This window comes from Arvicanthis niloticus, chromosome 16 (genome assembly GCF_011762505.2).
Source record: "Arvicanthis niloticus isolate mArvNil1 chromosome 16, mArvNil1.pat.X, whole genome shotgun sequence".
In the NCBI taxonomy this organism is placed as follows: Eukaryota; Metazoa; Chordata; class Mammalia; order Rodentia; family Muridae; genus Arvicanthis; species Arvicanthis niloticus.
Window position 1 is genome coordinate 26,619,482 of NC_047673.1, and position 144,179 is coordinate 26,763,660.

Genomic DNA, 144,179 nt, shown 5'->3' on the forward strand with positions numbered 1-144,179 from the left:
TATTTTTGAGTGACTTTACATTGAACTGGATTCTTAATTTTAATTTTCAGGTGTTTATAGTTAACTATACAGAAATGTATACAAAATGTAGTATATAGAAAATGAAAAATATAGTATAAAGAAATGTAATTGTGTGTGTACATGCACGCGTATGCGTGTGCGTGTGTGTGTGTGTGTGTGTGTGTGTGTGTGTGCATCTTATACCCTACAAGGACATAGGACTCACTTATTAGATCTAGAAGGGGCTTTCTCTCTCTCTCTTTCTTTCTTTCTTTCTTTTTTTCTTTCTTTCTTTCTTTCTTTCCCTTTTTCTTCCTGTTTATTATTTTAGAATAGCTGGGATTGTCTACATAGACAGCTATATCATCTGAAAATACAAAAATTCAATTTCTTCCTCTTTTAACCGTGTAGCACCTACTTCTTCCCTGTGATTGCTGCAGTAGCTAAAACATCTGCTATCTCGTTGAATGGAAATGATGACTCTCTTTTTGCCTTGTTCTTGGTCTCATAGGAAAAGCAATCTCGCATCTTTGCTTAAACATATTGGCCAGGAGCCTTTTTATAGCTGCTCTTTTATGTCAAGTTGAAGAAAATGTCCTTTAGTTCTAGTTTGAGAAAGTTATTTTGTTGGTTGTTGTTGTTGCTTTTTAAATCTTGAGTATTGGATTTTGTCAAATTCTCATCCTATGCAAATCAATACTATTATGTAATTGATTCTTGAATGTTAATCCAATTTGGCCGTGGTATATAAGTCTTTTGATATTTTTAAGATAGGTTTGTGTGTGTGTGTGTGTGTGTGTGTGTGTGTGTGTGTGTGTGTGTGATGCTAGGGATCAAAGCCATGGACTCATACACATTAGGTAATTGTTCTATCACTGAGCCACACCCCAGCTTTTTCATATATTGATCAATCTGATTTGCCAGCTGTCTTACTTAGGGTCATTGTTGCTGTATGAGACATCATGATCAAAGGCAACTTTGGGAAGAAAGAGTTCATTTCACCTCAAGTCTATTCGAAAGGAAACCAGGCCAGAGACTCAAGGTAGGAGTATGGAGGTGGGAATGGGAGCCAAAGCCATGGTGACCTGCTGCTTACTAGCTTGCTCTCAATGGCTTGCTCAGCAATGACCACATGCCTGGGGTGACACCATCCACAGTGTGCTGGACCATCCTGTAACAATCACTAAGTAGGAAGATGCCCCACAGGGCAATCTTATGCAAGCATTAGCTCTTTTGTAGCTTGACCAAACCCTCTCAGTCAGTCAACAGGTTTTCCAGCACAGGAGTGAGTATTAGAAGAAAAGAGACAGACCATACTGCAGCATGAACTCAGCCAGTTCTGAGGCTGAAGGCTGAGGTGGGTTTATTTTTTCCCACTTTTCTTTTAAACCATTTTAATTACATGCAAGTATTTGGGTCAGTTCTAGGTTGAGGAACTAGCAATGCAATCGATACAAATAGTCAAGGAACATGCAAGGCTATAGACAAAGTTCCCTGATCACTCTCAGTGATCACTGTTTTGCTTTTTGTTGTTGTTGTTGTTGTTGTTGCTGTTTGGTTGGTTGGTTGGTTGGTTGTGTTTTTTTGTTTGTTTGTTTGTTTTTGTTTTTGTTTTTTTTTTTTGAGACAGGGTTTCTCTGTGTATCCCTGGCTGTCCTGGAACTCAGAAATCCATCTGCCTCTGCCTCCCAAGTGCTGGGATTAAAGGAATGCACCAGCACTGCCCAGCATGACCACTATTTCTAAGCGCTCATCAGGATGACAAAAATACCTGAGCCTACTTCCCTGTCCTAGCCCACAGTCATATTCATGCCTGAGGCCTACTTCTTTGTTCTAGCCTAAGACTTAGATTCCTGACTGAAATTACTTCCCTGTCATGGCCCAATGTCAGATTCCTGCTTAAAGCCCATTTCCTTGTCCTTGGCCAATGTCAGATTCCTGCCAAGCAGCCCCAAAAGCTCTCCACAGTAGCTCCATCTTCTCATATGATTATCTTGTGTCAAGTTGACCAGAAACACTGATCAGGATATTAATATTTTGTTGAGGATTTTTGTGTATAAAATTATAAGTCATATTGGTCTGATGTGGGTATCAAGCCAATACAAGCCTTGTAAAATGAAGCAAGAAGTATTAATCCCTTTCTGGTGTGTGTGTGTGTGTGTGTGTGTGTGTGTGTGTGTGTGTGTGTGTGCTCATGCAAAAGAATTTGCTATTTCTTTTTTAAATGCTTTGTGAAATTCTGATAGCTTTAAAGTTACAAATTGAATATTTTTAATACTTATAGAGCTTAATAACCAATAATTCAGTGAATTATTTTTTACATAGATTCTTATACTTTTAGACACTCAATAAATTTTTAATGGTTTTTTCAACTTTTGTTTTCCATAGACTATGTCTAAATTAAACAGGACATCAAAGTAATCAATCATAAATGATTATGTTTACATAAGTGAATATATTTGTCTACTGTGTAGGGTTGTTTACATACTTCAGTAGCTTTGCTATATTTTAAACATGTCAAAACTTGCCTAAACAAAACTTTACTAAGTATGATAATATAGTCTGATATTTTCTGTTCCATTACATCCATAAAGTACTGGCTGTCACATCAAAGCCATTTGAAGACCATTAAACTATTCCAACAGCAACTGGAAAAACATTGATTTTCATATTCCCTATTGTCTTTTCTACCTTTGACAGTGTATAATTTTGCAAGTCTAATATTCTCACTTCTTAGATACAGCACAAGGCCCATTAGACATGTATGCCAGTAATTTTGAAATAAATTTCCAAAGTGTATTTTAGATAGTTTACATTTACAACAAATGCGGCTACTTTTTACAGTGAGAGGGAGAAGAGCATGAGAAATTGCTTTGCCCATGTTTCAGAAATGGAAATTTATTTCGGGGAAAAAAAAAAAAAAAAAAAGCAACCGTGCAAAAGGAATCTGGCTATTGATCCTTCAGTATAAATGTTGTGACACTACTTTGTTAAGGCCAGCCACTGCATCTTCCATCACTGGGGAAGGATGTCTTGGGTGGTTATGGAGTTCTGTAGAGGTGTAAAGGTGAAGCAGAAGGTAGTAGATGCAAGGTGTCTATGTTTTTGCTGTCCTCCCCCCCTCCACCCCCACCCCCTGCCCAGTGATGCAGCAGTTCTTGGTGCCTTCTGCTTTTCTTTCTGTAACTTCAGGAAACAACCAAACAATGAACCAGAAGGCAGTACTTCAATGTGCAGATGATGGCCTCCCCTGTATTATCACAGGCCACAGTTCCGGTTTTCCTTGTCTATCTTGGTGCTATCAGTTAGGATGTGGTCCTATCTTAAGGCCTGAGTAAAGATCTGCAGAGGCATGGATGCTGAGAGATCATGTGGTCCAACCTTCCATTTCACAGATGCAAGGCTGAGTCCCAGGGAGTTTAGGAACACCACTGGAAATCCAGAACTAATAAAATGGCAAAAGCCAGCCTTGAACTCTTGTCTAAACTGTATCCTGAGCCGGGATGTCTGGCTTCTCAGTGCTGAGATTAAAGTAATGCAGTTCAGCAGCGAGGCCATTTCTACGCCTAGATGAAGATCTGCTCCTACATCAGCATCAGCCAAACCATGAGGCAGATAAGGTGGCAAAGACAGATGAAAGGAGAGAAGGCGATATACAGAAGGGCCGTGGCTCCTCGTCTCTCTTGTTAGTAGCTATCAATTTAGTCTTATCTATATTAAGTAAAAGTGACCAGAAACACTGTAGAAAAAAATAGACACAAACTCACACTCACTGTCTCACTGTTACAGTTCATAGTGTAGCTGGGAAAGCCTGGAGTCATCCACTATTAGCCAGCTCCTAACTGTAACTGGTTGTGTGTGACTACAAAAGTCTACCAATTCCCGAATTCACCCTCAAGGGACTTGCACTTCATCCAGAAGGGTTTGATAGGAAATGGGGGGAGCTCATCTGATTGAACATAAAGCCTACAAACAGGGACATACTTACTGTCCAGTGATACTGTCAAAAGAGGCCAAAACTCTGGATGTCTCATTTTCTCCTATGTGTGCTGCCTGCCAGCACATGGATCTGGGCCGTGGGTTTCACTAGAGGTCTATAGACAGTAGGTAGGTGCCTAGAAGCAGAAGCAGCCACGGTTACTACTCTTCCTGGTGGTTATTTTGCTCTGATCTGCTGGTGGCCGCAGAACACGGTCCCCGTAAACATGAGCTGACATGAATGTATCAGAAGCTGAAGCCCTATGTGTGAGCACCCTTTATATTTAGTGTGTGTGGTGGTGGAGGGGGGACTTCATTGGCATGTGAGCGAGATGAACGATTTCTATGCAAGACTGCCCTGTAAGGATGAGGACAACCTCTTCGAACAGCTAAGAAATCAATTGTTTCTTGTTCTCATTTCGTTAGGCACCGTGCGAGTCTAGACCAGTTGACAAGCATTCTGCTGACTTGGCAGTGTTAGAACCAGCGCTGACAGCCTCGATCCTGCTATTAGAGCCGGGGCCAAAATACACTGTAGAATACATAAATACCACCTCCTCCCACCCTCCTGGCCATGATCACAGCTCTAAAGCAGACTTAAGGACTTAAAGCCCGTTTTATTTCCACCTCAGCGTCATCCAGGTAGCTGGGCTGTTTGACTTCCAGGTTCAGTGCTAAAGTGGAGCCTTATAAGCAATCCTGATTTAGCCACTGCCTGCTTTTCCTTCTAACTGAGAAACAACACTTAGGCTTACTCCCTCTCTATCCTAATTCAGCCCCACAGGCACTGGGCTGGCAAAGCTCTTGTGTGATAGTGTCTAGGGTGAAGAGGGAGCAAAAGAGGGTCACTGCTGGCAGTGAGTCCTGTATGGGCAGTGTTGGCTCAGGGCAAGAGGCAGCGCTGTGCGGTTGAGAGAATGGGTGCGCATAAGGCGGAGAGCAAGTAAAGGCAGGAAGCATGACAGGACCCACATAAATGGGGACAGAATAGTGGCTAGAAAGGCATGTGCACATAATTTTGTGTGTACATGCCAGTGTGAGCATGTGTGTGCACACGTATGTGCATGTGTGTGTCTGTGTGTATGTGTGTGTGTGTGTGTGTGCATGTGCATAAAAGCACACATATCTCTTATTTCTGTCTTCCAAGAGGGTAGGAGCAGCAACACTTTAGGAACAAGAGGAATACTGAGCACCTAGGTCATGGCTTCTAAATGTCTATCTCCGTGAGAAGAAAACAAGGCCCCAAGACAAGTGGCTGATCCAGAATTAGGGAAGGAAAGGTGTCAAATATTTTTAAACAGTCGGTGGAGCAGTTGCTGAAAGGGCTGAGCATGTATGTAGCTCAGTGGTGGGGCTCCTGTTGAGTATGTGTAAAGGCCCTGGGTTTGATACCTAATGCCACCTTACACGCGCGTGTGCACACATACACAAACACACACAAACAAACAAACACACAGACACACTCACACACACAAGCACACACACAAATACTCACACACACACAGTCACATACACAAACACACACCCAGACATACACACAAAGTGGGAGAGAGAGGGAGAAAGAGAGAGAATATAGTAGTCTCATGCTTAGGACTCTTGTCATGATGTAGGTCAACTTAAGTACCAAAGTAGTTAATGGCAATAAAAGATTATAACCCATTGAGTAATGAATGGCTTATAAATGAGTTTAAAAATGGGGATGAGACAGTTTATTCATGCACAGGAATGCCAGTTGTTAAATATACAGGGAGCAATACAATTAGAAAATTACCATTTGGTAAACATCTTGGCAAAAACTCGAGCAAGAAGCATCAGTTGGTGTTAAAACAAACAAGTGGGGACTGCAGGAATAGACTCTGTCAATAAAGTACTTGCCACACAAATGTGAAGACCTTCATTTTATCCCCAGAACCCATGTAAAACACCAAGTAGGGAAGCAGACACCTCTAATCCCAGAGCTGGGAAGGCCTGGACAAGAGGACTCAGAGGCTTACCGACCGCCAATCTAGCTGAACTGGGAAGCTCCAGCTTCAGTGAGAGACCCTATCTCAAGAAATAAAGGGGAGAGTAACTGAGAAAGACTGTTAACATGGAGCTCCAGCCTTAACACACACACACACACACACACACACACACACACACACACACACAGAGTCACACACAGGGACATATATACACACACACACAGTTACACACACAGTCGCACACACACAGGCACACACAAATAGATGGCTGTGGACTGGGTAATGGAATATTTATTTAATATTAATCACATTTTTAAAAAGTAACCTTAATTAAAAAAAAAAAAAAAAAAAAACAGGGGGCAAACACTACCTCAATCAAGCGACCAAACTCACTGCCACAAGCATTGAAACAAATTCACAGCAAGGACCTCTTGGTAAGGGAGCAAGAAGGAACCACAGCATCACCTCGGTGACAATATTTGCATGTATCTACATATATGCAAATATATGCATGCATATACATATATATATATATATATCTCCAGATTGTAATGAGGCAGTGTAGGAAAATCCTGTGATCATGTTAATGAGGTCCTCATGAGGCATAAGGCTGAGGGCACAGTGCTCTGAGAAAGGTACAGATGGGAAATTGAGGTCATGTGATCATGAATTGGCCCCTTGGTAGCAAGTACACCATAGGCAGAATTCGAAAGAGACCTAGGTGGGAGGCACATGGGAGTTCTTTGTACTGTTGCATCGTTTTACAGATTTGAATTGTTCTAAAACAAACTTTTCCCTCTGAGTGTTGACTGGCTGATAACCGAAGACGTTTCTGGCTTGTGAAGATGGCCCAAGCATCAGTCATGAATATGTCAGCGCTTCTCAAAGAGCAGGCTGCAGATGGGTAATAGACCACAATGGCTACCAAACGGTACCAGTCAAGGGAGTTCACATCATGATGTACGTCAGCCTCCCCGGCAAGAACATTGTCTTCCAGCAGTGGTGTTGCACACCTTCAGTCCCAGCACTCTGGAGGCAGAGGCAGGTTGTCCACATGATCTAGGGTGGACTAAACTCAGCCCTAAACTCAGGTTACTAAACTCAGTAACCTCATCATCCTATTTTAGAAAAGATGGCCTCCATCTCTTAGCATCTCTGTAGTCCTCAGGGGAACAAGAAGGGTTTGCCATATAACTCCCTTGGATCACCATTGATTTGTCAGCAAATCAACCCTGCTGACTGTTGGAAGAAAGAAAACAAGTCACTATTCAAGAAATATGTTTAAAGTGAGTTAGTGAAGGGGAAACTTTTTGCACAATTTTAAGGAAAATCTCCCTTGGGCCTACAGAGAGCCATTTCTTACAGATATCATGTTTAGCCCTTATGTCTAGCACATGGGAAAACAAACATCTGCACTTGATTTTTAAAAGTTCTTAGTCATCTATTTCTTTTCCATAATTCTCTTCTTTGAAAAGAATCTCCATTTGGCATGCCCTCCTCTTGTGATTGCGGATAGTTTGTGCAGTTTGCCTTTCGGGGTGATTCTGTTTGCTTATTCCAAACTGAACCGCTGCTGTGGCCAAGAGTGCAACAGTACCAGGGTAAACAGAATCAGATGTTTTACATGCTGTACATCAGAGTGGCAGGGAGTTCAAGATTCACAGCTCAAGGTTGCAACTGAACACTGGGTGAAGTGGCCTTTTATACTGTCCAGGTCAGCCAGAAGAACAGACAACATCTTCTATGTCAGTTCAGCATCGTCAGCAATTGCTTTTGAAACCCCAACTCGACCCCCATCAATCGATTGTTCTTGCTGCATCGGTTCTTCTGTAGTGTCTAGAGGTGACCCCAAACACCAGGACACGTGCCCAAGGTTGGCAGTTACTACCGGCACTCTTTGTCCTGGATCCCTAGAAACTGTGTCAGCAGATCTGCTACATCTGATGATCTGATCAAGACATGGACAGAACCCTAGAGGGAGCAGAGAGGTTCTGAGAGATCAGCAAGACCCCCCAAAAACCAGGTCATCTTGCTGCAAATGTAACTGCCAGTACAAGGAGAAGCCCCAGGCTGGGAAGGCACTTGAGATGCCATTTCGATTCCAGTAGAAACCCATAATGCTTGCTGATTTAGGTCCTTCATCACTTAGCCTCTGCCAACATCCACAGCCCCATCCCCTGCCTCCCACTGGTGTATAATGCACACTTCCACCAATGCCAAATTGCTCACAGCCCGTGCTATTCTTAGTGCTTTGCTGTTCTGTTGCTGCTCATATAATTCCTTCTGTCTCACTCTGAGCATCCAGCCTGGAGTGGATGCTCAGACCAGGCCGTCAAGATGAGCTGGTGAGACCTCCAAGCCCTTTCCTTCATGTGGACTACACAGTTCTCTTCCGTTCACTTTTTGCCCATTCCTTAAGGGTTGATCTTGACCTGTTTCCCATAGACAAAAGACCCGACATGTCTCAGCAATAGTCTAAGCCTATCTATCTAAGAGATCAGAATTTGAGCACAGAGAAGAGTCTTTGCACCAGATTAACCAACAAGACAAACTGCAGCCTATACAAATCTCACCGGCAATAGGAGGTATTGCCTCATTCAAGCTAAAATACACTGGGGTGTGATGTCGTCTGTGCTAACAAGGCACCCATCAGCATGGTTCTTAGTTGCTATGGTTATAGTCATTGTTGAGTTCATTTCTATAGATGAGCCATCGTTAAGATGACTTTATAATTTACCATCCAAACCAGTACAGTTGTAAAGGTCGGGGGAATAATAATAATAATTACACCAATGTAACAGGTGTGAACAGAATGAATTCCTAGAAAACTGATGTGGACACCCACTTTTTCCATCAGGCTTTGCCTGTCTCCTACAAATGCACTTCAGCAAGTGCTTACTTGGTTAGTTTTGCTTTTCTCTGATTTCAAATTGAGGCCGTTAGTGTCCAATAGTTTTTTTTTTTTTTTTTCCCCTAGGTTAGCCACGATATGAGATTTACAATGACTGTTTAGAAATATCTATTGACTGACCTGTGATGAGATTTTTTTTTTCAAATGAAAATTAGAGATAACTAAAAATAAAGGATAGAATTTGGCTGAGAAATTAATATTAGAACACACAAGTCAGTCTTTAGCATAAAGGAGAAAGTCTTACCTGAGAATAAAATCCTCCCCACCTCCACTATGTGCAGCTATCAAAAAGCTCATGGTACTGACAATACCTAAACTACATCCATGAAGTGTAAAATCCTGAGTTTTGCTGAATTGGCACAGGACAAGGTCCTGGGACTTTACTAAGCCTGGTACCTTGTAAAGGGGAAGTGGGGAGAAGAGTCAGAAAAGTAATAGTAGATATTAAAGGTATTAAAATGTAATAATCATGAAACAAATAGCCAGGCAACACTGGATCATAGTTTGAAACATTGATAAGAAGACAGATGCTCAGATCATTGAACGGGGAAATCTTTGTGGACCACTAGTGATAATCTACTGCCCCATTTTATAGGTGAGAAAACTAAGACTCAGTCAGGTAGCAAGAGTAAATGACATCCTCTTAACTTGTCCTGCAGAAAAACTCCAAGAATACAGCAGCGTGTTATCATCTGTTGGTGGTTGCTTTCATGGTTCTGGGAAAATTTGAACCCCCATTTCAGGGCATGGGTGTTCTTCCCCTTTTAGACAAGATGTTAGTTAAGCTAAGAATTTAACTCCTCTAAAGGCCTTCTCTTCTTGTTCAGTGACTCCTGTAAGGTTTGTGTAAGCAACTGTGGTTCTATTCTTCCAAGTAATGGAGTGTGATGCAGAAGGAGGAAATATGAGATGTAAGCCAAGTGGTGCCACCCAGCCGGTCTTTGCTGGGCCTCACCTACCGCCGTTGACATATGGGCTGTCAGATGCCAACATCTGATTTAGAACTCTCCAGAACAAACGGAGGAGTGCAATCTCCCAGGAAATTGAGGATATAAATTTACGAGGGGCCAGAGAGTTTCGTTTTAAATACCTCCACAGTTTTAGCAGTTGCTGGAAAGTCTCACCTTTGTAAGGTCATTTTATTTTTCCAAACTCCCTTAATAGTTCAACAGTTCTCATTGTCACAGAATTATGGGGGGCAACCCCTAGGTGTCTATCATCATTCATACTTAGATCACTGAAAGGTTAAATTCATTTCCCAGTGATACACCATGCATTGGGGAGTGTGGCTTATGCCCATAACCTCGTACTGAAGCCGCTTCTGGGAAGATGGGGAGGCTGAAGACTTCCTCTGGCTGAAGCCCAAGCTGTCATTTTCCCACAAGGTTGTGGTAGGACATGAGCACCATGTCACTGCCTCTGTCCTACTTTCTCTCTTGCTCAGGCAAGATGACATTTCCAGCACAAATATTTAAAACTTTAAATAAATACATATATTAAAAAGCAAATTGGGAAGGAAACAAGAGGTAGGCCTTGGGTCATCCAGAAGCAAAACGATTCGGGCATCAGGGAAGATATTAGTCAGAATTTTAATTCTTTAATTTACCTAATGGAAACTAGTAGGTAGGGGAATGCCATGGGGAGAAGGCTCCCCATCCACTCGGCTATGCTGTTGGGATGCAGCTCGGGCACAGTTAATAAAGCTGAGTACTTAGTAGTAAAGTACGGAAATAAGCAGCTATGGGAATGGCCCTGGTGGCAGAGAAGGGAGGGAGCTACCTTCTGTCAGCTACCAACCGGAGAGCATTGGTTACCAAGACGACGGTCCTATAACACCAAAACATGATGGATCCCAGGAGAGAAGTGGAGTCAGGGATCTAAGAATGGCACACGAAGAACTTCCAAAATCCTTCTGACTGTATCCTAAGTGCTTGATATGGCAAGCCTGTGCCAACGTGCCCAGCCAAAACCCCATCTTCTTTATCTACATGGATTCTCTCAATGTAAAAACTTCTTCAAGGCTGAAAGTGTTACAAAGGAGGAAAAGGGACTTTTTATCATCAGAGAAACGCTATCTCATCTAGAAAACATAACAAGCACACGTGTGCATGCACCTAGTCACAGAGCTTCCAAAGACACAAAGGGATGAAGTCGTCTTGCTATTACTTTTTTTTTTTTTTTTTTTTTTTTTTTTCAGGGAGATGGGGGAGGTTGGAGACAGGGTTTCTCTGTGTAGCCTTGGCTGTTCCGAAACTCACTCTGTAGACAAGGCTAGCCTCAAGATCTGCCCACTTCTGTGTGCCACCACTGTGCAGCTCATATTGCCATTTTATTATGGTGTGTGTGTGTGTGTGTGTGTGTGTGTGTGAGAGAGAGAGAGAGAGAGAGAGAGAGAGAGAGAGAGAGAGAGAGAGAGAGAGTGTTAGTGTCAAGGGACAGGTCTTTGGTATGATTTCTACAACCTAGAAGTCATACAGAAATTTCATGGCAACTATTTTATATATGTATGTATGCATGTGGAGGCTGAAGACTTCTTCTGGCTGAGGCCCAGAAGAAGTACATAAAGTACATATACCAGTATATGTACATATACATACATACATATATATGTATGTGTGTGTATTAGTAATACATATGATAGATAGATAGATAGATAGATAGATAGATAGATAGATAGATAGATATTGCACTAATGATATGAACTTACTTTTAACCAACTTTTTTGAGATCCACAAAAGCTTGCCATGTGCTCATCCTTGTGCTGAGTGTCATAAGCCATCTGTCATCAAAGTTTCCAATCTATTTGACCAACTATCCCAGAACACTCAACAAAACATGATGGATCCAAGAAGAGATGCAGAATCAGGGATCTAAGAATGGCACATGAAGAACTTCCAAAATCTGCCTGATCTCAAGTATATTTGGAGAGGTAAGTCAGAAAGACATTTTTAAAAAAGGAAAAAAGAAAAAGCAGTTTTGACCAGAAATGAGAGCATCTGAAGCTGCTGAAACCTGGTTTCTATTCCCAGTGCCTAGGGCCATCTGCAACTGCAGTTCCAGGGGATCTGATACCCTCTTCTGATCTCACTGGGTGCCAGGCATGCACCTGGTGCACATACATACATGTGGGCAAAACACCATACATTTAAAATAATAATAATAGCAATAAAAAAGAGGTGGTAGGATTTAGAAAGAACTTGGAAGAGATTCCAGGAGTGGGGTGTGTTGAGAGAAAAGGTTGAAAGGCAATGATCTTGGCTTCCCAGGAAGCAGAGAGCAGAAGACGCTGGGTGGAGGGAGCTGCATATACTAACCCTGCCCTCCAGATGAGCAGAACAGAGCCAGTCTCAAGGTTATTGTTGGCCATGTCCTTTACCATTCAAAACATAATGTACGTGCCGAATGCAAGTCTTACAAACAGTGTTGGGGGGCTGTGGGCCAGATGTACCCTACAGGAGGCAGGAGAAAAGCGCAAACGCCTTACTTCATGCAGGGAAGCTGTGCTCTCTACGCCCAGCAGTGCACAATGGTAGAAAAATGCTGAGCTCTCCCGGGCTGTGTGATTGATTTCTTTGGCAGAGGAGAGCAGAAGAGGTTTGCTTCTCCCTGGAATGAAGAGGATATTTTTCTTCAGTGCAGAAAAGAAGCAGGTAGAGAGGGTGGGCCGGGGAAACAGAGATTGGCCTTCTCAGAAGCTGAAGGGACAGGGCCATCCGATCCTGAAGACACTAACTTTTCTGGATCTTGTGGTTTTTTTTTTTCCTTCTTATTCACGTTGATACGGTGCCTCACTACCACAAGATTAGACACTCCCTAGAGTCTAGGGCTGCTCTTTTCCTCTCGTCAGGATACTGCAGTGCACTGAGGGGGTGCGTGTTTGTGCCTGCTGAAGGAATCTGGAGGGAGCCACATCCATCCCCAGCCCCCACGTGTAGCTGCATGGCATGGATGAAGATAGCCAACAGGAACTCCACAAGAGGCAGCCCTGATAAGCTGGCCATGCAGTGTTGTTCTGTGTCTGTAATTCTGAGCATATCTTGTGACAGGGTGCAAGAGAAGGAGGCCCCAGCCTTAAGCTAGTCCCAGCGCTTCACGAAAAGCACGTAGTACTGGCAGAGAGGTTAAAAAAAAAATCACAGGCGTGTTATGGAGTACCGAGCTGAGCAGAAATGACTGTGCTTAACCACGCAGCTTTCAAACGGATATTTCTACTCCACCCTTTAACCAGAGAGCTGTAAATAGTTAATGAGTGTTCACGTATACAGAGCAAAGAGCTGGCTGGGGCTGGCAGAGCTTAGGTTTGAAGAGTAAGTAGGATTGGTCTTCCAAGCCTGGCCATACGCCCAACAAAGACAAAAATGTTTTTCAATGCATAGATTAGCTAGGGAGGAAAATGAGAATGATACTCTTAGGTTCCTCTGAAATATGCAGAGAAAACAAACCGCCCAAGCAAGATAAAAATATCTAGGGAAACCATGAATTGACATCGTAATTCCTGGGGGTTCTGGGGGAGGGCTGGAAGAACTAGCATTCTATACTCTGCGATTGAGAACAACGCTCCCATGGGTTCTGCAGGTTGGAGAGGAAAGGGGACAGAGATTCTGTATTTGCAGCAATCCCAAGGTTCAGCAGCTCGTGCTGCGGTCGGTTTCTGGGCTTCGTGTAGGATGTTGGCATACAGAGATTGCAAGTGGATCTGAGCAAGGCTTTGAGTCTGACTGAGATGAGAGCTGGAATCTGCGGCCCCAATAAACTATCTTTACCATTCATTAAGAGTCAGCTCAACCAGGCCAAGCTAAGCTGAGAAAGAGTTCCCGGTTTGGGCTAAGCTCATGAAAAGAAAATAAAACCTCCCATAAAAAGGGGAGAATGATGCACCTCTGCCCTGCACAGACTGTGACTCAGTTTTACCTCGGTGGTCTAGGAATCCTTAATTTGGCAATTAATATTTAAAAAAAAATGGGCTTTGCTGCTAATATCCTTATGGAGTCCTTGGTAGAAATAGCAACAACACTGGAAGGATACTGTTGACAATCCACATCAGAAGCTGCTTTTCTCACGCATTGTGCAAGTGCACACGCATATGTACATGTGCACATAAACAGATACACAGATATACACACATATGCACACATGCACACATATACATACATGCTTACACACATACACTGGTACATAAAGAACATGCACACACATACACAAACATACATAATCTCAACTAGAGAAAAAAATAAAAGTGTACACGTTTCAAAGAAACAACTGCCATTGACAATAAGGAGCAGGCAGAATCTTCAGGGTCAGACTTGAAAGAATGAAATGGCAATCTGAAGGGGCGTTGAATCAAATATTTTTGAAGTAATTAAATATATGGTTAAGTAAATCAACTATTAGAGCCAAACTCCAAAAAAATCAAAACCAGCAAAAAAAATCACAAGAAAAGAACAAGGCCCCGTGAAGCTAGGAAGAAAGACGATTTGGATGTAATTCCCCCAAAGTAAAGGCTGCCGTTGACATTAGAATGCAGTGTGCACACTCTGACTACAGTCAGCGAAACCAGACAGAGACGATGCAAAGTGCACAATGAATTGCTGTGATCCAGAACTGTAACGTAGCCGCACAGATTACCCACTATCTAACCAAAGAGATGAAAAGATAGAAAAAAATCAAATAGTATTAAGAGAAATGGAAGCTAGAAAAGAAAAGCCAACATTTAATTGGAATTTGAGATTAGGGAGTATGAATGAGAATACATATTTAAAGACATGAAGACATTGGTCCCAGAAGGACAGGATAAAATAGTAATGGTGCTAAGATATCCTTATGCACACATGCAGCAGAGAGAGAGAGAGAGAGAGAGAGAGAGAGAGAGAGAGAGAGAGAGAGAGAGGGAAACAGACACATACATCATACACTCACACACACACACTACACACATACATATACACACAGACACATGTACACACATATACACACACATACACAGGCACACACAACACACAGAGACACATATCACACACAGACACACACATCACAATGACACATACACAAATACAACACACACATATACATACACACACATATTTACACCACACAGAGAGACACATACCATGCACACACACACATGTACATACACATCACGACATCACAGACACACATACTATACACAATGTATATACCCACACGTCATACACATAGACACACACACACAGGCACACATACCACACACATGCAGACATGCACACAAACACACACACACCATACAATGCATACCCCCCACACACACACATACATTTAAAACATTTCAGCAGACAAAGGGGAAAAAAGGAGGGAAAAGCACCAGACAGGGCTGCAGAGTGGAAGCAGAGAGGGAACAAAAGATAACTCATACAAAACCCAGCAATTACTAAAGCTTCCCCACCTCAGCAAAGCACCACCACAAGACAATGAAATATTTCCAAGCACCAAGGGGGAAATGATTTTAATCTAGACTCTATCCAGGCTAAACTATAAGAGAAAGAGAGGGGGGAAGGGTAGAGAGACAGAGACAGAGACACAGAGACACAGAGACAGAGAGAGAGGGACAGAGGGAGGGAGGGAAGGAGGAAGGAAGGGAGAGAAGGAAGAAGGAAGGGAGGGAAGGAGGAAGGAAGGGAGGGAAGGAAGGAGGGAGGGAGGGAAGGAGGGAGGGAGGGAGGGAAGGGAGGGAGGGAGGGAGGGAAGGAAGGGAGGGAGGGAGGGAGGGCAGGGAGTTTTGCTGGGACACAAAGGGGTAAACTCTCACTGTGGCACACAGTGAGAGAGCCAGGGCAAGCAGAAAGGTAAGCAAGATAGCATGCTAAAAGAACAAACAGCACAGTGGATTTACCTAAAGCTTTATGTGACAGGAGAGACTTCAGAAATGTAGACCCAAAGCCCCTGGAGAAACCCAGAGCCTTGTGGAAATGTGATTGACTAAAAACATATGAGCTAATAGTTCAGGACAGAAGGGACACAGCCAAGCTGTGGGTGGGTCCAGATTCCCTTTCCACCCAGATCTCTCTGCAAGGCACTCACTCTTCCCAGCTGTGAGAGGAACCCTTGTGGAATCATCATTCTATGATCAGCCAAGGCAGGGCAAGGATGTTTTTTTCCAGCTAGCTACTACACAAGAAGGCAGAAGGTTAGAGTAATGTTTCTTGGTTTCATAGCTCACTGGGGGCAAGGATAGTTCTAGCTGTCCACCTTGGGGAAAAGGAAATTTGAGTTTCTATTGCTGTCTTGGGGGACAGGGGAGAGAAGGAGACAGGAGAAAGCCAGAGTCTGTGTCTGAGGCCCCTGCAGGATCCTTCGGTTCAGAGTACCCAGGATGCAAAGCGGCATCCTTTGGGGACATCTTTTTCTGCAGCACAATCAAATAAAAATAGATCTGGACCAAGACCAAGAGACTATGCCACTATTTACAAAACTACAACATACAGGGCTGTGCACTGTATGAAGGAAATTCAGCCCAAATAAGAATCAGATGCAGGATGAAGAGAAGTCTCTTCAATATGCAAAGAGCAGTATGCAAATGAGCAGGGCGGGCCCTGTAGTTAAAAGCACTTGTTCCACTTAGAGAAGCTGCAAGTTCAATTCCCAACACCCACATCACACAGCTCTTGACACCTGCAACTCCAGTTCTAGAGAAGCTAACACCTTCTTCTTTCTTTTATGGGCACTCGCATGCCGGTGGTGCACATACATATATTTGGGCATACACTTATGTATACACATAAAATAAATAAATCTTAAAAAAAAAAAAAAGTGGAGCTGGGCAGTGGTGGTTCACGCCTTTAATCCCAGCACTTGGGAGGCAGAGGCAGGATTTCTGAGTTCGAGGCCAGCCTGGTCTACAGAGTGAATTCCAGGACAACCAGGGGTACACAGAGAAACCCTGTCTCGAAAAACAAAACAAAACGTGAAGAAGAAACAAAGGTGGTTAGAGTTGGTAGATTTTTGTTTGTTTGGTTGGTTGGGTTTTTTTTTTTTTGCTAAAGGAAATACCTGAAATATACTCACATCATCCTCTGGGGGACACTGCACGAGCTGCAAGAGGGTGACAGCCTTGATAGTGCAGAGACTCCTTTGTGAGAAACAGACACTGTGTTCCTGTGCACTGTGTGCTTCACTGTCGTAGTGCATTTGGTGCTGTTTCTTGACTTTCTCCCCTGCAAGAATAGACCTTTCTTAAGGCAAGGACTTTTTTGCCGTGTCCCCCAGCCTGGCCCGTAACTGCTGCTCTTGTAATAACAAGCACATGAGAGAGAACCCAGGTTTCAACTGCAGGGAAAAGTTCAGCTTATCTTCTAGGGGAACCAGCACTGTGGAAACTAGAGAGTAAAAGCATCTACGAGTGTCTCTGCTTGAGACACATGTTGTATCGTCTTACGCGCCCTGTGGAGTAATAAAAAGCAGATGCCCATGAACAAATAAGCTGGACTTTGGGCATGACTTAAAAATGCAAGCTAAAAAAAAAATGTTTTCTTTCAACTCATTGCTTCTATACTTCGAGGCCTAATTCCAAGGGAAAGGTGGGCTTTGATCTTTTGTCTAATACAATATCAAGTATCTAGCTCCCAGGCAGAAGAGATAAGAGCCAGGGCTTTTGGATAAAGCTTTCTACAGTCCTGACACAGCCCCAATCAACACCCCTTAATCATCTCGTCATTCCAGTTTTCTGAGACCTACCCACAGACCCCAGGCCACAAGAACCCTGAAATTCCTGTTCTAACCACAAATTGTTTCATATCAGAGGCCCCATCTTGAGCTCACAGTGAGTCCCACTCCTCATAGACACGCCCCTCGTCCGTGTTCTCTGCTGTGTTGTGAGACCAACACTCTTTAATCCCTTTGTGCGGTACAGTCTTCAATAAAAATATGAAATCCGGAGAGACTGGCCCAATCGAGCTGTCAACACTCCACGCCACCCCTGCCAACAGTCCTGCAGAGGGAAGATGGAGACTGGCCAAGACTGTGTTTTAATGAACTTAGTTGAACACTGTGTGCCCACTCAAAGTCCTAGTGTCCTGAGTGTGACCCTTTGATCACAGGGCCAAGGGCAAAGAAAAAGAGGCATTTCCAACCTCCAGCATCAGCTAACACGAGCATGGTGAGACCTTTCAGAGAGTAGGTTAGTGGGCCACCTACTGTGGGGAAAGTCAGTTGCTGTGTATCTGTAGGTGACAGACCAGTCCCAAGACCTTCTGCAGAAGCACATGAGGCATGGCCCTGGACCCCTTGTCCCCTAGAATCGTAGAACTTTCCTCTCTGTGCATTCTCTGACTCTCACAATGCCATCTCTACCCTTCTTCCATGGGAGCTTGCAAACATACCCCCAAACCTTTCCTCTCTCTATTGTGTCTTTTCTCCGCTGTCATCCTTGAGACAGCTCAAAGCAGATTTGACCCCTGAAATTACTGCAACAAATTCCTACCAGCAACTTCTGCTTCTAAATCTCCAGAGTTACACCCCTAAGAGCCCCCAACTTCAGCCCAGTCACCTCATCTAATGGTCCCCTCTTAGTACTTTGAATTCAATGTACTTTGGGAGCAACCTCCTTCCCCCCCCCCCCCAGTAGTCAGGTCTGTGGAGGATGCTCTGGTGATTGTGACTGTGTGTGTCCCCAAGTGCTGAGAGGCAGGGAAAGGGAGGAAGGGGCTTTAGCTTGAAAGAGGGTGTCATTGCATGCAGTGTTCTTGCAGAGGCTTGCATCTCTAGCCTCGAGGACCTAAAGGAGAGCATCAAGGATCTGGTGTCAGCTTGCCTGAAGGATGAAGTAATGTGCTCCAAGCTCTGTTTTGTCTTTGTCTCTGTCTATTCTCTGTCCCTATCTGTCTCTATTCTCTGTCTCTGTCTCCTGTCTGTCTGTCTGTCTGTCTGTCTATCTCTGTCTGTCTGTCTCTGTCTCCCTTCCTCTCCCCTCCCTCCTTCCCTCTCTCCTTCCCTCCCTCCTTCTCTCCCTTTCCCTTCTTTCCTCCCTCCCTCCCTTCTCCCCTCCCTCCCTCTCTCCCTCCCTCCCTCTCTCAATTTCTCCCCTCCAGATGACTCAGCTCACAGAGCAAGAGTCTGCTTCCTTCTTACACTGAATTTGTTTGAGAGGCCCCTGCTCCGATCACGCCACCTCTTCTTGTTTGTCAGCCCCCAGCCTTAAGATAACTCATGGCAGATCCTAGTCTGGGCAAGGGAAGTGTGGAGGGGCAGAAAAATCTGCTTCCGTGTTCTCAAGAGAGCAAGAACTCACTCAAGCGTCATGCTGTCTCCGCAGTGGAAACGCAGAAGGTGAAGGCGTGGGCTCAGATTCTGAGGAGCTTTGCTCCCATTCTGACAAGATAAAACTTACAAATAATTCATGAACCACACAGGCAACTCTTAACCAGTACAGTAATCGGTAAGAGAGGGATGTGTGGACCAGAGGGTTAGGGAAGGACTTTGTGAAGGAAATGGAGTTGGAAGCTTGACCCGGTGCAGTGAGGAGTTTGACTTCACTGTCTGGGAACTGTGGCTCTCTGATTTGGAGGAAAAAAAAAAAAGCAACATTAAACCACATGTCAGTTACCTCAGGAGCACTAATAATATTCCTGGGTGATACACTATACTTACAGGCACATGCCAGTTCCTTTCAGAGGACCCATGGGGTGGGAACGGAGTCCACTGGGACATTTACTATGCTGTTAAATTGCATGGTTGAATGGAGATGGGGGAGGGGTCTTACCTCAGCCCCTGCATTGCCTGAGCACACCAGAGACGAAGCAGGGGTGTGGCTATGATAAGCACGGTTTCATGCTGACCCAGGTCACCCCTACTTTCAGTGACAGTTTCCATTTCAAAGTGACCTCTGAGGAAAGCATTGCAGATGCCTGCCCTGTGTCTGCAGCTGAGGGCGCGGTTTGTAGACACTGAAAGGGGCTGACATGTATGGGCGCCTCTGGTGATAGCTCTGGCTATATTTAGTGCTCAGCTCAAGTTACACCTGTGGCCTCCAGCATTATGCATGGCGAGCCCCAAGAACAAACACAAGTATGGGGCCAGGAAAAATAGAGAGAGCAAAGTGCAGGACTCCAGAGAATAAATATGCACAGGCCCGGGCCCCAAGATAGATGGTGCAGGTAGACTCCCTTCACTGAAGACAAGGTCATAGAAGTGACAGGGACTGCAGAGGGGCCTTTTCTCATAGTAAAGAGGTCACGGCATTAAAATGAATCACCAGCAAGGTGTCTGCCTTAAACAGCCCCTCTCTATTGGCTTCTCCTTTAAGCAGTGAACTCAGCTTAAGAAACCTTGAAGTCGCTGGGCAGTGGTGGCGCACGCCTTTAATCCCAGCACTTGGGAGGCAGAGGCAGGCGGATTTCTGAGTTTGAGGCCAGCCTGGTCTACAGAGTGAGTTCCAGGACAGCCAGGGCTACACAGAGAAACCCTGTCTCGAAAAACCAAAAAAAAGAAAAAAAAAAAAAAAAGAAACCTTGAAGTCACATGTCACGTCACATCAACTCCTGGACCCCACTTCCCCCAACAAACAGAAGGGGACTGAACGGTGCAATTACCTACACCCCTCTCCAAGCTCAAGAAAGTTTCTAGCTCACTCTGCTGGAAGCTGTTGAGTATTCCTGTTTTTTTCCTCCAAACTTTGTTGACACACTGACCTACCTGTTCTCCTGACCATGCCCTTGGAGAGATCAATTGAGCAAAGAACACGCTTTTTTTTTTCTCAGAATTAGATTTGATCAACTTTAAAATGAACGGCTTAGCTTAGCTGCGTGTAGCAGGAGCTCGATGGACTGGCAGTTTAGCTAAATGAGGAAATTTCCCTCCCCAGGTAGACTGTTCTCAAGGGGTCCCCTTGGTAAGAGGAGACCCAGGACATCCCACACTTTAAGCCCTTCATGCTCAGCTAACCACACTCCCTCCACTGTCCCCCAGACAGGGCAGGACCTGCATTGCACAGGGCCAGCAGCCTGGGTGCAGCTGTCTGGCAGCTAGATGTGAAACCAGGAGGGCGTGTCTCCTAATTCCCCAGCCTCTTCCTTGCCTACCGAGTTTCTATTCTAATTGTCTAGGACTTCTCTGCTCTTTGCTTCAGAGCCCAGTCTTGGGTGTGTGATCTGTATCAATGTGAGTGATTAGTGATGTTTTCATTTACTTTTGCAGTCTATTCCTTAAAGACAAGGACAGGGCTGGAGTTAAGGCTGAGGACCTAGTCTGGTGCTATGGAAGGTGGTGAAAGCCGGAGGAAGTGGGACCTAATAGGACGTCTTTAGGTCTTTGGGGGTCTGCCTGAAGGGAACTGGGGGACACCACTTCTTCCTTTTCCCCTTTTGTCCCTTGGTCCTGAGATGAGTGGTTTTCTTTGTGGGGTGTTCCAATCAGGATGGGTTGTCAGGCCACAGGCCCGAAGCAACAGGATCAGACCCCTGGCTGAAAGAGTGAGCCAGAAGAAATATTTTCTCTCTCTAATCAGATCATCTCAGGGATTTATTACAGTAACATAAAACTGGATATCACATCTTTAAATCATGATTTTTTTTTCAACTCTGATGAAAACCAGGGATATGCTCCTACCCAAGTCAAGTGCTGATGTAACGACACTCAAAAATTTCCTACGGTTTGGGAAAGATCATCATCCCTTAGCCAGAAAGGGTTTGAATTTCAAAACTGAAAAAGTGAGAGCCATTTTCTAAAATGGAGCTGGAGCAGGGTGGTGGCAACTCACATCTTTAATCCCAGAACTAGAGAGGCAGAAGCAGGTGATCTCTGAGTTCAAAACCAGCCTTGTCTACAGAGTGGCCCTGTCTCAGGTGTGGGAGGGAGGAGGAGAGCTGGACAGAGATGTTTGTATTCACTACCCCTCACCATTCCCCAGGGGACTGGTGCTTAATTGCCTCCAGTCCTCACAAGCATGTAAGACAAGACAGACAGCACTACCACCCTTCTTGTAGTCTTACAGGTCTTCCACTGTGAAACACCGGGTTCTTCCACTTCAAAACTTATGATCTTCTCACTGTAGCATTATGCTTGAGTCTCAGAGTCTTGGGATTCTATGCTCACTTCACTTCTATTACGATTTGATGGATGGAGCCCTACAAAGAACTGTAGTGAACCAAGTGTAGTGATTTGAATACGCTTGGCCCAGGGAGTGGCACCATTTGGAGGTTTGGCCTTGATGGAGGAAGTGCATCCCTGTGGGGTGGGTTGTGAAGTTCCGCCTAGTATAGAAGAGTCAGTCTTCTCCTAGTAGCCTTCAGATGAAGACGCAGAACTCTCAATTTCTCTTTCACCATGCCTGCCTGGATGCTGCTGTGCTCCTGTCTTGATGATAATGGACTGAACCTATGAACCTGTAAGCCAGCAGCAATAAAATGTTGTCCTTATAAGAGTTGCTTTGGTGTCTGTTCATGGTGTCTGTTCACAGAAGTAAAATCTTAAAGACACCAAGTGAAAACCAACTAAAACCTCTAAAGTCAGTCACACTTGTGGATTAGACAGCTCTGTAGATAACTCCCTAGGGACACAGCAGTAATCTAGTCTGTAGGTCTCAATGTATGTTTCATGTTGCTCTTCTTAGGTTCTTGAACTAACAGATCTCAGACCACCAAAGCCCCCATCACTGTCCCTGTGACTAGAATTGGCTGTCTGGTTTGAGAAAAGCAACACAGGACAAACAAGAATCTCAAATGTCACACACATGAACTAGGTGCATGAGGTTAGGGGTCAATAAAGCATACATTTAAATTCTGATTTATTTGCTTTTGAAAAATCTTTGTTTCATTATCTGTGATTAAGGACAATTAAGGAATGTATTCCAGAAGTATTACTGAATTAATGAATAATATATTTACTATTCGTACCACAATGCCTGGTGTGGTGGTTCGAATAGGTTTGACCCCCATAAATTCATGTGCTTGAATGCTTGGCCATAGGAAACATCACTATTAGGAGGTGTGGCCTTATTTGAAGAGGTGTGGTCTTTTGGGATAATGTGTGTTACTGTGTAAGTAGGCTTTCAGGGCCCCTATGCTCAGACTCCAAAAAACATGGGAATTCTATTCTCCTCCTGGCTGCCTTCAGATTGAGATGTAGAACTCTCAGCTCCTCCAAATCTGCCTGCATGATGCCATGCTTTTCTCCATGATATAATGGACTGGACCTCTGTGACTGTGATCCAGCCTCAAAGAAATATTTGCCTTTATAAAAGTTGCCTTGGTCATGGTGTCTCTTCACAGCAATAAAACCCTAAATAAGACATCTGACACACAGAAAATGTACAATAAATGTTACCTGTTTTTTTTTTCCTTATTCTGGCTTATTTTTATTGTCAATTTGACACAACCTAAGTCACCTGGAAAGAGGAAACCTTACTTGAGGAATCACTTGACACAGATCAGCCTGGGGACATGTCTATGTCTATGCCTGTACCTTGATTGTTGATTGATGTAAGAGGAACTGCCCACTGTGGGCAGTTCCATCATTAGGCAGGTGAGCTATGTAAGGGAGCCAGAGAGTGAGCCAGTAAGAAGCATTTCTTCATAGCTTCTGCTGCCAGGTAGGAAGTAATTGCTTGAGCGCCAACTCTGACTTTCCCTCAATGAGGGACTGTAACTTGAAAGTGTAAGCCAAATAAACCCTTCCCTCCCCAAGTTGCTTTTTGTCAAAGTGTTTTATTATCACTAGAAGAAACTAGAGCAGTTTTCTTGTCTACCTTTAGTCTCCAATGTGTAGACATGAGCGACGTGATGACTCTGAGGTCATCTAGGAAGTTGAACAAGAATTCACTAAATGACTCAGATTTCCGCTCCTGGTTGTCTGACCCTAAGAAATGAAAACAGATGTTGACATAAATACTTGTCTGTGAAATTTCTTAGCATTGTTCATTAAAGGGAAGAAGCAGAAACAACTCAAATGTTCTCAACAGGTGAGTTAATAAATACTCTATCGTGTCATACGATGGACTAGTTCTCAGCAGTGAAGAGTAATTTATTAATTTATTTATTAATAAAGGAGACAACGTAAGTGAATCTCCAAATAAAGGTGACAAGTGAAAGAAGCTAAGAGAATAAGGGGTGTGTACTATCTAGTTTTCAATACCAAATTCCAGAAAACTCAAACTGATCAGGAATTTCCCAGATCAGTTGTTACCTGGGGAAAAAGAAGGAAATACTTGCAGGTGATGGACAAATGTGTTCAGTGCTTTGATTTGAACATTCCCTCTGAAACACATGTTGAGATGTAATTACCACTGTGACCGACATGAAGAGGTAGGTCCATGCCCTTTGCCCCATCACACAAGGACTCAAGAGTAAAATATCATATTAGAGGGAGAAGCAACCCCTTAACCCGTCTTCATTCACAGAATTTCCTGCTGCCTTCATTAGGCTCACTGACATCTAGGACTACAACGAACCAATCCCTTTTGTTTATTCTTATCTGGTATGAGGCTCATTACAGCAGCCCAGAGGAGCCATGATGCTTGGAGAAGTCTCTATTCTTCTTATTATTGGATGGACATTTTCTCTGGTTGTAGCTACTTTGGGGTGATGTGTTTTGTCTTTTATTATCTTTCTGATATCCAGGCTTCTGATAAGACTTTATTGAAGAATTGAGATTAAAAATTCTCTTTCTCGGGACTGGAGAGATGACTCTGCTGAAAACAAAAACCAAAAAACAACAACGACAACAACAACAACAAACCACTGGCTGCATTTCCAGAAAACCCAGGTTCAATTCCATTCCCCATACCCATATGGCAGCTAAGAACTATCTGTAACTCTGGTTCCAGAGGATCTGATAACCTCTTCTGGCCTCTGTGGACACCAAGCAGATATATATGTTGGCAGAATACCCATACGCATAGCATTTAATTTTTTTTAATTTTTAAATTTAAGAGAATTTTAAATTTAAGAGAAAATTTTAAAATTCTCTTTCTCTAAGCCCCATAGATGTTAATATCATGCCCCATGTGACGCAGCGACTCAGTGACCTTGCCTTTTATTCCTCACCTTCATGCCCTCTGAGCGCCAGCTGTTATCTAGCAGTTGAGGGTAGAAAAGCAGCCAAGTGCCACTGTGCCAGCCGTTACCTCTGCAGATCTCCCAGTGCACATCGGGAGAAAACATTCTACCCATTGAGTAGCTCCATGAGTGACTGTGATCACAGACTTCACATTTGGCAAGAATCCTAAGAATATGTAGCTATTTGCCTGCTCAAAAGACACACCTAGGATTTGGGAGTGAAATGGCTCCAAAGAAAAGGGTAGAAGAGAGGAGACAGAGAAAGTCAGTGGAGGCCCAGGGATCCCAACATCAGGATGTAGACTCGAATAGTAACAGGAGTAAGCTAGGCAGAGAGTCCAAGCAAGTGCACACAGTGTGTCCAGTACGGTCTTGGCACCATCCAGCACATGAGAGAGGAGTTCAAGTTGCTACAGGCTTCTCATCTGGCATACTGTTCTAGCCTTCCGAAGTGTCTGTGTAGATGGGAGAGTGGTTAAAGCTACATGGAGATTAGAAAGTACTCCTACCAGATATGATGGTTTGTATACGATTGGCCCAGGGAGTGGCACTAATAGTAGGTGTGGTCCTGTTGGAGTAGGTGTGTCACTGTGGATGTGGGCTTTAAGACCCTCATCCTAGCTGCCTGGAGACCGGTATTCTGTTAGCAGCCTTCAGATGAAGATGTAGAACTCTTAGCTCCTCCTGTACCATCCCTGCCTGGATGCTGTCATGTTCCCGACTTGATGATAATGGACTGAACCTCTGAACCTGTAAGCCAGCCCCAATTAAATGTTGTTTTTATAAGACTTGCCCTGGTTGTGGTGTCTGTTCACAGCAGTAAAACACTAAGACACCAGAGTATCAGAGACTCTTTCCTTACACCATGTTTCTGGGACCGTGAACACAGTTCCTGGTACAGTTCTATTTCCTACCAATCTCATGTGACAACCAGGCAATCTTAGACCTTTAATAGAGGATTAGTTTACAACGGCTTTGGAGTCAAGTGTTTAGGGATAACGCTGTTCTCAAGAGAGTGAAGTCTTGATAGAAAAGGTGAGTCAGGCCGATTTCCTCTCCTTGCTTACACTTCTGCTGTGTTATGTTGCAGTCCAAGCTTCTAGCTAGCAAACCAAAGAACTTGGATTGTTTGCATGTTACCCAGATAGTGTTAATCTTTTATAGCAGAAAAGAATGGACTGTGAGAGTTACCGTATAGTAGTGGTGATTTTACGGGTGCATAAAGATGCCTAAACAGATTGACTTGTACATTTCAAGCATGCAGTTAATTGTGTGTCAATTATACCTCAATAAAACAGTTAAGCATTTCCAAATTTCTGCAATGGCTTTCATCATTTTCAGGATAAAATCAGGACTCTTTGCAATGTATTATGCAACGTCCCTTCCATCACTTTATTATTGATGGTGAATTTCTTCTGTGAAGAGGCCATGTTTTAATAGTCTATTAGCCCCCGGTGCTTAATGTAATGGTTAATACAAAGGGACTCAATTATTAATGAAGAAGGAACAGAAAATCATTAGAGGGTAGAGTAGTAGAAAACACACACTCCAGAAGAAGCCAGAGAGGGGGAAAATGAGCAATGGATTGAATTGCCATGAAAGGCTTCATGAGAAGGGTACCGAAGGATGAAGGAGTGATAACAGGGGACTTCCCAAGGGATGTGAGAGAGGTGGTGCAGCCAAAGCAAAGATGAGGAGCATGTGGATCACTGGAGCCTCCTTCCTGGGTAGGGAAGACAGGCTCGAGATAATGAAATACCTTACTTCGCATCACGTAGGTGGAACTTGGCACAGGCAGCATGGGCGTATTGTTATTAATTAGGGTTGGTTCAGAGGTTCAGTCCATTATCATCAAGGCAGGAGCATGGCAGCATCCAGGCAGGCATGGTGCAGGCAGAACTGAGAGTTCTACATCTTCATCTGAAGGCTGCTAGGAGAAGACTGGTTTCCAGACAGCTAGGATGAGGGTCTTAAAGCTCACAACCACAGTGACACACTTCCTCCAATAAGGCCACACCTACTCCAAAAGGCCACACCTCCAAATAGTGCCACTCCCTGGCCCAAGCATATTCAAACCACCACAGAGGATACTTCAGAGGATTAACTTGAGCTTTGGGTTACCTAGGACTCTTCTCAAAGCAAGTCTGAAACATCACATCAGGGTGAAGCAGCATGACTCATAACAGAGCATCCTCAGGCCACTGCCTCTCCATTCTCCCCAACCTCAAAGGAACTTCATCAGTTACACTGTTCAAGGTCTCTAGTGTGTTGCTCTTAGGAGGACCCCCCCCCCCCCCCCCCCCCCGAGAAGGAGAGCGAAGGGGAAGACAGTGCTCAGGGATACAGGGCAGTAGTTTGCATTTGAAAGCCAGGAGGACCAAGGATCAGTGTCCTTAGACTTCCTGCTCTGATCTCTCACTCTTTTACAGACTTCCCTGGGACTGAGCTGGACTTGAAACCCAACACCTTCTGTCTAAACTCAGCAGGAAGCACTTAGAGGGCCTGCCCTTTGTTTGGGAGAGAGAAGACAGGAAGTAAAACAAGGGAAAGGCTCTGTGTGCTTTTCATTCAATACTGAAGCCCAACAGAGTGTAACCCGCTCCCAGCTGAATGTCTCAGTGGGAAAGCTTGTGTCTGAACCTCACAAAGGATTCGGTAAACTGTCCTGCTGTCCCCGTGGCAGCAGTGGTTCATTTAGACAATGCTCTAAGTTCACCTGGCATTGCCATAGACAAGTTCTCCTTTGCTCCTCACCTCCGCAGTCAGCTCTGAGCAACAAGGGGATCACTATGTGGTAGATGACCCAAAATCTGGGGACTGGTTAGCAGGGTCTCTATGAAGGGCTCTTCCATGATTGCCACAAGGCCAATTGACCACCAACAGATGGGGTGCAGGTGTCACACTTCCTACCCCTCTCTACTATAAATGATTCTTAAATGGTTAAGGTTCTATTCTAAAGGTCAGCTCCATGAACTGAGGTATCTGATGGCCACAAACCCTGTCATAACAATGCTAATCTTACCCCTGCACAGAGTTGAATAAATAGTTCTGAGCCGAAGGTAGGGGTGGGGGTGGGGAGTGTGGGCATGGCATGCATCTCTAGTCCCAGCCACTTGAGAGGCTAAGACAAGAGGGTCGCTAGAGCCTAGGACTTTGGAGACAACACAGGCAATATCATGAGACACTGTCTATAATAATAATAATAATAATAATAATAATAATAATAATAAATAATTTTTATTAAATACCTGTGTCATGCCAGGCACTTTGAGTTAGCATCTCAAGTAAGTTATACTAACCTCTTTTTGTGGGTGAAGGTTAAGGTCAGAAGGTAAATCACCTTCCTCAAATTACTAACTGTTCGACCAGCCAGTAAGAAAAATGAGATTTAAACCAGATCTTCTGGCTCCAGCAGCTATCCTCTTTCCATTTTGTTATAACATCTTTGAGGCTGGAAATCCATTTTCTTTGGGTCCCTCCCACGTGCACCATCCACTCCAGGCTCACCCTTTTCCCACAATGCATCAGGTACTCCCTTTTCTTACAATGCATATATAAACAACTGTTGTATAAAGGTGCTAGTTTCTTGAAAACAGAAAAAAAAATCACTTCAACATTAATTTTTGGCTGAAGTTTACCAAGCACCAGGATTTCCGGTCTTCAGACAGACTGCTGGTATTAAACATTAGGGAAGGGCAAGTTCTAGATGAGATGAAATACCCTGTAATACCCAATGCAGTGAACCGCAGCAGGAATTCACATTGTAAAACGGACCAAATAATGAGAAACACATTTATGTTCCTCAAGCAGCCTGCAGAGAAAGGAGGAACAGGGGTGCCGTCTTTGTTGTGAGCAGTAGGATTGCAGAAAGTCCATCATCCATCAGAAACAGCAGACCGAGTGTGTTAGTGTGTGAGTGGGAACGAAGCCCTGTGGGCACAGCAAACAGGTAGGGCAACGTCACCCTCATCAAAGAGGTTCACAGAGTGGGCAGACTAAGAGACTCCTCTCTCACAACTGCAGGGAAGGCTATTGCTAGACAAATAGCAACCCCTAACTCTCTAAGAGAAGGCCCTGGAATAGGGCCCACGTCAACACAGAATAGGAGTCCGGTCCTGCGCCCGAGGACGAGGCTCTGCAGGTTTCCTGGGCAGGTTATGAAAGTCCACAGAAATCCTTAGTGTCCTTGTGGTTCTAGGCTATTATTCTATTATTATGGGAGTTAGAGCTTGTCAAACAAACAAATAAACAAACAACACCACCTCAGGTAATTTCTCCATTTTCTTCAACATCTTGCCTATAATATCATCCAGAAAAGCATTTTAATATGTCATTGTCAAATACAGAATTTATAACAATGATTCGTATTTGATGAAGCTAGTGACGCACTTGAAACCCCAGCACTGGGAGAGAGTAAATGTGAGGCAGTGATCCGATACACAGTGAGTTGCAAGCCAGCCTGGACTACAGAACCCAAACTCAATAAAATAAAATAATGAAGTTTTTTTTATCTGCATGTGAACAACTTTAAAAACTTATTTTTTAAATCTTAAGCTATTTTACAAATATATATGAATGCTGTGTCCCCTTGTTCCTTCAGCAACTGTTTTCTGGAGAAGGATGGTCTTTTGAATCCTCACTATGGTCAGCTCCCTCAAAGGCTGCTTTGCTTCCGGTAGCAGAAGAAGTATACCAGCAAACTTGTAGCCACAACTGGTACCCAATCAGTCTCACTGTGAAGGATATCAAAATACATATGAGATCATTGATCTTTAGAACCAAAGGAGCCACCTCAGAGTATTTCTATGATACATCTGTAGTGTCCACTCATGGCTGGGATTGAGGGAAATCTGAAACACAGCAGGAGAGGCAGTACAGTTTGAGAAGATCCTATGTAATCCTGCACATGGTCGAGGCTGCTCTAATGACTGCACAATTTGCCCAAGCTGAAACTTGACCTACTGTGATAAATAAAGTTTCTAAATCACAATGAGGAAGGAAATGATATTGACCTTAGAAAAAGAAAAGAAAAAGAAAAAAGAAACCACGAAAGAAATTCTGAGAAATCACAAACCACATCTTGAAGACTTCTCATGTTGGCTGCCTGCGGGTGTAACGCATATATAGTATTGTCAGAAATAGTACTGGCCCACAATACGTCATCCTATTGTCAGATTCACAGGATGCCTCAGAGATACACGATACGTAGCTGCTACCATTGGGCAACTCACACTGTAGGTTGTGGGATCTAGGTAAGGCTCTATTAGACAATTAGTGCTGAAAAAAAAATATGCCCCTCCCCCGCTCCAGATTTGCAAGTTGAAGTTCTAACCCAGAGCACCTCAGAGTGTGACCTTATTTGGAAATAGGGTGGATGTAGACACAATCAATTAAGGTGAGGTCATCTGGGTGGGGCCCTAAGGCAATCTAACATCTATATAAAAAGAAGGCATTTGGAAACAGACACAGGGGAGATGCCATGTGGGTGTGAAGTTAAGGGTTGGAGTGATGTATCCAGAGCCAGGAAATACCAGCAATTGCCAGGATGGGTTTTGCCTCTCAGTCATTAGAGGAAACCGGTTGCCAGGTTGCCGCCGTGACACAGTGAAATTCTGCTGCTTCAGGTGTCCAGTCTGGGGTTTGGTGATAAATAAAGCAGTCATAGAAAATCAAGACGTTATACAGCTATCATAAATCTTCAGGTCTCAGGGGAATGAGGAAGCAGAAATTCCAATCTAGTCAAAACAGCAGACACCTGCCCACAGCCATAGCCCCGTATTCCTCTCCACAGTACTGCCGTCCACAGTCCTCATTTTCCTACAGGTGGGCTGGGCTGAAGGGGAAAAAGGAACTCAGTTGGCACTGGGCATAATCCCGTGGTACAGACAGAAGGTTCCAGAAAAAAAAAAAAGAGAGAGAGAGAGAGAGAGAAGCAAATACACATTCTTGTAAACTCTCTCAAGGGGTTTCACAGAGCTGTGGAGACTTCACTACCAAAACACATATACACTCATCACTGCAGAACCCCACCCTCAAAAATCCAGTAATCAATGCTGTGCTCGCTGGCCCCTTTTAAAGGGGCATTTAGAAATGCCTGTCTCTTTAAAACCTGTGTATAGATTCTAAAACGCAGCCGCTCTAAAGCCATAAACATGTACTTAAGTCCTAGATATATAGTTAGTGTTTTCGGGAACTGGGATAATCTGTCCCCGAGTGCTGTTACACACAAACCAAATGTGCTTTCTTGGGATCCGTTTGCAAACTCTCATAGTATTAGCCCTTGACCTAAGAACCAGTCAGATTTATTTACCCAGATAGATTCATTTATAGAAAGACCAAGTTCAAACCGCCGCACTGCACATTCAAATGCAAACCAACCAGGGCTGTTTTTATTTGAGCGTGGAAGTGTGGAGCAGTGGCAGGGACTTGAACTTCTGGACACTGGTGTTTCTTTCATTGCACAGAGAAAGCGGGATGCTAGCTGCGTGTTCGGGAAGAAAACCAAACAATTGTACTGTAGCCTGTACTGCTATTTAAATTTACAGATGCCGAGAGCGGGAGAACATATGCATACAGATATAAAATCCTTGACTTAGACAACTTCACCACGTGTGTTTGTTGCTGAGTTCTGATCTGGGTGCAATCCTTAGCTAAAACCGAGTCTTAGAAAGTAATATTTTACATGGTAACAAATGTAGGCTAGGCACAGATGTTTTCCCCACACCTATAATTCCAGCATTTAGAAGGCTGAGGCAGGAGGCTCCTAAGTTTGAGGCCAGCTGAGCTACATAGAAAGAGCATTTGCAGGAAAGTAACAAAGAAACAGGGGTGTGTGTGGGGGGGGTGGGGGTTTAAGAAGTATTATCCCAAATCTCACAGTGCAGAACAGTTTGGAATGTTTCTTTCTCTGTTCTTAGGATTCTCAAGGGCAGCTGAGGTGGCTCTGGGGTTGACTGTATCTGCTGCAAAAGCCCTTGGACCTAAACTCAATTCTCAGAACCAATAGTGGGAGGAGTCCCAGTGTTGACCTCTGACCTCCACATACATGCCGTGGCATACACACACACACACACACACACACACACACACACACACACTATACACATACACACAAATAGTAAATAAATAATGATAAAATAAAAGCAGTTCTCAGTGGCAGTTACGCTGAAAAGTTGTTGGTTTTACCTCTTTCCACCAGCTGTAGAAGCAACTTCATATCTCCCTGATTTCTTCCCTAAAGTATTGTCTAACGGGCTAGGGGAGACTTCCTTCTTGTTTCTCCCTTTTGGACTACTCAACCTTTCACAGTGTGCGTGCATTACTCTTCCCATTTAAAACCAGAACATCATCTGCTGTGACCGCTCGGGTCCACCCTGTGGTTGCATGTGTGTTTGCCAGCCTTAGCCATCCCCAAGGCTTTACTGTGAGAAATGACACCGCAGTGAGCATCCTTCACACACATCCTCACTCACTTGCTGATCATTCTCGTTACGTGATCCTACCTTAGTCCCTGGGATGCTACTATAAGAAAGTCCCTGAGGTTGAGTGATTTATAAAAACACATATTTATTTCTTATAGTCCTAGGGGCTGGCAAGCCCAAGAGCAAGAGCCTCATATCTGGTGAAGATCCTCATGGTATATACTGCCTCTAATGGAGGGCAGAACACAATATAGCAATACAGCAATATAGCAATACAGCAATACAGCAATACAGCAATACAGCAATACAGCAAAACAACAACTAAAGAAGGAAGTGGAACTCCTCCATCTCCCTGGACCCCACTCCATGGCAACCAACCCACTACTCTGCTAATGAAGGCAAAGCTCTCCCAGGGCCCTTCTCACCACTGTGGCTCTGGGATTGTTTCTTACTCACGGGCGGTGGTGAGCACATTCAAAGCTTAGCACATTCTAAGAACTGAACCACTGAAGGGTTTTTGCATACTAGGGCCACCAGCTTTCCATCAGTTGGCACCTATATGCACTCTCTCTAGCGAAGCCTGCCAGAACGCGTCACATCCTCCACCGATCCGCTGCCCTCCTTCCTTCTCTCCATAGGTACAGTGAGGAGGGGGAATCGTTTGCTTTTTCTGGATAATTGAAAACAGTGCTGGGTCCTTGGATGACGTTTGCTCCGGAGGTGGGTGGGGTTTTCATGTGACTCTGGGTGTCTGCCTGTGTTGCTTACGCACCCTCAATCCTTCAGAGAAGAGATATGATTCATAGTGAGGTCAATGTCAGCTCAACAGAATGCAGAGCCATGGTCATTCTGCTCCCAGCTACTTACTTGTTCCTAGAAAGTCACATTAAAGTGACTCTGCCACCACTCGCTCTCCCTGTAATTTCAGAAATCTGTCTCATACTCAACCTCCTCCTTCTGCTCCTCCTCTTCCTCTTCTTCTTCTTCCTCCTCTTCCCTCTCCTCCTCCTCCTTCTTCCAGAATAGGGAACTGGCGGGGTGTGGGTAATCCATCTCTTCCCACCTCTATATGGTCACCAACAATCCAAGCGGACTCTCTCCCCTAATGTCACTGTTTTCCCCAAAGATACAAAATAGGGAAAGCCTAGGAGTGGTTTCGTCTCCCCAAACCTTGACAGATCCTGTTGCTGGTGAAGAGGTAGGAAGGGCATTGAAAGAATATGTGGCTCAGGGATCTTTGATAGGACAGAGACAGAGACCCTGATTTCACTTGCTCTGAAGCTGGAACTGGGAGTCCGTGTGTGTCTAGGGCTCCTCCGTCCTCTCTCCTCACACAAAACCAGTCTCCCAGAGTTCTGCAATAGCAGCTCGAGAGCCACAGGAAAGCCTACACCGTAGACTTTCTTGGAAAACAAAGATGAATCTAAAGATTTGGTGTGGACAAGTGAAAGGAGACTAGCAGGAGAAGGTGGGTGTGGTCAAGAGAGGGAAACGGGGGTGGGGCCAAAGTACATCATCTGTTGATAGGAAAATGTCTTCATGAAACTCCATATTTTGTACAATGAATACAAGCTAGCAAGGGGGTAGTGGGGGTGGCGGTGGTGGCGCACGCCTTTAATCCCAGCACTTGGGAGGCAGAGGCAGGCGGATTTCTAAGTTCGAGGCCAGCCTGGTCTACAGAGTGAGTTCCAGGACAGCCAGGGCTACACAGAGAAACCCTGTCTCAAAAAAACAAAACAAAAAAAAAAAAAAGAAGAATAATAAGAAGAAGAAGGAGGAGGAGGAGGAGGATGAGGAGTAGGAGGATGAGGAGGAGGAGGAGGAGGAGGAGGAGGAGGAAGAGGAGGAAGAGAGAAAAGAAGAGAAGAGAAAGGAAAGGACTGAAAAGAAAAGAAAACAAAGGCTCCTCGTGGAAGAGTCCTGGGCTCCAAGCTCAGAGGGAATTGTGATCATAGAACTGCAAATGCTGTTCTATACTCCTCGGATGAGCTTCCTTCTTGGCCTGTATGGACTGCAGGTCTCATCGTGCCCAGCTGTCTGGCGAGGAGAAAGATCAGTGTGAGGTAAGAAGGGTACCATTCACACTACCCGTTTCAGGAAACGCGGACGTAGTGAGGTCAAATAATTTCCCAAACAGCACACCGGAAGCGGGTGAACTACAGGTCACTTCTAACTTTTGCCAACGCTCTCCTACCCTGCAGTCTTGACTTCAGGTCAAGATAGAGAAATGCTGAGAGGTCCATCAGCTATCCACATGACCTACCCGAGTGGGCCTGGCCAGCTCTGGGGAGACGTTCCCTGTCATGTCCCACAGATCAGTGTCGCCAAAGGGTGACACGCCACACAGCGTCTGACACCCTCATCCCTTCTGGCCCTGTTTACATCCGGGGTGCACAGGCAAAACTCGTTGAAGCTCCGTGCAGTTAACACAGACTTCCGCTTGCAACAGGTTTCCTTCCCACACCAGCTGTGGTTTTTCTCGACCGGTTCCTGACCCTTTTTTTCTTTTGCTTTCCGCTAAAAGCTTTAGCCGGAAAAAACGCAAACTTGAGCTAAAGGAATCAAATGAACGTTAGCTTCAGCTGGCAAGAAGGAGTTCCTTAAGATTGGATGCGAGCAAGCAAGTCACTGAATAACCAGTTTGTCCAGAATTATTCAGATAATCTTTTATCTCATTTTATTTCTGGAAGCTCAGACACAGAACAAAAACATGTCCTGGGCTAAATGCAGAGACAAAAGTACAGGGTTTTTTTTTGTTGTTGTTGTTGTTGTTGTTTTGTTTTTTGTTTTGTTTTTGTTTTGTTTTCAGAGTCCTGCTTTATCTGCTGAACTCAATGCCCTCCTGGCTTTGAGACCAGAAGAATTCAGACCAATGGGAGAATGCATTCTACTGAGGGAATCAGAGTCAATTTCTGTGCCTGGGAGGTATTAACCAATTGGTCCCAAAGTTGGCCTGGGCTTTCTCAGTGAACACAGACAGTCTTGTAGCCTAGGATAGCCCCCAGTCCAGGCAAAGGCAAACTGAGTTGTTGACCATCCTGAGACATGCAGGGGTTCTTCAGGATGGGCATATCAGCCTTTGGGTTCTTTTCCTTCAGCTGGTTTTTTTTTTGTTTGTTTTTTAATTTTTTAATTTTTATTATCATTTTTTAAGACTGGTTTGTTTTGTAGCCCACGCTAGCCTCAAATTCACAGACCTCCTGCCTCAGCTACCCGAGTGCTAGATGTGTGCCACTGTCTCATTCCATCTTAGCAGAAGTAAAGCAATCCAGAACCCTGGGGGCCTGATGCCCAATGTAGATACAAGAGGAAGATACAGTGTCCAGAAGGTGGGGGTCTAAATGTACCCATTAAAATGTTCTCCAATGCTGGACAGTGGTGGCACATACCTTTAATCCCAGCACTTGGGAGGCAGAGGCAGGCGGATTTCTGAGTTCGAGGCCAGCCTGGTCTACAGAGTGAGTTCCAGGACAGCCAGGGCTACACAGAGAAATCCTGTCTCAAAAAAAACAAACAAACAAAAAAAAAGTTCTCCAACTGCTCTGATGTATATATGTGCATTAACGTATATTTAATCACCCAAGTCCAACCTGACCACTGCAGAATTTTTTAAAATAAAAATGGCAAGAAGGAAGTCAATAGTACTCATAATCTTACAGTCTCTCCAAACTGTTTTAAGACTTCAATATTTTAATATAATCTTACACCTAAGAGCTATCTGTGCTAGTCTTTTCGGGGTGGTGGGGAGATAGAAAGAGGCTGTGAAGCTATCTTTTCACTCAACGGTATGAGAATGAATTCATGTCAACAAGGATACTTTTATGAAGTCATTTCAGTGAGCACCACAAAATATCCCACATCGTGCCCATAACCCGGTTTACAAAACCTGCACTTCTGCTGCTTTGAATAATCCTTCCAGTGCTGTAGACAGTGCTGAAGGGCTGCTGGTACATTTAACACAATGGCCAAGATTTTTGCCTAGCATGGCACTTGGATTCAAGCTCAGTGAACAGACAGGGAAAGCATCAGGGATGTGTGGCTGAGTCAACTCCCAGAAGCAGCTCACCAAGCTCTGAGCAAGGCCACGTCTTACTCTTCCTGCTGTCACCAGGCTCCAGACCCAGCCAAGGTCTTATGATTGGGGTGTGGTTTCCAAAACTAAAGTCCCATGTGCAAACTGTGGGCTTGGGGGAAGCCAGGTGACGAGGACCGAGGGCATCTTGTTTTGGCAAGGCAGATAGCTATCGAACTGTACGGATGGGAACCCCATTCAAAAACATTTCTAGCCTTGTCACTTTAGAACTGTTGGGAGTCAGAGGGTACAAGGAGGAGGAGAAAGACATGGAGCCATAAAGCTCTGGGTTTCTGGGCTCCATTCCAGGATTATTATTGGGGTTAGAGTGGGCGGATGGGGTGATGCAGACAGGGCAGTGTTGACTGGGAGCTTGTAACTGTTGAGGCTGAGGGTGCACAGACACACACTGTACTAACGACCCTTTCTCTAGTAGACACTGAACATTTTCTTAACAAAAGTAGTGTGTTTTTAAAAGGCAGTAAAAGTGCGGGCAGGGATGTAGACTAGAATATAATTTCTGGACCCTAAGCAGTAAGCTTTCTCTATGGATCATATCCCAGACAACAAAAGACCTTTGGCTAGCAATTTTTTTTTCATTTGCAACTGTTGTTTTTTTCCAACATTCCCCAAGGAAGAAAAAAAGTTTTTTTGTTTGTTTGTTAGGTTGGTTTTGGGGGGGTTTGTACTTAAACTGGATCTGAATAAGGCATTGTTATGTCACTCACAAAGTTCACTATACTCAGAAACTGTGCCACTGCCACTTGCCACATTTAGTGGCTCAACAGATATACCACTACAGTGATTAGCTTTTCAGGGTTACCCACAAATAACACCCATGCAACTCCAAATAAATAGCAAATATTTATTTCAATATGTGTGTCTATGCACCATGTAGGGCTTACTTGTGTTAAAACAAATTATTGATCTGAAATTCAAATATAAGTGGGCATCTATATTTTATCTGATTCCTTTACTCTAGTGATTTATAAAATGGAGGCGATTCCACCTGCCCCTCCCTACTTTACCTCAGGACATGCCTCATCTTACCCAAAGTGACTAGAGTCATGTAATCATGAGTCTGGGTATTTTATGACTACCTTTCTTCATCTTCCTGGAAAGGCAATCTCCCTCAGCTAGGTGGCTTTGAGGACTGTATCCTGCCTAGCTTCTAGTCATTGAAGGGAAGTGTGGAAAGAGAGAAGCATCTGTTTGTCACCAAGGAAATCTGCTAAGATGGGACATCCCACAAGTCCACCCAACTGAGCTGAGATTCAAACTCTGTAGATGCACACATCATTTTTGCTGCCGCAGAGTCTACACATACAAATAGGTGTTTATAGAATGTCATCTTCAAAAAAAGCAGAGCAGTCACAGGCTGGAAAGCAGGAGGTAGTTTGCATCCAACTTCACTCTGGCAACCCTGTCTTCACCTTTCACTATCTGTTCCAGATTATCAGGGCTAAGATGATGGAGTTTCTGAAGCTAGAACGTTGTCCATTTTCCCTGCCTATCACTTGACAACTCATTAGCATCCTGACTGAACCAGAGCCAAAGGAAGGAAGTGATAAACCACCATGAGTCATGTTTCTTGCCAGAAGTTCTCGTAAAGGGAGCAAGAGGTGTGTAAGGGAGAGAAATCAGTAGAGAAAGTCTTAGGGGTAGTGGGGATTTCTCTTTGCTCTCTAAATCAGAAATAAATAAGCTTTATCTCTTAAAGTTGACTTCTCCAGATAGAATGTTCTAGAAAGACGCTCAATTCTGTTGCCCGCAACTATAAGAAGTGTCTGCCTTTTGTTCTTTCTATTCTGCTGTGAGGTTAAACAAAGGTCAGAGTGTTAAAGGGATGGGATTAGGCAAACACAGTGACTTTTTGAGCTGGGTGTAAGAACCAGGTGGTTGGGAAGGAAGGTAGCATTCCTCAGGAGACAACCACAAGGTTCGCAAAGTCACTGTCAACGGGTATGCCTGATAATAAGAACAGAATCTTCCCCCACTGTAGACTGATGAGAAGTATAGCCAAAGAATGACATCACTTGCAGTACATAAAAAGAACCATTTGCTTTTCTTTGTTTGCTATAGTGTTTGCCTTAAATGGAAAAGACAGTAATAGGAAGAGGTAAATGCACTCAGAGTACCTTGATGCTCATGCCTGAAAATGCTGCAATGAAGCTGCACACTGACTGAAAATTCAAAGTATTAAGTAAGGAGCCTAGGAATTTAGTGCTTCATAATAGGGGAAAGGAATGATGGTCAGGGGAAAGAGGAGAGCTAAGCAAACATGTCAGAGAGAAAGGTGGCCAGAGAGAAACTGCCCAAACCAGAAACAGCTCACATATTCTAAAACAGTAATCTCAGCAGCCATATAAAAATGATTTATTATGGAAAATTTCAATTATATACAAAAGTAAACAGGCTAGTATGATGAACCTCAGCGTGCTATTATTCTGTGCTTCAATTATTGACTTCGTCTCATCTAGTCAAATTGTCTGCCTGCTTGCCCTTCTAGCATGGGCCATTTTGAAGGAAATTCCACACATTATATTTTATCAATTAATATTTCAGTACAGCATTAAGATTTAACTCACCAATTCTGATCTGTATGGCTTCTCCAAAGTTAGCCAGTTTCCACTCATGTGCCTACAGGAGCCTGCAGAAGGGGGGGAATGAAGGGGAAGCCATGTTCCCTCCACATGATGGGAAAGTCCAAAATTACAATCCTGAGTGCTTTAGGTCCCGCAAATGCATAGAAACCAATTGACCATGGCCAATAAAAGCAAAAGTCAACAAAGGAGAACAAAAAAACATAAACAGTTGTAAGAGACCCAAGGAAGACAGAGGAGCTTCTATAAGGTGCAGTGCTGATCCAGAACATTCTCTCAAAACATCAAACTCGGATTGTCCACCAAAGCTTCTAGAGACCTGTGTAACATAGTCATCAGGTAAAACTACCTGGGCTACACAATCATTTGGACTTCAAGCAAGTTCTCTTGTGCTCACAAATCCCAGGTGCATTTCAAACAAGACTGTCATAGTTTGAACATGTCCCAAAAGGTCATCTGTTTTATGTATGTATGTATGTATGTATGTATGTATGTATGTATGTTTGTATGTATGCATGTATGTATGTATCCTATCTATCTTGTGTATCTTATTTATCTATCCATCCATCATCCATCCATCTATCCATCCATCCATCCCTCCCTCCCATCCCATCTCATCCCATCCCATCCCATCCATCCATCCACCCACCCACCCACCCACCCACTGATCTATCTATCTATCTATCTATCTATCTATCTATCTATCTATCTATCATCTATCCTATCCTGACCCATCCTATCTATACTATCTATCTAATTTTTTTTGAGGCGGGGTTTCTCCATGTAGCCTTGGCCATCCTGAAACTCACTCTTTAGACCAGGCTGGCCTTGAATTCAGAGATCTACCTGCTTCTGCTCTTGTGCTTAGATTAAAGGCAGGCACCACTACTGCCATCCTGCTATGTGTTGTGCCTTCAACCCCCAGTGTGGAGGGGTGATTAGAACCTGAGATTCCTGGCCTCACACATGGGTAAATGCCATTAACATAGGAACAGGTTAGTTACCTGGACAGTGGACAATTGCAAACAAGTTCAGCAACCTCTCGTTCACTTATCTGTCTACTTTCTACCACACGACGATGTAGCCCAGAATCCTTTGCCAGATCTCCATATCTTCCCAGCATCTAGAACTCTGGGATACTCTGTTGCATACATCCACTCTAATGTGGATGAAGAGAGAAACAGCCAACATTTCTCGTTATTCAAAATAGGTTTGAAGAAAGCAGGAGTTCTTTATGTGTATTTGCTTTTGTCCTTAGAACGAACAGTCCACCTGTATAGGAGGAGCACAGACCATCCGCAGCTAGCAGTACACCCTCGTAGGGGGAGCTTGGACCATCCATAGCTGAAGTATTGCTGTCTTCCAGAATGAAGTAGTGTCAGGAACTTGAGTCAGAATGCATCTCCAAAAACAGTGCTTCCTTCCTTACCCCGTGTACAGGCTAATCCTCTGTAGTGTCCCAGCCTTTCGCCAAAGATCTGCTGTCAGCACTTTTCAGCAAAGATCCCTTAAGATATTTTTCAAAATGTCATTTCATTCCCAAATTTAAATTCCACAATAAATCTTTTACCCCCCTCCCCATGCGTGTTTCTGACACCCATGAAGAATTTCCCTTTCAAAGATCTGTCTTCTTACAGTCTCAGCTGAAAGCTCCTCTTGACACAACCTCCCAGGAAGACCACACCCCTTAGTACATAATCTTGCCTGTAGCATCTTTAAGGTTGGTTTTTTTTTTTAATTCCCTGATACAATCTTTGCTCACTCAGCACTATTATAAGCGTCTGTCTTCCCTGAGAACCTGGGTTTGTATATTTGTTAATGGCTCTCTAGTCCGCTGGAAGACCTGGCCCCACAGACAAAGAGATAATCCCCAGCCAGGGCTTCTCAAAGCTTGAGGACAGAGCATACTGAGAAGGCCTGTTGAGACAAAGGTGTCAGGTGGGGTGGGGTCACCCATTAAGTACAGCTAGCCCCGGCCTGAGAATGTGCATTTGTGTGCAAAGATGAAAATGACACTCTTTGGCCCTTAGGAAGTTGCAACATCTCCTCATGGAAAAATCTTTCTGTTGAGCTAGCATTTTCAATTTAAAACTTACTTTCATCCTGACGGGCTTCCTTTCCTTTTCTTTTTCTTTTCTTTTTTTTTTCTTTCTATTCTCTTTTCTCCTCTTTCTTTCTTCCTCCCTTCCTTTCTTTCTTTCTCTTTATTTTTTGTACTGGATAATGAACCCAGGGCCTTGTACATACTCAACCCTAGACATTCATTTAATTATAAACTACAGCAGAGGGAAATGAAAAACAGATGCAGTTAGCACACACCTTTAATTTCAGCACTGGTGGGCAGAGGTAGGCAGATCTCTGTCTATTGAATTTAAGGACAGCCTGGTCTACAGAGCAAGTTCTAGGACAGCCAGAATGACATAGTGAGACTCTGTCTAAAAAAAAAAAAAGCAATACCCATGTTAACAATTTTTCCAGGCTGAGTAACAGGTTCAAACTTTGCAATTGTGGAGTTGGAAAGCTGCAGATTTAGATCCAACTCGTCTTGGGCTGACTTTGGTCCTCTTTGTGACCAGCAGTATCCCTTCATCTGACCTAACATCCTTTGACCATCAGGTAAGACGTTTAATATGTATTCCTGGCAGACGACTGGTATCCGCAAACTCAAAACCCAAGGATGACAATATTAAGCATCTGAAACCTAAGAAGGGCTTTCTCTATTTTGCCTGTGATTCCCACCAATGAAACTGTTAAATGCCTTGATTTAGGATTTTATTTGCTCTGTGATCAACAAAGCTTCATGTAACCATTTCCAAGTGGGCCTCTGCTTTCGAGTTGGCTCAGATTAAACTCACTCTTACTCCCTTTGAAGTGAGAGCTATACTTCATGTTGATATTATTAAAAGCAAAATCTAGGAGTGTCCCAGAAGGTAAAGGCATGCTAGATATAGGAGAGAAAACCAGGCTTGAATTCTATCTCTTTCTGATTTCAACTGTTTGACTGTGATCAAGATTCTTAAACTCTCAAAGCCTAAATTATCTGAAAAATGGCAGTTATGATCTCCCAGCTTAGTAAACAACACGTTTGGGAGAACATTGTATGAACTTCAAAGATCTGCATATGTTCATGATGTTGGAAAGCACACAGATCAGGTCAGTATCAGGAAGACTGCTCTGGTACTAGGGCAGCAGTTCTCAACCTTAGGGTCATGACCCCTCTGGGGGGGATGTCAAACAACCCTTTAAGAGGGGTCTCCTAAGACCATGGGAAAAAGGATATTTACATTATGATTCATAACAGTAGCAAAATTACAATTATAAAGTAGCAACAAAAATAATTTTATGGTTGGGGTCACCACAACATAAGGAACTGTCTTAAAGGGTCGCAGCATCAGGAAGGTTGAGAACCACTGGATTAGGGGGACGCAGGAAGGGAGTGTTGTCTTCAGCTGGCATGTGCAAGGATTCAATGGAGTAGGTTTTGTGAGAAAGGAAGATATTTCCACTGGGCCCTAAAGGTTTTCAACTGACAGGGAGCTGAGCAGGGAAGGGAAATATTGAGAAGGAGGGACAATGCACACCATTGTTTTCAAGCCAGCAGGAGAAGTTTAAAACTACAGAAAGCTTTGAATACAAAGCAAGGGGTTTGAACAGTGGGGCCCTGGGTAGCCTTGGGTTCTGTATCTGAGGATTAACCAGTCACTGACTGGAGATGTTGGAGGAGGAGATAAATAACCTCTCTACTACTGGGTAGGTACAGACTTTTTCCCTGTCATTTATTCCCTTACAAATTATGCTAATTCTATGTTATGATCTGCACCGTGCAATCTAGAGATGATTTTACACGTGTGACAGAATGTTTGTTGGTTCTAAACTACTGTATGCTACTTAAGGTGTGGAACTTGAGTGCCTAGACTTTGATGTGCTCAAGGGTCCTGCAGCCAGTTCTCCATGGCTACTGAGGAGTCACCGCTATTTGGTATAGATAACAGGTAGCTTATTAATAAAGGTTCTGCCCAGCAACTCGGCATGCTGAGAAAGTAAGCAATGCCGAGTCTGGGATACACAGGAAGACAGGAAGAACTGAAGAACAGAGATGTGGTCACAAGTCCTTTACTGAACAGCACCCCTGCCTTTGCATCATGGTGTCATCTCATCCCTTCAGTCCCCTCCACATTTTCTACAGGTTTAGCCTCCACTTCTTAAGTCTTTGTCTTTCCCTCAGAAAGCAGCTTCAAACACTAGGCACCTCCTGTAGGTCTAGCTGTGCTTTCTGGAACATTCTGTGGGAACACAGTCTCTCTTCCTCCTAACCTTCCTGGTCCTAATTCACGTTTTCCTTCGAACGTGTCCCCCACCTCCCTTTCAGACATTTCTACTTTAAGAGTGCCCCCCCCTCACATACACACCACTTGTTACTTTTGAGTATAATGTAGGGTTTTTTTTTCCCCACAGAAGAGAGGTACTTGGCATTAGCGAAGGCACTTGGATAATTTAAACAAACAAACTCTTGATGGGAAGATCAGAACTTAGTTCCCCACCCTGCCTCTCTCCTCACTGGGAACTTTCCTGCCAGCGTTTCAGAAGAGTTGAGAACAGGCTTACGTGAATACTTGCACGTCTGTGCAATCCTGTCCATCTGGCAGTGCTTGACGTTCTTCACCTGACATGAGTTTGCTCGGATTTAGAATACCTTCTATATAGTCTATATTTTTTTAAAGAATTTATGGGGTGGCCAAATCAGTCATTTATACCCCCTATTCTGTGCCCTAAACGATTTCACATAGTATCTCAGCGTTTTCCCAAGACCTTCTTTCCCCCAGAACCCCCATAAAGACAAGCAACCTTTTCTTAGGTTTCCATTCTCTCTTTCTTCCCATTGTCCCCAAGCCTGAAAGGTGGGCTGGCCTGTGGCTGATGTGTGCAGAACTAGAGGACTGTTTGTGGGTTCACACCACTTCTCCCAGCAAGTCTCTTTAGGAACAATAGACTAAGAAGGTCACTTCTAATAAATTCCTCCTCCGAATCTCAGCATCAGTACTGTTCCATGCAAAGGCCGTATTCAGTATGCGCTGTGAATAAGCCCCATTGCCTACTGTCCATGCACACACTCCCTAAAACGTAACAGACCCTTTGTTACTACTTCATTATTAGTCTTCACGAAACTGACTATCTTAGCCAGGCAGCAGTGTACACGCCTTTAGTCCCAGCACTTAGGAGGCAGAGGCAGGTGGATCCAGGCTAACCTGGTCTACACGGTGAGTTCCATGACAGCCAGGGCTACACAGAGCACATACACAGGGAGGTATGTGCTCCCTTGCTTCCTCGCCATAGACAACAAAGGAATCCAGGGGCTAGGGACAGCTTGGGTCTTCTCTCTGTGTGAAAACACATTTCACTTTCAATACCAAAGTGAAGGGTCACTCAGAACGTGGCTGATGACACAAGGCATTTTATACCGTAAAGCTCTCCTTGGATGCTGCCTGCCTTGTGTCAGAAGGCTACTCAGAGTCATTTGTGAAACAAGTTTTATTGACTGTGACTCATTGGAAGGAATGTCATGTGCTGGCAGTGTGCCGCTGAGCAGGGAGTCTTAGCCAATTAGGGCTGCTGGCTCAGATGGGATTCAGGGAGAAAAAATGGACATCTGTGGGAAACCTGACCAAGCAAGTGTGCAGAAGTGCACGGTACTCTTTGCCACACGCCCTGTCCTTCGGTCGCTTCCTGTGTTGCTCTCAAGATTCTGAAGATGAAGAAGTAACACTGTTTCTCCTTAACAATGATTGAGATACTCTGTTAATGATGGCTTCAAGAATTTGCTTGTTTGGTTGTTTTTGACTTACCATTATAAGAAGTAGTACCCAACTATACACCGGTACAAAAAGTACTGTATTTACCGAATCATGGCATTTCATGAAGTACCTAAAGATTGGGCTCTTTTATGAAGAGAAATGTTAATGAGTGGAAGATGCTAAAATCCAGGCTTTTGTACCATTTTTGTTCCTATCAGTAGAGCCCTGGTTGCTTCTTCAGTGGGAAGACAGCAGAGGTATGAACCAGAGGTATGAAATAAGAGACTTTCCGATGATGCGACACATTTTCGGTGTCCTAAGAATGTAATCCTTCAGCAGTGGTTTTAAAAGCTTCCTGACCTGAATCTTTAGAACAAAGTTTGAATGTGGAGGTTAAAGCCCTTGTAATCATTTAAATGAACACACACACACACACACACACACACACAATCACACTGGTAGCTGCTGAGATGGCTCTGTAGTTAAAGTATCCATCCACCCTTGCAGAGGCCTGGGGTTCAGTTTCCAGCATCCATGATGGGCTCACAACTGCCTGCATAGTTACACCAGTTCAGAGGTCTGATTAATTTTTCCTGCTTTCGTGGACATCTGCACACATGTGGACACACACACACACCACGTATGTGTGTGTTCTTGCACACTTAAAAAGAATAAACTTTTTTTAAACCTTAACCTACAAAGCCAAAACCAGTATCTACTCTTTATTCTGTGAGTAACTGAGCAGCACATGACTTCCTCGGCAGCATTCTCAGAGAACCCACCAGCTCGGCAGAGCTCCCCCTTGAAATGCCTTGCAAGTTCCTACTCCTGTGCTTTCCCTTCTTGGAACCCAAAGCCGAGCAAGACTCTTTCCTAAGTAGAGGGTGTCTCAGGTCTCCATGGTGCCGGTTGGTGCCTGGCATCACTGGGATGAGCTGATAGAGTAATGCAGTCGTTAAGATATTGCCTTTGGCAAAATAAATAATGTTGATTCTCTGTTATTCCCCCCCAAACCAAGGACGCAGTTGGAGAGATAAAGTCAGGAAATGAAGTTTATGGCTGAGAAGGCAAAAATCCACATTCTAAGTGACTGACAGCAGGGGCCGGAAGGAGAACGGTGCATTTGTTCCTTGGAGAGAGTAGTGAATAAAAATGATGAGAACTCCGACGAGAACTGGGAAGGTCAGACAGACGGGTGTAAATTCCAGGTAAGCACAAGGGGAAGCTTGGCAGCGGGTTAACAAGATCATCTAACAACTGGGAAGAAGCAGGAAGGGGAAGTTGGAGGTGGATATCAAAGGCCAGGACACTCTCCAAAGGCCAAATCAAAGTTTCTGCTTCCAGAGAAGACTGCAGACTCTAACCCAGTGCTTCTCAGCCTTCCTAATGCTGTCCCTTTTTTGTTTGTTTGTTTGTTTGTTTGTGTTTTGTTTTGGTTTTTCGAGACAGGGTTTCTCTGTGTAGCCCTGGCTGTCCTGGAACTCACTCTGTAGTTCAGGCTGGCCTCAAACTCAGAAATCCGCCTGCCTCTGCCTCCCAAGTGCTGGGATTAAAGGCATGCGCCACCACTGCCCGGCTATGCTGTCCCTCTTTAACACAGTTCCTCATGTTGTGGTGACTGCCCACCCATACAATTATTTTGTTGCTACTTTATAACTGTAATTTTGCTACTGTTATGAATCATAATGTCAATATCTGAGATTTGGGATATCTGATATATGACCCCCAAGGGGTCACAACCCATACGTTGAGAACCTTTGGTTTAACCCCAGCTTCTCTTGATGTTACTGCTTTATCACTGGGCTTTCTGTGCTCTGGCGTGCTGGCTCTGAAGAACACAAGGCAAGCTGAAGTTCTTGGGAACAACTGACCAAGAAATGCTGGCAGAGGTAGAGATTTACATCACAAGGCTAATTCAGAAAGCTCCCAGGAGTCTTGTTTATAAGAGGCAAAGTGTCACACAGGCTGAACTCAAAGTCTAGGGCCTAAGGGATCTTCTTGCCTCAGCCTTCCAAGTAGCTTGGGTGTACAGCATTATTCTTGGGCTGCCCCAGGTGTGTGTGGGGGGGTTAGGGGGGTGTATGCCTGTGTGTGTGCGTGCACGCATGAGCATGCATTTCCTTTAAAGAAGGTAGATTAGTGGTTGCTTAGGAATAGAGATGATAAGGACAGAGAGATAACTAGGTTTCCTTGAGGGAATCAAAATGTCCTAAAATTGACTGTAGTGTTGATTGCACGCAGTGCGTATGAATTGCGTATTAAAAAGTTGAGTCTTCCACCTGAACAATATATACTGTAATGAGAAAACTGTATTAGTAAAATTCATGCAGGACCAAACATTTTCAACACGGTGCCCGGATCTAAGAGTGCTGCATTTAGGAAGGAGTGGCATAGCCTTCATTGTTAACTTTTCCCTTTACAAATAAGTCTGTAAATAGTTAGCTGTCATGCTCTATCATTGAGTTGTTTTGATACTTTAGTATTCTGAAAGACAATTTTATTTTACAGGGCAAAACAATAAAATCACTTGTCTATTAAGGAAAAAAGCTGGGTGTTTTCAGGGGTTTTGATTTGCTCTGCTTTAGCCTCCAGACACTGGAGGAAAGGGTGGGTGGTACTAGGGTGAGCTTTAACATAACAGCCTCACAGAGCCAAGAGATGGAGAGCTTCAGGAAGGAAGACACCACCAAAACCTAAAGAAACAATTACAGAAACTCAACGCTATACTCTGGATCCCACAGTTTAAGCCTTTGGCATCCGCTGGATGTGGTCATTTCTGCAGTTATGTGATTTTTGTCCTTTACAGCTCAAAAAGTGACAGTGGCATGCATATGTGTCTGTTCAAGCATCCTAGGAACTCCTGGCCATCTTGATTCTTAGTAGCATGGGACTCTTAGTAAAAGAGTCAACCACTCTGACCTATCTTGGAAATGCACTCCTGTGAACAGATTGGAGATGGAATACTGGGGGATTTTTCTATTCCTTTGCATAATTAGGACACACAGACTATACTTCTAACTCTCAGGTGTCCCTCGGACTCAGCACACAGAGCCAGCATTCACAGGCACTTCACAAGTGCCTGTTGCCTTTAATTATGTTGAATTCGGGAGAGGGAGCGTAAATGTTGGGCATTTTGCGACGGGTGCACATTCTACTTCCAATGTAATAACTAGACTGTGGATTCCAGAAAAGGAAAGGTATTTCTCAAAGACCAAAGCTTCACCGAGGAATGACTGTGTTGAGCCGACTGGTTATTATTCATTTAATTAAGATGGCTAAGAAACATTAACAGAAACCTCCTTAGCGGAGGTCCAGAACAGAGCAATCTTTTCTGAAAACAATACCCAGTATCACACTGTGTAAACACACCAACTTTCCGTTGTGTGCTCAACCATCTTAGCAACAGTCCCCTTTCCAAATATGCCAAGAAAGATATGTTGCTTTGGGTTACAGATGCTGAAAAATCAACAAACCAAAACACCCAGGAGAACTAGGCAGAGAAAGGTTGAGCCTGGTTACCCTGAAGTCCCTGGGGAGCTAGAGAGTGACAGTGCCACAGGGTACCCTAGCAAGGTTTCTTTCCAACTCCCAGCCCTGCTGCCCTGATCATCAGGCTCCCCTGCCCAGCCCTTCACACTAGGCAACCAGTGTGTCAAAAGGAACCTTAAAGCAACTCAGCTTCAAGTTAGAAACTTAGCTACAGAACCACAGGGATGTTTTAAAAATTAACTTTGGTCCATAAACTGGCCAGCAGAGCCAGATTCTTCTAGATGTCAAACGTTCAGTTTCTGTGGCATTTGCAAGGATGAAGCACACCGATTACGTGGGTTAATTGGTCCTCATGTGTACTCATTATACATGCCCTCTGGGTAGAGAAGTGGTCGGGAAAAGAGCCAGCCCAGCCCTTCCTCTTTGTCCCTTCTTGGTAGTTCAGAGCACAGCCAACATCCCACTTGGCATCTTAAAGCAGCACAGAACTAAGTACTCGAGACTCTTCCACACTCACTGTTTGAGTAAGCCACTGTTGTCTTTGTCACCCGAATCTTGAGACAAACAAATTATGGCTGCATAACTTGTTCACACTAATCGAAATTCTCCTGTATGTGTGTGATCGTCACAACCTAAAGAGGTTGACCCAGAGATCTTCACTCTCTGGGGACATGACTCAAAAGGCATTTTAAGTGACTATAACTTCCCAAACACTTAGGTTCACATGCTCTATCACTACAAATAAAACTAATCTAAATAAGTTTCATTAAATTAAAACCTATTACACCAAAAAAATTTAACTAGTTCTTAAAAAAAAACCCTAGTTCTTAAAAAAAAAATAGTTCTTTAAAAAGAACTAGTTTTTATAATACTTATAACATTTTTTAAATTAATTAATTTTTATGTATATGGGTGTTTTGCTTGTATATATGTCTGTGCACTGTGTGCATACATGCCTGGTGCCCATGGAAACCAGAAGAGGGTACCAGATACCCTAGAACTGAAGTTATGAAAAAGCTGTTAGCCTCCACGCGGGTATTGAGAATCCAGCCAGGGTCCTCTGGTTGGATTCTCAATGGTCCCAATGTTCTTAATTGACAGTGCTTTTAATCAACAAACCATGTCTCCAATTATATAACAAGGTAGTTTAAATTAATTGTACCCAGGTTCAGAAAAGATGTGCATGGCATTCTGACATTTGGGGAAGCAGACTTTTAACTTTTGCTTAGGGTTTGTTTGTTTGTTTGTCTGTTTGCTTGTTTGTTTGAGTCAGTTCTTTCACTATTTGGGCCCCAAGGATCAGACTCAGCAGAGGCATCAGCCTTAGCAGAAAGTGCTTTTTCCCACCGAGCCATCACACTGGCCCATGAACCAAACTTTCTCCAGTTAGAAGGCATTGTGTAGTAGTCTAACCTGCTGCTTCCCTGTCAGTTCTCTCTTTAGAATCACATGTTAGTCTATGGAGTGGAATCCTTAAGATCTTTTCATCCCTTTTATTCTAGATCCTAGATTTAAAAAAAAAAAAAACAATTAGCACCGTTTGTCACTGGACAGATGACGACTAACAAAATGGTAGCTTACAACAACCCCAAAACAACCCCACTGCTGTCTGTTGGATGGCTTCATCCCTTGCAGCATTCCCAGTAACCCCAACTCAGTGTGAAGACTGAGTCAGTCATTGAGGGTGTTGACTGGAAAACTTTGGGTATAAACAACTTTCTATGAGCTCCCACAGTGGTTGCCAAGATAGCAGACACTTGAGCCAATAAGTATAACCTCACAGGAATAAAGGTTGTATAAGGATGGACCAAATGTCATAATCAATTGATTTTATTTGGCATTTCTTAAAATGGATAAAGGTACTGCCTTTGTGGGTTTTTTTTTTGGGGGGGGGGTATATGTGTGTGTGTGTGTGTGTGCATGTGTGTGTGTGTTGTATGTGGTATATGTTGGGGGTATGTGTTTGCTGGGGCTCTGTCTTAGTTTGAGTTTCTATTGCTGTGAAGAGATACCCTGATCACAGCAACCCTTATATGGAAAATATTTAATTTTACTTCAGATGGCTTACAGTTTCTGAGGTTTAGTCCATTGTCATCATGACAGCACATGGTGGTGTGCACGCAGACATGATGCTGTAGAAGGAGCTGAGAATTCTATATCTTAAATCACAGGCAGCAGCAGGAGATTCTGTTCCACATAAAGCCCATCTCCACAGGGACATTCTCCAACAAGGCCACACCCACTCCAACAAGGCCATGCCTACCCCAAACAAGGCCACGCCCACTCCAACAAGACCACACCTCCTAATAGTGTCGTTCTCTATGGGCAAGCATTCAAATACATGAGTCTATGGGGCCCATTCCTATCAAATTATCACAGGCTCCAACTCAGAGTCTACATACGGTAGCTAAATTCTTTACCATCGAGTTACGTCCCTAGCCTGATACACCTTCTGTGCTCTTATTGGTAAATTTGTTTCTAATTTTAAATTTAGATATGTTCAGAAACATTACTTTAGAGACCATCGTGTATAAAGTAGCCCCTGAGGTCTTAAAAAGAAATGTCTTTCCACACCAAAGTCATATTAACATGGATGAGGAAGGGGTGCTCACCAGGCCTCAACTCTACACAAAGAACTATAGGCAAGTAAGGAAGGCTAAGAGCAAGAGAAATTCTTCCTCAGAAGAGACACACAACTGGTTATCCAAATACAAAATGGTCAGCTTGAAAATGTACATCTGAGTAATAATATATAGACAGCATATATTTATATATGCCATAATTATAATAAATATAAATTATAAACAAATACATAGTTTATATTTACAATATATAATATATATTATGTTATATATATAATATGTAAAAAGATATGTTATATAATATATAATTAATATATAAATAAATTATATATATAAATAATTTGAAAGAACAAGAATAAATGTATGGGAGGGTTTGGAGGGAGGAAAAAGAAGGGGAAATTATATAATTATACTATAATCTAAAACAAATAATTAAAAAAAGACCAATTAAACTGAAAAGGAGAAGGAAGGAAGGGAAAAATAAGTAAATAAATCAGTCCTTGACCCTCCTTCTCTCTCGCTTGGCATCCCCACCCTCAGGAAGTCTCAGGAACCTTACAGGGACCCTGGACATTCTCACTCACCACCTCTCGCAGTGAGGGCTCTGTGCATTCTCAGCATTCTGTCTACCCTGACTGCTCTGTCCTTGACCCCTCTGTGGTCTCTTTGTGATGCCGCAGGTAGTCAGATGGCTCCTTTTAAAACAAGAGCCTTGTCTCACCACACCAAGACTATCTGCACCTTATTTTGAGGAAGGCTCAAATTCCTACTATGCCTCTAGGGACCTCACACAATCACACATTTGACCTCTCTGAGCTCAAAACTCTTCATGCATCTGTGTGTCCATTGGTGTCTGTCTGCCATTGTGGTTTCTTTGCCTTTTTTTTTTTTTTTTTTTTTTTTTTTTTTTTTTTCTACCTCAGAAACTTAGGGCCCACTTTCTCTGCTGGAACCATCCATCCAGGCCTTACCGGCCACAGTAGCACATCCGAGGCTCTGCTCAAATGTTTCCTTCTCACTAAGGCGACCTCTGATCTCCCTGTTTAAGTCTGCAGCCTCTTTACTCCCTGGGGCCCTCTGGCCTCTTTACCCAGCTCTCCTTTTCCCCCCAAGACCTGCATCTTTTAATTTACCAGATAGCAGGCGTATTGAGTTCACCTTACTCCTCTGCTTACTGCATGGCATGCCTCATAAAGGGAACATGTTTTATTGGTTGCTTTTCACTTTTCCTGAAACAGCACCCAGTACACAGAGGGCCAGTAGGAAATGATTGTTGGGTGTGTGAGTATAGACAGATGTCAGAAAGCAGCTGACAAGTCTGATATCTCCCTCCTTCCCCCCGCACCCCCCCACCACTCTGATACAGCCTTTCTCTGTGAATCCCTGATTGTTCTAGAATTTGATTTGTAGACCAGGATGGCCTGGAACTCACAGAGTTCTCTGCCTCCTGAGTGCCAGGATTAAAGGCCTGTGCCACAAATCTGATCTATCTAGGTACTAAATTACTGTATTTCTAACACATTCGCAGGTGTTATGAGACATGTTATGTTATGGTTTTTTTATTTTTCCAAGTCTCTTTCTCAGTACCATGTGGGCCTCACTTGCAGGTAGAAGCTGGGAGGGGAAATGTCTAGAGACAGTTGGGTGTAAAGAAATATGCATCGAGAGAAACCCAAAAACCAAAAACAAAAAAAAAAAAAAAAAGAAAAGAAAAGAAAAAAGAAATATGCATCGATGAATAAACACATGGGCACAAAGTGTTTCACTTGGGGGCTGAATCGGTGATTCAGATGCAGAGAGAATTGCACAGAGATCTGCCTCTATGGGGTGGGGGAAGTAAATGGCAAAGATTTTCTTCCCTTAGTGCTTATAAGAGCAGAATTTATGAGTCGGGAGTAGTGGCACATGTATGTAATCTCAGCATTAAAGAGGCAGAGTTCAAGGCCAGCCTTGGCTACCTAGGAGGCTAGCCTGTGCTACATGCTTTTTTTTTTTTTTTGGAAAAAATGTTCCACAAAAAAACAGAAACAGTGCAAGACTTGAAAACAACTTTAGTAATTGACAATTTTCATCAATTTGATTTGTTTTAATGACTCATCGATAGCTTAACAACACAGAGTTCTAATGTGCTTTTATATAATAATTCCCTGCGTTTTGCTTTGGGGGAAGGATAGGAAGGAAGAAGGTCAGCTGAGGCCTCACACTCTTGGCTTTCCAAGTAAAAGAAGTCCATCATTCTGATGCCAGATCCCCAGGAGCCCTAAGTATAGGTCCCTCGGTGACCTCCCTAGAGCCCCAAAGGTTGGCAGAACACTTACAAACTAGACACGTGAGTGACTCTCACTTCAATCCTCTAAATCACACATAGAGACAAACTGGAAAAGTGGGCCTGGGAGAGGAAAGCAGTGCCTTGAAGGGGTGGAGGCATAAGAAGGCACCGTGAGCATCACAGTGTGTAAGCCCACAACTTTCATGCACCCTGAGGAGCCCTGACCCTAAGCTGGGAGTTGGGCAGACTTGGCAGAGGAGCTGCAACAGAGGCTGTCACGATCAAGGTCCAGAAAGAGAGTCAAAAGAGCTGAGCGAGAAGAGGAAGGCCAAGGAATGCACCAAAGAGACAGGAGTCCAGCCGGCACTCATGGGCTGAGCCACCATGATGCTGCACTATAGAGGGCACAGCAAAGAAAAAGCAGGAGCCAGAGAGGTGGCTCAGTGGTTAAGGTCTTGTCTTGCAAACCTGGGTAAATGAGTCCAAAACCCGCATAAAGGTGGAAGGAGAGAACTAAATGCACACGAAGGTACGCTCTGACCTACACACAGACACACAGACACACCACACAATTACACACACACACTCACACACATTTCATATGCTTATACACACATATTGCCATGTGCTTATACACACACACCATCACACACACAAAGACATATGCACACTCACACATGTGTATCATCATGTGCTAACACACATACAATCATGTACACACACACACACACACACACACACACACACACACACAAATTGTTGGCTTTAAAAGAAACAGCAACCAGACAGTGGTGGCACATGCCTTTAATCCCAGCACTTGGGAGGCAGAGGCAGGTGGATTTCTGAGTTCGAGGCCAGCCTGGTCTACAGAGTGAGTCCCAGGACAGCCAGGGCTACACAGAGAAACCCTGTCTCGAAAAACAAAAAAAAAAAAAAAAAAAAAAAAAAGCAATAATTCTTTCAATGGTCCTACTATACAACTGGTCTTTGATCAAGAAAAACAAAGGATTTTGTTCATGTAAATTACCTACAGATGCCCTCACTAAGTTCTGACTTAGTGTCTACCCAGTCAAGTTCATATAAGAGGATGACATCAGGGACGTTTTATGGGTCTTCAGAGATCCGAGTACATGGGTAAAACCAGGAGAGCGTCTGTCTCCAGACAAACATGCCATCACCCACTCCAGCTCTTTCTGCACACAGAAATGGAACATAAGGGCTCACACACGTGAGGTCTACCACTGGGCCACATGTCGCGTATCCAGCCCAGTGCATGCTGAACAATGATGCGGTAAAACATGGCTCCTGTGACTTGTTCAAAAAATAAGATTTGACTTTAAAACCTCAAACGCACACAAAGGTATAGTGTGTAAACACGGAGATTTGAAAACCAAAAATGGCCCAAACTCTCAATTTACAGCTAAGTGTTTCCAGGAGGGCAGATTTTGAACATTTTCATGACTGACCCTTGTATATTCTTTTCTACTTACTTGCTTATGCATGTTCGTTTGTTTGTGACAGATGACCCTAGATAGCCCAGGCTATCTCAAACCTAGGATCCTCTTGCCTTTATTTTCCACATACTCAGCTCACAGGTATGAAGCACTATACCCAACCCATCATATTTTCTTTTTAAATCTAATAGAATTCTGCAATGCAATTTGTGTGCAGCTGTATGTGATCTTCGTTGAGTCTAAGAAGACAAAAGGCTTATTTCTGTGTTTTGCTTCTGTAACATTTCAGAAGAATGGAGTGACCTGGGTTTTGGTCATAAAACTGTGGGAAGTTAGCATTGGGGCATCTAACTAGGCCCTCTGTCTTGTTTACTTATTAGTTTAAAAATAGAACCATGCAGGCTTCTGCCCTTGGGTCTCTCTAATGAGCTCTGATTTCTTTTTTTCTTTTCTTTTCTTTTTTTTTCTTGAAGTATCAAGGGAAATTTTCTGGTTTTGTCTTAACCTTTCAATGGCGAGGATTGAGCACAAAAAGGGAAACATAACACATAAAAATGAACAGCATAGTAATGAACGGGAGAAGTATACAGTCACCACTGAGGTCACTAAAAAGGCATCATCAACATGCCACAAGTCTTGTCACCCCACCCCCACCCCCAAATACCACATATCCTCTCTTCCTGCTACCTGCCCAGCAGCCTGACTTCCAGGCCAGTCTCTGCTTTCTCCCCAGACATTATCACTTCCTGGAGTAGACTTCCAACACGGGTTAGTGTCAATGTCTTTATTTTAACTGTGGTATGACTGGAAATGTGTAATATGCAGCCTTCGGTAACTGGTTAATTTCACGATAGCACATTTGAGACAGTTACCATCCATGTGACTGGTCATTTCATGGAGTCTTCACAGTTAAGTAGTTGATCAGAGACTACATCACAATCTGGTGATTCTTCTCTCCAAGGGCATCCAAGTTTCCTGATGTATTTTATTTTCCTTAATTAAAAATGTGGCCATGTGTCTTTTCATATACTGTGGCTCGTCTAGAAATCTTTTGGAATCATGTTTTTTTTTTCTTTTTGTTGTTGCTGCTAGTCTTCGATCACAGTCTCACTCTGCAGCCCAGGCTATCCTTAAACCAATATCTCACCCTGCCCCCTCTTCTACTTTCCATGTGCTAGGAATCCATGCTTGTGACAAACAGAAATATTTTTAAACCTGTCTTTTCTTTTTTATGTTTTAAAACTTAAAGTCTCACTCTATAGCCCAAACTGGCCTCAAACTCAATATTTTTCTACTTAGCCCAGGCTAGCCTTAAACCCATGCTCCTCCTACTTTTATCCCAAGTGCCGGGACTGTATGCTTGAGCCACCATAACCAAGCCAAAATATTTTGAACTATCTTTAAATTTTTTTTTGAGATTTTATTTATTTTAACTTAGTGTATATAAGTGTTTTGTCTGCATGTGCATCTGTGTACCACATTCATGCAGTGTCCAAGGAAGCCAAATTATAGCAGCAGATCCTCTGGGACTGGAGTTATTGACAGTTGTAAGCCATGTCATGTGGGTGCTGGGAACTGAGCCTGGATCCCCTAGAAGAGCAGCCAGTACTCTTAATAGCTGAGCCATCTCTCTGGCCCCTTGAGAGACAGTACTGTGGACAGTGTGTACTATGTACCCTGTATAGGCAACGCCTCAACTCAAGACAGAGAACATTCCAACTACTCCTCTCTTCACGGTCCTTCCTACTTATCCCCACGCCTCCTCACCTCCACGCCAGAAAAACACTTGCTTGGTTTCTAGTGTGAGACATTTGTTTTGCCTCTTGGGAAACCTCAAATAAATGAACCACACATAATATCTGCTCTTCGCTTGACATGAATACCAAATCGGATTTTAAAGATCCCAGAACAAATCCTGGTTTTTCCATTCACCAACTTCCAAGTTTCCCCAAGGGTCAGCATTCCAGAGCCTATAGATTGCCTACCCTGTCAGGAAGATTCCAGATGTTAAAACTAAAACTAAAACTAAAACTAAAACAACCCCATTTTGTTATTTTTGAAATGGTACATACTTACAAACACTAATTTCCAACTCAAAACAGAAATCAGAGACGAACACTCTTTGAGCAACAAGATAATGAGTGATTCTTCATTTCAAAACATTTTTTCTATGTTTCCTCAACTCCCACATTAGCATCAGAGTTTCTGAAATCGAGAGATTTTTTTTTTATAACAAATCAGCACAGGGGTATTTATCAACTCCTATTTTATATCATGTTTCCCAGCCTTATTGAGATAGAATGAAAAGAAAGTTGCACGCATTTAGAGTGTACGGCCTGATGTTTTCATTTATAACACAAGTTGCCACAATTGAGCTACTTAGCATATGTCAACTTACACAGTTATTATTCTCTCAGCATGTGAATGTTTACAATGTAGCCCCACCAAATCTCAAGTGTACAATACAGTTATAAAGGACCATCGCTGTGTGATAAGCTAGCTCTGCAGAGTGCACCCTGCACCTTGGACAAACACTGCTCTTTTCCCCAGTCTCTGCAGCCCCTCCACTACCACCAGTCTCTCTGCCCCCATGACTGTGTCTGCTGCTTTAGCTTCCTTATGGATGTGACTTACCCTACGGAGCAACTTCCACGCTCATCCATCCTTTTGCAGCTTAGGAATTTTTGCTTCATTGTTTGTTCAGTTTGGGTACCATCTTGCTATTATATACAGGCCAGGTTGGCCTCAAACTCAAGACCTTCCTAGTCCAGGTGATGGGACTATCTGCCAGCAATTTCTCTTTTCTAAGACTGAGCAAGTTCTTTTCTTGTTAGCCCTTTAGATGAAAGAATTATGGATTTGATGCTTTTTTTTTTCAGTTAACAGTGTTGAATATGAGTCTGTATAAACTGTGGATAGAATTGTGTTCACTTCTATAGGAAAAACTGTGCAAAGGGGATCTCAGACTGTTGTTTTGTAATTGCAAATTTTTGAAGATTGATTTATTTTATGTGTAGGAACATTATGCCTCCATGTATGTATATGCACCGCGTGTGTACCTGGTACCCACAGTGGTCAGAAGAGGGTGTCAGATTCTCTGGAACTAGAATTATGAATGGTTGTGGGGCCACCCTGTGGGTGCTTTTAACCACTGAGACATCTCTCCAGGTCCTTATTTTTGTAATTTTATAAAAAGTAACTAAACTTGGATAAAAGTGTAGCCCCTGCAGTGCTATCCTGAGGATAAGCCACACTTCCAGGCCAAGGTTATCAAACTGTTCACAGTAAAAATCAAGAGAAGGCCCATGCCGGGCAGTGGTGGTGCACACCTTTAATCCCAGCACTTGGGAGGCAGAGGCAGGCGGACTTCTGAGTTCGTGGCCAGCCTGGTCTACAGAGTGAGTTCCAGGACAGCCAGGACTACACAGAGAAACCCTGCCTCGAACAAAACCAAGAGAGAGAGAGAGAGAGAGAGAGAGAGAGAGAGAGAGAGAGAGAGAGAGAGAAGCCCCATGGCCGTCTTGTTTATATTCCAAAGAGCTAAGCCATAGTAATCAGAGACATCTTTCCACAGGGGTCACAGTACCACATAGCCTCTGACGTGGCATCCTGAATCAGATAGCCCCCTCCTCCAAGTCCATAGTCTGATAGTCTAGAACTTCTACTAGACAGTATCACTTAGAATTGTTTTTATGGCGCTGGGCCTAGGGGTATTCACTTCTAATCCCTGCACTCAAAAGGCTGAGAGAGGAAGCTTGTGAATTCAAGGCCAGCCTGGGCTTCCTGGCAAGACCCGGTCTTAAAGCCAGCCAACAAAATAGACTTTTTAAAATGACAGAAGTAGTAATCACGTGAGGATAATTTGGCCTAAAACAATAGAACAAAATAGCTGGAAGTTGGTGATACCAATCAAGTATTAGCTACTAAATGGAAACGTCGCTCTGTAATTTATGGAGTGTGATTGCTGGCCATCCGCCCATCGGACTCAGTACTGCAAAATGGCAGAGCTGTCAGTGGCTGCAGCGAGTGGGGATGGTGTGGAGAGAGGGAGAACAGAGACACTTAGCGCCATGAACCAAGAGGAAAAGACTTCACAGAAGGGGGGTTGTCCAGGTTTTCCCTCTCCCCATGTCAAAATGTAAGGAAGCACAGCACCAGAAGCCGTTGTCAAGAAGTGATTCTTTAAGAGAATGTCCCTTCCCCCCCACACTCCCCCCAACAAGCTCCAAGTCTGCTCTCTGGGTGAAGTCAGTACAATGAAAGTCAGCACAACCCAGTAGTGGTGAACTGTTACTGGGTGGTTACTATTCACTAGGCACCATTTTTTAGGTCCTTTATAAACACTAATCTTTCATTTCTCATTCTAACCGAATCAGATGAAAGCTATTGCACCCTTATTTAACAGAAAGCCATTTATTTAGTGAACGTGGGCTCTCAGTCATTACGGCATTCTCTCTTTCAATGGCCGGAAAATGACTGCATTTACAGCTGGAATTCTGAGCAATTACAGCAAAAGGAGGCTGAAAATTCTCACCCTCTACTACATCACTCTTGAGAGAAAAGTGATCATTCAAACACACACAGACTGTGTGTAGCTGAACAGAACACTTAAAACATTCATCTTGATCAGGTATACAACCTGAAGGGCTCTAGCAGAACTGAGAGGGAGACTTGCCCTAGACAGAAAGGTCACAGTATTCCCCATTTCCTATAGAAGGCGATAGCCTTCATACTACAATTACCATCTAACTATATCATGCACGTAAAGTCACAATTGAACTAGGAACATGTAGTTTCTTACATAGCATTACCTAGTAGGTTAGCATTAGCCGAAAGGTCCGCTCTTCTAAAGCCCCAAGCCAACAAGCCACATCCAAAGATTATTAAAGTGCAGTATCAGAACCAAGTGGACCAACCCAGACACAGAAGCGAGGCCACTGGAAGAGTTACACCCTCACCCAGCATGCCGCTTCCTACAGGCTTTACTCCTGCTCTGTAGATTCCAACAGGGGAGCCATGGTTCTCTCTTTCTCAAGAGAGAAGCTCAGACTTGTGAAGAACAGTAACTGAGTGCACAGAGCAACAAGTCCTATCGCTAAGCATCCAGGCTCCCTTCCTCCTGGAACTCTGACCTGCTTGGATGACAATTCCTCATTGGAATTATAAGCGACGACGGAATTGACTGGTTTGCCTTACCCTCTGGGAGTTACACATTTTGCAGGTCAGGTTCCAAGCATGAACAAATAAGGAGACAATGCTTTTGGAAATCAGAGAATGTTACAGTGATGTGAGAATAGCTGTCTTTTTGAGCACTCGGGGTATCCCCGGCATACTCAAATCTGCCCACCTATCCACCATTTGCCTATTTATTGTCTGTTATTTGCCAACACACTATTATCTATCTCTTATCTATCTTCTGCCTACTTATTGTCTGTCTTTACTTCCTGGCTCATTCATCCTTCAAACATCCCTGAGAAGGACACATCGGGAGCTCTATTTTACTAATGAGAACCATGAGAGGTTAAGCAGGTTACCAAGGTAACCGTGAGTGATCCTGTGAGTCCAGCACTCACTGCAGCCACGTGAATCAGCCAACACTGGCATTTCACAGGCTATGCTTGGTGACACATGCTGGGGACGGTTACCTCTCTTCCTCTCTTCTCCTGCCAACTCTCGACACCTAGGTTATCTCTGTGTTGAAATCTTCCTTTTGATGCAGGAAATCCAATAGGCCTTTTGAGGCTTACTGTTCTGCTGCTTTATAAAGGGCTTGCTTTCAGTGTGTTTGTTTTCCAGCCTTCAGCTAAGAAGGATCAGCAAACCAAAAAAAAAAAAAAAGGGGGGGCGTTTCCTGGGGCTCAGGTGGGGCACAGAATTTAAGAAAATCAAACATCTTGCTGGCTGGAGAGAAGGCTCAGCCGGTAACGACATTAGCCACACAAGTCTGACAACTTGAGTTCCATTCCCAGAACCCATGTAAAAAAACAGATGTGGCAGCACACATCTGTAATCCCAGCAGCACTCCTGTAGCAGGATGGGAGGTAAGAGTCGGGAAAAGCATCGGGAAGCCCAAGAGTAGCGAGCCTGGATTATACAGCCCAGCAACAGAAGCAAGATCCTGCCTCAGCAAGGTAGAAGGAAGGCAAGTACCTCAGGTTTCAGTCTCTGACCTTCACTCCCATGTGGTATGCCAGTTCTCTCTCCCTCTTCTCCCCCCTCCCCTCCCCCTCCCCCTCCATCCCCCCTCTCCCCTTCTACCTTCCTCCTCCCCCTCCCCCTCCCCTCCCACCTCCCCCTTTTCCTCTCCCTCTCCGTCTTTCTCCTCCCCATCTGTCTCTCTTGGTTGCATGTACATTCATGCACGTGCACACACACACACACACACACACACACACACACACACACACATGCGCGCGCGCACACACACATATACACACACAAAAGAAAGAGTATTTCACTAATTTTAGGAATCAAAATTAGGGCCCAAGTACTTCAATCAAATTAACCCAAAATCCATCTAAAAAGAAAACAAAAAGTCCATGCTTTAAATGAGGGACCCAAACCTATATTCATATAACCCCTCCCCCACCCTCACTGTGACCCTTGCTCTGTGGAGGCTGCCCAGATTTAATTTTTTTTTAACATATTATCTAACACACAGCTTTTGCATCAATTTCACTTTTCTGTTTCAAAATGTTACTTGCATATTACTGCATTTATTTCTTGCATGTGTATGTGTCAGTGTCACCGCACACATGTAGAAGTCAGAGGGCAGCTTGCAAAGTCAGTTCTTTTCTTCCACCATCTGGGTGATGGGTCTTCAACTCAAGTCTTCAGGGCTCGGCCGCAAAAGCTTTTATTCTCTGAGCCATCTTGCTGGCCCTAATTTCACTTTTCTTAAGATATATCATTTATTGTGTTGACATATTCTGGTATCCCATGATGTTATTATGCCCAAAGCCTCACCTTGTCCCAGTCCCAGACTGGGTACATAAAGGACAGAGTTGCACACAGTAGGCCTGGTTTTCCTGTGCCACTTTTCCATGTGCTGTCCTCCCACCTCCTCTAGTAGACTGTTCTGTGTCCCCACCAAAAAGGTGCACATCAGTTCATAGCTGAGCAGTCCTTGAGTGTACCGACAGGGAGGTAGTAAAAGGGAGGGGTCCTCCACCTTGGGGGTGCATGTGTGTATGTATGTATATAGCAGGGTACCATGTGTACCTGTGCATACCTGCACACGTGTACCCCCAAACACCATTTAAACCTCAAGCATCAGTTAGTATGAACCTAGTCTTCAAATAAAAAGATGAGCCCAATGAAGACACAGACAGAAGCCAGATGATGGAGAAAGATGCAGACTGACTCCCCTTTCTCTGAGCGCTCTGCAGAACCCTTAGAATTGCTCGAGATCAATTTTGAAGACCCGGGGCAACCATTTTGATAGCCTGGGATGCAGCGATATGAAGAAGCCAACATGGCTGCTTGGGTTACTGTTTCTCATCTCTCTTCAGGCATCTGCCAGCCAGCTGGTTGCCTGGGCTCAGGGCCATCCTATCACCACTGTAACAAGCGAGGCAGGGCTGCTTGATCCAAGTGCTATTTCTGGCCTCCAGGTTCTAAGAGGAATGTGCAGCTCCCACCTGTGCTCACCTGGAAGACATTCCTACAAATCCCCAGCCCTCTGGATGGATGTGTCTCTCCAGTTGGGTTTTAGGCGTGTGGCAGTGGCCAGCATCTTGCACAGGGTATGCTTCATTCACAAGAGTAGAATATTGAAGTGCTTTGTGCAGGAATACCCTCGGGCATCCTAGCCTGACAAAGATCACTCTCTATGGGACAGTGACTTCCTGGTTTCCACCCAGGAACAGATGTGCTTTATCTTTTCTTAGGCAGTGTTGATTGCTTTTGCCATAAGCTAAACCCAGCTAATCAAAAACCCTCAGCTCAGTTATGAGACCTCTGCCAGCCTCAGGCTGATGCAGAGAGGGAGGCAGCAGGTATACATTGCAATCAGCATGAGTGGGATTGGCTCTGCTTCTGAACCCATCAGTGCCACAGAATCGGCTGCGTTCCCGTTTCCTGTGGGGAGGCTGATTTGAGCCTTGCTGATGTGTAGCTTCCATTGCCTCTTCTCATTTATTCTCAAATACAGCATCTTTAATTCCTTTCCTCACAATGGACCGCATTTTATACCAAGCTAATGCGTGAATAACCGACTCAACACTGAGAACATCTTGCTTTTGCTTCTCCTGAGCCCATTTCCAGGCTTGTTGGTGAAGAAAGCTGTTTTTTCCTCCCATTGGGCGTTTAAAGGGTATGTGCTGAGATGGTTCCTCGTGGCTGTTGTCTTACTGAAGTTTGGGGTAGTCGGCTCTTTAACCACAAAGTAACAGAAACCAGCTTGTGCTGGTTGTAGCTACTGAGGGGATTTGTCACAGGATAAAGGAACATGTTGGGGAAGCCAGGAGAGGAATCTGACCAACTCTGGGAAGGCACTGGGCTCTGTGTGCTGTCCAGGCATCTCTCTGCCACAGCCTGTCCTTCCTTTTGCCCATGTGGGCACTGTTTTTTTCCTGTGTGCTCACTGGCATTTACTGCCTGTCTGCAAGGAGAAATGTCACTGTCACTCAAAGAGCAGCACTCATCACTACCACTCAAGACTTGCTAGAATTTTCCAGTACCGGTTGTCAGGTCTGACTGGCCAGACCCTATCTGCAATAGGTAACAGCAGTGGCTAGAGGTTCAGAGGCTGCCCATGCCAACACATGTTCCAGATTTGACTCTTGTTTGAAAATTCAGACTTTGTCTCCACCCTGCCTGGAACTCTGAAATAAAGTTCAAGAGATTCTCACAATACCTTAGGTAATACCCACTGTACAGTATCACTGAGTCTTTCAACTGAGACCCAAGAGACACTGCTCTTTCAGTTGCAGATGATGTTTGTTACAGGGCCATGAGCAACCCAGTTGATTGCAGACATGTACATTAGTGGGAACCCATTTCTCAGAGCCCTGGCTGTAAAACCAGTTTAGTAGGCATGTGGGAAGCCAGCTCAGAGTTGGAGCTAAGGTTCCTAACTCATAAAGGCTTCATGGTTCAGACTCCTGAGGCCAGAGTTCAAGAACAGGTCTCACCAAGTGAATTTGGCTCCTTGTCAGCCAAGCAGATGACGCAGATGTGGGTCACCCTCAGAGTCCTGACAGGTTCAGAATCACAAGGGAGACAGGCAGCCTCCCTTCCCCTGGGAAAATACTACAGTAGAGAATCCAGTTGTGTTCACCTTTCCATGTTTCAATTTCATCAAGATGCTAGGTAAACTATTTTCTTTTTACAGTGTTTATTTGCTTGTTCCTCACGATTTAGTTTATATTTCTATTCAAAAGTTGCCCTCCTGACAACCTGGCCTATCAGTCATTGCTTCTGTCTCTCTAATGTCCCGAGTACTTAGCGCCACAACCATAATCCTTACCTAATCATCACCACGTGGAGGTGGCTATTTGGTAACTAAGTCTGCTTGAAAACGGGCCAGCAGGGACTTCACTTCTACTGTGAATGGATGTAGCAGATATGTCTGCTAACCCGCCCACTGGCTTCCTTCCTGTCCCTCACCTTCCCCCTTATTCCCACAGCCAAAGTCCCTTTGATTTTTGTCAATAAGCCTGACTCCATTCCAGAGTTCAGGATCATCCACTCTCACAGATAACTTAAGAAACTCAAGACTCATAATCCTGAATCTAGTATGCCATGCTCTATGGGACAGCCTTCAGTACCAGAATGAATTCTGAAGCTGTCTGTGTTCTACTCTGAGATACTCTCATTAAATCAGCAATCATTCCCTGGGCATGATTCAGATGTTAGCTCATTCACCTCCCACAATAACCCTATTAAGTTCTGTAGGAAAACTGGGAGTTCAGAAAGATTAAGTAGCTTGCTGAGGCCACACCGCTGGTGACAAGATAAAAATGTAGCCCTGATCCCATCATGCTCTTAAATACTTCGCTGCTTTTAAGTTGGCCCTGAAACCTGCTTTTCATTGCACACTCTCCTGCCTTAACTTTCTCAAGTAGAATAAGATATTCAGTAAATAGTTGAATATAAACAATCCAATTATTATTACATGATATTGGACCAAATATTGGTAAAGTAAAAAAAACAACCCCCCCAAACCAACTAATCAGAATTATGCACCCCTTCACGTTCAAGATCGTTTAAGAACCAGACGTCTGAAGAGGTGACACACACTTGGGAAGCCAGGGCAGGAGGATCAGCATGAATTTGAAGTCAATGTGTTTTAAAGTCAACCTGGGCTACGTTAACAAGCCCTTGTTTCAAAAGCAAGAACAAAGATGGGATGTACTTAAACATAGGACAAATAAAAACACAACTCACTCACTACAGAGGGCAGCATCCAAGCAATTACTGCAAACTGGTGCAGAGCCTTGTGCAGACCATGCCACCCAGGCAAAGATGAGCCAGCACAGGATAACTTAAGCAGGTTCAGGTACAGCTCTTGGAAACACACTCAGAGCTAACAGACTCTCAGTCTAGGTGCAAAGTGGAATCACACCTAGGCTTTCTGCCCTCAGACGTCCACGCTATGGAAAGGGATGTGCCAGCGTTTGAAAAAGAACAGAGGCCTGGCAGGTTGGAGCAGGAGTGATGTAAGCCAACCCTACTTTAACTGTGTGTGTGTGTTGCTGGGAAAAAGGGCAGAGGGGGAGGGAAGACGCCTGAGTTGTTTCTTTATGCACTGACCCCAAGGTGACACAACTAGTAACCCCAGTGAACTATCCAAGAAGCTAATGGGAAAATTTCCAGAACATCCAAGATCAGGGCGACTGATTTTAGAAAGCTTTTGCCAAGAGGTGCAAGATAATCTAGGGCATCAGCAGGACAAACGGGCAAGGTGAGGACTCGAGCTTCAGGAAGCACACGCTGTGTGCATGATCAGATTCTTCCTCCGCTTGTAGAGATCTCTGCCTTGAGACATTCCTAATGCAGTGGTTCTCAGACCTGTGGGTTACAACCCCTCCAGGGCCAACCGACTTTTTCACAGGGATCACCTAAGACCATCAGAAAACAAATATCTACACCATGATTCATAATAGTAGCTATGATGTAGCAATGAAAATAATTTTATGGTTGGAGGTCACCCCCCACATGAAGAACTGTTCAAGGGTCGCAGCATTAGGAAGGCTGAGAAGCTCTGCCCTAGAGCTTCTTTTTCCTTTTGAACTCCCCAAGCCTGGTGACTGGGATAAGTGACTTTGGCAGGGTCATAAAAACATGTAACAGTAGATATGATTTCTGAATAACTGACTCAAGACTAAGAACCTGCGAATGGACAGATGGCTCAGGAGTTGGATGCTTGCTGTTCTTGCAGAGGACCTGAGTTTGGTTCCCAGTAATTATGACAGGCAGCTCATGACCACCTGTAGCTCCAGGGGATCTGACACGATGCATGCATGCACGCACATGCGCGTGTGTATACACACACACACACACACACACACACACACACACACACACACACAGGACTTTAACAAGGTTAAAAACCTGTGCTTTCTAAGCATAAAGTCCTTTTATTACCAATTTTCATATCTGAGCAATGAACCATATAATATTCCAAATTAGCACATTGAACTTTTCCAATACTTCATTTTAAGAGGCTCCACTTCCTTCTTGCCTCTCAGATCACCAACTGGTAAAGCTACAAGAGTTGCCTGAAGTAAACTATGTAAGAGTTAATGGATTATGACTTAAAGTGTCTTTATTAAATTTTACCTGTCTCTCCTGAATTTGAATCAATGTAATGTTTGGAGGTCCCACTGCCCTCACTACACAGAATAGATGAAAGCTACTTTGTTCTTCATATATTTCAGGCAAGGCAGCAAGAGTGTAGCTTAGTTCCCAGTAATGGAGAGTTATTCTGCTCCATTATTGCTGGTGTGCCTGGTTTCCAGACAGCTCAGGACTGAATACACTTCCGATTGAGGCAAGGCAAATGCTCACAGGTAGACATGCCTGACATCAGATGAAAGACACTCAAAGGCTGGCATTGGCTGGTGAACAAACATGGCATTCAGAAGGCCAGGGCAGGCTTGCTTCCCAATCCACTGAGACTCTCTTCACCTATTTTACCTGTGTACACTAAAGAAGTTCTCAGTAAGAGCTTTTATTTATGAAAAAAAAAAAAAAAAAAAAAAAAACACGACCAAAACAAGCAAGCAAGCAAGCAAACAAACAAACCCATTTTCTGAACACATATTAAGAACTAGAAATTCAGAACCAGATATGGTGGCACATGCACATCCCAGCACTAGGGAGGCAGAAGCAGGTGGATCACTGTGAGTTCCAGGATAGTCAGGACTGTTACACAGAGAAATCTTGTCTTGAAAAAACAAATACACACACACACACACACACACACACACACACACACAAAGAGAGAGAAAGAAAGAAAGAAAGAAAGAAAGAAAGAAAGAAAGAAAGAAAGAAAGAAAGGAAGGAAGGAAGGAAGGAAAGGAAGGAAGGAAGGAAGGAAGGAAGGAAGGAAGGAAGGAAGGAAGGAAGGAAAAGGGAGGGAAGGAAGGGAGGAAGAGAAGGAACTAGAAACAACACTGTACTAAAAAGTCTCCCTGTAAGGAGATGTCTAACTGTAGGAGTGCCGAGTCATCTTCTACAATTATCCCTTGGAAGGATAATCATAAAGGAATTTTACTCTGTATTCCCAATTTTTGTATATATTTTTTCAACTGGGGAACCTAAAACACACACACATGCAGAAATCTGTCTACAAAACCCAGGACACACCACTCACGTCCATTCACTCCAGCACAGACCCGAGGCATTAATATTTTTCCAGGAAGGTTGGGAGCTCTGACAGTTTCACAGACATTTGCCTCATCTAAGCATTTTACCAGCGTACTGGGGAGACCGCCTCGGGTGCCTGAGAGATTTACTCTGCAAGTATGAAAGTCTGAGGCCTAATCTCCAACACCTACATAAAATGTTGGGTATGGCTTCATGTTCCAGTGAGATGTCTTGCCATGTCCTTTACATACAGGAGAGCACAAGGACACACACACACACACACACACACACACACACACACACACACACACACACTTCTTTTAGTAAGAGGAATTAGAAATAAGGATTGGGGATTTGTTGGGATGTTTAAAATGTAGATATGTAGAAAAATAGAACAAAAGAAATTATAATTTTTAAATTATATATATATATATGTAATTTAAAAATAAATATATATATATATATATATATATATATATATATATATATTTTAACAAGTTGGCCACTTCCATTTCTAAGAACCTTACTAAGAAACACACCTTAGTTTTTTGTTTGCTTGCTGCTTTAAATAGGGTCTTGCTATGTAGCCCTGGCTGGCCTGATACTTGCTACAGCATACACTGTTGTCAATTCATGGCAATTGAGTGCCTGTCTTAGCCTCCTTGCACTTGGATGGCCGACGTGCCATCATACTGTTGTTAAGCGTATCACCCTTTTGTATGTGTACTCACATGTATGTGATTGTGATATGTGTTCTTATGTGTACAGAGGCCAGGGTCAGAGTGACTTTGGGTGTTGTCACTTGAAGGCTGGTGTTGCCCTCAACTTCTTCTTATTGAGATTGGGTCTCAGTGACCTGGAACCTGACAAACAGGCTAGAATGCTGGCTGGCCAGAGATCTCAGGAATGGTCCTACTCCCCATCCCCAGTGCTGACATTTACAGGCACGTGTCTAACTTATCTTACTGGGGAACGTACTTAGGTCCTCCACAGCACTTTGCCATCTGAGCCATCTCTCCAGCCCCAACTTCTTTATTTTCTGTAAAATTATATTTGCTTATTATGTGTGTCAGGGTTGCTAGTGTGTCACGGCACTCATGTGGAGGACTTCCAGGAGGTGGTTTTCTGTTTCCTCCTTGTGCCCTGGAAAACAAACTCAAGCTTGGCAACCTTTATGAGTCACTCTTGGTGATGCCCCATCAGCCAGGCGGCAGACATCTAGAAGAAATACCGAGTTTTACTTAAATAAAATTGTCAACTATTTAAAAACTGACCAGGGTCCATGAGATGGTTCAGTAGGCAAAGGCACTTGTTACCAAGCCTGATAACCTGAGTTTGATCTCTGGGTCCCCACATGGTGCAGGGAGAGAAATGGTTCCTCCATATTGTCCCCTGACTGGCATACTTCATGTAACTCCACTGCAATATAAATAAAAATAATAAAAGCATTTCAAACAATGTCCAGTACAATTAAAGGCACAATTAATGGTAGGCCTTTAAAAAACAAAATCAAAACTTGTTCTTAATGGTCCAGGACACATCCACATGAACATGGGCAGGACAAATTGGACCTGGATGGTTATAAAAAATAATGAGACAGGAAGCTGGGTGGGGCTGAGGCAGTGGGGATGGGTCCTGGAGTTAGGAGATGTTGCCAGGTGAATATGATCAAAATACATTGTGTGAACGTATGAAATCCTCAAAGAATAAAATAAGTCATGTAAAATTCTTAGAATAAGGACTAAAACAGTACCTTTGGACCATCAAAACTATGGTCCATTTTCATTGTAGCATGGCATACTTTTCTAGACTATCAAAATTTTCATGATGAACTGAATAAAATCTATACACAAACTGTTTCTGAGTCATACTGTAAAGTATTTTCCCCACTACAAATACCAGTTTCCTTATTACTCTTAGAACATGATTACCATCTACTAGCAGAAAACAAATGAGGCCAGTGTCAGGTCAGTTTGCTTCTAGCAGTACAGAGCATTCAGTTACTTCCCAATTCTCCCAAACATCTCAGTTCAAAACATGTACTTTAATGGGAGAAAAAAAAAAAAAAAAAAGCCCCTCTACTTGCGAACACATGACAATTTCTTCCAAAGCAACAACTTGTTACAACTTAGAGAAACAAAACACTGAGTCTTATCTGGTAAATCTACCCGAGTTTAATCCTCACTGCTTTGTATAACTCCTTTTAAAAGATTAAAACTTTACACGGATGAGTGTTTTGTCTGCAAGTATGTATGTGTTCCGAACTTGTGCTTGGAACCTTAGGTCAGAAAAGTCCATTGAGTACCCTGGACCTGGAGTCATCGATAGCTGTGAACAGCATGTGGGTCCTGAGACTCAAAATCAGGTCCTTTGCAAAAGTACTCTTAACTCCTGCTCCTTTGAATAACATTTGTATGATAAAATTATGATAATAATTTGTATGATAATGCTTGATGGTTTTCATGTCTTTTGAATTCATTAGCATTTAATTCACGTCAGCTTTTCTGACAAAATCAGTCTGATTTGGTTGAGTTCATGATAGTTATTTCACTTGATCTTGTTATGTGATGGATATTTGCTATACATAAAGTCAGAACTACATAGTATTGTAAAAATAATTTGAAGCCCTAAGGACTAGTAGGTCCAATTAATAAGCACTTAAGCACTGGTACAATTATTTGGATTTGCATTCCTAAATATATAATTCTACATAACAAATACTTCTAATAGTCATATAACCTATAACTAATTGTTTTCAACAAGAGACCAAGAAGCTAACCATTGTTAGCTGATGTCTTCTTAAAATCCAAGTTCTGTAGATAGATCACAATGTAATCTTTGGCATCAGATTTAAGAAACTGAATAAAACGGTCCCTAAAGTTACTTCGATTCCTCCTCCTCTTTATGTAGGTGCTATATTCACACTTATATGGATACAAGTCTTAAAAATTAGTCATAGGTGCTCTTTCATGGATATAGATTAGTAGTAGAATACTTGACTGAAGTTATGCATGAGACTTTGAGTCCAGTCCCCAGAACCCCCAAAAAGGATTATTCCACATTTTACATTACCTTAACATCAAAAACTTTAAGTACTTCTGTGGCTTTCAAGCACAGAAGTATGCAGTAGAATGCAAGGGAAGAATCAACTGACAATGGGAATGGCTGCTGCCCTCCAGCCCAGCCACCATCAGACACAGGAGCTGAGCACTAGTGACAGCGACAGTACAGAGACTCCTTAGGTCTTCTCAAGTGGAGGGAATGGTCAACTCGTTTCACTGCTTTTACCCCTCATGACAGCATCATGTGAAATGTTTCCTTCATTTGCACCAAGATACTACATTTCCATCAATCTTTTGAGCCCAACGTGGGCATTTTAGTGGTTTTACTGTATTAGAAGATCTTGAAAGGGCAGGCAAAATAACTATAATTGAAGAAAAAAGATATACTTTAAAATCTTGTTTTATTTGGGAGTGTATGCATATATCTATGCATGTAAATGCAGTTACCCATGAAAGTCAGAAGTGGTGTCAGATTCCTTAAGGTATATCACAGGCATTTTACAAGCATTTGTAGGCTACCCAACATGGTTGCTACCCTTACCACTAAGCCATTTCTCCAGCCCCTCTCTATGCATTTTCTATATGGATATGTTATTAAGTTCTATACCATTTAGAGTGCATCACCCATAAGCAATGATGACTATTTTAAAATGTGAGTATTTATACTAAGGTGGATATTCTATCCATTGACATCAACAAACCAGGGAAACTTAATGTGCAGTGGAACCAGGTGAGGTAGCTTACATGTTTAATCCCATCAACAAACAAGAAACAGAGGCAGGTGGATTTCCAGAAAGTCCAAGGCCATTCTGACCTACAGAGCAAGTTCAAGGCCAGTCAGGACTGCATAGTGAGGTCCTGACTCAAATCAAACCAAACTAAAAATGTGCAATGGAATTAGCTTCCTTCTCAATTTTTAAAAAGTATTTATGCAAACAAAAAAAGTTAATTACTGCTCTAAAACAAAAGGCAAGCAATGAATGACCTTTTCAAGGTCAACAATACTTGGAGAGTTTTTAAAACTAGCAATGCAGACAGACTAGGCATAAGCTTAGCATTTGTTTGCTTCTTCTGGCACCTAGAGGGGAAGCCAAGTATTGACAAGATTAAACATTTCTGACGTTGAGATTCAGGGTTCACAGAAACAAGAAAATGGAAACTCTATCCAGGCTTCCACTCTTTCTTCAGATTAATTAGGACATAAGCCACCAACTTTTCCAGTTCAGGAAGAAATACAGACCTTAAGGAATATATTTCACCATGCCTATTCTCAAGGATACATTATATGTTAGAGTCTGAGGACACAATACCCAAGAACCTAGATGAACCTTGGTAGCATCAAAACACCTTGGTGGGCACAGAAAACATACCAGAAGACATTTACAGTCAGGGTAGGCTCCTAAGACCAGGCTCAAAGTAGGTTCCTAAAAGCCAAAGCAAGAGACCAAGCTTGATGGACTGACTACTTCCTGGGGACAAAAGTAGGAGCGAATCATGATTAGCCCAGGGTAGATAGCCACTTTCAAACCTGGAAAATGTAAGAAAGCAGACTGGAGGGTTTAAATGCCAGACTTGACTTTTATCTTGTAAAAAGTGTAAGCTTCTGAGACATAGTGCAGAGCAACACTTTAGACAGATCTATGAGGAACAGGTTGGGATGGACAGTGTCTCTTAGTTAGCTTCAGCTGTCAGCTTACACAGCCCACAGATATGAGAGATTTTCAATGGGAAAAATGTCTCCACAGATTGGCCTGTGGGCATCTCTGAAGCATTTCCTCACCTGGTAACTGATGTGGGAGGGTGCAGCCCACTGTGGCAATGATACCATTAAGCAGCGTTCCAAGCTCCCTGCCTGTTTGAGTTCCTGCACTGCCTAAGATAAATACCTCCCTCACCTCCCCATTGACTTTGGCAGTGGTGTTTATCACAACAACAGAGAAATCAAACCAGAACACAACACTGGTTTGAATAGCCCATAGCTCATGTCTTGGAAACACCACAAATACCTATGTTGATGGTATTGAGAGGTAGAGACTTTGGGGGGTAACTGAGGTCACGAGGTTAGAAGGGTGGGCCCTTGTGATGAAATTAGTAGTTTTATGGGTGGAGAAATCAAAGCTAGTGTGCTCTTACATTTTCTTGCCACCATTTTCTCTACATCGTTGTTGGCAAGAAGATCCTTACCAAAGGCATTGGCCTTTCCAGCCTTCAAAACATGGAAAAACCTACCTGTTCTTTATGACGGCCCAGTGTGGTACACTGTGTCAACATCATAAAAGGGACTAAGATAATGAGACAAAGGCCAATTAAACTCAGTGATGGTTGAGAACGTGCTATGCTAAGAATGTATACTAGAGCAGGAGAAAGACCACAAGTCCTGACAGTATTTCAGGACTAAAGTAAAGTGGCCTCACTGTCAAAGATAAATCAATGAGGAAAACAAACCCAAGTTCAAAGGAGTAGTGATTAAACAAGCAAGAAAAGCCCCCAGCTCTGGACAGCAACACTGCATAGCAAGCTTATAGACTTATTTTGTTCTCGTGATCAATCAGGAAAAAACTTGCATTGAAATTGTTATTAATCATTGTGCATGAGGGACAAAGAGTGGAGCAGAGACTGAAGGAAAGGCCATCCAGAGACTGCTCCACCTAGGGATCCAACCCATCTGCAGACACCAAACCCAAACACTACTGCTGATTCCAAGAAGCACCTGCTAACAGGAGCCTGGCTGTCCCAAGAGGCTCTGCCAGTGTCTAACCAATATAGATGCTGATACTCACAGCCAACTAATGGACTGAGCATGGAGACCCCAGTGGAGGAGTTACAGGGAAAACTAAAGGAGCTGAAGGAGATTGCAACCCCATAGAAAGAACAACAAAACCAACCAACCAGACCCTCCTAGAGCTCCCAGGGACTAAACCACCAACCAAAGGGTACATATGGAGGGACCCATGGCTCCAGCTGCATATCTGGCATCAATGAGAGGGGAGGCCCTTGGTCCTGTGAAGGCTCGATGCCCCAGCATAGGGGAATGCTAGAGTGGTGAGGTAGGAGTGAGGCAGCCTCATAGAAGCAGGGGGAGGGGAATGGGGTGAGGGGTTTGCAGAGGGGAAACTGGGAAGGGGGATAACATTTGAAATGTAAATAAATAAACCAATAAAAATAAATAAATAAAAATACAGCAGCTTATCTGTAACTCTAGTTCCAGTGAATCTAAGTCCTTCTGGCATCTGAAGGCACTCCAAAACAATCTTTAAAAAAGAAATGTATTTGTGCAGAACACAAGCAGACATCTTCCCCCAACAATACCGCATATAGCTTTTCAGACAGCATTTACCTAGGTGTTTATAAGATGAAGTATCCAGAGATGACTTCAAGTATAAGAAAATGCAGGCTCCATGGCACTATGACAACAAGCTGTGGAGTCATGGCAATTAGGTATCCATAGGGATGACAGCACCCTATCCCCAAGTCTCAAGCCTTTTAGCCTGTTTTAGTAAACACATGACACCAACATTCCTCCCAAATACTGGAGTCCCTTTTTTTTAAAAAAAACAAAAATCCTTTTCCTCGCCCATTTGTTTCTCCCAAGACTCTGAGCTTGTTACACTTTCAGTTAAATTATTCCAACAGTACTCAATGTAACTACTACTGTACTATAGCATTCTGATTTAGGGTTCTCATACTATTAGAGTGTTTTGTTTTTTTTAAACCCATGGAGTTTAATGACGCTTTTAATCAGAAAGAGGTCAACAACTTTCTATAGAGGACTAGGCAGATCGCAGACAAGGTTTCTAGAGTGAACATTCACCTCTGCTGCTGCAGCACAAACACAGAACACAGGCAAATACTTGCAAATGGGAGCTATTCCACAAAGCTTTATTTACAACATTGAAATTTTATTTCATAAAATCCCCACGCTACAATTCACATTACAGGCATGGTAGGTAGCACATACCTGTACTTCGGTTAATTCCAGTACTGAAGAATTTGGAACCAGGTTAGACTACACAGACACACCCTGTCAAACACACACACACACACTTTTGATTCTGATTCTGACTTGCCACTTGGCCACCAGATTTGGTTTGCGGTTACAGTGTGCAGATCCCCTGCTCTGGTGTGAGCTTGATACTGTGTGGAGGCAGGAAGAGCTGAAATGTGGGTCAGCACTAAGGATAAGAAGATAACTTCATGGGACCACTCATTTGCCAACACTGGAACCAATTACACATGGAAAGCATCTCAACAGGCCCTCCTGGAATAGAGAAGGAGTCCACAGCTCATCACTAAGGAAGTCAGCCTCCCCTCCGTTCAGCAGCTCAGAAAGTCTTCCTTGAAACAGGACACACCCCTCAGACTTCACAAACTTCTGAGGTGGGTGACTTGTCTGGTGCTCCTTCTTGTATTGATCACTTGTGATCCCTCCTTCCCCAGAAATCTTACTACCCATCCTCTCTTCCTTTCCCAATCATCCTTCACAGTAATACTTGTAAATATCCAGGAAGATGAACTAAATGTTCTTTCACCTTTCAAGAAATTACCATTTAAATAAATGACTCCAGCAACAGTATCCCTTGCCAAGTACATGTTAGTTAGCATGACTCCTGTGGTCTTTCATGTTAACCCAACTGAGAGAACCTACCCCTAGAGCAGGACAAGTCGGTCTCTAAAGGCTAAAAGAAAAGGGCAAAGAAAAGGGCAGGGGGTGGGGGGAGAAAACGAAAAAAAAATCAGAAAAAACTTTCCTTGAGGCTGGAGAGATGGCCCCAGGGTTGAGTGCTGACCGCTCTTGCAGAAGCATGGACTCAGGTTCCCAGCACCCACATTAGGTGCTCACAACCACCCGTAACTCCAGTTCCAAAGCATCTGACACCCTCAGGCCTCCACAGGAATCTAAGGGCACATGGTGCACATAAACTCTCCTAGGCACATATACACACAAAAACAAATGTTGAAGAAAAGAAAAACTTTTCTTCCTTCTTTTGCTTGATGCAGTCAAAGGAGGAAGAAGCAGAGAGAAAGAAATATTTTCAGAGTCAATGTCAGTATTTAATACAGAAATCAGACAAAATATAGCTGAGAACATATACCAGTTTGTGTGGACTTGAAAATATGGGGGGTGGGGAGGGAACCCCTCAATGTCCAAGAAAGTAATAGGAAAACAAGGAAAAGACCATGGCTACTGAGAAGGCAAAGCTTTAAGAAACTATTAACAAATACTAGTGTCAGTGTAACACAGCACAGCAGTAACAAGGAGCAGATATCTTTATACACAATGCAGTCAGTCTGCAACGTTTTCCTTTCAAGAATTATGACTCTATCACTTATAGACAGGTTATCTCAGCAGAAACCTAAAACAAATCAGAGGGTCTGACAGAGCAAAACGTGAGTGAAGCTGGCAACGTGTTTAGTGGAGCCAAAAGCATCCTAAAAGCTTGCACTGCTGAAATTCTTACCCACGCCCCCAAAAAGGTTAAGCACTTGATTAGAAAAAAAAAAAAAAAAAAAAAAAAAAAAAAAAGGAAGGCATTAGTATTTCCCGCTATTCTCTAACTTCCCGATGGTAGTTTCCCTATTCAGTAGCGACTATGCAATCAGGTAACAAGCAATTAATTTTCTAGGGCACGAACCTTCCCTCATGTCAACATGGCTTAAGTGGTAAGATGAAGAAAGCCTAGCGCCTGCTGGCATCTGCCCCTCACAGTGACGCGCTACTCCCATCCCTTTGCTTCAAGACAGAAGCTCAATCCTCGTGCCACCAAGTACATCTCTGCCCTTTCTCCTATGCCCTGAGTTAGAAAATACGATGAATCTACTTGATTATATTGATCACAGAAATAATATCACAGTTACTAGGTTAAAAAACAAAGCAAACAGTAACAGGCAATGTCAATGAAATTGGTCCATGAAAAGCGTGAGTGGTGTTTAATTCCAAAAGTCCACAACTTCAGCCTCTAGATAGTTTTACATCATTATCTCCAGAGCACATTTTGATTTTAGAAATAGGAATTATTTTCCAATATATACTGGTCACTCACTAAGACAAGCCAGGTACTTTACTAACTATGGCACAAAACATTTCACCTCACAGTACTGAACACAAATGTCTACCATGAGCTGTAAGTCAATCTCAGAGCAGGGCAAACACATTCACAAAGGAGAGGGAAGCCAAGGAGCACATCTTCAGTAACAAAGCCCACTGATTTGTAGTTAGAGCTCTCATGATTCCCCTTCTGTCTTCTGCTAGCACTTTCTGGAGTAAGGATCTCATTATAAGGCCCAGGGTGGCCTCAGATTTACTTATGCTGGGAATTGAACTCAGGACCTTTGAAAGAGCAGCCAACACTCTTAACCTCTGAGCCATCTCTTCAGCCCAGTATTTGAATTTTAGTTATTTTATGTTTATGAATGTTTTGCCTGCTGGATTCTCTGAAACTTGGGCTGTGAGCCATCATGTGGGTTCTGGGACTTGAACCTGGGTTTTCTAAAGGAGCAGCAAGTACTCTTAATCACTGAGCCAACTCTCCAGCCTCCAGTAAGTAGATTTTTATAAATCCTATGACCTACTACATGGTTTCCAGTTGTGAGATGAAACAGGTCCCAGTACTTTATTACATTTTGCTTGCTTGTTTTTGGGCACACATGTGTGCATATGTGGGTGCAATTCCAATGGTGTACATGTTGAGGGTAAGGGGACATCCTTGGGTTGATTCTATCATGTGTGTTCTGAGGATCAACCTCAGGCTGTCAAGGTAGGCACCTTTACAAACAACTACCTGGCTTGAATATAGGAATATATGCAGATACGCAGAAAATGTTCCAAAAAGAAACACCTAAATTTGCTGCTCAGCAAACACTTTGGAGTGGACCAGAGTGAGTGACACAGGGGGGGACAGCCACCGTCCACAGTGAGTGACGCAGAAGACAGCTGCTGTAGACTCTGTCTCAGATCTTGGTTTCTGTCCAGTTTGTGCTGGCTGAGCGACTTACTCACGTGCTATGTAGCGAGGCCCACTATAGTTGTGTCTACACCAACTTGCAGACTTTTTTTCTTGTTATTATTCCCTATAGGATTATAGTTTATTAAGTATAAGCTATCTAGAGAGCAATAAAATATATGGGAGAACATATGTAGGCTATATATAAGCATTATGCCATTTGAAGTACAGAACTTGAACACCTGTAGATCTGGTACCTTATACACAGCATTCCTGGAAGAAACCCCTCACTGATAAACCCTTAACTTCACCTACAAAGCTACTAAATTAAAAGGATCACGTTTTACTTAAAATTCAATGGGCAAATACTGCCTTTCAATCCTTTCCACACTTTCAAAAGATGTATTTAATTTAATGGTGGTAATGTAGAAATTCATTTAAAATTTCAATATCAATAAGACATAAGTTCAAAGAATGAGCCAATAAAATTTCCATCTTAAAAGCAAAGGAACACATTTTGGACACCTTATATTATAAAATTCAGTTCTAAGCAGGGACTGGTTACTGTGGGTAACAAATACTGCCTATATCAAAAGTGCTGGTGACAGAGAATTTGGTGTCCTCCCACAAAAGTCTGCATACATATCCATCGGTCTGTAACTGTAGTAAGATCTGAAGTGTTTAAGGTGCTCGAAGGTTGCACTAGCTCAGATTCATTCACCTGCTACCTTTGTAGCAACTGATCAGACAAAAATGCAGTTACTTCCTAGTATGTGGCATCTGTGGAGCTGGAGCGCCCTCTACTGGTAAGGACGAGGACACACTCATCAGCTGTCCTCCAAGTATTTTTTCATTGATTCGAAGTTCACATCCATCCTGAAGCATCCGAACTGCTATTCTAGCAATGTTCTTAGAGTCATCAAGACCACTGTGAGGCCGCCCATCATAATCCATTCCTAATTTTTCAAGCATTATTGTTAGTTTGGTCTGGCTTCTGGGAACCTGGAAAATAAAGAACCAAGTAAGTAATTAGAAACTCTGAACAGTTCAGTTGAAAAATAAGAAAAGCAATTTAGCTAAGGCACAACACAAAAACTTCAAGATGGCAATTGTGAATATGTTCAAGGACCTTAACAAGGATAACAATAAATGCCTGAACAAAGACCAGGAGAACACCAACAGCTGAATGAAATAATAAAAACAATTCAAGATATAAAGAGAATCTAAAAGAGAAATAGAATCACTAAAGAAAACTGCCAGGTGTGGAACGCCTTTAATCCCAGCACTCTGAAGGCAGATCTACCTCTGTGAGCTTGAGGTCAGCCTGGTCCACACAGTGAGTTCCTGTGAGCCTGACTCTAAAAGATCAAAGGGGATAATTTATTTTAAAAGCTCAGTACATCAAAATAAAAACAAAATGACAGAGACACTTTCAGGTCACAAAGACATAATAGAAAAAAAGATTAAAGAAAATAATAAATTTTAGAAAAAGAAAAAACAAAAACCTCAGACTCAAAACATCCAGGAAACCTGGGATGGGAGACCATGAAAAGACCAAACCTAAAAATAATAGGTACAAAGAAAGGAGAAGAAACCTAGGTCAAAGGCACAGAAAATATTTTTAACAAAGTCATAAAAGAAAATTTCCTAATTCTAAAGAGATACCCAGCAAGGTTCAAGGCGCATTCAGAACACCAAATACACAGCACCAGAAAAAAAACTACCCACAGCACTTCGATAATCACAACACTTAAATAAAACAAAGGATACTAAAAGCTACAGGGGAAAAAGACCAAGTCCCATATAAAGGCAGACCACTAGCATAACATCTGACTTCTTAATGCAGACTCTGAAAGCCAGAGGGCTTGGACTGATGGACAAGCACTGAAAGACCATAGGCACCAGCGCAGACTTCCACACCCAGCTAATTATAATCTTCCGCAATTATAATCATAGGAGAAAAGAACACATTTCACAGACACCAGTGCATAGGTGTGGGTGGCATGCCCTTGGCTGGAGAGCAGGATGTTGAGCTTCCAGTCCTAACTGAGGTATTGGCCAATGGGGAATGGATTAAAAATGGGTGGCACTAAGAAGGTGGAATAGGGAGGCAAGTTAAGACTGAATCCATTTTCAGTGGTCTGGGAAGAAAAGTCGGGCTGCTGGATTCTCTTACAAGAACAAAGGCAACACCCAGGAAAGAGGAATACTATCCTGCTTTTCCTGCTTGATCAGCCGTCAACAGAGAAGCCTCTTACAGCAGATGGGACTAACAAAGAGACACACAACTACACCATCTGCAGAGTGAGACTTGGAGCATTCAGTCCTAAAAGGCATGTCTCCACCCCACCCACCTCCGCCCGAGGGTTCAAGGATCTAAGCAGAAGAGATGAAGAAGTGATAGATGATTCTAAGGAAATGGTGTCTCAGACACAAGTACTAATACACATGTGAACACAAAGGCTGTAAGAGCATGCACAGGGCACGTAAAAGGTTCAAGAGACAGGGTCTCAGTGCTGAGGATACAGTGGACACAGGTTCCCATTCCTAACAACAACAAAAACCTATCTGTAACAAACGCCCAGTGGCAACACAAAAATGAAGTCTTCTCCAGTGGTGTCTCACTGAGTAGATTAACCACACCCCAGGAGTAATTGGCCAACACAAAAAAGTTCAAATGGAACTTCTGTACCTTTTGTCTCATTTTGCTTTGGGGTATTTTTTGGCCTTATTGGTCATTTGCTTGTATACTTTGGTCTCCATTTTTGAGTTTGTGTGTGCACATGCTCACGTACTTTAAAGAGTAAGGACATAGAGTTGGGTGGATGGGGAAGAGGAGTGGAGAAAGGGGAAAATTGTGACCAGAATATATTTATGATTTTTTTAAATTAAAAAATGGAAATTCTTTAATTTAAAAAATGATAAATGATGCTTTGCAGAGCACCCAGGCAGGCTCCCAGGACCCGTATGGTGGTTCCCAGCCATCTCCAACTCAAGCTCCAGCGGACCTGACGCCATCTTCTCCTCCACGGGCAGCAGGTATGCTTACGGTTCATGTACATACAAGCAGGCAAAACATTTGTACACATAAAATTTAAAAACATAAAAACCTTAAACATAAAAATCTTAATACCCATACAAAATCACAGCTGAATATATATATATATGTAAAATAGAGCAAACATGGTTAAGAATATAACTAATAAAAAAGAAATTTTTACCTTATAAAAGTTTCCATATGACTTTCGAATATTGATCCACTTTTTAGCAAAAGAAGGGTACTTGAGTCTGCTGAGTTGGCATTGGATGTTTAAGAATTTACTCATATCCCAGGAACTTATAAAAAGAGGAAAAAATAGATAAAGTAAATGCTGTTGTACTATTACCACAAATATTTTAAGCTGTTCTATTTGTGCTTACTTACATTAACTTATTTATGAGAAAATAGAGCTCATAGAAAATCAAGCTTAGAAAAGTAACCTTGATTCCTACAAAATACTTTTAAGCTTTAAAAAGGGAAAAAAAATGCAATATGTTCTTCATAAACTATTCTTACTAAGCTCATCTTGATAGCTTTTGTGGTTCTGACTCTTGGCCAAACTTAACACGTTTCTGAGTTCTTCTGTGTAACTGGTAGGTTTACATGTTATAACAAATTTATCATTTTAGTTAAGTTCTTTACTAACTCAAAGGTAAATTTTAAGGCTTTAAATACAACCTGACCTGCTATTTTCCCACTGCTTACTGGTTAATGTCAGTGCTACAAGCTGCACTACACTCCTTAATCCTAGTACTACGAAGGCTGCAGCGCACAGACCAGTCAGAGATATGTTACATAGTGAGACCTTGTCTCCAAACAAAGACCAACCGGATTGAGCGTACCATGTAGAAGCTGAGTTCATTCGAATGTAGCCTTCCTTGGGCAAAGTCAAAACAGCAGCATTTGAAACCTTCAGCGGAAAATTGTACAATCCCTCAACTCAGTTACTATAAAATCAAATATCTATATCTATCTACCTATTTAAATAAATAAAATACTATAAAATGCCCTAAGATCCTACTGCTTCTGTGTACTTTAAACAGCCTGAACTGAAACCTATCGTCACACCCTGAGCAGATAACCTGAGCTGCCTAAATTATTTCTGGAGGCATCAACCACTATTTTTGCTAAAATATTTTGCTAAGAACAAAAATAAAACAAAGCATCATACCAATTTTGAATGATCCATCCCAGAATTTAAGATTTTAAAAAACTGGCTCCGCTTTGTAATATGATAGAAACAACGGTCAATGTTAGCAGGAACACAGCTTATGTTTAAAATCAGTAAGATTTCTAAAGAGCCCTGCTGACGTCCAGACTTCTAACGTTGTAAGTTCCACGTGCACCTCCTGCCGTATGTGGAGACCTCTAGCCCTGCGTGAGCAGCGCCCTGACACGGGAGCACACCACCATGGCATACCAGAAGCCAGAACAGAAGCTGCCCATGCCCTTTTCCTTCACCTTTAGTGGTGCTGCGGTACACTGACCTGCTACAAGGTCTATAATCCTCCTTTCAACTCTTCAGATTTCCCTATGTAGACTTTCATTTTTCTGTCCCCTCTCTGCCCCCCCCCCCCCCCCGACGAGATGCAAGTAGTTTTGAGATAGGGTCTCAAATTATAGCCTAGGCTTGCCTCAAATTCATGATGTGGGCTGACCTTGAACCCCTGATCCTCCTGACTACAACCCTCAAGTAGGGGATTACAGATGAGCACCCCAACAACCAGGTCTCATCTCTCTTTTCATTTAACAGAGAACTCTGGACTTGAAAGACTATGGGGTAGTAAAAGGACGTGCTTTGAAAGGACTTCCAATATCCTATAAAAAAAGAGCAAACACACATCAGAGAGTCTGCACAGCAGACATCCTAATGGCTGTAAGACGTGGAAGGAGCAGCGAGTGGTGCTGGGGTAAAACTGAAGGAAAAGGTGATAAAGAAGAGACTCTCCCAGAGGGAAGAAAACACCAACTGGGCACAGAACAGGCAAACCCTCAGTGAGTGGGCAGCCTGAAGAACGGGGGAGAGGCAGATGTGTGGAATGTGTGGTCTGGAGAACACCAAGCTGCAGGCCGTGAGCAAGCGAACGTCAGGACGGACACAGGGACACAGACGAGCTGTCTCAGCAGTGCGTGGAGCATGCATCATCCTGAGGCTCTCCGTACAGACTTGATGTGTTGGTGGACTTCCCTCCTTTCCTCCATCCTGAGAATTCAACTTTAACTAGAAAGGATGTGAGACGGACAGACACTCTTTCTGTAGAGTGACTCCTGGGGACTTTATAATAAGTAACGCTCCATGGACACTGTAGAAGTTAAATGAACTAAGAGCCTCTCTCTGTCACACGGACTTAGCGGCAGTTTCCTACTCACCCGTCTGTTAATATGCAGTATTTGTACTTAGTTCCCAACTCCTTTGACTTCATCCACTCAATTACTTTCTTCAGGACCTGAGGGAAAGCATCGGCTCTGTCTACCTGATCCTGAGATACGAAGGAGAGAGGTTGGCACAGCTACTGCCTGTAGCCTATAACACACACACATAAACTGTAGAGAAGCAAACAGTAGGTGAACCGCTGAATTTTCTGTGATTTCCATGACTTAGACCTACTTACTATCTAAATGTTCACCTGAGACAGTTAAGAAGAAATCATTTTATACCCAAGAATTAGGGACTGCTTTCAACTGAGTATACTATTCTCCCAAAATTTAAGATTGTCCTGCTTCTGTCAACTTCACACAGGTCTGGGAAGCGTGAACTTCAAGAAAGAACTGTGTGAATGAGAGCGGCCGTGGGAAGTGTCTGGATTGCTGATGCAGGAGGCTGGAGATCCGCTGAGTAAGAAAGCCTGCTGAGCTGGAGCCGGAGCCGGAGAGCAAGCTCGCTGAGTGAGCAGTAACAATCCCTCCAGTGTCTGCTTCCATCTCTTCCCAGATTTCTGTCAGTGATGGACTGAAAACCTTTTCCTCCCAAGTTGCTTTTGGCTGTGGTATCTACTATAGCTATAAAAAGCAAACTAGAACAAAGATCAACCCTAGTGACTGATTCTTTAGACAATGGGTAAATATCCCATCTAACCTACAGCCCCTATGAATTCTCCATCTCAAATCTCACCTTCTCCACACTACACTATGCTACAGTATGTGTGGCACAGTGTACCACACTGCCACAAGGCTGGACTTTGTAAACCACCAATTTGATATATCAATTTGATATATTGCAGGCCTCTTATACTTGCTTCCAGGATCATAGGACTCTATGATTTGCTTGCCTCTGCCCAGCTCAAACACCTTCTCAAGAGCTCATAGATTTGCGCCATCCTGAACTACTACACTGAGCTCTGCCTCAACACACCTAAAATGCCCAGTCCTTCCTTTCTGCCCATTTACTTTTTATGACCAGCCCAAGTTCACTGACATAAAGACACTTCTCAGGGCAGCCCTACATTCCAACACAGACGTAAGCCCTCTGTATAGATGCCCCCACAATCTAATAAAATACTAATGCTCATCCTTCCTACCCAAACTGTGACCACTGGTTTATTCTGTCTGATCCTGGCAACTGAAGCAGAAAATGACGAGACTTGACATGTACATAAGGTGGGAGAGAGTGAATAAACTAATAAAAGAACCAAACAAAGCCCATACATTAAATAAGACCCTGAGATTGACCAACAAAGGTGTGTAGTCAGGACTAACAGACCTGTTCTAAAGTCTATCTGAATGCAGCACAGAGACACTTACCTTACTAATGCTCCATTTACAACAGAAATCCTGACCGCTTCATCACAACTCTGAGGGTGGGAAAGTGTAGAGCTGTCTCTTTGGCTTTAACTTTTGTTTCTGAGGTGAATGTGCCAGTGCTGCCCAGGCTGGTCTCAAATATCTGTGCTCAAGAGAACCTCTAACCTCAGAAACTGCACACCCTATTCCCCTAGAATGTGAGATTATGGCATATACCACTGGACAAGCTCTAAGGCTTTTTGTTAAAACATTTTCTTTATCATTATTGTATTACTATAATTTACTGTTTTTTTAAAGTTCTTTTAAAAATTTGTATGTCTGAATATTTTCCTTTCATGTGTACCATGTGCATGTTTAGTGCATGAATATTTTCCTTTCATGTGTACTATGTGCATGTTTAGGGCCTATGGAGGCCAGAAAAGGGCACTGGATCCTGGGTCTGGATTATGAGCCACCATAGAGGTGCTGGGAATCAAACCTCTAGAAGAACATCCTCTAGAAGAACAGCCAGTGCTCTTAACCACTGAACCATCTCTCTTTGTGTTGTTATTTTAATTACAGTATGAAAGACCTTTACAAAATAAGAAAAGCAGCACATTAAATTGTTTATAACTATATTTTTAAAACTATCTACCAAGGAAACCACAGATTTAAAATTTTCAAATTCAAAATAACCAAAACCAACAGAAATTAAAACATAACATATCACCTGAGTAATTCCAGTAAGAGCAATGCAGAAATCTGAAAGCCGAGCATTAACCTCCGGCCTCACATACTGCTGAAACGTATCTTCCTGCAGGGGAGGACAGAAGGGAACGCATTTCACGTGACTGCAATACATGACATGCACACTCAACAAATCCAGCCACAGATGAATTACATCTATCCCACACAGACCACTTCAGAGTTCCTAAGGAGACTCCTGGATCCCCCAATAAAAAGCCCTCTGATATTTAAATGTAAAGGCACAGCTTATTTTGGGTTTTAAAGACATCAAGTTAGCAGGTGTCTAAAAGTGCATCTTCAAACCAGAGCTGAGGTAAATATTTTACCTGTAAAATGCTGGTCATCTTGTTTATCTATTTTAAGACCATCAAGCCTGTTGACACAGCTGCTACTTTATGATAATGGGCTGTAAAAACAATACACTCTTCGGAAGAACTGAGGCCTCCATTGTAGGAAATCAGCTCATGTTCATTCCATAAAAGCATTCAATGAAACTAAACACCGAAAGTCAGACCTTGCCATGTGACTAGAGCAACTTATAAGGACACAAATTGTGTAGCATTTCTCAAGTTTTCATGCTGGTTTCCAAGCTATACGCTCCCAACTCTGAGAATTATCAGGCACTGAGGAAGCTTCTTTTTCCTCCTGTTGAACACCGCTTCCTCAAACTACTGGGTTATTTTTTGAAAATTAAGACCAATTTCAAAACCTGAAGATTTAAAGGTAACAACTGTTAATCTCAACTATATACAAATAAAAAGAATATTATTTTATAGAAAAAGTTTAAAAAATTTTATTTTCTTCTTCGTGTGTGTATGTATATGCATATAAACACACATAAGCACAAGTGCCTATGGAAGGCAGAAGTGGGCATAGGATCTCCGGGATGTCTTGGAGCTGAAGTTACTGTAAGTTAAGAGGCCGTTGAGAGGCAGTCTGAAAACCAAACAGCAGGAAGCACTCTAGCTGCTGAGCCAGCTCTCCAGCCCCCAAAGGGTTAAGCATTAAGAATGGCAAATATACACACTTTCTAAGAACAATTTGTTTTTTAAATTAGGATATGTGTGTATTTTTATTTTATATGTATGCCTGTTTGTTGGATTCTCTGAAACTGGTTACAGACAGTTGACAGCTACCATGTGGATGCTAGAAATAGAACCTGGATCTTCTTGAAGAACAGTCAGTGCCCTTAACCACTGAGCCATCTTACCAGTAACAAGAACAAATTCTCATTACACACTGATCTTACCATACAACAATCTGTTAAGCAGATATTTAATGAGAACTGTAAAAGTGAAAAACAGCAAAGAACAAAGAACATTTTAATTTCAAAAGTTAAATAAATGCTTTTCACTTACTAGTTTTTTTTTTTTTTGTTTTGTTTTGTTAATTTTTTAGGCAAGAATTTTAGTTAGCTTGATGTTATAAATATACAGCATCTATAAAAGTCCTTATGAGGTATCAATATATTGTTTATAAGTTAATTATTATTTGGGGAGTTTGTTCTGTGTGAGGCAAAGGTCTCACTATGTAGCCTTGGCTGACCTACAGCTTGCTATGCAGACCAGGTTAGCTTTACTTGACTCTGGCCCATGCTGGGACTAAGGGAGCATGCTATCACACACCACTTACAATTTATGAATTTTTCAAACATTTATTTGTGCGCACGCGCGCACACACACACACACACACACACACACACACACACGAATGTGTTACTACCAAGGCACAGATGTAAAGGTCGGAGGACAAGTCAGAAATAGCCATCTCTCTTCTACCATGCCCATTCCAGGGTCTCAGGCTAGGCACAAGAACCCCTTGAGCAACTTTGCCAGTCCCATGGTTTGTAACTTTAAGTAAATACCTTTCAAAGATGAAATCCCCTTTGGCATTACAATCAAGTAATACTAAATACACTGTAACAAAGACATAAAGTTTCCCAGAGCCTGCTTGGTGGCCCACCTTTAATCCCAGCACTTAGGAGACGGGGGGGGGGGGGGGGGGGGTTGGGGTGGAGGAAAGCTTTCAATAAGCATATTACAGAGACCTTTTTACTCATGGACTAAATACTAATCATTAAAATAAAAAAGAGTGGACCAAGAATGAAGGATCACAGCCAACAGCTCTACAGGGGTGTTCATACATTACCCTATTAAAGGAGATAATCAGTTGGGTTTTATTGGAAGACGAGCTCTGAGGCACTGGAGGGTTTCTGAGGGGATAGGGTATGTATGTGGATAACCAGCTAGAAAATGGTTGGCATTTTTGAGAAAACAGAATCAAGTTGGTATGGCTGGAATAGATTGCATAAAAAATAAAACAAATACATAAAAACAGGAGGCAACTAGAGGTAAAAGAAGGCTAGATTAATACATGAATTATGGGTTGGTTTTTTTTTTTTGGTTTTTGTTTTTTTTTTTTAATTTAAAGTTAAATCAGAAGTTATGGCAAGGTTTTGAAGGAGTTCCTTGGGCCACTGTGTTGAAGCTGGCTGATAACAAGGATAGAAAACCAGAATGACTAGATGAAGAATTACACAGAAGCTTACAGCCCACCTAGCCTGGAATAGGCAGGCAACGGAAACAATGAGAGATCCTACCTAATGAAGTAGGAGAAAACCAACTCACCAAAATTGTCCTCTGACCTTCACACAAGGGAGCACGCATGCATGCGTGCGCACACACGCGCACGCACACACACACCCCTTTATAAACTTTAAAAAAGCACAGAGCTTAAACTTGATTGAAATAAGTATAAGAGATGTAAGAAGAAAACAAAGACAGAAGTATGTGTAACTTATTTAAAGAGTTTCTCCATAAAGAAGGTAGCTGGCAATATCATGGAATGAGGATTTCTTGTGGTGGGACAGCGTGTAATGAGAACACATCTGAAAGCAATGTGGCCTAACGCCTCAATCAGGTAAGAAAAATGCTAAATCAGTGTCCTAAATTGAGAGAAGAAATAAAATCTAATGACTTGTGGTGGTTTGATTATGCTTGGCCCAGGAGTAGCACTATTAGGAGGTGAGTCCTTGTTGGAGGAAGTCTGTCATTGAGGGGTGGGCTTTGACACTCTTCTCCGAGTCATGTGGGAGATAGTCTTCTCATGTTTGCCTTCGGAACAAGATGTACAACTCTCAGCTCCTCCAGCAACATGTCTGCCTGGATGCTGCCATGTTCCTGCCTTGATAGTAACGAAATGAACCTCTGAACCTGTAAGGCAGCCCCAATTAAATGTTGACTTGCCTTGGTCATGGTGTCTCTTCTCGGCAATGAAAACCCTAAGACCCGAGTTACCCAAGGTACCTGCCTTCATAGTTGTCATTTTTCCATTTAGTTTGACTACTAATTTGTAATGGAAAAGGTTGGATTATGCAGGTGGCGAACAGTGAGAGAGAGAGAGAGAGACCTGCTTCCCAAGGTGCAAGGAACTGCCTGAAGCTGTGAGGGAGAACATAGCTAAGAGGGTTTGAGCAGAAAAGCTACCACTCGTTACCACGTACAGGCCGTGATTCTTAGTGAGTAGACTGATGAGCATGTCCTCACTCGGAGTTTATATGACAGGAGGCATTGTTTTGAGGGATTCGTTCTAGAAAGTCCTGAATAAAAACGCAGTGCCGACAGTGGCCTGGGCCATACATCTGTGTAGCTTAGGAATGCAGGCTTAGGTGTTTCCCCTATGCCAGCAGCAATTATCTCCACAGTGCTCCACCCTCACTGTACATCAAAACCAGCTCGGGAGCTTTAAGAAAATATGGTGATGCCAAGGGCCCTGCACAGAACTAGATTCTTAGCACCACACACCAGGGTATTTTTCCAATTCATCTGTCACTTCCAGGGAGATTGGTATCTACTCAGGCATTCTAAGTAACAGAAAAGAAAAAATAGCTCATGGAGGAAAAAAAAAGAGAAAACCAGTTCCTAGAACTGCTTCACTGTGTTTTTTCTATTAATCATGCTGATACAGTGCTCACAGAAATATGCAAAACTCTCCTTTTGTAATTCATTTCCAGCTAAGATGGCAAACAAGAGCTCCCAGCTCACTAATGAACACCAGAATAGTTGCTACTAAAACTGAGATGAAGACGCGACACTTCACTTACGATTTCTAAGGTGTGTGTATTCAGTAGAACAACAGGAAACTCAATGATTTCATGTAGGAACTCAGCTGGGTTCCCCTCTTCACAAGTAGCCTCAAAGTCAATAATACAAATATAGTCGTAGTAACTGTCTGCAGCGTTGCTCTCCTTCAGCATCAGCTTCTGCTTCTTGTAATAGTTTTTCAGTCTCTTCTTTAGAACATCCTTGACTCCTCTAGAAACATAAGATTACGCAAACGTTACAGACAAGAACCACAACTCCTACCTGCTGGCACTAGCTTGCAGCTGCAGCATAACTAACAAACACTAGATAAAAATAAATATAAAAGAGAGAAAACCTCAAAGCTATGTTAGCAAAGAGCTAATGAAAACACAATGATTAATATGACGAATATTTCCTCACAAAACAAAGGTGTCTTCTTCATTGAATCTAGTATTTCTTGAACCTGCACATGACACTGTCCTATATGTTAAGACATACATGCTAAAAACTGAAACTAACAGGACAAACTGTAATGTTGAGTAAGAAAATTCAGGTAAATTGAACACACTGTACTGTTTCTTCTGGCATTCATGGGTTAGACAACTAAACAAACACTCTTGAGGGTATGAAAACATTAAGTTGAATGTCTTAAGCTACTTCAAAAGTAATTGAGGATATACCACCCTAGAGCATGCTTTGAGAGAACACTAAGCTATTCAGTAAGAGTCTAGTAGACCTAGGTTGCTAGATTTCTTGGTCACATCACCAATTAGTGACTTAAAACTTACATGTTATACATCTATTGTTTTCCTTTCTACATGACCGCTGAAGCACAAGAATCCTACCTATGAAAACGATAATCAACCAATGCTTGTTTTAAACAAAACATTTTAGTGATTTTTTTTCTTTTTTTGAGAAAGGGTCTCATTATGTAGCTCTGGCTGTTCTGGAACGATGAAGACCAGGCTGGCTCAGAGATCCATCTGCTTCTGAGGCCTCCCAAATGCTGGGGTTAAAGGCATGTGCCATCATGCCCGATGTTTTAGTGTTGTCTTCATACATTATCAACCTAGGAAAGTCCCTCAACCCTTTTAATTTTAAGATGCTGAGTCGCCAGTGAGATGTGACTACCTTAAGTTACTTTCTGTTCTTTTCTCTCATCTTATTTATCTATTGTTTCTCTGAAGAAATGGCAGTGCAGACCTGATGGTGGCACAAACACTGACCTGGCCGCCCAGGGTAAAAACCTCTCCTCTCCAGTATCTGCCTTGCTCCTCTGTCTCTGAGCACTGTGGTTACCAGCCCCACCTCTGAGCACTGCTCTGAACCAGGTTGTCCTCAATCTCTCTACTCTAGCTTCTCTTAGTGTCCAGGACTCCAGCAGAGGCCACGCTGATCACAGCCTGCAGCACACAGCTTCACCTCACGTAAGAACTGAGAACTAAACCTGGCAGTGGTGGCACATGCCTTTGATCCCAGCACTTGGGAGGCAGAGGCAGGAGGATGATTTCTGTGAGTTCAAGACCGGCCTGGTCAACAGAGTGTGTTCCAGTACAGCCAGGGCTAGAGAAACCCTGTCTCAAAAAAAGCCAAACCAAACAACCCAAAACACCCAAAGACCAAATTAAAAAAAAAAAAAAAAAAAAAAAAAAAGGAACTGAGCACAAATTCAATTTCCTGTTTAAGCCATCTTCAGTGGCTTCCTTCAGTCACAAGGTAAAAGCAAACTTCAGCATAGGGTTCCTTCACATTGCCTCAACTTACCATTTCAGTCTCATTGTCAAACATTCCTTCTCCCTACAGTATGCTGCTACACCTTAAGCTATGATTATATAGCACTGTGTACTGTAGCCTGAATTTGCAACATACTTTTGAATTCTTTTAATTATACAATAATTTTGATTGTAAAGACAAGAACATATGACCGAAAACATACAAATAGAATAGAAAGTACAAGGTCTTGTTTTGTTTTTAAATTTCTTTTTGCTTGAAATATGCTCCTTCCTTTTCCTATTTGGCATAAGGTAGATGTCACATTTCTGAATTCCTGGGCCACAGTATTTTGCACCCTCAGTTGTACTTGGTCAGAACTTTAACACTCATATAATACAACATCCAGAAGGCAGAGGAGGGCTGTGTACTCAAGGGCAGCTCAGACTATACTTGTGTCAGAGGTAAAAATTAAGGGAACATTCTTGCTACAACAGACATGACTATATTGTTATACACTGGTAGTACATTTCTAAAATATTCACAAACTTTGACTCAAAGACCTTTGCCATCTAAAGAAAGGCAATACAGTTGCATGCCAAGACTCATGCTAAAGAAAATTTTTATTTGTATTATTTTTTAGTGGTTTCTAAAATGAGCAGGTACTACTTCTGTAACTGGAAAGTGATTCTGGTTTTTAAGAACTAGAGGATATTAACTGCTTCAAGTAACAGGTTAGAAGTGAGTTTTAATTACCTTGTTTCAAGCTTGAATTCTGAAAGTTTAGCTCTGAGTTCCTCCTTACTCATCCTGTTGATACAACCATTTGTCATTGCGATCTCTTTGTAAATGGGGTCACTGAAGTCACTGCCATTGGAGGTCATGAACTTAGATCCATTTGTCTCTTTGCCATCAAGTCTGCATCGCTGCTTTTTCTGTGAAGTAAGGGAGAGAGGTGGGTTATAATCAATGCAAACAGAGTTTTAAAGATGCCAACTCCTCATGCTACCTGTACAGTGAAAGGCTCCCCTTGGCGACAGTGGAGGAGGGCAGGAAGATGAAAAGATGTTTCCAATATAACTGGCCTCCTTCTATTCTGAGTCATGAGATTCCTCAGAGGCAATGAAGCTGAGTAAAAAGAGGACAGATATTAGCGTCAGAGCCATGTCGGTTTGGGGCCCCAGCTGGCCATTTACTAGCATGGCCTTGGATAATTATTAGCCTCTGCTCTGCAGTTTCCTCACCTACATACATAGCATTGTCCCAGATGGTATTTGGTAATGGTACACAGTATTTAGGGAGCATTTATCCTAAGTATGAGACGGTGTATACAGCAGACTAACTACTAATATACAGTGATTTTACTTATGATCACCAGACTATAAACAAGCCCTTTCACAAACAATATCCCAAACTCAGAATAGGCTGTTTAAATGACTTTTACATCATCATGCACGCATGAATCGGTGACTTCCCAAGAACATTTTAACCTAGTTTTATTTCACAAAGTTAACAGAACCTGCCCTAAAGAAAGCAGATGTCAGTCCAGAAGTAAAACTTTCTAGCACTTAAAACAAACAAATGCATTCTGTTTTAAAGTTCACAGTTTAAGTCATTTATTCAAATCTACAGTGTTCCTTTTCTGTCACATGACTCCATTCTATTTTCCTCATAGGCAGATCTAAACAACAAATACAGTAATTTTTAAGGAGCTTTTAAAGTTAATTAAATGACTATATGCAATGCTACAAATATAAGTGATGTTTTCAGAACTGTCAACATGTTTATTTATGGGCTGGAGAGATGACTTAGTGGTTAAGAACAGTGTTAAGTGTTCTTAGTGTTAAGAACAGTGTTCTTCCTGTGGTCCTGAGTTCAATTCCCAGCAATCACGTCTCACAAACACCTATCTGATGCCCTCTTCTGGCATACAGGTGTACATGCAGATAGCACTCATATACATGTATATAAAAAGTTTGTACTATTATACTCAGCTTGAAAAAGTTTATTTACTATTAACATATAATGTGTATTTACTGGGTCATAATTTACTACATTGTCCCCAAGTAAATATTACTAATTATGGAATAAAGAGGAATCCCCACAGAGTCTGCAGTCTCCAGCTTCAGACTGCTGTCAAAGGATCAAGGATTACCTCCCTTTTAGCTTTTAACTGCAGCAAAGCTAGGTGCTGTGCCAGAGACTCAGAATTCTCGCTGCTATCCTCTTTGAGAAAGGGGTCAACAATATCACTGCATGAATCATTCATGAGTGGGAATAAGCTTGTCAAAAATACATGTTACAAAAGCAAAGTCCTTACTTTGTAAATTAGTGTATGCTTAGATAAATGTTTTTAAGATTACACTGCACTTTGACCAAATAACTAGCTTTCAGGCATATTTAAATTTCTCCTTAGACATTATCAGGATAATTTACATTTAAAGTTACAATGGATTTTAAGCTTCATCATTATTCAAGGTGCAAAACTGTCAACATTAACAGTTTAACCAGAAATCAATGTCCTAGTTAACTTATACAAAATTTCTTTGAATAAATCCATTCTGATACACTTGAAGAATCCTTATCTACAATCTATAGCTTTGAAAATTTACCACACAAACACATCAACTCTAGATCTATAAGTGGTCATTTCTATAGATTTACTTCTGATGCCAAGGTCCAACTCCAGCCTAATTTTATGAAAACTGTTACCTCCCAAATTTCAAGAACACTACAAGTTTTCAAAAAAAAAAAAAAAAAGGTTTAAGTAAACCAACAAAGGAACAGGAAGAAATTCACAATCCCACATGCCCCATTATCTGCAAATACATACTTATTTACTAAATTAATGCCCAAGATTGGCACGAGCACCCACTCATCTCTAGATTCACCTCTCACGCCTCACACACAGGACTGGCCAGCTAAGAACTGTGGCGATGGGTTCACAGCATGGAAAGAAATTCTCATTTTCATACAGCCTTGACATTCTGTAATCTGTATGTACCCAATTAAATATACACATGGTTTCTATTACTACAAATAAGACATCCCTTTACATTATGGGAAAGGATCATGAACCTCACTAATTTGCAATACTGTAGAGAAGGGCCTTAGAGTGTGGAACTGAAGGATGGGTTTGCATACTTTCCTGAACAAAAATAACGAGTATCTCAAAATACTGCTGCTCTTTTTCTATTGTTAAGGTGGCTCTATCTTCATCTTTGAAACTTTTTTTTTAAATGAACACAACCTACTCTTTCAAAGTGTCAAAGTTTTATAAAGTAACTAGGAAGTAACCACTTCAACAAAACCTGTTACTACAATCTTGTTGCCAAAAACTATACACTATTTACAAAAAAAAGCTTTTGCTTCTGCAAACTGAAACAAAAGTGTCCAAACGTTAAAATGCCAAAATGCTGCTTCTTTCATTCCACTGGTTTACATCAAGCTCCAAAATTGGAGCGGGTGGAAACTTACTAGTTAACTCTCAAAAACAACAACAACAAAAAACTTTGTTTTAACAAACAAAAATAGTTGCAAAAAAATATCAATCCGAACACAGATCGAGGCGTTCAAAGCATTCCATCTCCAAGTTTCAGGACTCTTAAAGACAATGAAGTATATTCGACTTCTTTTATAAATCTGGAAAGATCCAGAGAAGCATGTTCAGGACAAGAGGAACACACGACCCTTAAGTTAGAAAACACTCCACTATAAAAGAACACAAGGAAGCCAGAGTGGACAGCGAAGATGTGTATATGAGATGAACAAAGGCGGTAGAGGGGCAAACTCAAGGCACAGAATGAGCAGCGCAAACTAGACACACTCAGACTGTTTAAAGCTAACTCTAGAGGCCTGAGAGTCGGCTTAGCCACGAAGAACAAATTCTGCTCTTTCCCCAGGACCCATATGGAACCTCTCATGGTCTTCAGAGGTACCTGCACACACGTGGCATCCATTTACACACATACACACGTTTAAAAACTATTTTAAAGGCTATTCTGGCTACCACACGAAGGTGTAAATGGAAAGGTCAAAGGCACTAGGAAGCCTCTCTGGAATACCCACCTTTTGACATTTTGTTTTTCAGCTTAGCCTTTTTTGGCCAAGCCATCTCTCTACCCTGCGAATGAATACCCTGGATTTTTAGTGCCCAACTCCTATTACGAGAAAGCGACGGATTTTAGCATCTCGTTCGCAACCCGCGGCGCCAGCCAACACTAATTCATCAAGATGAATAAAGAAGTCCGGGGACCGTCTCATAATCTCGCCGCCGCTGTCGTGAGGATGTACCCAGTCCGGGTACCAAATCACTTAGAAAGCCGGTCGTGGCAGGGTTCTGGGCGAGACAGTAGGGGACGGGGGAAAGACCGGGGGTGGGTCCTCTTGGGAACAGAAGCACTTTGGGGTGTAGATGGCAGTGGGCCGTCTGGGGCTGGAAAGACACTAGCAACCGGAGAACCCCAAATGGCACCTGGTGAGGGTGGGCGCTGGAGGTAACCCAGCCAATCAGCGCCACGGGGCTGATGGAACGGCAGTGCGCCCGCGCACGCCGAATGTTTACGCGGAATTCTCATTCGGAACTTCCCGCCCGACCTCCCTCAGCTGAGGGTGCTCGCCCCGACCAGGACGGAGCAGGGGAGCGAGCGAGGCCGCCCCGCGCGAGGTCCCTCACCTCCACGCTCAGTGGCCGGGACTCCTCACACTCCGGCCGTGGCGTCTTCAGCTGCGCCGCGTCGCCGCCACGCTCCCGGCCCCGCTCATCCCCCATGCCGCCTCTCGCGCCGGGAGATGGCCGCTGACGCTCGCTGTCACTCCACCGAGCCCCGCGAAGCCGCCTTCCTCCCTTGAAAAACTACCGCGCTCACGTTCCCGCGGCCGCCGCCACACAAACTCCGCCGGACGCCTCCTACTTCCGGGAGCGTGTGGCGTTGTCACGCCGCGCAGGCGCAGTGGGCGGGCCCGCGCGCGCGCGCTCGAAGAGGGCGGCGGGAGAGAGCCCGGGAGACGAGCGCTTTGGGGAAGTGGGGGTGGGTAGCCCGCAGGTTCAAAGATGGTAGTATTAACCGTGCTGCGCCTATTGCCTAGGATGCGCGTGTGAAGCTGCCCTAATTAGTGTTTGCTGCAGGTTCTAAGGTCTTTCCCCCAGTAATTCAGAAATCTACCTTCCTATAGCAGAAGCTGCTTTGACAACGGCCAGTGTGATCTATGTCCTTCTGCAGATGCGTTCCCAGTGTCTAGACACCGCAGGTTTTTCCCTCCGCACGCTTTATCTACAGGATTGCATCCCTTTCCGCTGCTGTTTGGCGTTTGGTGACGTTTTAAAAATCATTTCAGTTAGGGAAAGTTTTATTCATCCCCACCCCACCATACCCCCACCTTGTGTTTATGGGTGTTTTACCTGCGAGCATGTCTGCACTTCATGTGTGCAGTACCCCAGTGAGGCAGAAGAGAACGTTGTCCCTGGGATTGGAGTTAGAGCCAGTTGGGAGTTGCCATGTGGATGCTTTTGAGAGGTAAAGGAAGAAACCACCATAGCAACTGAAGTGTCTGGGCAAGGCAGACTCTAGATCAAGCCGGTATTCTCGGAAGAGTGAATACATAAAAGACAGGAAGTTATTCTAACTTTGTTAGTGGTTATGTCTCTTCCTCCTCTTGGCTTGAGGTCCCGTTTCACAGCCTGATTCGATTGACTAGTCTGAAAGAATTGGAGCACAGGACTGGAGGAGGATGGGGAATGGGGTCGCTGGGCCAGGCCATCAAATTCCTGGAATAAACGAGCAGTTCTTTGTGTAAACAGTGGTTTTTCTGGAAGATTGAAACATTTGCACCAAAAGTCTTACAAGGTAGAGGAAAATAAAAGATTTTAATTCTTTGTCCTAAATACAAGTTTTATAGTATTCATAGAAAAAACTTGTAGTGGTTTGAATATGCTTGGGCCAGGGTGTGGCACTGTTAGGAGGTGCAGCCTTGTTGGAGGGCGTTTGTCATTGTGGGCTTGAGCTTTAAGAACCGGATTCATTCTGGCTGCCTGGAAGTCAGTTTTCTGTTTGCCTTTGGAACAAGATGTAGAACTCTCAGCTCCTCCTGCACCATGCCTGCCTGGACACTGCCATGCTCCCACCTTGATGATACTGGACTGAACCTCTGAACCTGTAAGGCAGCCCCGATTAATGTTGTCCTTCTAAGAGTTGCCTTGGTCCCAGTATCTGTTCACAGCAGTAAAACCCTTAATTAAGACATGACTCTTTTGATATTTCTTATATACTGGAGATTAAACCGAGGTCTCTGGAAAAAGCAGCCAATCCATCTAACAAAAAAAAAAAAAAAAAAAAAAGAAAGAAAGAAAAATCCCAAATTCTGCTTGCTTATTTTTAAAATATTTTATTTTATCCCATGTGTATGAGTATTTTGCCTACATGTCCATCTATGCACACTTCATGTATGTGAAGCACCAACAGAAGCCAAAAGGAGTGAGACTCCCTGGGTTTGGATACAGAAGGTTGTCAGCTGCCATGTGGGTGCAGGGAACTGAACACTAGCCCGCTGTAAGAGTCCTGTGAAAAACCTCAATGACAATAAGTCATCTTTCCTATCTGTGCTCTGGGTTCTGAGAAGATAAACATTAGAAAAAGATTATATTTACCAAACAACTTATATTATTAAACTTTCTAATATATCAAATATGGAATTAGATATTAGATATCCAATATATCATATGAGAAAAATAAACCGTTCCTTTTAAAGGTTAGTTTTGTCAGGATGCACTGGGTTTGAGGTTTCCAGTAGCTGACCTGGAGTGAAGTGGCTGCGTTTCTCGGGTTAACAAACAAACACTTTAGAGTCATTGGCCCATGGATGGTTAATTGAGAATGGGGGAAGTCTGTATTGGGATATAATTACAGGAGTAGAGCGGGCTTGTGATCCGGCACTGAAAGGTCGCTTGCATTCACTGATTAGACAGGAGAGGAGGAATAGACCAGAGAGATGGAGAAGGAATAGCCAGAGAGAAAGAAGAAAGCCAAGTGGCTAATTTTGGTTGTCAGCTTGACCACATCTGGAATCAACTAAATCCCAAGCAGCTGGGTACGTTTTCTTCCATGTGGTGGGGGTTTTCTTTATTGGATCGTTGGAGGTGGGAAGACACACTCAAAATCTGGGTCATGCCCCCTAGTGGCAGCCTACATGAAAGGCCATGGAAAATGGAAGATTTTGCCTTTTGCCTTCTCATCTGTCTTATCTGTCCTGTTTATCTGTTCTGCTACTGAGGCACTGCTTTCCCAGACGGGACTCCAATAAGACTGACATCCAGCCTAGTAGACTGAGCTACTACAGGACTCTTGACCTTCCATCAGGAGACAGCCATCATTGGACCATATCTGTAAACCACTCTAATCAATTCTTGTGTGTGTGTGTGTGTGTGTGTGTGTGTGTAACTGAACTTAGTCAGTGTAACTAAGGAGTGTAAGCAGCAGCAGCATCCCATGAACCGGAGTCCCTGATTGAATAAATCAGAGAAAGAAGTAGAATACCAGAATTCATCTTTCTGCTTCCTTACTGCCTCATTTTCCCACTGCCATAGCTAGAACCATCTAGTATCTCATCTGACTACAGATATATAATATATATTATACATTATACCTCAAAAGTCTTCCAACATAAACCATTTATAAGAAACATCAAGTTATTTGAAAAATTACAGGTTTCCTCCTATTGCTAATTATATGCATGTGCACTTAGAGAATTAAAGTGGCTCACATCTTTAGATCTCAGCATGGAGGGGGCAGAGACAGGCAGATCCCTGTGAGTTCAGGGCCTAGTCTACATAGTGAGTTCCAAGCCAGCCAGGGTGTCATAATAAGACCTTGTCTGAGAGCGGGGGAGGGGGAAGAGGAGGGAGGAAGAGGGATGGAGAGAGAGCTGTCTGTGTAGTCTGTTAGTGGTATGTGTGTGTGTGTGTGTGTGTGTGTGTGTGTGTCCCTGTCCCTGCCTTGCTCCTCACCCAGCTGTGGCAGGTAGGGGAGAGCTGTCCCTGAGATCATGAAATGGGAGAGCCATCCCTGCCTCTTACTGGCTGCAGCACTCGGGAGAGCAGGACCCACGCCTTGCCTGGACAGCACAGTAGAGCTGGCCCTGGTGGTAAAGGTGCAGGTGATCTGGCCCCGAGGACAGGCCATCTGGAGACCTGGCCCGGCCCCTTGCTGGTTGCAGTGTTGGGTAAGCTAGCTGAGACATTGCTGGAGAGCGCACCCTGGTGGTGGGATCTGGAAGACCTACCAGGCTGAACAACTCAGCTACCCATCAGGCCCAGATCCAGGGCTTTGAGTTGGCCTACCCTCCAGCAGCTACCTCATCTATGATCTGTTGGAGTGTGTGAAAAGGTCAGTCCTGCAGGTCCAAAGCTGAAGGGTCTTCACAACACAGGGCAACAACAGGATATATAAGAGGAATCTCAGTGAAGATATAGTATTGATAGTGTAGCAGAAGCCAGAGGCCTCCAACCAGACCAATGATTCGATGCAATGAACATTTGAAGTAAAGACCCGTGGACACACATTCTGTGACGCACAGATACGCTACAGCTTCCAGGACAAGACTTTTTTTTTTAATTAATTTACTTTTTTTTTTTTTTATTCTATCTTTTCTGTTGGGGGGGGTTGCAAGGACAAAGGGTAGGTATGAAAGGATGGGGAGATGAAAAGGATTGGGATGCATGATGTGAAATTCACAAAGGATGAATAACAACTTTTTAAAAAGGAAAGACCTGTATATTGAAGAGCTCAGGTAACGCCGTTTCGGAAATTCATTTTTTTAAGTGCCAGCAGAGGGCAGTCAACCCCAAACTTCTGCTTTTGAAGTTTAATAACTGGTTTTCCTCATTGAAAGTACTAACAGGCTTTCCGTTTCAGTCTGAGGAGATAGCTATTGAAAATTGATAACCATACAGCCGGAGAAGATTTGCTTAGCATGCAAGGCAGACTAGGTTCCATCTTCCATAATCCCCTCCAAAACGTTATTTGTAGGTTTGGCCAGTAGAAAATGAATATGAAAGTGTTCAAGTTTCCCAAAGTATCTTATATTCATACATTAGATATCAAATTTATTTATTTATTTACTTATATTTTTTTTACTGTGTGTCATGATGGATGCTGTTGTTTAGGATTGGAATACATTTTTTTCCTTATATTTTGGCATTCTTATTTTGCTGGGCAAGAGGCATACATAAACAAAATAGGATCAAATGTGTTTTATATTACATTAAAGATCTTAGAAGAACAGGATTAATTTTGTTAAAGACAGATGAGTCAATAGAGTGCTTCCCAGCAGAACAAGACATTACAAAAGAAGCATAGTGTCTGAGTTTTCACATTAAAATGGTGAACTGCATCTGTGCATTTTCCTTTCTTCCCTCTGAAAAATAGATGGTGTGCTTAAAAAACCCAAAATTCCACAAAGAGTAAAAAGAAAGGACAGGAGAACATAACCACATTTAGGAAGCAGGGGGTGGGTGTAAAAATAGGTCAGTAATATGTTTAACAGAGCCAAGACAACAAAATCACAAGCTAGCATTGGGAAAACCCAGCCCAGCTGTGTCACATAACAAACTCTTCAGAGTTTCCAAGGTTTTAAAGTTTCCAGGTTTATGCCTCCAAGGGCAGATGAATGCAGAGGGGAGCTAAGACAAGGGAGGCTGGGGAGAACGTAGGTTGAAACAAAGCAGGGGTTCCACTTGCTCACCTGGCAGGTGTTTGGGTGCTTATTCTCATTGAGGGGAATTAAGGGATCCCCACTCAAACCCCGCAAGGTGCTTACCCAGGTTAGTTCCCAGACCAGAGCAGCTAGACTTCACCCTCCAGGTGGAAGAAGAAAGACTCTTCCCTTAGGGCCTCTGGCCTTCTGTAAAGAGAATACACAGGTTGCTTAACTGTTTTAAGAACAGGGTTGGACTGTATAGTCTAGGCTGGTCAGAAACTCATAAACCTCCTGCCTCTGCCTTTAAGTACTGGCATTACAAGTGTGAGCAGCCATGTCCAGCTTGCTGGTTGACTCCTAGAGAGTCCTAAAGCCACTATAAATTGAAACTGGCATCAGTTGATAAATGCCTACTGAACATCACAGTTGAATCTAGCTTCTATAAAGCTGCTCAAAACACCTTTATTAACCTACAGCTGGCAAAACCACCTAACCAGAGCCTACTTTATAATTACGTATTGAATATCCCATATAACTTAGTAATACGGTAAGGAAAATGAATACCCCACCCCCAACCCAATCAAGTTAAAAAGTCATTCAGGAATGCCTGGCACCTTCTCTACATCACCCTATGCTGAAACACAAGCTTTAGATGCAGGAAGATGCTGGTTAGTTTTTGTCAACCTGTCACCTGGGAAAGAGAGAACCTCAGGTGAGGAAGTGCCTCTATCAGATCAGCCTGTGGGCACGTCTGTGAGGCATTTCCTTAATGACTGATATGAAGGCCCAGCCTGCTGAGGGTGGTGCCACTCCTGGGCGGGCAGTCCTGAGTTGTGTAAGAGAGAAAGCTGAGCAAGCCTTGGAGAGCAAGCCAGTAAGCAGTGCTTCTCTGTGCCCAATGTTTGGGTTCTTGCCCCTAAGGTCCTGTCCTGATTGAGCTCCTGCTCTGGCGGCTGCTGCTTCTTCTTCTTCTTCTTCTTCTTCTTCTTCTTCTTCTTCTTCTTCTTCTTCTTCTTCTTCTTCTTCTCTTCTTCTTCTCTTCTTCTTCTTTCTTCTTCTTCTTCTTTTCTTCTTCTTCTCTTCTTCTTTTCTTCTTTTTTTTCTTCTTCTTCTTCTTCTTCCTCCTCCTCCTCCTCTTCTTCTTTTTTCTTCTTCTCTTCTTCTTTTTTCTTCTCTTCTTCCTCTTCCTCTTCTTCCTCCTCCTCCTCCTCCACTTCTCCCTCCTCCTCCTCCTCCTCCTCCTCCTCCTCCTCCTCCTCCTCCTCCTCCTCCTCCTTCTCCTCCTTCTCCTCCTCCTTTTCCTTCTCCTCCTCCTTCTCCTCCTCCTTCTCCTCCTCCTCCTTCTTTTTTTTTGTGGCAGTTTTTGTGGTTTTATTTAAACACAAAACATGCACGCAAGCCATCTGTTCATTTTCTTCGCTGCGTAGTGTGGCGTTGGGATTGGTTACTCTGATGGCCAGCTGTGCTGCTCTTTCTACAATGGCTTTTCCGGTTCTTAGAGGACACATTGTGAGCAATCTCAGCACAGTAAGATTTGTTGTACATCAGAGCAGGACTTCCGGCTCCTTGACACTGTGGACTAGAAACTTCCGGAAGCAGCTAGGACCTATGTGCTTGGTTTTCTTGTTGCTCCCATAACCAATGTTGGGCATCAAGATCTGGCCCTTGAATTTTCTTTGCACCCTGTTGTCAGTGCCTCTGGGTTTCCACCAGTTTCCGCTTAATTTTCACATATCGATCTGACTGGTGCCTGATGAACTTCTTGGTCCTCTTTTTGACGATCTTGGGCTTCACCAGAGGCCGGAGAGCAGCCATGATGCCGCAAAAGAGATGGCAGCCACCTCGCAGGCAGCTCCGAGGAAGAAGGAAGAACCTGGCTTCTCTTCATGGTGGACTGTCACCTGTAAGCTGAAGCAAACCCTTTGCTCCCCAGTTTGCTTTTGGTCATGATGTTTATCACAACAGAACGCAAACTAGAACAAGGCATGCTCAGTACGATCACTGCAGAGATTCCTGATACTATGTATGCTGTTTAACACGGGAGCGGAGTCCAGTGAAGTTGCTTTTGGTTTTTATCTGCACTTGCTTTGTCTTGAACCAGACTTAATGACATTCTTGGTCTTCCCTTTGAGTCCTACGAATGTATTTTTGAAGATACTCATTCTACAGGATACAGTATATTCTGCTTTGAACTACTCAAAAGGTGAAGGCAAAGCTTGGAAAACAAAGAAGGAGAAAATACATTGTACCATACTCTGTCTGGCCAAATCTTCATGTGTGATGCTCCATTCCACAGTTCTGTCAGACATCCCTAAGCACCGAGTTCCTTAGGACTCATTGCTTTGCCCACAGACTTCCAAATGATCCATAAACTACCAAGGAAGAAAGAGTCCGAATGTGACAGTTCTTCATCAAGAGGACAATTCCCAATATGGCAGTTCTTTTTTTGTGTTTGTTTCTTAATTTTTCGAAAGTAAACATTTTCAGAACTAAATATCCACATACAAATCCCCAGATGAAAACAGTTTAAAAGCTCTATTTCTTATTCTGGATGACAGATATGAAAAGGATTTACTTATACCATCATCATCGTCATCATCGTCATTGTCATCGTTCTTTAAAAAGCTTTTTATATATGATTCATTTTATGATTCAAAAGAATTACAGGATAGAACAATATCATTCCCAAAATGTTACATACACTTCACTTTGCTTTTAGATAATGTAATTATAAATTGACATCTCATGAAACTATGACAAAATATAATAATGAAGAAGGGGTTCCTAGGCATTTAAGTCAGGGCAAGAAGGCTTGAGAGAGTCTGGCATGAACCAATACCTGAAGATACAATGGAAGAAAATTATCCTGTGCAGGAAAGCAGTGTGTGTTTTGGTTATTGTGAGTTGCTACCCATAAGTCCTGTGTGTGTGTGTGTGCTTGTTTCCTGGCATACTGGCTGGCAGCTCTGGTCATGAACTCTAAATGGAGCCTCAATGAGGAAGTAGCTTTGGGGGATGGGCCTTGAAGTTTTATGGCACAGCCTAGTTTGTGTTTGGTCTCTGCTTCCTGTTCCATCAAGATGTGAAGAGCACCAGCTGTTTTGTTCCCACCCACAGATCCTCCAGGTAGACTGTACAGAAGGACTGTCCTCAGATGTCCCTGAAATACTAAATTTCAACCATCAGCAGAGAATGTTCACAAAATTTTGAAGGGAAAGTTCAAACTTCAAGAATTTTAAAGGGAACTCAATCAAGTTCTCTGTTAAGTGTAATTGAAACAGAAATGATCAAATATCCAAGAGTCCATTAAAATATTCTCAAGTCATTACTCTGAGCAATTAAAAAGAATTTGACTTAAGTTGGGGATTTTATACTTTAATGTGTTTTAATTTGTTTTGTTTTTGTTCTTGAGACGACAGTCTATAACTATGTGACTGTGGCTGACCTCACATTTATGAGAGAAGCCAAGCTGGCTTCAAACTCATAACCCATTCCTGTCTAAAGGAGAATACCCCCTCTGGGGTTTTCTTGACATATCACATCGGGGACAGCATTCAGTCATACCATCTCAAGGGATAACAACTGGGGCTGCCAGAACAAAGTTTCATGACTTGGATGGCTTAAATAAGTAAATCTAGGTTTTCACAATTCTGGGCACTTCGAGTCTCTAATTGAGGTACAAATAGATTGGTTCCATCTCAAGCCTCTTTGGTTTGTAAATGACCTTTACTCTGTTTTCTCCGAATATTAGGAGTTTAGGTGAGAATGGCCCTCCATAGGCTCATGTATTTAAACATTTGGTGGAAGTGTTTGGGAAGGATTAGGAGGTGTGGCCTTATTGGAGGAGGTGTGTCACTGGGAGAGGACTTTGAGGTTTCAAAAGGTCATGCCATTTCCAGTTAGTTCTCTCTGCTTTATGCTTGTCAGTCAGATGCAAACTCTCAGCTGCTTCTTTAGTGCCATGCCTGATTACCTGTTTGCCACACACCCCACCATGATGGTCATGAACTCATCCTCTATAATTGTAAGCAACAATGAATACTTTTTTTTTCTTTATATGAGTTGTCTTGTTCAGGAGGCTTTGTCAAAGCAGTAGAAAAGTAACTAAGGCGGTATGCCTGTATCCAGATTATTTTTCTAGTAGTAATAGTACTCATACATGGGTCACTGTAATTACCCAATTTTAACTCCATCAACTCTGGACTGAGATGTAACTCAGTGGTAGAGCATTTGCCTAGCACATACAAAGCCTTGGGTTCTATTCCCAGCTATGATACTGTCTTGAAAATAGTTGAATTCAGAAGTATTGAGCATTAGTCCTTTTAACAGATGAGTTTTGGAGTTTATGCCACAATAACAACCCATATTGCTAGGTCAAACTGATAAGACATCAGAATTATGTCATTTGAAATTGATAAATATTTAAGGGAGAAGTGAATGGAAACTACTTCAGTACTTCATCAAACTCCAGCCCACAAGCTTTAGCATCTATTGACAGTCCCTGTCCCCGCAGGCTGTCATTATGCTAGACTGTCGATACATTACTCTTCCCAGTCCATCGTTCCTTCTGTAGTTAGCAATCTGCTGCAAAGATGAGTCTTCCTACCTCAGGGATTTGTTTATGTCAGTACAGAGGTGTGACTTACTACTGTCCCTCCACTCCCTCCCTCTTTCCTCTATTTAAACTGACTTAAATTAATTCTCTCCAAGCTGGTGCTTGGGTCTGCTTTGCATGTTCTTATTTGTTTTCCCCCATTGTTACCTTGTGCAATATGCAAAAGTGTTTCAAGCTCAGAATGTGTGTTCCTGGCTTAGCCAGTGTACTTTTTAGCAGAGTGTGGCAGAGCTGTTGCCTCTGAGCTCACTCATGAGCACTGCGCTGAGAAATCTTCCTTCATCAGTAAACTGTATATTCATGCTTTATCATTATTCACAATCCAGCATCAGTGATTCCAATTTGTAATCTCACATGGCGGAAAAAAAATTAAATAAAAATTTAAAACCCCCTCTTTTGTTATTATCAATGTAACTGTCTGTCTGTTTACTCCAATATGTCTACCAGCCTGACTCCATTTCTATTCTTACTGCAGATCAAGTTGATGAAAGCGATATCATTTCTTGCTCCTCATGATAAACTGTACTCAACTGACTCAACTGTGTAAAACACAGTCAGGGTCAAGCTCCTAGATATGTCTATTTCAATTTCTAAATAAATTATGATCCCAATGTTGTAGACACTGAATTAATTTTTGTTCTGTAACATATGTTGGCAGAAGAAATTAGAATGTATTTTATGGAAGTAAATGAAACCACAGGCTCTGTTTGCCTTCTTATCAATATTTGACTGTGGAGCTGCTGCTTCTTAGTTCCAGGGGCTTTGCCTTCTCTTCAGTCCAAATCCAAACACAGCAGCAAAGCTGGCCACCCTGCTTCACTAAGAAGTCCTTTTCATTTTGTAATATACTTTTATAACTGTTAAAATTTCATTTTTAAAAATAGTTTATTATAAAAACTTGCAAATAAATAAAAACGTCGCATACCAAAATGGACCCGACTGACCTCTGTACAACTCAATTAACTTCTACACAGCTAGAATTGGCATTCAGACAGGAGCTGTGAGGCTTCACATTGAGTTCTACACTTTCACTATTGAATATATGTGATGCACTCACCCATCACCTAAAACAACAACAACAAAAACTGTAACAGAATTAGCGCCGGAAAACCAATTAGTGCTGTATTCTCTTTCTGTCCATCTCCTGTATCCGTCCTTCCTCATCCCTTATATTTAGGCTTTCTTGTTCTGTCTTCATGTGACACTGTACTTTCATATTAAATTAATGTTACTACTACTTTGTGTAGATTTATACACTGAATTTTAAAAATATTTATTTATTTTATGTATATGGATAGTTTGCCTGCATGCGTATATGTGCACCTCATGGAAGCTGTCCCCGAGGAAGTCAGAAGAGGGCATCAGATGCCTGGAGTTGACTTTATAGAGAGTGTGAGGTGACATGTGGATGCCGGGAACCAAGCTCTGGTTCTCTGAAAGAGTAGGAAGTGCTCCTCACTGCTGAGTCATTTCTCCAGACTCGACCCCACCCTCAGCCCTAATTCTTTTCACAGCCCTGTGAAAGGATCAAGGCAGAGGCTAGGGCCCCCACTTCATGGAGGAGAAATCAAGGCTCCAAGGGATTCAGGTGTTAAAATGGACTCTTACAGCTGGGAGGAAAAATATGTTCCTCCAAATCCAGCAAAGCATCCATCTTTCTATGGAACAGAATGTGTAGAGAAAGACATCACAGTTATAAAGCAAGACAAATCATGTCTTTGTCAGTTTACAAAAACATTTCAGCTTAAAAGCTTTTTACTTTAGAAACTTCAGTCATGAAAAATTGTGTAGCCAGTACCCGCCATTCCCTTATTACATTTGCTGAAGGAAATGATAAAACCCCTTTTGCCAAGTGGGCCAGATGCTAATTTTACTCCACTTTCCCCCCTGTGGAATATATTTTGAGTCTGAACCCTTCCTTGCCCCATACAAATCAGAATCGCTGCCTCATACACCTTTGCACAGCCTCGCTGTTCAGCAGCCAGGGGCTCACAAGTGTAGCGCACTGCTTAAATCCAGCCACAGCTAGTTCACTCCAAATAGATGAGAGTCTCCTCACATGATGACAATAAACTGGCAAGATAGTCCACCAAGGTGCCACCTGCTTTTCTGAAATACTTGCATGTCCTGTGTTGTGTGCACCTCTGTTAGTAGCCAACAGTTAATGAACACTGTTCCACGTTCTCTTCGTATGTAAAAGATGGACAGACACATCAGGCTTCTCTCACAGTTCGGGCAACCACAGCTTGAAGACAACAGACCTCACTTTAACAAGGTGAGTTGCAGAATAGTCACCTTAGGAAGCTTAAAAAGTGAGATTTGGTTGCTGGGCTGGGGATGTTGCTAGGTTGCCTAACAGGCATGAAGCCCAGTGTTCGATCTCCTACACCTCTTTAACTTGGTGGTGCGCACCTCGAATCCTAACACTATGGAGTTAAGAGGATCTGTTCAAAGTCACTGTCAGCCAGGCATGGCGGCGCATGTCTTTAACCCCAGCACTTGGGAGGCTGGAGGAGGGGCAGGCAGATCGAGGCTATCTTGGTCTACATAGCAAGTTCCAGGATAGCCAGAGACTCACAGGGAGACCTTGTTTTAAAAAAAAAAAAAAAAAAAAAAAAAAGCCAAACTCTAAGCCATCCTTAAATCTTTAAATCTGTAAGGTCCCTGCCAGCCCTGAAAGAGGAAAAAAAATTGAAATGAATTACAGAACCGATGACTGCTTTAGCCAAAGTCAAGTGTACTCATGCTTCACTTACCAATGTGGCCACTTTCTCGGCTCTCTGTCCTTAGGCAGATTTGCTGAAGGAAACGATAACTTCTATCATTCTCCCAATATCACCGTATAGACACAAACACAGTTGGGTGATCCAGGCCAACCATTCCACGTAGACATGAGTCAAACATGAGCGGCATGCAGCTGCTCCCAGTGAAGCATGAGAGGTTTTACTAAGTAGGAGTACATTCCACAATAATGACGTGAAACCAAGAGCAGTAAACACAAACCAGTAACTGTCCTTTATTACCACCATCAAGCGTTATGTGGTGAACCTAATTATATGTGCTAGACTTTTATGTGACTGGTGGCACCACCGCGGGGGTTGTTTACACCACTAACACACGGGCCGAGCAGTATGCATCTCTAGGCGACGGCTTCTTAGCTTCCATTACAAGGTCATGTCGTACTGGCCAGTCTACTTTTGCCAGAAGAGTTAGTACGCCTACGAGATCACTGAAATGGAGAGAAACCTTTTTTGGTTTTGAAGGAAATATGTTTGGAAGGAGAAGCATTGAGGATCGTTTTCTACACTGGCCACAGTGGGTTGGTAGGATTGTGTCTGTCTTTACCTCAAGCCAAGAAAAGGTTCACTCGGGATCTTACAGAGCTTGCTCTGTGTTCCTTACCATGCTAAGGCATAATGAGCTATATTCTACCCATGGGAAATCTAGAGGGCCAGAGATGCCATTAGCAGTTGTGGATGCTATAAGATCATCTTTCCCTTCTAAGGTATAGCAGGGCTAAGAATCTATCTTGGACCAGAAGGTAGGAGGTTGATTTGGGGGCTTCCTGTGCAGTGGAGGTGCCAGATGGAGTGGAACTGAATATACAGACATATCCACATATGTATGATGTGGGCAGATGTGATTGATAGACGGACAACCAATCAGCAAATAGAAAAAAAAAAACTTGTTCCCTTCAATCTGTGAAGTTCAGTTAACTTTATGGTGGGGAGATGAGACGGAGGGTAACCACAAGATAAAGGTGCCCTTGGATATTTGTCAAGCTCAGAAGTGAGAGGCCATTTTCCAAAGGGAGATCTTTTCTCCACACCCCCATCCTTACCTTTCCTCCCACTTCAGCTGATAAACTATAATTACCAGGCTGGGAGAACAGATTGGGGAGATAAAGTGAGGGGATAGAAGAAAATAGAGTTGTCTTCCCACTTTGGCCTCTCGTTAGAAGACCCCAGCAGTGGGCAACAGGCTGAAACTGGAAACTTTCATCGTTATATGAGACACAACATCCTTGTATCATAGCTTTATGATATTTAATCTGGCTCTAGATAGAAGTTTTTATTATTTAGAAGAAGCATTAGGAAACCACCTGACTTTTTCATTTCTGGATAGAGATAGATCATCTTCTCCTGGATACATTTTAAATGGGTGAGATGTAAAACAGGCTTTCTTTCCAATCAATCTTGCTTGTGAAACATTCTGGGGATGTATGGATTATTAAGGCATTTAATCTTCACCAAATGAGAGGAGTCTCTCTTGAGTAAGAATGAGAGAGGGGGGTGGAGGAGGGGAAAGAATGCATACATTACGTATTCATGTGCTTATGGGTTCACATGTGTGTGCATACAGAAGTGAAGGCCAGAGACTGACGTTGGTTATCTTCCTCAATCACTGGAGTCACAGACAGTTGTGAGCCTCCTGACCTGGGTTCTGGCAACCAAACTCAGGTCCTCTAGAAGAACAAATGTGCTCTTAACAGCTGAGCCATCTCTCCAGCCCCCATGCCAGCTTTTATGAGGGTCCTTATGTTTGTGTGGCAGGTACCTTACTGACTGAGCTGTCTCCCAAGACCCTGATATAGGCCTGGTTTTATTCCCATTTTACACATAAGGAAATGAGTCCATAGAGATGTAAAACCAAGTTGCCAATAAATGGCAGAAATGAAATTTAATTGCAGAGCTTACACTCTTGATGTTCATTCCCTATGGGTTTCTGACTACAGAGAGTAAATGTTATAAAAATGGGGCAATCTGGCCTGGGCTTTAACATTTGTCTCGATACAGTAAACATGCTTTTTACTGTATCTTCCCGTAGTTCCTTTAAATAGAGACCTTCACTATTCTGCATATATTTCCTAGATCATAGTTTTCTTGATGGGGTCATAATACTGTGAAATTAGACGATTCTTCATTAACCATAGAACAACCTAGCAACCACTCGATAGGTAGTGGATTCTCACAATACTTCCATATGATTAAAAAAGGGGCAGAATTATTATTCCCATTATTTCCAGGGAATCTTTATCGGTCATTGTACTTTCAGGGAAACTGAAAACAGGAAGAAAATTAACTTAGAGATGTTGGACAAGGTGTTGGAAGACATAGAAGGACATAAAGAAAAAGAAAGGCACTCCCCAAAGGACAAAAGCTGTCATGGTCCCTGGGCCAGAGACACTGAGTGTCTGAAACCTTTGCACTCTGAGAGTCCCTGGTGATGTTGGTCTCCTTCAATTCTATGGAGTGGGAAGGAACATGCCTCCTTTTTCTTTCCCATAGGCCAATCTTCCCCTGGAATGTCAGAGGCTATGTGAAGGAAACCAGATAGGATAGAGTAGAGTAGAGAATCATGGCTCTTTTCTCACCTGGAATCAGAGGGACTCATGGGTTTCCCAGGTATGATATTCACAAGTCCCCAAGACCACCTTCTCTTCTGACACCAGCTACAAGTTGATGTGTAGTTATGGTTTATCATAGACAAAGTAGAGAGGAACATGGACAGAATCCCTAGACTTCCAAATGCAAGCTACAAATGGTTTCCAGTTGAGGTACAAATGGTACCCATTCCTCCCAACAGTGTGTGCTAATCTGTGTGAGTACTGCCAACTGGGAAAGTTTGCCTGAGCCTTAGGGACTTTGTAAAGGGAGCACGGTATCATAGATATAGTTGTCTACCTGTATCGCTAACCTTAGCTGCCACACCCTACAGAGAGAGGTTAATCTGATGATTCATGATCCAAAGCTCTCACTGAATTACATTGTTAGTGATGATTGTGTGGTGTGGTCCAAAGCCCTCTAGTAAGCAAATAAATGAATATTAGGCAGGTCATTCTGCCAAAGAGTAGAGGACAAAGCCCAGGTCGTTCTTTAGCGAACATTAATACTCTACTGTGAACCAAGTCTTCTTTTCAAGATATCACTGTTCTATTTGCTTATTTGATCCTGAAAGCCATTTAACTGCATACCCTATGGTGTCTGCTCTCTGTCATTGTGGTAAATAAAATACCTAAGAGAAGACTGGGGAGGAGGAAGTTTTTGGCTTTCTTCTTAAATTCAGTTTTACATTATGAACAGCGTCTCCATTTACTCTCTGGCCTGTTCGAGTCTCAATTTCATAGCATGGTGGAGAGGAGATACTTACCTTGGGGCCTCTGGGAATCAAGAGGAGAGGGAAGTAGGAGCTGGGTCACAAGGTTTTCAAGAGAATACTGAAAATGACCTAACTTCCTCCCATTAAACCTCACCTTCCTCCAGCGGGGGATCAGGCCCTCAACACAATAGCATTTGTGGAGTGTTTAAGGTTTAAACAATAAAAAAATCTAAATAATAACATCCAAAGCCTTCAAGGGAATTTAAAAAACTTTTTTTATAGGTCATAAAATAAAATAGTGATTCCATATATGCAATGTCTATTCTTGGTTGTCAATTTGACTGTATCTGGAGTGAACTACAATCCAGAACTGGAAGGCTCACCTGTGATCCTGATCATGAGGCTGGGAAATACAAGTTTCTCACCTGGATCTTGGCATGGAGATCTTGAGGTGGAGTGGCTATGAATCCCAGGAGACTAAGGCAGGGAGATCTCTGAGTTCAAGGTCATCTGGGACAAAGCAAATCCCAGACCCAGGCGTGATGGTACACACCTTTAATCTGGGCCACGCCTTCTGCTGGAGACCTACATAAGGACATTGGAAGAAGGAAGATTTGCTTTCCTTCACCTGCTTGCCTTGTGGGACTGAGCAACTACTGGATCCTTGGACTTCCATTCACAGCTGACCATTGTTGGGGAGTTGGGCTACAGACTGTAAGTCATCATCACAAATTCCCTTACTATATAGAGACTACCATAATAAGTTCTGTGACTCTAGAAAACCCTGACTAATACAACATATAAAGTGGATTTTCACTTATTATATCTTATACAACCCTTGGTAATATTTAAAATTTACAGACATTCAGATTTTTTCCATTTACTCATAACCTCTCCTATTGATTTAAATTAATTGTGTAGCAAAAGCGTAATTTAGAGACAAATTAATTCAAGAACAGATTATGTAGTAATTTTAGTTCTAACATTTATTAAGATCTGAATTAAAATTTAAAATTTATTGCCACAGCACAAATGAATACTATGCTCTAAAAGTAATGTTGTAATTCTTGCATTTATTGCATTAAAAATGAAATTGATTTATGGTGATATCCATGTTTTTCTATTATGGATTAAGAATAAATATTTTAAGCTTCTAAACATAGGTATTTTTATTCAAAACATATGTGAGATAAAACAGTATGTATTCAAGAGCTAAAAATTCAAATTAAATCTTATTGATCCATTTTTCTTTCCTTTAATATTAGATTCTTTTAATAGTTCTAGAGAGATTTTGTTGCATTAAATAACACCTTTACTGAAATTGATACAAAACATGGGTGGGTCTCCAATAATCTTCTTGAAGTAGATTTGTGTGTTTGTTATTTTTTTTAGTAAGATTTTTGGGCTCTGATATCTTGATTATTTTAATAGTAATACTCTTGGAAAATAATACAATAATTTAAAAAGGTTACACAGTGCAGGGCTCAATGATCCCCCTGAGTATTTCCCTCTTATGTAAGTGTCTCCAGATTTGGGGCTTTCATTCAGGGTGAGGCTTTATTGAGCTCATCGTTCTGAAGCTCCACCACACCCTAAGGGGATCTTAAATGTTTATGGGACAAAGTTTTCTGTAAAACTCTAGTAAAACTAATGGAGCCTTCTTTCAACTATCATTTAAGCATATAAATGCATAAGACTACAAAAGATATCACATATATTGAGATATACTCGCTTAAATATATTTAAAGAAAATATGGGAACTACCACTATATATGCTAAAATGGAGCAATCTAGTAGCTGGTCAAATAACTGTCTTGATTTTACACTGCTGATAAACATAGTGATATTCTGAAGTGTCCTCAGAATCTGAAATGTGACACTGAAAAGGAAACTATTAGCCTCTGAATTCAGATACTCTTAATATTTAATTAATAAATCGATAGTTTTAAAACTGTGGCCACTTTTCTGCACTCTAGAAGATATCGATCTTTCTATCTCTATCTATCTATCTATCTATCTATCCATCTATGTATCTATGTATCTATCTATCTATCTATCTATCTACCTATCTATCTACCCAATCCTATCTATCTATCTATCTATCTATCTATCTATCTATCTATCTAATCCTATCTATCTATCTACCTACCTAATCCTATCTATCTATCTATCTATCTATCTATCTATCTATCTATCTATCTATCCCCATTCCTACTCACAGATCACTTGGACTATAACCCCAAATTCCTTGATTAAGGCTTCTCCACTCTACAACCATGAAGTAGTCTACATGACAAGAAGTTGGGCAACAAACAAAGACCTGTTCTGACTCAAGAAGGAAAGAGAAACTGAAATCTGGTGAAATCATTTTGAGGAAAATAAAACCCTAAGTTTAAATGACACTTAGGGAAGTAGATCAACAAGTCATAATCATTTGCTTTCCTTTTCTACCAATAGGAGCCTCACAGCTGCTGTGGGGAGGCAGATCAACTTGACTTTCATATAGGCCCCATGAAAAGACAAAGCAAACTGTAGTTCTATGTCTTTATCCAGGAATAGAGTTGGCAAGGCCAATCTAGGGCTGGGGCCAGAGCCTTGAAGGGGTCCAGGTTGTGGTTTTGGGGATCAGACTCTTCCCCCTGGATTGTGGTTATCAGTCCTTATAAAGCTATCTTTGAGATAGCCCCTGTTCTCTTTGCCAACATTGTCTGGCTTAGTTCTCTTCTGACCCTGACCATGCCCCCTCACCCTACAAGTATATATAATAAATTATTAATAAATTTGCTTGGCAGAAGTCTTCAGCGTATGCAAGACTTCTTCCTGGTCTCAGATGCTGCTTTTGTCTTCTTTATTACTCATCCCTGCCCCTCCCACTTACCGTTCTGGATCTTTATGTCTGCAAGTATGGTCAAAACATAACTGACTAAAACTAGAAAGAGGATGGAGAGATGGCTCAGTGGCTAAGAGTGCTGCTGCTAGTTCAATTCCCAGTACCATGTCAAGAGACTCACAGTTGTCTCTAACTACAACTCCCAGAGATTCAACTCTTTCTTCTGGTACCTGAGTCTCTCTCTCTCTCTCTCTCTCTCTCTCTCTCTCTCTCTCTCTCTCTCTCTCTCTCTCTCTCTCTCTCTCACACACACACACACACACACAGACCTAACAGAATGACTTTTCAGAGACAAAAAATGAGAAACCATAAGAACAGGACCAGGCACCACTACTTTTAAAGTCTTCCCCAGAAGTCCCAGTGTGCAGCTAGGATTGGAAATGTTGTTTCACCTCTTTCCTCAATGCAGGCTTTCTATCCCACACACCTCCTCTTTACTCTGGATACGCTGCAGATGGGTGTGTCTGAGCACTGTGTTTGCACACAGTCAAATAGTACTTACTTGCAGAGGGATGCTGTGACCAAGCCAGGCTGAAATGCAGATAGACAGCTGTTTGCAAATGGAGAGGCCGAGAATCCTTCCTCTCGTCCTCCTTGCTTCACTGAGCTCATCACTGCCTGTACATTTGCATTTGTGGTACACTCCATGACTAGGGCCTAAGGTGGCACCTGAACTTAGGGCCGGATGCAGTTATGAACTGCCTGGAAAAGCATCTGGAGTCATAGCACCTTCTGTCTGTGAGTTAACTCATTGCTTCTTTCCTCAGCCCCTGGCCAGGTAACAGGGAGGCATGCCTTGTACTGTGTACTGTGGTCAGTCTAAACCTTTGATTTCTAAGCCAGTCTTGTTTATAGCAACTTAATCTGCTTTTCCTTGATTCAAATATCAAATCAGTGTGTAGGCTTAGATTTTTCAAAACCTATTTTAATAAAGGTCCTTAAACACTTCAATCTCTCTTATAGCCCACTGACCAAAGGAAGGGGGAAGGAAGATGACTAATAGGTCAAGCTGGGCATAGGCCAGTTTAGGAGCATGAATACTGAATCATACAGCAAGGGTATAGTTAGTTTTATAAGAAACCAAAATGTATTTCAAAGTTTGCACACCAATTTGCATTCCTAATGGCATTTAGTGGGGGTTCCATTGCTACACATCTTCATTTGGTTCCATCGGTTTTCTGGATTTTTCCCACTCTACTAAAGATGTGGTAATGCCTTGGTGTCTCAGTTTGTATTTCCCTGATGACATATGATATCATCTTATATGCTTATTTGCCGATAACAAATCTTAGCATTGATATTCTGTAACTCCTGAAATGGTGTTCACAGCCCTCTGTAGCTCCAGTTTCAGGGGGGATCTATTGTCCTCTCCTAACCTCTGAAGAAACCAGGTATGGAAGCAGTGTACAAACATATATGCAGGGAAACATATATGCACCCATACACATAAGCAAATCTAAAAGAGCTGGTGTCTCAGGTAGGGGTTTCTTGCTGTGAAGAGACACCATGACCACAGAAACTCTTATAAAGGAAAACATTTAATAGGGGCCGGCTTATAGTTTCAGAGGTTTAGTCCATTATCATCATGGTGGGAAATGTTGCAGTGTGCAGGCAGACACGGCGCTGGAGAAGGAGCTGAGAGTTCAACATCCTGGTCAGCAGGCAGCAGGGAGTGAAATGTCACACTGGACCTGGCTTGAGTATTTGAGACCTCAAAGCCTGCCCCCTAGTGATGCCCATTTCCTTCAACAAGGCCACATACACTTCAGTAAGGCCACACCTCCTAATAGTGCCAGTCTCTATGATCCTATAGAGACCATTTTTATTCAAACCACTAGGGGTGTGGGTCAGGGTGGGGGTGGGGAATGATTAACATTTATGAATGGAGTCAGAGTTAGGCAAAGCAGACATCTGCTTGTCTCTGTAGGGTCACTAGTAACGTGGCATATACAGACGCAGACTGATACAGGTATCTTGTGTTGGCAGGCAAACTGTTTCAAATCTGTGATTTTTTTTTTTTTAATGCGAAACATCTCATATAGTAAGTCAAGCAAAACAAAGTATAACTGTTCCAAATATGAACGTAGAATGTTCATCACAATGAATGAGCCCTAATGTAAATTGTGGTCTCTGTGATGTATCAGTGAAGAGTCATCAATTCCAACACGGTGCCATTCTGGAGAAGGGTACTGACAATAGGTTATTGGTAAAGGAAGCTATGTGTGTATAGTGGCTGGGTATATGGTAAATCTCTATACTGTACTCTCAATTTTCCTGTGAACGTAAAACTGCTGTAGAAGTTAAGTTTCAAAAGACTATTAACTACAACATGCTTACTGTAGTCATTACTTTTCTGTTGCTGTGACAGAACACTTTGACCAAAAGGAATTTAGGAGAAGAAAGATTTGTTTTAGCTCATAGGTCCACATCATTGTCTATCATTGAGGGAAGCGGAGGCAGAGATTCCAGGCAGGAAGTCAGTGTGGGTCTGCTTGCTATCCCATACTGTGTTATATCTAGCCAGAAAACTCCCTTATACTCAAGGAATTACAGTAGAAACCATGGAGGGATTTTGCTTGATGGTCTGCTCCAAAGCTCATGCTTAGCTCATTTTCTTATACATCCAGGACCACCTATCCAAGGAATAGTGCTACCCACAGTGGGCTGGGCCCCCTACATCAGTGAACAATCAAGATGACAACCCTTGCCTTGCTAACCATGACCACAGGCCCTCTGATCCAGGTGATTCCTCTCTCAGATGTCTCTAGGCTGTGTCAAGGGGACAGGCAAAGTTAACTAGGACACATATTCATTATTTTCTTAATCTATGAGATCCAATAACTGATGAGAGACAACTGAGAGAGGGGAAAGGACATCATAGCAGGGAAAGTATGACAAAATTCACGTTAGTGGGAGTCTGTGGCTGGGATTCCTCACAGCTTGGTGGACCAGGAAGCAGAAAAATGTAAATTTCTCTGGCATTTAAGCTCCATCTCCCTGCCCGCTTCATTTAGTTTGGAATGCCCCAGCCCATGAGGCAGTGCTGTCTACATCAAGGATAGGTTTTTCCCTTTGGTTAAGCCTATCTGGAAAATCTCTTAAAAGACGCAAAGTCGTACCTTCTTAATGTCTTAGATATTTATTAATCCAGTCATGTTATAATTGAAATTAACCAACACAAGTCCATCCTTCTTTAACTTGACATTCAATGGATCACAAATTTTCTTCTTTTCTCTCTCTCTCTCTCTCTCTCTCTCTCTCTCTCTCTCTCTCTCTTGTTTGTTTGAGATAGGGTTTCTCTGTGTAGCCCTGACTGCCTTGGAATTCACTCTGTACACTAGACTGACCTCGGACTCAGAGATCCACCTGCCTCTGCCTCTCAAGTGCTGGGATTAAAGGTGCCACTCTCTGGCCACAGATTTTTAATAAACATTTTGTGTGTGTGTGTGTACATGTGTACACATGTGCGTGTACATGAGTTTATGCACACCACGCATGCCATAAGTTGACTACTGACTTTTTATGTGTTCTCTGTTTTGGAATAGGAATGTTTCTTCTATGCTTTTTAACATTAGAAACCTGTAACTTGTTTTTGACTTTACAGGAGCTCACCAGTTGTCTTGGGCCTTAGAAAAGACAGGTACCCATAGAATTTACAGCACGTTGACGTCTGTGGAACTGGAATAAAAGCAACTCTGAGACACCTGATGTTGGCACTAAGAACCAAGTCCAGGTCCTCCGCAAGAGCAGCAAGTGCTCTTAACTGTTCATCGAACCATGTATCCAACTTACCCCCTCCACCACACACACACACACACACACACACACACACACACACACACACACTCCAAACCAGTTAAAAACAACATTACATCCTCAGCCCTTAAAAACTTACGTTCATCTCATAATACGACATGCAGACTATCTCTGGGAGTCCCCTAACTCTTAACAACTTCAACATTGTTCCAGAATGACTTTTCCAAGACAACTAGTGGGCTCCCGCAAAATCAAAAACAAGTTACAGACTTCTAATGTTTAAAAGCATAGAAGAAATATTCTAATTCCAAAACAGAAAGCACAATGAAAGTCAGAAGGAAACTATGGCCGTCAGTTTTCTTTTCACTGTGTAGGCTCCAGGGACTGAAATCATGTCCGTTCTCCCTCCTTGTATTTATCTCCCTCTCTCTTCCCTAACTAGAGCGCCCCTTCCCCACTTCCCCCATTTCTTCTTTAGACCACTGTACTCTGCTATTCCCCTCCTAGATACTTTAAAATTCAGAATCATGTTGAGAACTGAAATTCACCATCACAGGCATCACATGAGTGTTGGGTCTAACAGAGCTGAGACTCTTTGTTCTGAAAAGAATGAAGCCTTACTTTTTAGGCTAGGCTAGACACAGTAGAACCACAAACAAGCATACGTCTAACATAAAACTTTAAGGCAATCTCTGAAGTATAAAGTGTGCACCCATTTTCTAAATATCAACTCTGAAGTACAAAATTTCAGAAAAAACCTGGATAGTATGTAGTTATATACAACACACACATATTTATATATGCATCTACATTCTATGAATTGTGTATGCATGTATAGAAAATGCAGCTGTATGAAATGAGAATAACAATCAGGTGTAAATTACAGATTTTTTTTCTAGTGCATAGAGAGAGATTATACTTTCAAAGGCTTTAGTCTGAGTTAGCATAGTTCTAAACATCATCATGAAAACAAGGCCGTCATGCAGGCTTTTCTTCAAGGTCTCTGCCTTCCTAGGCCCCAAATGGAAAGGTAAGCTTGTCATTACAGCACCTCACTTCCTCCTGAGGTTTCAAATCTCTCTCAATCCAGAGGAGTCCTGCCTGATCTTTTGTCTCTGTTGCTATAGGACCAGCCTAGCCTGCAAGGACTAGTCCACTCCTAAATAAAAACCATGCAAAGAGCTGCAAGCAGATTGCAGCCTCCCATACTTTAGACACCGAGGAATGAAAACAATGTGTGTAATTCAAATAGAACAAATCCCAGTGCGCCTCAAAAGGAAACGTGTGTTTATATCTAAGCCCCTAGCACCAGACCCAGGCTTCTGATTAAATACCCCAAGCTGTATGTATGTGGTCTGCTGCAGGCCCAGTTTAAGACAAGAGGTTCATGTCTCCATTTGGGGTTGAGACCTGGGCATTTGGGGCACACACCTTAAAACTCAGCGTTCAGGAATCAGAAACAGGTAAATCTCTGACAGGCCAAGGATAGCCTGGACTACATGGGAAGCTCCAAGCCAGCCAAAGCTATATAGTAAGACCCTGGGTAATAAAAAATAAACCAAAAGAACTCCAGCACTCTGATGTACACACCAAGTTATATGTGTATTTGACTAGTTCAACAGGCTACCACAAGCGAACATATATTAGAAATCTGTATCCATTGAAAAGAAATGAATTTCTAATAAATTATATACTTACTGATTTTTTTTTTTTGCTTGTTTGGTTTGATTTTATTTGGTCAGGGGAGAAAATTAGTTAAGGAATGAGTGCTCTGAGGGCTAGCTCCTGCTGTTTGAATGTAACAAGTATCCTCGGCCTATCTAGTTACTGCAGTAGACTGTAATCATCGTGATGTTGCAGTTTCTGTTGCTCTTTTCTTTGTTGCATTTTATACATAGCTACTTTGAATTGTGACATTACCATTATCTTACAAAGGGTGTGTGTGTGTGTGTGTGTGTGTGTGTGTGTGTGTGTGTATGTGTGTACACAGGCAGGGAAGAGATGAAAGGTGGGTGTTGACTTGAATTGTCTTTCACCTTATTTGAGACAGGACCTCCGATTGAACCTGGATTCTACCCAACGGGCTATTCTGGCTGGCCAGCAAGTCCCAGGAGTGCTTCTTACTCTGCCTTCCCAGCTTGGGGATTACAGGTGTGTGGTCATACACACGCTGTTGATGTGGGTGCTGGAAACCTAAGCTCTTGTCTTTATGCTCACATGGCAAGCAGTTTACTGGCTGCAGCCTTCTCCTTAGCCCCCCTACCTTGTATGTGTGTGCATGTGTGTGTACATGTATGTGCTGCGTGTGTGCATGTGTGGGTGTGCGTGTGAATGTGCGTGTGCATGTGTGTATGTGTGTGAGAGAGAGAGAGATTCCAGTGAACATCACAGAGGCAATCTCCACTACCCCTCATTGAATTCAAATGCCATTTATGGCTATCATATTTCAACTCCCTAATTGTTTTATTCAGCAGCTTAAAAGCATATTTGTTCCCTTTACAATTCTGGTCATTTTCCTTTGAAGTTGGCAGTGAAATTTCAGCAAGGGGTAAAATCAACAGAAAGCATCTCTAGCAATTGACAACCAGTGGGCTTCCATCTTCACACTTTTCATTTGCAGGGAGAGTAACCAACTCCCGACATTACTGTCAAAGCTCCCCCAGCTGTCTTTCTGCACATACAAATCCCAGCCTGTGTTCCATCAGCCAGCGAGCCACACTGCAGTGTTATATTTATACATTTTATGTATCTATTGATAGAACATAAACAAGTAAATCTGATGATGTTCTTTCTATGGGAAATAAGATCTATTCTCAAAGAAAAGTAGAACACGCACGCACGCACGCATGCACACACATGCCTATACAGGCTTGCCATCCACCAACTTGGATGTCAGCAGAAAAGGTTGTCAGTCTTCTTCCCCTTGAGTGGGATGACTGATACTGCTTGTGGGTTTTAAAGGAGAGGGTCACTTCTCAGCAGAGTTGGACCTCACGCCCCTTTGCAAAGTCAGAGGGGAAACATCACCTACTGGGATTTAAGCAAGCTGGTTCTTTGTGTATTGATAGGTCTCAGTCTGGCACAGCTGGAGATGGAGGGCCTTTAAGAAGCAGGTGCAAGTCAGGTGTGGTGGCACACAAATTAATTCTAGCACCTGGTAGTCAGAGACAGGTGGCTCTCTATGAGCCTGAGGCTAGCCTGATCTACATAATGAGTTCCAGGACAGGCAGAGCTACACAGTGAGACCATGTCTCAAAATGAGGAAAAGGAGGAGGAGGAGGGGGAAGAGGAGGTCCTAGTGGGACTTCTTAGGTAACTGGGTAACCAACCAACCTTGAAGGGATCTATTTATGCTTCTTTTTACTTTTTCTCTTTCCTTCCCAGATACAAGATAAGCACCTTTTCCCAGAACACTCTCGCCATGATGTCTTCCCCAACCACAACCCGAAATCAACAGGGCCAGGCAATTATAGACTGAACCTCCAAATCTGTGCGTGCAAATAACCTTATTTTTATTTGGCTTCTGTTTGTTGACCGTTATAGTTGTTTTGAGATAGGGTCTCTGTCTCCCAGGCTGGCCTGAAGCTTTCTTTGTAGCCTGGGCTGACCTCAAACCTGCAATCCGCCTACTTCTGCTTCTTAAGTGCGTCTGTTTCCTATTTTGCGTTCTGTATACTTTTATCACATTACAAAATAAAACAGTGATAGTTATTTTTAAAGCTTAGCACACACATCTACGGCATAGCCCCTGCACCTATGGCTCAGGGGTCATTGTATTCGTGGGAGTGAACAGATTGTAAGAGCCAGAGGAACAGGAAGTTTTCGAGATTGTGTTTCCTAGGAATGTCAGAGGCTACACCTAGGAAGGCTCATCCTTATGACTGCCGAGACATGAATTAAACAGAAACACTGATAGGCATGTTAATGTGGGTGGGGGCATACTCATGAAGCCTCAAGTCCACACCAAGAAACTATAGAGAGCTAAGGAAAGCTAAGAGCTAGAGAAATAGTCTTTCCCAGGGAAGAGCACACTGCACAGTCAGCCCTGAAAACACCTACATACAAACTACATTATACAGATGGAGAAGGTTGGATTTATGTATTAGGAACACACACACACACACACACACACACACACACACACACACACACCAATTAAGAAAAAGAGTCCATGAATTTCAAAGACAGCAAGGAGGGCATAGTGATTCTCAGCCTTCCTAATGCTGAAACCCTTCAGTACAGTTCCTCACGCTGTGGCGAAACCCAGTCACGAAATCACTTTTGTTGTCCTTTTATGACTGCAATTTTGCTACTGTTACGATTCATAACGCAAAGAGTTTTGGAGATAGGGGTTTGCCAAGGGGGTCGTGACCCACATGTTGAGAACCTCTGGCCTAGCGGGAGCCATGGCATTGAAGGAAAAAGCTACAATTATAGTCTCAAAAAAAGCAAAACAAAACCCCCCCAAAACCAAAAAATACAACCTTTTAAAAACCCCATTTTTAAAAAAGAAACAATCATCATGTTGGTTTCTGGAACAGAATTGACTCACTTTTGCTCAGACACGAGTCCACTCACGCTCATTCACTTGAGCTTTCTTACTTAAGTCCAGAAGTTCTTGAAGGTGCTCTTGTACGGCCCTGCCCTGGCCAGTGTCCCCACCATCCTCCATACCCACATACCAAGGGCTGCACCTTTTCTGTCTACAGCCTTGCTGAACCCCCTCTGCCATATACAGGCTCTCTTTTCATCCTCCCTATGCATAGCCAATCTGTGTACCAGGAAGAAAAGGAGACAGGCACCTGTCTCTGGGGCTCAGGTTCCAGAAACCAGGATCCAAATTTGCCTGAGGTCTTGAGTTTTTCCCCAATATCCTCTGGTTCTGCAATAGTTTGAATATCTCATTTTCTTGAAACACATACAAAACTTTAATCTTTAAAGTCTGTGCAAATGGTATTTAAAAAGGGGAAACTTAACACAAATAGGATCTGTGGGGCTGTGAAAGGATAGCTTGGTTTCTGGTGGAGCACTGGCTGGAGATGGCCAGAGGCCCTGCAAGGGATGGTATACTGAAAGAGTTAAAAATTTTTTAAACCTTCCACAGATGGAGTCAAGAGTGCAGATCAGCTTGTTCTGCGTTCTGGGTCCTAGGAAACTAGCTATCCACAAGACAAAATAGATGACAGATTGAACAGAGTTCAGAGCTGGGAGTTCAAGACAGCGTGACCAAGCGCTATGGGTACCAGGAACTAAAAACTGACCATAAGATAGATTGAATAGGGTTTGAGCTGAGAGTTCAAGTTAGCGTTCCTGTGCATCCTGGATACCAGGAGAGTTTGAGTTGTGCACCCTGGATACCAGGAGAGTTTGAGTTGGGAGTTCTCAGCGTGCCCATACATCCTGGATACCAGGAACTTGGCTGATTACGTATAGGCTCTTAGAGAATAGCCTGTTCCTTGTACCGTGTCACAAACTGAATAATGGGCTGGGACTTTCCACAGGTGCTCTCCAATAGCCCTCCCTTACTCCCCCTGGGTTGTGGTCCCCCCCCCCGCCCCCCAGTTGTGGTTTGGGGCTTTAAATTCTCTCTGTCTCCAAAGCCCCAGGGTCAGACCCCATTGCCCCTGCGTGGGCTACAGGTCTTGACCTCAGTATACTGATTAAAATATGCCTCTTGCTGATTACATCAAGTTTGGTGTCTTGCAGTTATTGGGGTGGCAGCAAATTCCCGAGGCTTGGGTGAGGTCTTCCATTCATGGGGGCCTTACAATACATTTCACCATACTCCCAGACTCTAGGCTCCTGACATGCGGCCAAAGACCTCCATTGTTCAGCACCCTTCAGTCATGTAGGGCAACACCCCTACCAGCCCCTCCACAGGTAGAGGGCATGACTACAGGCCTCAGCCTTAAGAGATCTCCATATTAATGAGATACCTAAAGGCCAGAGGGCATAGCCAATTAAGCATTCCTTCCCAGAGCCTCCTCCCTTCCTATTTAACTCAGGTCTGCCCAGAGGTGTGTGTGTGTGGGGGGGGGGGGCGGGTACAGCTACATCCACTTTTCACCATGACAATAAACCTTTTAAAACCATGGACTTTCTCATGTCATTGGGGCCCTGCTGTGGAGAACTGTGGAGAAGGCCTTTGACTACCAGCTGCTGCTTAATCTCCAGCCAGAAGACTTCTCTTCATTCCACTATGGAGGCCTGCCAACTCAAACAAGCTAGCCAACCTGGTAACCAAGAGTCTCTCACCCCTGCCAGAGCTTATCCCTCTCGCCTCTCTTGGCTGTGGGCTGGTCCAGCCGGTATGCCCTCGCATCTCAGTTCTTCTGCAGCTCCCGGTGGCCATTTGGGAGCTGAAAGACAGAGACCACCAGTCTCCCAGTCAGCCATTTCGGCACAAAGACCCCCGCTGAGGAGCTCTGCCCCTGTGGGACTTCAGGCTGAGATCTCTCCACACCTGGGCAGGGCCCCGAGGCTTCTCACAGCCCAGCATCCATGTAGAGGGAAGTCAGTCAAATTCCTGCACGTCTGCCTCCCTGAACTATGGCAGACATGCAGGAACCACAACACAGCCCAACAGGACCCATGCCCATGTGCGAGCTACAGCCCGCAAGGATCCATCATGAGCACTCTGTGCAGCGTGTGTTTGCGTCTCTATATATGGTATGTGCTTGTGTGACTGTGTAGGGGAAGGCATGTTCATTGCCACCCCATGCATGTGGAGGTCAGAGGACAGCCACCCATGAACATGGAGGTCATAGGACAACTGTCTGACATCTATCTTTCCCTTTAGACTACATTTTAGAGACAGGGTCTCTCTTTCTCTGCATTAGTCAGGCTTGGGCCTCTAGACAGTCTCTTGTCTCCATCAACATCACCCCATAGAGACATGCTGGAATGGCCGGTGGTGTGCTACTACATCTGCCTTTTTATGTGGGTTCTGGGAACCTGAGCCTGGCTTGCCAGGCTTGCTTGTCTAGCACTTTGACCCATGGACCATCTCCCTAGCTCTCCTGAGAGTTTTCTAAAAGTGCATAGATTAGATGAAGTCACTAGAGTGGAGCCACCATCATTGATTTCAGGTGGCTTCCTAAGGAGAGAAAGAGAGACTGCACACATAAGGTATACGCTTCTCTCACCGAATGGGATGCAGTCGAGGTGGGCAAAAATGGCTTCTCAGAGGCTGCCGTACACTATCTGGACTTCCATCTTCTAGGACTGTGAGCAATAAAATATCCTGCCTCAACTATTTTGTTGTAGTAATGAGAGAGAGAGAGAGAGAGAGAGAGAGAGAGAGAGAGAGAGAGAGAGCCCAGACTAGTATAGACTCTAACTCATTTAGACACATGAGCTTAAAAACTAGTCCAAGATCTGGGAGGGGGAACTCCTGGACCAGCCTCTCTATTGTTTCATCATCCTTTCTGGAAGTTCTGCACAGAAAACAGCTCCATTATGTACTTTAGCTAAAATCCAAAGGCAAAAAAAAAAAAAAAAAAAAAAAAAGGCAGCTTCTTCAAAGAGGAATCCAGAGTGTGGATGGATGTAGCTGGGTTTCCATGCCAAAACCTTACACATAGACAGCCAAGAGGAGCTTCTCACAGTAACGAAACCTGGTATCCTTCCAGGGAACTATGGCTTGAGATAAATGCTGACAGTGTCCTTTCTGTTTCTTCTACAAATAACTTGTTGATCCAGTTATTGTTATTAATTAATATGCCCCTGGGCAGTTCAGAGCATTTGTGAGACGGTGAATTCCACCCCCGCTCTTGTCCTTACCCCACCCTTGTCCTCACCCCTAGCACCCAGCCTCCAGGACAGTGGTGCTGAGGAGTGGATGAGGGGATGATGGAATTGCCAGCCTATCTCTCAGGCTTTGACAAAGTCTCCTCCTGGGTGGCATCGAGGCCCTGCAGAGATCTGCTCAAGACCTAACTCTGTGCAGATGAGCGTGGTCTTCTGGAAAATGGGGAGTTGTCTCTTTGCAGATAGAAGCAAGATTAAATGAGGCCATGTTGGCTTAGGGTGGGCCCTAAATCCCTCCTGTATCTTCTGTCTTTGGAAGAGAAAGGGCAGGGAAATTTGACACAGAAACACACATGAACACAGAGTAAAGTCATGTAATGACAAACAAGAGGAGTGGTTAGTTATACAACACCAGGCAAATGTGCACTGAAGGCTGCCAGCAGCCTCCGATGCTCAGGTCTGGAATGGATTCCCCCTGAGAGCCTCATGCACCCTGAAATTTTTGACCTTGGTCCTCCTGAACTCGAAAGAACATGTTTCATTTCTCATTTATGTTTTGCTTTATGTTCTTCTCCTTTGTCACTGGATTTGACTCCATTACCAACAACGGCCTGGGCTCAAGTGGTCTTCCTACTCCAGGCACCGAGGAGCTGAGACGGCATCATTGCTGGCATGATTCGAATTTTCTACACCATTCTGTTTGTTGTAGTTGCCATATCAATGCTAGAAAATGAATTAAAATCCATGGGAGAAGCTGGGCCTTGTGGCATAGGCCTATAAGCCCTGTACTGGGGGCTGTGGCTAGGGAATTATAAACTGCCTGATCTACTGAGAGAGTTCAAAGGCCAGCCCCAGAAGCTTAATGAAGCCTCATCTTAAAAAGTAAAAAAGAAGACTAGATGTGTTTGTGGTGGATAGTTTTATGTCAAGCTAAACAAGCTAGAGTCCTCAGTTAAGAAGATGCCTTCCATAAGATCAGATTGTAGGAACGTTTGTAAGACATTTTCCTTTTTTAAAAGAAAAAAAAATTATTATTTTTTTTGGCATTTTTAAAATTAGTGATCAATGGGGGAGGACCTACCCCATTGTGGGTGATTCCTTCCCTGGGTTGGTGATCCTGTATTCTATAAGAAGGCAGGCTGAGCAAGCCACAGGGAGCAAGCCAGGAAGCAGCATCCCTCCATGGCCTCTGCATCAGCTCCTGTCTCAGGGTTCCTGCCCTGTGTGAGTTCCTGTCCTGGTTTTCTTCAATGATGAACTACAATGGGGGAAGTGTAAGCCAAATAAACCTTTGGTCGTGGTGTTTCATCATAGCAATTAGTTAGTAACCCTAACTAAGATAGTACAGCTTGGTAGTAGAATGCTTGTCTAGTAGACACAAGGCCCTGAGGTAAATTGATTCCCAGTAATGCAAAGTAAGTAATTGATTAGTTAAAAACAAACTGTTCAAATGTGAAAATGTGTTCTTAAGACAAGGCCAAGAAAACTTTCTTTCTATGAAGTGATGAAAGTGTGAGCCTGGTGCACCATGGATGCTTTCTTCTTTCTTGGGCCACTACAGTGTTTGGCATAGACATTGTCCTCCAGCCACAAGATAGTACAGAATAATTTATGAGTGTGTACCTGATTCTCTTCAGTTTGTTTTAAAATCCTGGTATGTTGTTTGATATAATTATATTGACTTATGTTTTTATGCTGTTGCTAGCTCTATTATTATCATTATCATTATCATTATTATTATGGACTAAGGAGAAACTAAGTAAGAAGCACATAAACAACTCTTGTAACTGGATAAACCCATCCTTCTCGTCTCTAGGGACAGGTGCTGAAATATGATTAGCTCAGATTATTAGCTCAGAAAGAAGCTAGATTAAATCTTGGACTAAATTGACCTTCTTATTTCAGAAATCAGAGGTCATTCTTCTCATTTCAGGCTTGGAAAATGGAGGCCTAAGGTCAGGTGATTGAATACTAGCAGATGCCCGCATCTGTGCCCCTGGCTATTCCAGCACTCTGTGCACTGAGTATCAGCTGCAAGGGTAAGATGCAGCAGGAGTTGGTATTTCACAGTGTAACAAACAAGGATGTTGCTTGAAAGTATTTATCATTATTAATAATAAATGATTCATTATTTGTTAGACTCAGAAAGCTACCTACCTACATTCTGCTTCTCACAGTCCCAAAGGAAAAGGCTTTGGAGGAGGGGCTACTGGGCATGAAGCCAAGGTCCTAGGCTTTTAGGCTCACAGTCTGCCACTGAGCTACGCTTCCACCCCCTCAAAACAACCTTTTTAGTTGTCCTACCTTCTGTTAATTACAAAGCTAAAGAACATTAGCAGAAAATGTTTTATATCTAGAAATGGGGGGCTTGGTTATCTGGATGTCATTAAGAAATTGAAAAGCCTGAAAAATCATGGATGGAGACTCTCTCAGTTTTTAGGTAAAGCCTACTCTGAGAATAATACAAGCCACACCTTTGGCAGCAGATGAGAACAGCAGGGGGAAAAAAAAAGAGTGGGTTGGCTAAAAGTAGCTCAGGATGTATAACACGCGCCTCCCATGTCGCCCCACACAGGTGGAAGAGAAACACGAGAGACGCAATTCGGGTAGTTACTGCAAAACGAGGACTTTTTACTCTGTGACACACACGTGGAAAATGCGGAAGGACGCAGAAGGGCGGAAGGGATGAGATCCGGAAGGGGCCTTGCTTAAATACAGCCTAGAGTGACGTATTCACTTCTGATTGGCTGTTCGCTCACCACCCAATATTATGCCTCGGGATTGGCCATGACTTTGGCCCGCTTCCTGCCTTTGCAGCTGCGCAGATAATTGTTTACAATTGGGAAGACACGCGGCCAGCGCCATCTTGAAATGGAAGATTATATCACCGTTAACAGCGGCTTCCTACAAGGATGTAGGTTTTTCAAGAAGTTTAGAACAGGGACCAGGTGTGTGGCATGGAGTGTAATCTCAGCATTGGGGGAAGGGCAGAAGGAAGCAAAGTCCTCAACTACCTGGTGAGGTAGAGGCTAGACTGAGCTGTATCAGACTCAGTCTAGAACAAGAATTTCAAATGAATAGTGTCATAAATACGCAATACAGAACAGAGAGATGGAGACATGGAAGAGACAGGGAAAAGTTCTCACATGTTTTTTAAAAAAAAAACCCACGTCCTCGAAAAAGAAGGGGTTTTAAAAAGAAAAGCGTGTGCTTGTAAGAGTAAAAACTCTTAAAACAAAATAGCCACATAGTCACTACTATGCCTACAAGTTTATAATTCCTTAATCCTTTAAAATATCTGGTCCAGTACATACATCTAACACCAACATCCCAGCAAGTGAGGAAGAGTGAGGAAGAGTCAGTGTGTAAAGAGATGATGAAGAATTGTTTTTAGCATTAATAGAAGACTATTCCTGGATTCGAAAGACCAGTTAATAGCAAGAAGCAACATCTGGACATAGTTGAATAAACTGAAGAAAATGAAAGACAAAGGAGAAAGAAGGGAGATCAGGAAGAAAGTCTGATTCCTTTTGAAGGAGCAGCAATTAGAAGCACACTCCAGCCATCTCCGGAAACAGCTGCCAGCTGAGTACTGTGGTCGTCAGAAATGGCTGGAGAGCCACAGTCTGTGTCCTCATAAAGCCCTGTAAGCACAAGCCTGTCAGAGATTACACAGAGATGCCTGGGACTTGAACCACTGCCCCAGAAGCTGCTAGACTCTTTAACTCTAGATACTCATCTCTCTGTAACTACCACTGGTTAATTACCTAATGTGAACTTCTCCAATCACACCTTTCTTCTTCTTCTTCTTCTTCTTCTTCTTCTTCTTCTTCTTCTTCTTCTTCTTCTTCTTCTTCTTCTTCTTCTTCTTCTTCTTCTTCCTTCTCCTTCTCCTTCCTTCTCCCTCCTTTTCTCCTTCTCCTTCTCCTTCTCCTTCTCCTTCTCCTTCTCCTTCTCCTTCTCCTTCTCCTCCTTCTCCTTCTCCTTCTCCTTCTCCTTCTCCTTCTCCTTCTCCTTCTCCTTCTCCTTCTCCTTCTCCTCCTTCTCCTTCTCCTTCTCCTTCTCCTTCTCCTTCTCCTTCTCCTTCTCCTTCTCCTTCTCCTTCTCCTTCTCCTTCTCCTTCTCCTTCTCCTTCTCCTTCTCCTTCTCCTTCTCCTTCTCCTTCTCCTTCTCCTTCTCCTTCTCCTTCTCCTTCTCCTTCTCCTTCTCCTTCTCCTTCTCCTTCTCCTTCTCCTTCTCCTTCTCCTTCTCCTTCTCCTTCTCCTTCTCCTTCTCCTTCTTCTCCTTCTCCTTCTCCTTCTCCTTCTCCTTCTCCTTCTCCTTCTCCTGCTCCTTCTCCTCCTCCTCCTCCTCCTCCTCCTCCTCCTCCTCCTCCTCCTCCTTCTTCTTCTTCTTCTTCTTCTTCTTCTTCTTCTTCTTTTATTATCAACAAGGGGTGGAACAGAATGAAAGGGTGAGCTGAATAGCATTCATTTTAAAAACAAAACAAATCACTAGACCTGTGATTTCAAGAACATTGTGGGACAAGTGATCTCTCATACACCAATTATTATGGCCTGGGAGTGTAGCTTTGTATTTGTGTCAGTTGTGTAGCATGCATAAGACCTTAAGTTCAACACCTAGTACCTAAATGATGATGGCGATGATGTCAAAGATAACATACTAATTGTTGGAGGATTGGGGAAAGTACTTTGGAAGGTGGTGTTGAGATCCTCAAAGTATTCATTCCTTTTAGTCTGATGATTCGCATATTCAGAAGTAGCTAATAATAAAATCTTGGAGCCAAGGAAATAGCCCACAATGTGTTTCAATAATAAAAACTTAGAAGTGCCCTCTAAGCCTTATATTCAGATGTGCTTTAAAAATGATGCAACTTGGGTCCAGAGAGATGGCTCAGCCGGTAAGTGTATATATAGTCGGCTCTTGCAAAGAACTTGAGATCCATTGCCAGGATTCACATGGCATTTTACAACCATCTGCAAGTCTAGTTCCAGGAATCTATGATCTATACACTCTTCTGACCTCTTCAGGAACCCAGCATGTGTTCCACATGCAGGCAAATTCTAATCTATCTATCTATCTATCTGTCTGTCTGTCTGTCTGTCTGTCTGTCTGTCTATCTATCTATCCATCCATCTAATAAAGATAAGTGAATCTTTAAAAACTGATACAATCATGTAAAGGGCAATATTGTGGCTAACAAGAGAATGTTCACATTAATAGAAAACAATTATGATCCTATGTTAAGTGGAGAAAAACAAGTTGGTACAAAATCATACAAGGTCATACAAATTGATCTCTTTGATTAAATTCCTATAAATGTATATGAAAACTATATCAATGCTATAGTGGCCAATCTTGGTTAAGAAGATGATGGGCCATTGTTTCTCCTCTTCTTTATCTTTTTCTACTGTCCAAAACATCTACAACAAACATAAAACAATGCTTGTATAGATTGTCATGAACAATTTGAAACAGAAGGTAAAAAATGGGAAATACAAAGAACAGAAGAGTTATGGGAGAGCCGATAAGAATGACTTGCATACAATTATAGGATAATTGCTTATAACGCTGTTTTTAATTATAATCTCATAAATCATATAATTTCAGAATTACATAGACATGACTTGAATGAACATGCCTATATAAATCTGAACTCAACATTACCTGCTTAGACAGTTCCCAAAGGACAAAGGTAGGTAATACAGAAGGCAAAATGGGGATGAGTTTGTTAAAATCAGACTTCAAGGGCCAGGTGTGGTGGCACACAGTTTTAATTCCAGCACATGGGAGGCAGAGGTATGTGGATCTTTGTGAGTTTGAGGCCAGCCTAGTTTACATGAATGAATGAATGAATGAATGAACGAACAAACAGTTTTTCCACTATCTTTTCTCCCCCATTCTGTTTGTCCTCCTGTATTAGGAAGCATCCTTGTCTTGCTGGTTATCAAGTATGTCCATTTGTCCTGATCCTGTTCTCATAACTACTTGAAGATCATGCTGAATTCAATACCTGGACAACTGCGTTAGGCTCAGGACTGCTCCTGCCACCAGTCTTCATCACTTACCAAAATACTGTATCAGAGATATGCATCTGAGGAGATTCATGCCCGAGCGTCCACTTTTCACATTTAGGTGCCAAGAACTATGCTCAGTAGTGAAAGGCACATTAGTGGACAAAGCAGATCAAGTTCCCGTACTCAGGGAACTGAAATTCTAATAGAAATAAATAATTCAGATCCACACTTGGAAGCCTCTTCTAAGTCGTGATCTTTCTGCCTTCTACCATATTGCCTTTACACAACCCACTCACCAGGTCCCACTGTTTTCTTCCTCGTGCTTTTTGCTCAAATACTGTGAGCTTTTTGTAGTTGAGCTTGGGCACCACTTTCCCTCTGGCGTCTTTTATGAACCTCAAACTGGACTTTGTAACTCTTAACAGCCCTTCCATGTGTCCAGTGTATAACTTTTCCCTACGGGTCTTCTTAACTCTATTAAATGGAAATGTATGTGTCTCCTTCATGAGACTTCAAGTTCGTTGGAAATGGAGACATTGTCTTAATGATTTATGTACTTTCAGTGCACCATGAAATGGAGATAGGAAACAAAAAGGGAATTAATCTACTAATCCCAATTCCCTTTTTGTTATTAAAACAGTTGGCTCATCCATCATACATATTGGGTTCATACATCAAGGCAGACAAAGCAGGTGGCACTGGGAGGCTTCGTCGGGTAGGTTGTGAGTAAGAAGACCATGAAAAGAAAAGAGCTTGGGCCAGAGAGATGGCTCAGTAGATACAAGCTTGCCTTGAAGTGTAACGATTCATGTTTAATGCCCAGAAGCTTCCTAAGGGGGGAAAAAAACCCCAGGCATTTGTAATCTCAGATGTGGGAAGTGAGAGTATATTATCATGGGCTGTTTGAGCTCACTGAGAAGCTGACTATAGAGCCATCATTTTACAGCCAAGCGTGTTTGTTTCAAACCGTCTCTGAAGGCCCCTTATGTGGGGGTGTAGCTGCTAGTATTACGAATGCTAATTATGTTCCCCCCAAAAATTGTTTACACATGAAGGTCTGCATGTAGCTCCCAGGAACCTGCCCCTAGTTGGTTCTGATTGGTAAATAAAGATGCCAGCGGCCAATAGCTGGGGAGGACAGAGGCGGGGATTTTAGGATTTCCTAGGCTGGACTGGGAGGAGTAAAGAGGAGATTCCCCCATGCCGAGAGAGTTGTGGAGAAGAGAGACAACCATGCCTGAGAAGAGGGCAGACAGAGAGGTATAGCCACCATGTGAAGGAGCAGGGAGAGTAAGGACCAGAGGACTGACCCACTGAGTCTAGAGCAGTCAAGATAGAGCGTAGAATTTAGTAAGCAGTAACTAGGAATTTTTGGCAGGAGGTAGATTCTAGCAGCATGGAGGTTAGGCAGTACACCAGCTACTGTGTTGCACATAGCACATTAAAATATAAAGGCTGTGTGTGTGTGTGTGTGTGTGTGTTTCATTTGAGAACATAAACCATTGAGGCAGGTAGCAAACCTGTGCTGAGATGTATTAATTAATTAATAATTAATTCAACAGGAGATGGTCTGGTCCCACTAACTCTGTGACAGGGAGGAAATAGAACAGTAAAATGACTCGAGAGTAAAATCATCATCCCTGAGAGCAGCTGGAAGACAATTTCCAACAGAAATTACTATTGTTTATCCCATGTTAGAAAAATGTCTGCAGTGGGAAAGAGAAAGTGAAAGTTCCGACATGAGAAGCTCTGTCCTGGATAAAAAGCTCAACGCGGGACTTCAGCTGTCTGTCTCAGCCTCCCAAGTCGGTTTCTGAAAGGTGCCTGATTTGGTGAGGTATCTCTGTTATCATTCTTTGGCTTGGACTCTCATCCAAAGGGACACTCTGCTCTGTCTGTGTCCCGCAAAACACTCCAGCTGATTGTTTTAAAAGGGCTTCCCCAGTCAGTTTCTTCTGTGTGTTTCTGAGCTCCTGATTTGATGATGTTACCTTCCTGCTGTTATTTGTTCTTTTACCTGGAAGCTTTACTCAAGGGGACGCTCTGCTCTGGCAAGGCCTCCATCAGGAACACCCACTGGCTTCTTTCAAGGGGCTTCCTCAGCAGATTTCTGCTGGATATTTTGAGTGTCAGGCACAATAATGTTTTGCTGTCTCTCTAGATGATAATCTATCCATCTGTCTACCACTTATTATGTATCCTTTCTCTTTGGATCACTCTATACTTGATAAACTCACTCAATGAAAAGGAAAAACATGGCTATCATAGATCATTCTCTGTACCATACAGAACACCAGATAACCAAATTGATGATCGAGATTTAGGCCACCGACAAATCTTACCTAAAAACAAAACAAAAAACACAACAACAACAAACCACCCCCTATAAAGTAAACTGTGCCCAAGTTGAGGTTGTTGTCTAGTCTCTGCAAGCAGCAGATACATTTGCATTTACATGCACTTACACACACTCATACACCCACAATATACTCTTACACACACACACTCACATGTGCACACACAGAAAGAGAGAGAGAGGAAGAGAGAGAGAGAGAGGAGGGAGGGAGGAAGGGAGAGAGAGAGAGAGGAGGGAGGGAAGCTCCTTAGTAGACAGAGCATGCAAATAGGACCTGGAGCTTGTTCTTGAAGACTTTGGACTCTTCCTCAATATTAAGTTACTTGTGAATAAGATTATAGCAAGGGTGTGATCCTTATAAAGCAAGATATGACTTGCTTTACATAGACAATGCTATGCAGAAGTCAGATTTGTATTGTCTCCTTAAACCTTTATCACTCAATTCCCAAGTTTCTAATTCCTGTTAAAGTTAAAGAAACAGGAAATATGAGTACACAGATCCAGAAATATGTCTCCCTCCCCCAAACGAGGATGAGGCATTTCTGCCTAATTTTACCCCTTCTCATATCTTATGATATTACTTAATTGGCTGCTAGAACTTTTATTAAGTAATCAGGAAGCATTAAGTTATTAGCTAGGATCAGAATACACCCAAAGGCGATTATACTCAATCCTTAAATGGAGAGACATTTGCAGTAAAGAAACAATGTATTATTTTAGTGAATAAAGGAAATGGGTAATCGCATCCAATCAGAATTACCAGTTAAGTGCTTGACAAAGCAGGATCTTCTCTCTCAGAATGCTGGCTTTGAATGTGAGGAGAGAACTGAATGAACAGACAACCAAAAAGCCACAGTGTGACTATGAAGTGGGCTTCAGAAAAGGATGGGGTATCATGTTCTCAACAACAACAGAAAGCCCGACCCAAACATGTCCAAACAGTAAAAGTGCCTTTGAGGAAGGATCAGAGGTAAGAAGTGAGTTAGTCAGACAAGGTTAACATTGTGATCAACAAACCCAGACTTGGAGTGATAATACAGTATAAACTGACCTCTTTATGCAATTGATGAGTTCATGGTCCTGCTCAAATGATGGTTCTGGGAGATATCTTTCATATAGGAATTGGGGTTCCCATATGGCTCTATCTGATTCTGTCCTGGGAATCTCCACCATTCAGCAAGCAGACACAGAAATGAACTGGAAGTTCCCTCAGGAGTCAGTCAGACTCCAATGGGAAGGCAGCACTTTGGCTTACGTTCTGTTGACTAAGTCTCAGGCTTCATTGGCTACTTTCTCTTTGCTCTGATAAAATATGTGGCAGATGTGAGAAAACCAAAGAAGTTTCTTTCTTTGGTTTGGATCACACCTTAAGACTGAGCAGAGTGACTGGGAAGACACAGAAGCTGTAGCAGGGGGATCACTGGTCACATTGTATCCTCAGTCGGGAAGCAAAGAGAGAAATGTGGTGCTCACTGGCCTTTCCCACTTTCCCCTTTCACTGTGTTTCCCGGAACTCACTCTGTAGACCACCAGTCTGGCCTTGAACTCACAGATATCCTCTTGCCTCTCTGCCTGCCAACTGTGGGAGTTAAAGGCCTGAACCAGCATCACCTGGCTCCCACTTTGCCCTGTATTATTTAGTCCAAAATTCCTGCCCACGGGAAGGCATCACCATGTTCAGAGTAAGTCCACTCAGTTAAACCTCTTTAGAACACTCTCACTAAAATACCTTAGTGTGTATTAATCAAATCAGTTGTAGTGGGAGTTAACTACCACACATTGACCCCTTAACAACTTGATACCCAAATGTATCACTTTAAGCTGTACTATTATTCTGACTTCTGTTAGCTCATGGCCATCTCATAATGTAAAAATGCATCCATTCTAGCTTCAAGAGTCTTTGTAGTCTTATATTCTCAACACTGTTCAAAAGGTAGAGTTCAACCTGGGCATGGCAGTGCATGCCTCTAATTGCTGTGCACATGAGGCAGAAGCAGTCAGATCTCTGTGAGTTCAAGGCCAGCTTGGTCTACACAGTGAGTTTCAAGACAGCCAAAGCTACACAGTGAGACCCTGTCTCAAATAAGAAAGTTAGAGTTCGGGCTGGAGAGATGATGGAGTCAGTGGTTTAGAGCACTGACTGCTCTTCCAGAGGTCCTGAGTTCAATTCCCAGCAACCACATGGTGGCTCACAACCATCTGTAATGAGATCTGATGCCCTCTTCTGGTGTGTCTGAAGACAGCTACAGTGTGTTCACAGACATAAAATAAACAAATAAACCTAAAAAAAAAAAGAAAAAAAAAAGAAAAGAAAAAAAAAAGAAAGTTAGAGTTCAAAGTCTCTTTTGAGCATCAAGACAAATTACTACGTATAAACTCTCATAAAACAAATGAAAAATATCATACATTTATAACATGCAATGACACAGAGTAAACATTCCTATTCCAGAAGGAAGAAGTGCAGGAATTAGTAAGGAATGCCTGGACCAAAATAAGACCAAACAGCAGCAGGAAAAGCATCAAATCTTTTAGCTCAATGGGCAGAATCTCGGATTCATGATTGCATCAGCTGTGCTCCTGTGAACTTGGCTGGTCCCACCTCTCAAGCTCTGCCACCCTCAACACATATAGCTTGTCCCTTGAGGCAGCTCAGCCTGTGCCTATTTGTTCTCTGAAAATAGCTGGCAGTTCTGGCTAGCTTCAGTATCCTGGTGCTTCTACTGAAACTTAGGTACCTATCGTCACAGCTTTTCAAAACGGCCTCTAACAGAATGGGTAGAATGAATCTCTACTTATCTACCCATCATTTATCATATATCTAAGCACATGGATCATAGACAGAGTCCCTTGGAGCTGTGAGTCAAAACAAGTCTTTCCTTTTAAGTTGTCCATGCTGAGTATTTGTTCACAGTGTTGGTGAAAGTAACCAATACAGAAAGGTAAAGAAAAGAAATAACATTCCAACCTATCTTAGGAGGTTCATAAGGGAAAGTATCTGTAACAGAAGACAGGTGAACATGAGAAAAGTTTACAAATTTTAAACAACTGTATATGACATGAGAGCCTTCTTCACGAAATGCAGTCATGAAGAAGTGGATGGATTTCTGCATTTTTTTAATGCCGTGTTTCATTAAAAGGTAGCTAGCCATGGGGATGTGTGATTAGACAAAGGAGGTATGATCTAAAGGTAAATTTGGGGGTGGAGCTTTGGTAGGGCTTGTTGGTTCAGATTCTTCTTGGCATGTTCAAAGTAAAGATCTTCCCTCTCTCTGGGAATAGGGAGGGTGCCTCTGAAGTGAGTTTTACAGTCTGCTTCAAGGAAAAGGTCTTGTGCAAATTAGAAGGGTAATCGTGCTCCTGCCATTTTTCAGATTCCTTCAGCTTAAAATATTTTGGGCTATCCTGAGCCCCACAGATAGTCTCTTGACACTTGGAGCACCAGAGCCCTGATCCTGAAAAGCAAAAGCAAACAAACAAAAAACCAAAAAAAAAAACCCAAACAACAACAAAAACAAACAACAACAATAAAGAACAAAATACAAAAGAACACCAGACATCACCCCCTCTGGTTTTTATGCCAATCTACTTAAATCCTTTTGTGTTTGGGGACATGATTAACCCAATAACAGGAAGAAGAAACTCCATCCAGAAGATCAGGAGACTCTAGAGGCAGGAAATAAGAAAAGTTGGTAGGCACCATAGACCACTATTGTCCATGCATGAGGTAGATATTTAATTAAAGAAAGTAGGTATACAGAGTTCCTCATCTAAAACATCAGAACTTAGGCTAGGGATGGATCTCAGTGGTAGAGCTTATACTCAGCCGGTCTCAGGCCCTGAGCTCTATCTCCAACACAAGAAGAAGGAGAAAAAGAAAGGAGAGGAGGAGACTAATATATAGTCAACGTTCTGACATTATAGCCTCAACTCTATTGTCTTTCTTGCTAGTACAGTCATCTGATTTTTCTTGCTAGAGAACGTCTCTAATAAAAAACCTAACTATGCCTTTTGGTGCATCTTTCAAGCAAGAATATATAGTCTAGCTGTGTTGTTCAGGGAAAGATTGCTTGTGTAGTGTGCAGGAGACCTTGGGTTCAATACTCAGCGACACATGCACGCGCGTGCGTACAAACACACACACACACACACACACTACACATATGTTTATTTACTTAATATTCTTTGTTTCTAAGGTTTTCAACAACTAAATGTATCCCAGCTTCTCAGATGGCCACCCTCAATCACACTTTATATTTGGGACTATACTCTCATTGGCCTGGGGAAAGAATGTTCAAGAAATCTACCACACGAAATTAAAATTGTGAAATCGAGAACATGTTCCCAACCCACCATCTTATGTTCTGGCCAAACCTGTTCAGTGATGTTTTCCACCCTTCGCTAGGCTGGATGATGACGGCCTGGAGGAAGCAGGACGTGGGTGGGTGGGGGGGAGGGATAAACAGAAGAGGATGGGCATCCAGGAGTGGGGAGAGAATAGTGTGCTCTGTTCTCTCCTCCACCTCCTCAGGCCGTTTTATCCCTGTTAAATCTGGAAACATAAATCTCAGGACAATGCAGCAATTCAACAGCCATTTGTTTATTTAGGCTTATCATGTTCTGGTTGTGCAAAGCCTGCCCCACCCAACCAGAGTATCAGTATTGAGTTGCTTTAAAAGATGAGAATCTTACACACACACACACACACACACACACTCACACACACACTCACACACACATAAGCAAAAGTCCACGGAACAGTATGCATGTACACAGCATAGCAAAGCATAGAAAATACCATACCACAGCACAGCACAGCACAACAGAGAATAGCATAATATGATTCCTGTTTTGATTAGTTGTGTGTGGTGCGTGTGTGTATTAGATGTGTAAACAAATGTGAAAGCCAGTGGCTGATATCAAGGGTCTTCCTCAATCACTTACCACCCTATTTTTTCAAAGTTAAAGAATGAGTTTTTTGAGGGGTTTGTAGGATCTGTTTTTCTTCACCTTATTTTTTTGACACGAGGTCTCTCACTGACTCTTGAGTTTGTGAACTCAGCTAGACTGGCTGACTAGCTAAACTCCAGGGACCTCCTGTCTCAGCCTCCTCAGGACTGGGATAACAGGCACATGGATGGCCCTGCCCAACTTTTTTGCATGGCTGCTGCTGATTAAATATTCAAGTCCTTACACTTGCGGACCAAACACTTTACCAACTGAGCCGTCTCTCGAGCTCCCTGTTTTGATTATATATAAACCATAAATAACAATAAAAATGAATACACAGATATATAAAGGAGTTATAATTAGAGCCCAGGAGTTCTAGCTTGCACAGGTTTGTATCAAGACTCTCAATTTAAGTGTTCTAACAACGGACTCCCCAAAATTGTTTGGTATAAAAACCTGAATTATTCCCTATTTATATACATGACTTCAGTCATTCACTGGTTCTCATACATTACATCCTACCATGGTACTGCAGGAAGCTGCGGTGTGAGGTCTTTATCTTTTTCAACCATACCCACAGAAGTCCATCAAGATCATCTCCTCCCATATCAACTATCCCTACTGACTTATTGGTTGGTTGTTTTTTTTGTTTGTTTGTTCTTTTTTTTTTTTTTTTGCCTATTTGATTTTCAGTTTTTATGGATTCTTTTAATTATTTTGTGTGTGTGTGTGTGTGTGTGTGTGTGTGTGTGTGTCTTTTTTTTTTTGTGGAATAGAGAAAGAACAAAGTTTGTTGGGTAAGAAGGATGCAAAGACCTGGGAAGAAAAAAACATGATCAAAACATATTACATGAAAAGAAAATGAATAAATGAAATCGTCTAGCAGAACAAAAGTTTCTAAAGTATATTTAAGGGGTTAGAAAAAATAGCTCAGTCAGTCAGTGTTTATCACCTAAGCATGAGGACCTGAGTTCCCCCCATGTAAAAGACCAGGTGTTGTGGTTTGTGGAAGTAACCCAATGCTTGAGAAGTTAAGACAGGAAAATCCTGGGTCTTGCTAGCCAGGAAGTCTAATTGAATTTACTTGAGATACAGGTCAGTAGTAGAACATTTTCCTAGGATGTATGGAACCTATGTCTAACCTCCTAGTATCTTAGAGGACATTACTTGAAGGGTTACAAATATTGCATCGTGTTGCATGAAGATAACCTGAGAGGTACCAGAGTGAGTACATTCCCATTAAGGAATGAAAACAGAGGATTCTTGTGGACAAATTTGACCTAGAGCCCAAATCTGAATTCTCCACTTTTCTCACTGTATCTTTTATCTACCTGTGGTTTGCAGCTACTGGCCTGTCTGTACTCTGTTGTGTATGCCTATCTGATGACTGTTCAGGTTGCATGTCTGGTCTGCCTGTATCTCGTCTGAACCTGTGCCTGGATCTGTGCCTATCCATAACAAAGGGTTTGTTCTTGTGTTTACTGAAATAGCAGAAAAAGCATGCCATGGCAAAGGAATGAGAGACTCTTTACAGAAATCTTTAGTGGAGTTTTACAGGGAAAGAAGTCATTTAACTGATCCCAACTGTACTGGCTGGTTTTGTGTGTCAACTTGACACAAGCTGGAGTTATCACAGAGAAAGGAGCCTCCCTTGAGGAAATGCCTCCATGAGATCCAGCTGTAAGGCATTTTCTCAATTAGTGATCAAGGGTGGGAGGGCTCAGCCCATTGTGGGTGGGGCCATTCCTGGGTTGGTGGGCCTGGGTTCTATAAGAAAGCAGGCTGAGCAAACCAAGGGAAGCAAGCCAGTAAGCAGCACCCTCCATGGCCCCTGTATCAGTTCCTGCCTCCAAGTTCCTGCCCTGTGTGAGTTCCTGTCCTGACTTCCTTTGGTGATGAACAGCAATGTAGAAGTGTAAGCTCAATAAACCTTTTCCTCTCCAACTTGCTTCTTAGTCATGATATTTTGTGCAGGAATAGAAATCCTGACTAAGACACCAACCTATGTAGATGTACTCAGTACTACAAATAGACATTATCAAGCTGTATCTGTAGGTTGCGGCCAGCATTTCTGATGGATATTTATTGTATAAGGGTTGTTTCCAACATGTCGGCTGCTTTCAGTAAAATGCTTATTATAGTGTACATGTGTACACATACATTATTTTGGGTCAGGCATGTGGAAGAGTACATAACTTAAGATTAAAACTATACATTAGTTTAGGCTGTTATGGCTGATTATATGGGAAATCCAAGGCCTGAGAAGGGTGGCTACACTGTTCTTTTTGAGGCAGATGAAATTTAAACAGGTCAGGAACACAGTAGGACAGCAAGTTAAGTAGCTAGTTGTACATGTTCTCAAAGACTACCGTTAATTTTGCTGTGAGGCTTACCAAGCATTAAGTCTTCGGAGGGATCAAGAGATGTTTTATAAAGATGTATCACTATAAGAAATATTCAAGGAACAACAACTGCCTCCAGTGTGAATTATTTCACTCTTCTGAGATCTAGAAAATAGATGCCAGACTCGTGTGTCTATCTAAGTATAGAACTGAATGCCAAGATCAGAACAAAGCCCACAGCAAGATTTCTGTCTAAGCAGGTATTTATATTTGTGCTGAGAAATAAGTTAAATACATCTTTCAGCTTTTAATAGTTATACAAACTCTCAATGAAATGTTAGAGTGAAATCTATTATACAGTGTGTGATTTTTTAAAAAAAGATCCATTATTATAATGTTAAAGGGAGTGTACTTATCATGATGAGAAAGAAGAGCTAACATGAAACTAAGGGCAGGAGATTTGACAAAAAAACCATGAGCAGAGATATGTAAATGGTAGACATAAGGGTTAACATGTGTTCTGATGTGCTTTGTATCAGCATGTCCCATAGGGAAAGCAGAGCTTAGTCTCCGCTGACTCTGACTGCTGCAAGCAGCCCTTCCCGTCTCAAACACTGTTTCCTTCCACCACAGCCATCCCCTCCATTCTCATGGATTAGCAGTCTCTCAAGAATATTCTGTCATAGTGCAGCGATTTGGGTATTGGCCACCAAAGACCAATGCATGAAAGGCTTGGCTTGGTGGCACTATTGGCAAGCTGTGGGGATGCTGAGAGGCTGAGAGGCAGGGCCTTGTGGAAGGTGAGCTTTGGAGGCTAGCACTTGGAGGGGACTGTGGGACCTTAGAACCTTCCTTTATTTTTTTTCTCCCTTTCTGGCTATTGAAGGAGGCCTTTGCTCCATCACAACAGACCTTCTTACAGAGCCAAAACAATAGGCCAATAGATTATGAACTGGAACCTCCAAATCCATGGGCCAAAAAAATAGCCATTTTCTTTATAAGTTATCTTGTATATTTATCTTGTATATTTTGTCACAGCAACAAGAAGCTGGCACAGTTAGTTTGGGGTTACCAGGTCATTGGGTGGCACAACATGTAAACAAAGCATTAGTTTACCAAGTGTGTATTTGTTTCATTCATTCAAATAGTTACCATGAGACTCTGTGAAGGAGAGAGATAAGACCAACCAACCAGCTCTCACACAGAAACAGAGAGCTGTTATTTTAGCAAGAGCAGACAGATGATGCCTATGTGAACTGCTGATTGTGGGAAGTGATGCTAGGAAGATAAACACAGTGCAGTGACAGGAAAGAATGACAGGTGTGTCACATGCCTTGAATGCCAGCATGCGAGAGGCAGAGGCAGCAGGATCTCTATAAACTGAGAGTGACTCAGAGAGAGACAAAGAATGACAGAGAATAATGGAGAGAGAGACAGAGAGATAGAGGGAGAGACAGAGAGTGACAGAGGGTAACAGAGAGTACCAGACAGACAGAGAGAGACAGAGACACAAAGAGACAGATAAAAAGAGAGGCAATGAAGGTTTACATCTGAAGTACTTAATTAATTACATCTAATAAGAGCTATTTTTTTTGACAAATACAGATTTGTTTGCAATTCCATTGACTTGCTTGAAATACTATCATTCAGGCCAGAAAGGTTGAGCAGAAACAACTTGGACCACATCCAAGGCCCAGCCTAGAGCCACCATTTCTTCTAATGACCATACATGGTAGAATCCTCTGTAGCCTACCAGTCTCTTTCTTCTCTCCATAACAGTAATTCTAAAATTTGTCTGGCCCATTGTCTTACTCGCCATCACAGGATGCACATGGATGTTCTGATTGATGATGTCAACAGACCCAGTGATGCAGAGAAAAGAGTCATGAGACAAGTCATTATTAAACCAGGCTTCAAAAGTCACCATTGCCCAGTGTTTACAGGTGGTGGCGAAGTGTAGTTACATTGGCAAACTTGAAATCACTGGTGACCACAGAACTATGAATTATATAGGGAAAGTCCCAGGCAGGTTACGCAATGGTGGAGTGGTCAGATTTGGTGTACAAGTCAAAGCTGTAGAAATTATCAGAGTAATCTGTTCCCATCTGTTAATTTGGGTTCCTTGCCCTGGTAGCTTTGGCTAGCATCACAGAATAGGAAATTTTGGATTATTTTTCTAGAGATATAATATTTACACATGCACATACATGCATACAAACAACATGCCCTAAATATAATGATAGATAGATACACAGATAGATAGATTGATGATTGATAGATAGATAGATAGATAGATAGATAGATAGATAGATAGACAGTCTTGAGTTCCTAGAACCCCTGGGAGTTCTGAAAAAGTTAGGTGCCTAGGCCCTGCCTCTAGTTAGGTGCCTTACATGGCTTTAGATGACCTCGGGTATGGATATGGTTTTAAAGTATCTAGGTAATTGCAGTGGTTAACAGATAGAAGATCATTAAAGCAATGCTGTCAAGCTGGACTGTGTATCAGAATTACCCAGGGGGATTTGGCTTGTTTCTACTGACTGACTTCCATTGTTTTGCCTCTGACTTTGCCCCATGGAAATGGCCTGGCTGCCTCCCCAAATTCATTCAAAGCTCTGGATTGTATTATTTTTGATTTTTTTATACTTTGGTTCCTCTTTCTCAAACATTAACAGGCATAAGAACCAGCTGTGAATCTTGTTAAAAATGCAAGTTCTGGGTGCATGCCAGAGGCTGGGGACAGGGGATAGAGACTTGTCTAACAGGTATCAATTTTTCATTTCTGTATGGTAAAAGGAGTCCTGGAACTGGGTTACACAATAATGTGAACACACTTGAACCTACTTATCTGTATACTAAAAAAATAGTATCATGGTAAATTATACATTGTATATATTTTATTGTTATTTTTTTAAACTATGGATTCAATAGGTATGGACACAGCTCAGGATTCTGAATTTCTTATAAATTGCCAAGTGATGCTAATACTGTCATCCAGAGACTGTGTTGGAAAACAGGATGTCCCAGAAGCTGGCTTCAAGAACAT

At 42.8% G+C, this 144,179-nt stretch overlaps 1 protein-coding gene, 2 long non-coding RNA genes and 1 pseudogene across 7 annotated transcripts; 1 reads left to right on the plus strand and 3 right to left on the minus strand.

Annotated features, from left to right (window-relative positions):
* Positions 1 to 29,140: 29,140 nt before the first annotated feature.
* On the minus strand, positions 29,141 to 33,964 carry LOC143434681 (uncharacterized). The gene is made up of 3 exons (XR_013104383.1): positions 33,161 to 33,964; positions 32,750 to 33,073; positions 29,141 to 30,705 (listed from the first exon to the last, which is right to left on the minus strand). It is a non-coding gene; the product is annotated as an uncharacterized LOC143434681 (long non-coding RNA).
* A 97-nt stretch (positions 33,965 to 34,061) lies between these two features.
* On the plus strand, positions 34,062 to 86,183 carry LOC143434680 (uncharacterized). 3 transcript variants are annotated; one of them, XR_013104382.1, is made up of 4 exons: positions 34,092 to 34,356; positions 45,779 to 45,968; positions 80,310 to 80,409; positions 82,164 to 82,787. It is a non-coding gene; the product is annotated as an uncharacterized LOC143434680 (long non-coding RNA). The 3 variants fall into 3 exon arrangements; XR_013104381.1 differs by lacking the exon at positions 82,164 to 82,787 and adding an exon at positions 83,151 to 86,183 and having other exon boundaries at positions 34,093 to 34,356; XR_013104380.1 differs by lacking the exons at positions 80,310 to 80,409; positions 82,164 to 82,787 and having other exon boundaries at positions 34,062 to 34,356; positions 45,779 to 49,779.
* Positions 74,281 to 95,592, minus strand: Eri1 (exoribonuclease 1). 3 transcript variants are annotated; one of them, XM_076914028.1, is made up of 8 exons: positions 94,738 to 95,215; positions 91,679 to 91,797; positions 91,426 to 91,604; positions 88,980 to 89,190; positions 84,861 to 84,944; positions 82,781 to 82,890; positions 80,592 to 80,706; positions 74,281 to 78,372 (listed from the first exon to the last, which is right to left on the minus strand). In XM_076914028.1, the coding sequence occupies exons 1-8, from the start codon at positions 94,781 to 94,783 to the stop codon at positions 78,130 to 78,132; spliced, it is 1,107 nt and encodes a 368-aa protein (XP_076770143.1). In that variant the 5' UTR covers positions 94,784 to 95,215; the 3' UTR covers positions 74,281 to 78,129. The 3 variants fall into 3 exon arrangements, with proteins under 3 accessions (XP_076770143.1, XP_034375692.1, XP_076770144.1); XM_034519801.2 differs by lacking the exons at positions 91,679 to 91,797; positions 94,738 to 95,215 and adding an exon at positions 95,345 to 95,592; XM_076914029.1 differs by lacking the exon at positions 91,679 to 91,797 and having other exon boundaries at positions 94,738 to 95,069.
* LOC117721737 (large ribosomal subunit protein eL32 pseudogene) lies at positions 95,579 to 102,227 on the minus strand (annotated as a pseudogene).
* Between the last annotated feature and the right edge of the window lie 41,952 nt (positions 102,228 to 144,179).

What these genes read in the sequence shown, in the direction of transcription:
- Eri1 (XM_076914028.1), bottom strand. Translation starts at nt 94,783, where the DNA reads ATGGCTTGGCCAAAAAAGGCTAAGCTGAAAAACAAAATGTCAAAAG. An exon ending in CTCTTACTGGAATTACTCAG is followed by an intron (nt 82,891 to 84,860) that starts GTGATATGTTAT and finishes TTCGTATCTCAG; the next exon opens with GATCAGGTAGACAGAGCCGA. An exon ending in TACTGCATATTAACAGACGG is followed by an intron (nt 80,707 to 82,780) that starts GTGAGTAGGAAA and finishes TCTTTTTATAAG; the next exon opens with TTCCTGGGATATGAGTAAAT.